General features: G+C 28.7%; 2 protein-coding genes across 6 annotated transcripts in view; one reads left to right on the top strand and one right to left on the bottom strand.

Moving 5' to 3' along the window:
- Positions 1–26087: 26087 nt before the first annotated feature.
- Positions 26088–136762, top strand: LOC132933788 (adenylate cyclase type 3). Its single transcript, XM_061000063.1, has 20 exons — positions 26088–27298; positions 103211–103360; positions 121114–121232; positions 123537–123648; positions 123790–123917; positions 124005–124163; positions 124252–124390; positions 124478–124540; positions 124626–124732; positions 128595–128756; positions 128860–128947; positions 129557–129673; positions 129742–130001; positions 131286–131361; positions 131444–131669; positions 131787–131869; positions 131976–132074; positions 132181–132304; positions 133457–133581; positions 134343–136762. Exons 1-20 carry the CDS (start codon positions 26759–26761, stop codon positions 134598–134600), a joined length of 3135 nt encoding a protein of 1044 aa, XP_060856046.1. The 5' UTR covers positions 26088–26758; the 3' UTR covers positions 134601–136762.
- A 6840-nt stretch (positions 136763–143602) lies between these two features.
- LOC132933887 (kynurenine aminotransferase-like) overlaps positions 143603–144179 on the bottom strand; it is a 5551-nt gene continuing 4974 nt past the window's right edge. For all 5 annotated transcript variants that reach the window (XM_061000158.1, XM_061000159.1, XM_061000156.1 and 2 more), the window contains exons 7-8: positions 144030–144179; positions 143603–143965 (exon numbers count right to left, since the gene is read on the bottom strand). The exon at positions 144030–144179 is cut by the window's right edge and continues 14 nt beyond it. In XM_061000158.1, the coding sequence (XP_060856141.1) occupies positions 143903–143965; positions 144030–144179 (213 nt within the window). In that variant the 3' untranslated portion in view covers positions 143603–143902. The remainder of the gene's footprint in view (positions 143966–144029) is intronic.

The following is a 144179-nucleotide window of genomic DNA, read 5'->3' as shown; positions in this document are numbered from 1 at the left end:
TCTCAAGTCTCAAAAACCCGATTTCAACGAGCGACAACTGGACTCCTTATGCGAGCAATAATCAGTGCGTTCTTTAATTAAATTTTCGTATTTGAAGTATTACTTTGTTTAATCTAAAACCTAAAACTCCTATAGTATTATCTACAAACAACTGCGGATCAGGTAAGATATTTAATAAAATAAACCAATTAACAATAAAAAATACTTACTCTGACAAGTATCCAAACTATATATTATGGAAACGAAATAAAATTATAATAAATAAAACACAAATCACTCCGATCGAAAATCATACAAAAAGAAATAAAAAATTATCAAAATACAATAACAAACCAATTGGTATACAAACAAAAAAAAATAAATAATAATAACGTCAAACAAACCAACATTCTTAAAAATACCAAATCATTAATCTATAATTCACAAATCACACAACACTTGTAAAATAAACCAATTAAAAATAAAAAATACTTACACTGACAAGTATCCAAACTATATATTATGAAAACAAAAAAAATACCAAATCTTACAGGAGACTCAACTATATTATCAACCTCTTACAGGATAAAAAAAAAAAAAAAACTCCAAATAAATGTTTTGTTTTATTAACATAACTTTAAAAAAAAAAAAAAAATCATGATCTATTAAGCCTACCTATATAAACTACTATAAGAACTATTATATAACTATTGTACAAGAATTACAGAATAATAATAATAAATACAAATAACCTACTTTAAATTACTTACCTAAGTACTAAAATAAATTTAACCTAATTTAAGTCAACATAAGCACAAAAATAAATGTTAAAACAAATGAATGCTAAAAAAAAAAAAAATGTAAAATGATTAACCTAATTCAAGTTAGAATAAGATATAAAAAAAATGTTAAAGCAAGATGATACAAATAATGTAAAAAAAAATTTAACCTAATTTAACCTAAAAAAAGAAGATAGAACTGAAAATGAAAGTTCGTTCTACCTTCTTAATTTTTCCTATATAATATGTATACCTTAATTTTATTACCATTACCCTTTGTAGATTGTATAAATAAACAAGTATATATATCAATATATGTCCAATTTGAATTATATTCGTACTTATAAATTTTCAACTTTCAAGTTCGGGGAAATACAAAAACGTTTGATAAAACCACCTACCACTCTCTGGTCGGCATATCCGTGTCGTCCCTTAAACCAGTGCATGAGCACCAACTACCAGAGTAACAACCTCTCAAGTCTCAAAAACCCGATTTCAACGAGCGACAACTGGACTCCTTATGCGAGCAATAATCAGTGCGTTCTTTAATTAAATTTTCGTATTTGAAGTATTACTTTGTTTAATCTAAAACCTAAAACTCCTATAGTATTATCTACAAACAACTGCGGATCAGGTAAGATATTTAATAAAATAAACCAATTAACAATAAAAAATACTTACTCTGACAAGTATCCAAACTATATATTATGGAAACAAAATAAAATTATAATAAATAAAATACAAATCACTCCGATCGAAAATCATACAAAAAGAAATAAAAAATTAACAAAATACAATAACAAACCAATTGGTATACAAACAAAAAAAAAATAAATAATTATAACGTCAAACAAACCAACATTCTTAAAAATACCAAATCATTAATCTATAATTCACAAATCACACAACACTTGTAAAATAAACCAATTAACAATAAAAAATACTTACTCAGACAAGTATCCAAACTATATATTATGAAAACAAAAAAAATACCAAATCTTACAGGAGACTCAACTATATTATCAACCTCTTACAGGATAAAAAAAAAAAAAAAAATCATGAACTATTAAGCCTACCTATATAAACTACTATAAGAACTATTATAAAACCCGATTTCAACGAGCGACAACTGGACTCCTTATGCGAGCAATAATCAGTGCGTTCTTTAATTAAATTTTCGTATTTGAAGTATTACTTTGTTTAATCTAAAACCTAAAACTCCTATAGTTATATCTACAAACAACTGCGGATCAGGTAAGATATTTAATAAAATAAACCAATTAACAATAAAAAATACTTACTCTGACAAGTATCGAAATTATATATTATGGAAACAAAATAAAATTATAATAAATAAAATACAAATCACTCCGATCGAAAATCATACAAAAAGAAATAAAAAATTAACAAAATACAATAACAAACCAATTGGTATACAAACAAAAAAAAATAAATAATAAAAACGTCAAACAAACCAACATTCTTAAAAATACCAAATCATTAATCTATAATTCACAAATCACACAACACTTGTAAAATAAACCAATTAAAAATAAAAAATACTTACTCTGACAAGTATCCAAACTATATATTATGAAAACAAAAAAAATACCAAATCTTACAGGAGACTCAACTATATTATCAACCTCTTACAGGATAAAAAAAAAAAAAAAAAATCATGAACTATTAAGCCTACCTATATAAACTACTATAAGAACTATTATAAACCCGATTTCAACGAACGACAACTGGACTCCTTATGCGAGCAATAATCAGTGCGTTCTTTAATTAAATTTTCGTATTTGAAGTATTACTTTGTTTAATCTAAAACCTAAAACTCCTATAGTATTATCTACAAACAACTGCGGATCAGGTAAGATATTTAATAAAATAAACCAATTAACAATAAAAAATACTTACTCTGACAAGTATCCAAACTATATATTATGGAAACGAAATAAAATTATAATAAATAAAACACAAATCACTCCGATCGAAAATCATACAAAAAGAAATAAAAAATTATCAAAATACAATAACAAACCAATTGGTATACAAACAAAAAAAAAATAAATAATAATAACGTCAAACAAACCAACATTCTTAAAAATACCAAATCATTAATCTATAATTCACAAATCACACAACACTTGTAAAATAAACCAATTAAAAATAAAAAATACTTACACTGACAAGTATCCAAACTATATATTATGAAAACAAAAAAAATACCAAATCTTACAGGAGACTCAACTATATTATCAACCTCTTACAGGATAAAAAAAAAAAAAAAAACTCCAAATAAATGTTTTGTTTTATTAACATAACTTTAAAAAAAAAAAAAAATCATGATCTATTAAGCCTACCTATATAAACTACTATAAGAACTATTATATAACTATTGTACAAGAATTACAGAATAATAATAATAAATACAAATAACCTACTTTAAATTACTTACCTAAGTACTAAAATAAATTTAACCTAATTTAAGTCAACATAAGCACAAAAATAAATGTTAAAACAAATGAATGCTAAAAAAAAAAAAATGTAAAATGATTAACCTAATTCAAGTTAGAATAAGATATAAAAAAAATGTTAAAGCAAGATGATACAAATAATGTAAAAAAAAATTTAACCTAATTTAACCTAAAAAAAGAAGATAGAACTGAAAATGAAAGTTCGTTCTACCTTCTTAATTTTTCCTATATAATATGTATACCTTAATTTTATTACCATTACCCTTTGTAGATTGTATAAATAAACAAGTATATATATCAATATATGTCCAATTTGAATTATATTCGTACTTATAAACTTTCAACTTTCAAGTTCGGGGAAATACAAAAACGTTTGATAAAACCACCTACCACTCTCTGGTCGGCATATCCGTGTCGTCCCTTAAACCAGTGCATGAGCACCAACTACCAGAGTAACAACCTCTCAAGTCTCAAAAACCCGATTTCAACGAGCGACAACTGGACTCCTTATGCGAGCAATAATCAGTGCGTTCTTTAATTAAATTTTCGTATTTGAAGTATTACTTTGTTTAATCTAAAACCTAAAACTCCTATAGTATTATCTACAAACAACTGCGGATCAGGTAAGATATTTAATAAAATAAACCAATTAACAATAAAAAATACTTACTCTGACAAGTATCCAAACTATATATTATGGAAACAAAATAAAATTATAATAAATAAAATACAAATCACTCCGATCGAAAATCATACAAAAAGAAATAAAAAATTAACAAAATACAATAACAAACCAATTGGTATACAAACAAAAAAAAAATAAATAATTATAACGTCAAACAAACCAACATTCTTAAAAATACCAAATCATTAATCTATAATTCACAAATCACACAACACTTGTAAAATAAACCAATTAACAATAAAAAATACTTACTCAGACAAGTATCCAAACTATATATTATGAAAACAAAAAAAATACCAAATCTTACAGGAGACTCAACTATATTATCAACCTCTTACAGGATAAAAAAAAAAAAAAAAAATCATGAACTATTAAGCCTACCTATATAAACTACTATAAGAACTATTATAAAACCCGATTTCAACGAGCGACAACTGGACTCCTTATGCGAGCAATAATCAGTGCGTTCTTTAATTAAATTTTCGTATTTGAAGTATTACTTTGTTTAATCTAAAACCTAAAACTCCTATAGTTATATCTACAAACAACTGCGGATCAGGTAAGATATTTAATAAAATAAACCAATTAACAATAAAAAATACTTACTCTGACAAGTATCGAAATTATATATTATGGAAACAAAATAAAATTATAATAAATAAAATACAAATCACTCCGATCGAAAATCATACAAAAAGAAATAAAAAATTAACAAAATACAATAACAAACCAATTGGTATACAAACAAAAAAAAATAAATAATAAAAACGTCAAACAAACCAACATTCTTAAAAATACCAAATCATTAATCTATAATTCACAAATCACACAACACTTGTAAAATAAACCAATTAAAAATAAAAAATACTTACTCTGACAAGTATCCAAACTATATATTATGAAAACAAAAAAAATACCAAATCTTACAGGAGACTCAACTATATTATCAACCTCTTACAGGATAAAAAAAAAAAAAAAAATCATGAACTATTAAGCCTACCTATATAAACTACTATAAGAACTATTATAAACCCGATTTCAACGAACGACAACTGGACTCCTTATGCGAGCAATAATCAGTGCGTTCTTTAATTAAATTTTCGTATTTGAAGTATTACTTTGTTTAATCTAAAACCTAAAACTCCTATAGTATTATCTACAAACAACTGCGGATCAGGTAAGATATTTAATAAAATAAACCAATTAACAATAAAAATTACTTACTCTGACAAGTATCCAAACTATATATTTTGGAAACAAAATAAAATTATAATAAATAAAATACAAATCACTCCGATCGAAAATCATACAAAAAGAAATAAAAAATTAACAAAATACAATAACAAACCAATTGGTATACAAACAAAAAAAAAAAAAATGATAAAAATGTCAAACAAACCAACATTCTTAAAAATACCAAATCATTAATCTATAATTCACAAATCACACAACACTTGTAAAATAAACCAATTAACAATAAAAAATACTTACTCAGACAAGTATCCAAACTATATATTATGAAAACAAAAAAAAATACCAAATCTTACAGGAGACTCAACTATATTATCAACCTCTTACAGGATAAAAAAAAAAAAAAAAAATCATGAACTATTAAGCCTACCTATATAAACTACTATAAGAACTATTATAAACTTTCAACTTTCAAGTTCGGGGAAATACAAAAACGATTGATAAAACCACCTACCACTCTCTGGTCGGCATATCCGTGTCGTCCCTTAAACCAGTGCATGAGCACCAACTACCAGAGTAACAACCTCTCAAGTCTCAAAAACCCGATTTCAACGAGCGACAACTGGACTCCTTATGCGAGCAATAATCAGTGCGTTCTTTAATTAAATTTTCGTATTTGAAGTATTACTTTGTTTAATCTAAAACCTAAAACTCCTATAGTATTATCTACAAACAACTGCGGATCAGGTAAGATATTTAATAAAATAAACCAATTAACAATAAAAAATACTTACTCTGACAAGTATCCAAACTATATATTATGGAAACAAAATAAAATTATAATAAATAAAATACAAATCACTCCGATCGAAAATCATACAAAAAGAAATAAAAAATTAACAAAATACAATAACAAACCAATTGGTATACAAACAAAAAAAAATAAATAATAAAAACGTCAAACAAACCAACATTCTTAAAAATACCAAATCATTAATCTATAATTCACAAATCACCACAACACTTGTAAAATAAACCAATTAACAATAAAAAATACTTACTCAGACAAGTATCCAAACTATATATTATGAAAACAAAAAAAATACCAAATCTTACAGGAGACTCAACTATATTATCAACCTCTTACAGGATAAAAAAAAAAAAAAAAATCATGAACTATTAAGCCTACCTATATAAACTACTATAAGAACTATTATAAACTTTCAACTTTCAAGTTCGGGGAAATACAAAAACGATTGATAAAACCACCTACCACTCTCTGGTCGGCATATCCGTGTCGTCCTTAAACCAGTGCATGAGCACCAACTACCAGAGTAACAACCTCTCAAGTCTCAAAAACCCGATTTCAACGAGCGACAACTGGACTCCTTATGCGAGCAATAATCAGTGCGTTCTTTAATTAAATTTTCGTATTTGAAGTATTACTTTGTTTACTCTAAAACCTAAAACTCCTATAGTATTATCTACAAACAACTGCGGATCAGGTAAGATATTTAATAAAATAAACCAATTAACAATAAAAAATACTTACTCTGACAAGTATCCAAACTATATATTATGGAAACAAAATAAAATTATAATAAATAAAACACAAATCACTCCGATCGAAAATCATACAAAAAGAAATAAAAAATTAACAAAATACAATAACAAACCAATTGGTATACAAACAAAAAAAAAAATAAATAATAATAACGTCAAACAAACCAACATTCTTAAAAATACCAAATCATTAATCTATAATTCACAAATCACACAACACTTGTAAAATAAACCAATTAACAATAAAAAATACTTACTCAGACAAGTATCCAAACTATATTATGAAAACAAAAAAAATACCAAATCTTACAGGAGACTCAACTATATTATCAACCTCTTACAGGATAAAAAAAAAAAAAAACTCCAAATAAATGTTTTGTTTTCTTAACATAACTTTAAAAAAAAAAAAAAATCATGAACTATTAAGCCTACCTATATAAACTACTATAAGAACTATTATATAACTATTGTACAAGAATTACAGATAATAATAATAAAATAACCTACTTTAAATTACTTACCTGAGTACTAAAATAAATTTAACCTAATTTAAGTCAACATAAGCACAAAAATAAATGTTAAAACAAATGAAATGCTAAAAAAAAAAAAAATGTAAAATGATAAACCTAATTCAAGTTAGAATAAGATATAAAAAAAAATGTTAAAGCAAGATGATACAAATAACGTAAAAAAAAATTTAACCTAATTTAACCTAAAAAAGAAGATAGAACTGAAAATGAAAGTTCGTTCTAACCTTCTTAATTTTTCCTATATAATATGTATACCTTAATTTTTATTACCATTACCCTTTGTAGATTGTATAAATAAACAAGTATATATATCATATATGTCCAATTTGAATTATATTCGTACTTATAAATTTTCAACTTTCAAGTTCGGGGAAATACAAAAACGTTTGATAAAACCACCTACCACTCTCTGGTCGGCATATCCGTGTCGTCCCTTAAACCAGAGCATGAGCACCAACTACCAGAGTAACAACCTCTCAAGTCTCAAAAACCCCGATTTCAACGAGCGACAACTGGACTCCTTATGCGAGCAATAATCAGTGCGTTCTTTAATTAAATTTTCGTATTTGAAGTATTACTTTGTTTAATCTAAAACCTAAAACTCCTATAGTATTATCTACAAACAACTGCGGATCAGGTAAGATATTTAATAAAATAAACCAATTAACAATAAAAAATACTTACTCTGACAAGTATCCAAACTATATATTATGGAAACAAAATAAAATTATAATAAATAAAATACAAATCACTCCGATCGAAAATCATACAAAAAGAAATAAAAAATTAACAAAATACAATAACAAACCAATTGGTATACAAACAAAAAAAAAATAAATAATTATAACGTCAAACAAACCAACATTCTTAAAAATACCAAATCATTAATCTATAATTCACAAATCACACAACACTTGTAAAATAAACCAATTAACAATAAAAAATACTTACTCAGACAAGTATCCAAACTATATATTATGAAAACAAAAAAAATACCAAATCTTACAGGAGACTCAACTATATTATCAACCTCTTACAGGAATAAAAAAAAAAAAAAAAAATCATGAACTATTAAGCCTACCTATATAAACTACTATAAGAACTATTATAAACTTTCAACTTTCAAGTTCGGGGAAATACAAAAACGATTGATAAAACCACCTACCACTCTCTGGTCGGCATATCCGTGTCGTCCCTTAAACCAGTGCATGAGCACCAACTACCAGAGTAACAACCTCTCAAGTCTCAAAAACCCGATTTCAACGAGCGACAACTGGACTCCTTATGCGAGCAATAATCAGTGCGTTCTTTAATTAAATTTTCGTATTTGAAGTATTACTTTGTTTAATCTAAAACCTAAAACTCCTATAGTATTATCTACAAACAACTGCGGATCAGGTAAGATATTTAATAAAATAAACCAATTAACAATAAAAAATACTTACTCTGACAAGTATCCAAACTATATATTATGGAAACAAAATAAAATTATAATAAATAAAATACAAATCACTCCGATCGAAAATCATACAAAAAGAATAAAAAATTAACAAAATACAATAACAAACCAATTGGTATACAAACAAAAAAAAATAAATAATAAAAACGTCAAACAAACCAACATTCTTAAAAATACCAAATCATTAATCTATAATTCACAAATCACACAACACTTGTAAAATAAACCAATTAACAATAAAAAATACTTACTCAGACAAGTATCCAAACTATATATTATGAAAACAAAAAAAATACCAAATCTTACAGGAGACTCAACTATATTATCAACCTCTTACAGGATAAAAAAAAAAAAAAAAAATCATGAACTATTAAGCCTACCTATATAAACTACTATAAGAACTATTATAAACTTTCAACTTTCAAGTTCGGGGAAATACAAAAAACGATTGATAAAACCACCTACCACTCTCTGGTCGGCATATCCGTGTCGTCCCTTAAACCAGTGCATGAGCACCAACTACCAGAGTAACAACCTCTCAAGTCTCAAAAACCCGATTTCAAACGAGCGACAACTGGACTCCTTATGCGAGCAATAATCAGTGCGTTCTTTAATTAAATTTTCGTATTTGAAGTATTACTTTGTTTACTCTAAAACCTAAAACTCCTATAGTATTATCTACAAACAACTGCGGATCAGGTAAGATATTTAATAAAATAAACCAATTAACAATAAAAAATACTTACTCTGACAAGTATCCAAACTATATATTATGGAAACAAAATAAAATTATAATAAATAAAACACAAATCACTCCGATCGAAAATCATACAAAAAGAAATAAAAAATTAACAAAATACAATAACAAACCAATTGGTATACAAACAAAAAAAAATAAATAATAATAACGTCAAACAAACCAACATTCTTAAAAATACCAAATCATTAATCTATAATTCACAAATCACACAACACTTGTAAAATAAACCAATTAACAATAAAAAATACTTACTCAGACAAGTATCCAAACTATATATTATGAAAACAAAAAAAATACCAAATCTTACAGGAGACTCAACTATATTATCAACCTCTTACAGGATAAAAAAAAAAAAAAACTCCAAATAAATGTTTTGTTTTCTTAACATAACTTTAAAAAAAAAAAAAAATCATGAACTATTAAGCCTACCTATATAAACTACTATAAGAACTATTATATAACTATTGTACAAGAATTACAGAATAATAATAATAAAATAACCTACTTTAAATTACTTACCTGAGTACTAAAATAAATTTAACCTAATTTAAGTCAACATAAGCACAAAAATAAATGTTAAAACAAATGAATGCTAAAAAAAAAAAAATGTAAAATGATAAACCTAATTCAAGTTAGAATAAGATATAAAAAAATGTTAAAGCAAGATGATACAAATAACGTAAAAAAAAATTTAACCTAATTTAACCTAAAAAAAGAAGATAGAACTGAAAATGAAAGTTCGTTCTACCTTCTTAATTTTTCCTATATAATATGTATACCTTAATTTTATTACCATTACCCTTTGTAGATTGTATAAATAAACAAGTATATATATCAATATATGTCCAATTTGAATTATATTCGTACTTATAAATTTTCAACTTTCAAGTTCGGGGAAATACAAAAACGTTTGATAAAACCACCTACCACTCTCTGGTCGGCATATCCGTGTCGTCCCTTAAACCAGTGCATGAGCACCAACTACCAGAGTAACAACCTCTCAAGTCTCAAAAACCCGATTTCAACGAGCGACAACTGGACTCCTTATGCGAGCAATAATCAGTGCGTTCTTTAATTGAATTTTCGTATTTGAAGTATTACTTTGTTTAATCTAAAACCTAAAACTCCTATAGTATTATCTACAAACAACTGCGGATCAGGTAAGATATTTAATAAAATATTTTATATTTATTGCATTTAATACATTATATGTGCTTTTTACATAAAATTACATTGTACGGTGTATTTGATCTAATTCTCGAATACACGATCTCGAGAGCCCTCCGAACACCTGGAGGAAGGTAATAGCTTAATTTTACTATTGTAACATCTGATTTTAATATAACTAGTGACAGGAGTCGTTTTATATTTATCTTATTTCTAAGTTATTACAAACTGAAAAATTTGAAGTAAACACCTAGTAATTTGATCAAAATGTACTAATTAGGTAAGTAATAATTTCAATTAATTGGGATATCATTGATCAGTTATTAGAACATAAAGGGTGAAACAAAATAAAAAAATCATATAACAGTATGACAACTTAAAATATTAATATTAAATAATAATGCATAATATAATCTATATGACTATATTCTAGTATATTTTATTCGAAATAGTTATTATTGTACTAATTAGTTAGTATTGTACTTAATAATATACAATTTTTGTATTTCATCAGGAAATGTTGTCAGTGGTAGTTTAGGAGAAGATTTTGAATATTAAAACTAATTGGGCCACCCCTATAGATACTATTTATATCTAGTAGATATCAAATTTAAACATATTACTCGGAAAAGCCGTGGTTGCTGTGCGTGCATTATTATAAATACTAATAATTAATAATATATAATATGAGCCAATAATCTATGTAGGCATATAATTCCATAATGTCATGATTGAGGAACAGCTTTTAGAATTTTAGATTGAAAAGAATAATAATAATAATAATAACTAGTTATTTTTTTTTCTAACGAGTTAGATTAGACTATTTTACATATTAAATTCAACTAGTTAAGTTACAAAGTTAATATGAATTAAAACTAACTAGTTAGTGCCCAGTAGGTTACAATAAAATATTGGTAAACGCTAGTCATATTGTATATATAAAAATTCGTTTTGCAGCGTGCATCTACCTATTTAGGTTAGGTTATAATAGATAATAATATTCTTTACGTCAACTAATTGCAAGTTTATTGTTTTAGTTGAACTTTGAATGTCTTTATTTTTTATGTGAACAGAAAAACAGAAAACATGAATGAGGACAAAAAAAGTTATATTATATTATATTAGGTATATATAAAACGACTAGAAATTGTGTGGTAAGTAGTTAAACACTATTGTTTAATATGTTAAGCGTACAAAGAAATTAATTATACAAAGAACAACACCTAGGTGCCAATAATGATTATATGAAAATTTAAATTTTTACAATCCAATATTTCTATCATAGAATTTATAGGTATATGCATATACACATATTGATGTATGGATTGTGTCAGTCCTCTGGCCCCTGTGTTGGAAAGAGTTGCCTAGTGATTATATTGTTAGAAAGATATAGATTATAGCTAATAGTGGACCATGATTTTTTCCATCTTGTTCAAACAATGTTGTGTCCAAACTTCCATATATACGTTCAGTCCATTTTCCACATCTTTATATGTCTAAGATTTCTATAGGCAGAATGATTCTCACTATATTTATATAATAAAATAATTGATTTACTTTGAGTATAAATGCTTCACGAAATGTGGATTAAAACGTATTTAACTCATTAAATATTAAAATAAAATAAAAATATTATTAATTAGATACAGCAAACTAAGATTTATTATGTCTAAAGTTATTATAAATATAAAAGCTATCATCTATAGATCATTTCAATCCCGACCACGAGTGGCATTTTTCTTCGAGTAAGTCACAGTGTCCGGAGAGAGATGCCGCCATCCCCCACCCGGGCATGGCAGAAATGTACGGGTGTCCAACAAAAAATTCTGCCAAACCAAAAAAAAAACGTGTTTCAACAAACTGTTCCAACCCCCCCCCCCCCCCCCCTATAAAAACAACAAAAACAGCTAATGGTCATAGTTGCCGGGCTTATGTCCGATGAAGAAAAAAAAAACTATTTCATAATAATTGTGCCATACTTTTACAGTTAATCTATAGCTACCTACTAAAAAATGTTACCTCTCAATATAAATAAAATTCCTTATTTATGGGTAGATAATGCCGTTCTTACTTCTTTAAATAGAATATGATGTTTATTTAATAATTTACTTGCAGTTATGTGACATTCTTCTTCATACTATAAATTATGACGCATTTAAGAAGTAATACAATTATAACATATTATAAGAAAATATAAAAACTCCCAATAGCTAAGCTACCAAATGTGTTCTTATGAACATATATAAGTGTCAAACTGTCACATCAATAACTCCAAATTCTTACCATTATGGGGCTCAAACATATTTTATCGTAATATATTAATATCTAATAACTAATACATATGTAAGTGTAAACAAATTATTTTATAAATCTTTGTAAGAGTTTAAAAATCAATAATTGTTCACCCATGTTGATTAACTCATCATCGACAAACAACATTTAGTTAATTAGTGTTACCTACTCAGAAAATTAATATGTTTCTTTAAAATTTGAAGATTATTCAGAGCTTCTCGCTGTTGATTCAATAAGTAAATAAGACATCTACCACGATGTCTGATAGAAGGATTAACCATAATTACAATAGGTAAACTATGGTACATTGTATGATGAAATTAAAAAAACTTGAGCAGTAATTGAAATCAATTCTAACCTAAACTATGGATATTAGGTAGTGATCATTTGTACAACGTTTCTTACATTTTATCAAACTATATAATTAATAATTATTAGGTATCTGACTTTAAACTGTAAATAATATTAAGCAATTATTATTAATACTTAATCTAAAGGCTTAATATAGTAACAACTACAACTATACAATACGTACCTATATGTTTGCAAACAAAACGTAAAATAAAATTCGAAGGTTTAATACATTTTGATAAACCGATTTGATTTTACTCGTTTAATTTAAAATGAATCAACGGTTATAACAAAATAAAAAATGGCAAAAAAGTATAAATAAATAAATATTTGTTGGACCCGATGTAACAATTTGTACACCCGTATATATAAAAGGTCTAATTCATGCAATAGCAATTCATCCGTTAAAACAATAGTATTGTAAATTGTAATTATAGTAATACAAAGGGTAAGAGTATGACTGTATGAGTATACATATTAGGTATTATTATGAGGTCAAGTTGTTGTAAATTTATTGTGTTTTCGTTTTTAGTTTAATGATTTAATAGAAATGTAATATTTATATGGATTTATCAGCCTATATATTAATATAATATTTTTAGTCCACACTTCCACAGCAAGCCTGCAGGGAAAATTAATAATAATTTTTAATCAAGTTAAGTTCAGTTGATAGAACGCATTTAAAAAAATTTAAAGTTAATTCAATTAAGATAAAGTTATATGGAAACTTACAATTAACTTATTAAATTAAGTTAAGTCATTTGTTTATTTATTTTTTACATATAAATAGCCAGTAGTATGGTTTAAAATAATTAAAAGTAAATGTTTATGCATTAAGTAGGTACCTATGTAATATTATCAATAATAATTTAATAAAAAATTAATATATAACTTGGATTAAAAGTAACTCGTTATTTATTGAGTTAATAAAAATAAAAATCAGTTAAGATAAATAATAAGTTATTGAAAATTAAATTTAAAAAAGTCAAGTTAAAAGTTTAAATTAACTCAACTGTATGCTCAGGCTAGGTCATCAAATATTATAATTTGTATTTAGGCATATTTTATCAGGATTCTTATTTTTGATCACAACCATAATATTATAATACAAACAATAACAATACCTAATAACATTTTTGTTGTTGTTTTAAATACATCACGGCTTTTGGCGTAGGTACCTAACAAAATTTCGCTTGTTAGTTGTTACCAATTTATTTTTTTCATGATTAGAAGTTAGAATTATTTTATACTTAATAGTTATTAGATTAAATTACATTAAATTAAAAGCATAGGCAATATTATGTGCTTGATATCAAATCTATTTAGGTATATATTATGCAGATTGTACATAACAAAACAGCTTATCACATATTATATTCGAATATTCTTCAATACACGCGTGCAATTAAACATTTTGAACGTACCTATACAGTTTTGCTTGCTTTGAACAATTGCACTTTGCAGTGAACACGTATGTTTTATCATCGGCTATACCATGCATATTGCAGAAATAGGGTTCTAGCCTTTACGGTTTATTTACCATTATACCTAATAAATAAACATTGTAAAATAATCGTTTATATAGTTTTAAATTAAATTATAAAATGTCAATAAATTCGAGTGAACATTTCATAACACAAAGCCAGGTACCTACCTATTTAAATAATATTTTAAACAAATCTCTTTCGTAGTAGGTACTAGGTTCCTACACAATAGAATATTATCATGCGATTTAATGATAAGGTCCAGGTACGTTAAATATATATAACATCTAATCTAAAACCAAAAAAGGTGGGTAAGTGGATATAAACTAATATAAGCAACCATTGAAAATGACATGTATCTACGGTAATTTGTTTTAGAGTTAAACCAAAAACCAAAATCGATTTTGTCGAAAAATGATTTTGCGTAAAAATTCCCGTTTTTCCTGAATTTCTTACTTTTTACCCCCCAAGGTACCAACTAGATTCACTTTTCTATCAGAGAAGATACTGTTGCAGAAAATTTGAACATTTTTACTGTCTTAAAAGGTGATGACAGATTTGATTGAAAAAAAATAAAAAATAAACACACATCATAGTAAAATCAATATACATTCATCTCTCCACTCAGAATCTAAAATAAAATAATGTGTTTTATATTAGGTAGGCAGCTATTATAAGTTAAGCTATTTTAAAAAATGTTAGAATATAATTACCTAAATTTACTTAGTTTTGCATATTTAGCTCTAATAGAAAATAGGCGAATACCTATCGCAAAATATTGAAAACAGACAAAATTATTTATGACAATTAACAATTATTGAATTATGTACCTAATAGTTAATTTCAATAAATGTATACCTATTAAAATCGCTTTTAAAAGCTCATAACCTTTTGAAACCATTAAATTAAACTTAGTCCAAAATATTATAACATGTAGGTACATAAATGAACTTGTCTTAAAATGTTCAGTATATCAAATATATTTTTGCTGACTTTATAGAATAAACATTACAATTGACAAAAATTACAAATTTTAATTTATTTTTGCCGTGTTGCGTAAACAATCACTAAGCATTTTGTGGGCTCAGAACCAAAATATGATATCTCAAAATATCAAATTGTTCAGGAGAGCTATTTTGAATTATTTTCCACTTGAAACTGTATACTATCATTTTTCGTAATGAATGATTTTTAATGATTGGCACATCTAAAAATTCACAAAGTTGTTCTGCCATGGCCATTTGTTTTTTTTAAATCAAAATGTAACGTAAAAAAAAAAAAATGTAAAAATGTCCGGTATGAACCAAAAAGTTGTTAATAAAATTTTTTTTACTTAATCAGAACTTTTTCCTTCTGAATTAAATGTTTGTTTTTACTAAGACATTACCGACCTCAAAATAATAAATAATGTGACATTGGCTTTTCATTACAGATCCCTATCTCAAGACAATAATTCGGGAGGGGGTTAAGGGTTAAGGGTGCAACCACCTACCCCCCCCCCACGAAGTTTTCTCAGATTGTGTAATCTTATAAGTAACTAAACATTAAAGTTATATATGGTTTTAATTTTCAAAACCGTGCACCACCCCTTCCTAAAATATGTTCTGAGTACGTACATGCCTTCTCAATTTATAATTTATAATTTTTTTTTATAGAAATCATTGTTTTGTTGATAAATGTACAATAATTAATAATATTGTACCATCATATTATTATTGTATGGTTGATACCAATGAATATGAGATAATACTTTTTGGTTATCACTAATTTATTTAATCATACAGATAGAACCTTTTGGTATTAACACTATTAATAAGAACCAAAATGTGCTATTTAGATTACAATCAAATAACGAATGTGTACATTTTATCGATTGAGCACCTTTTAGCTCTTGATAAATCTTTAAATAATGAACATACAAAGTTGGATGTCAGCTTGGGTTATAGAGCATTGATCATTTAACCTGTGTATACCAAAAAGTGGATTTTTAAAAAAATCGATATAGAACCTTTTGGTTATGAACCCACGATTTTTTTTAATGAATCAATAGTGATCTTTTGGTACATTAAACTTGATTTAGCGGCTCATATTATAATTTCTTTATTTTATTAGATTTTAGTGAACCAGTAAATTAATAAATTGTTTATACAAATCGACAGTAAACTACTATATTTTTTTCTAAAAATAAATCATTTCCATCTATATAGTATATCTTATATATAAATGTGAAAATGAAAACCTTTGAGGCCTATGTTCTCGGAAACTACTGAACCGATCGTTATGATTTTTTTTTTTTTTAATTGAAGAGCTCATTGCGGAGAAGGTTTATGGCATTTGATCGATTATCTAACTTAATAAACAAAGGGGTTATCAATTATTATAAATAATGGCCTGTTACGTAATAATAAATCAGTATTATTCTCAACTCCTACAACCCATAGCAACCATTAATAAACAACAATTTCTATCGTAAATCTCAAAATTATTGAGATTATAATTATAATTATAATTACAACTTCGTTGCCCGTTAAATGTATCAACTCTATATGACTCAAACTTTGTTCAATTCGTTATTTAATATTCGGTGTATAGTATTCAAAATTTATTTTAACTTTTCCGTTTCCCGGAATAAAAATGCTGATATACGCAGCAGTATATTATCAGGTAGGCAATCTACCTACGGTAGATCGCGGACACCATGCTGTTTGTACGTATGATTTAACTCTAAAGTATCAAAGTTATACCAAGTTTGTTGTTTTTACTTAATATAATCAATTTATACAAAATCCTATCCTAACCTAACTGACTGAAATCCGATGAATGAAATAAAAAACAAATTTAACCCTTTGTAAATATTAACCTATCTTCTTCCCAGAGGTCTAATCTACCAACTAACTATATAAATACACAGACTATAACTATATACAGACTAAACTCTGGAACTACTTATCAGATCTTATATGTATATTGACAAAAGACACTAATACAAATCAACAAATATGCCCGATTAACCAATAGCAACAAATATATTATACACAGGTGGATTTTCCTAAAATTTTCTTTTATATAAACCTTCTCTGTGAAATACTCTTTCGTTTAAAAAAAAAAATCAAGATATTTATAATATATACAAGAAGATCTGATAAGTAGTTTCAATGTTTAGTCTGTATAGTTATAGTCTGTGTATTTATATAGTTAGATATATATATATAAATTAATGTTTGTGGGTAGATTGGACCTCTGAGAAGAAGATAGGTTAATTTACAAAGGGTTAAATTTGTTTTCTTTTTTATTCATCGATTTTAGTACGGTTAGGTTAGAATAGGATTTTGTATAAATTGATTATATTAATCCACTGTAGGTGGAATTAAGTAAAAACGACTAACTTAATATAGGTAATAAAAAATAAATAGTACAATAGGTATATCGGAAATATTATTTATGTATCTAGGAGTATATTTATCTATACTAATATTATAAAGAAGAAAGATTTGATTGTTTGTTGGGGATAAACTCCAAAACTACCGAACCGATTTCGAAAAATCTTTCACCAATACAAAGCCACAGTCTTTGTGAGTGTCATAGGCTAATTTAAAAAGGGAAGTGATCACCCCCGGTAGGTGCTCAAACAGGAATTTTGAGATTTACGATAGACATTTTTGTTTTTTAATGGTTGCTATGGGTTATATATATAGATAAAAATAATTGTATAGATGTTGTTGTTGTTTTTGGCCATATCACCAGGTGTGCACTTAAGAGGCCATAACTCCGGAACCACTTATCCCACAGCGTACAAACTTCACAGAAACCATCTACATATCAATCTCAATATGTACTGAAATATTGAAATCGGTTTGGTGAATCTTGAGTTATAAAATGTATTCAAAATGTACACTTATTTTTATATATATAGATTATAATATCAATAGTATTATACTATTATTTAGTATAATTATAACTATTAATTAATAAATAAATATATTCAATGATAATCTATTTATACAAAAATGGAGCGTGAAAAATGTACGTTACCTAAAATTTTCTTTTATATAAACCTTCTCTGTGAAATACTCTTTCGTTTAAAAAAAAAAAATCAAGACATTTATAATATATACAAGAAGATCTGATAAGTAGTTCCAATGTTTAGTCTGTATAGTTATAGTCTGTGTATTTATATAGTTAGATATATATATAAATTAATGTTTGTGGGTAGATTGGACCTCTGAGAAGAAGATAGGTTAATTTACAAAGGGTTAAATTTGTTTTCTTTTTTATTCATCGGATTTTAGTACGGTTAGGTTAGAATAGGATTTTGTATAAATTGATTATATTAATCCACTGTAGGTGGAATTAAGTAAAAACGACAAACTTGGTATAATTTTAATACTTTAGAGTTATACACTATAATCATACACTTACGCACAAACAGCACGGGGTCTGCGATCTACCACAGGTAGATTGCCTACCTGATAATGTACTGCTGTGAATCAGAATTTTTATTCCGGGCAACGGAAAAGTTAAGATAAATGTTGAACACCATACACCGAATATTAAATAACAAATTGAACAAAGTTTGAGTCATATAGAATTGGTACATTTAACGGGCAACGAAGTGCCAGCGGGATCAGCTAGTAATAATATATATAGGTACCAGGTACCTATTATAATTTATATATATTGACGTATATGTATATATATATATATATTTAGGTCAGGGCTCGCATTTGAAAAAAAAATTCCGTTTTATGTTATTTATAATTAAAACGTTATACAAGTTTTCCGATTATCGTTATTTAGAATTAAAACGTTATACAAGTTTTGCGTTTAATGTTATTTAGAATAGTGTTAATACAAATTAAATTTAAAAATAATAACTAATTCGGGTAGCTGTTGGCCCGGATACGGAATATAATATGATAAATTCTTAGACTATTTGCTAAGACAAAAATAAATCGCATAAAATAAATATTTCTAGGAAACCAATATAACTTTTAAATAGATGGATTTTTATTTATTACGTTCTGCGTTATTTTTCGTTTAATGATATTCTATAAATTACGTTTTACGTTATGTTTTGTTTAATGATATATTATATATTTTGTTAATCGTTATGTTTTGAGGTATTTAATTAATTTTGATTATCGCTTTCCGTTATAACGTTTACAAATTTCAATCATTTTTTGTCAAATATAACGTTTGCAAGCCCTTAGGTATAAAGTGTTCAACTATAAAAATAAATACATTTTATTTAAAACTTCAATCACATAAATTGTACTAGTTTTTGAAATTGAATGCAATCAATTATTGTGTAGCAGCTAGGTACCTATCTATATATGTATAATAACGAGTAGAATGATACAACTAGATATTAATTTCGGATGGAGTATATTATGCTGAATACAAAATAGTATATCACTACACGTTCACGGTGATAAAACTGTAATCGTTTGATTGTAATCGCTAGGTAACTATTGAACATTTTTTTTTATACATAATGGCTTCAATCAAAAAACGAAAATAAAAAGATATTGGGGATGGTGTGACAATAACATACCTCCTCCCATCCACTATGGTTGAGCCACTGTGTGCTAAAATATTATGCATATTGCCGGGTTCGCGTTGCGTGTCGGTGGAGTGTGCGTGATCGGTGGTTTTGCGCGCCTTTATAGTGACCGCCGCGGTGGTGGCGGAGAGGTCAACTCGAAAAAACCGCAACAGCCGCTACGGTATGCGGTTACCGACAGCCACTGCCTTCGTCGTACATAAAATATAAATTATTAATTATTAAATTAATGTAATAACTATTAATAATATTAATGAAAAATAATACAAAAATAATAACAAATAACAATAAATATGAAATAATAATACGCGTCTACCTATATTATATAGTATTATGGTACAACGGTCCCGTCACCACGAAGAGGTCAGGGTCGCTCGTGTGATACAACCGAGAAAACACAAATGTCACGCACGGCGTTGCCCCCGTGGCGCGGAGGGATGCTCAGACAGTGAAATCACATCGACGGCGTCGTCGGCACGATATTATATATAACATAAATTACATAACTTTAGAACATTATATACTTGTATTATAATAATATTATGTAACAACCCAAGAAAGGAAACGGTCAAATACGCGGTAATGAGTTCCGATGCAGTGTCGAGGAAGCCAGCGGCGGGTATTAACGCGAAAACAAAATCCCATTGTGATTGCTATACCTAACCGATAATAATCGAAAGTTTGACCGAGGGAGTGCTGGTCGGAATTTAACACCCCTTGAGTTCAGAATAAGTATCCCCATAAATATACAAACCTTAATCAGATTAAACCTGAAGCTACACAATATAGCTAGGTATACGATGATTATTGATAGGCACACAGGTACAATATACTTAATTAAGATTTTGGAGGTGATTCACTAAAAATAATAAATATAATAAAATACGTCTTTTTTTGACACTCATAAAAATTTAATTTGACTTCCCGGTAAACATTTTTTTTTGTTGATAAAGATAAAAAATTTATCAAGATTCTTGTATTAAATTTTCAAATCTTAAATATAAAAAATAAAAATGTTTATGAATTTCTAACTCAAAATAAATTGCACTTTTTCGTGATTTTTACGTATTTTGTAAAAATTCAAACTTAAAATGCTAAAAAAAAAAATGTTGAATATTATTTTTAATATTTTTCAACTGCCATTGTAACAATAATATTTTAGGAGCCTTGTATTAAATTTTCAATGTTTTTGACCAAATGATTAAGATGGTATTGACATTAAAAATAAAAAAATAAAATAAATTTGAAACTTAAAATGTACGTAAACATATCAAAACAAGTCAAGATGTTGTGATGTAAAGAAAATGCTGGTATACATATTCAGTGAAAATTTCAAGTACCTATATACGGTAATTTTTTTTAGAATTACACAAAAAACAAAATCTAATTTGTCAAAAACCTATTTTCGTTAATTTTTTTTTTTGTTTCCCCTGGAGCTTTTGAAAACTGAGATTTTTTTACTTTTGACCCTCCAAGGTATCAACTAGATTTATTTTCCTATCAAAAAAGATTCTGTTAAAAAAAATATAAGCATTTTTACTGCCCTAAAAGATGATGACAAACAAATAAAATAAAAAATATTAAAATAATTTTTAAAAAAAACACACATCAGTGTTAAATCAATACTTTCATCGCTCCGCTCAGAATTTAAAATAAGTAAAGATTATTATGGACACTTAATATGTATAATTTTAAAATCTCATCTTGTTCTGAAATTTGTAGGTTCAAAACCGAAACGTGCTATCTCAAAATATAAAATTGTTCAGGAGAGCCATTTTAACTATTTTCAACTTGAAACTGTATTATCTTTTTTCGTATTGAATGATTTTTAATGATAGGCACATCTAAAAATTTTTAGAAGAAGTTTTTTTTTAATCAAAATTTAATGTGAAAAAAACAAAAATATATTGTATTTCCGTTGAGAACCAAAAAATTCTTTAGGTTGAAGCTTTTGGTAGTTAAAAATTTTTTTTCACTTAGAACTTTTTTTGTTCTGAATTAATTGTATGCTTTTACTAAAACATATTTACTATACCGTACCTGAGGATGGAGTTAATGGTTAAACCACCACCACCACCCCACACAGAGTAATTTTCTGAAATTATGTAAGCTTATAAATAGTTATTTATTTAAACAGTTATATATTAAAGTTATATGGTTTTTATTTTCATAACCCACTACCCCTCACTATGATTGGTTCTGAGTGCGTTTTATTGATACATGTACAATATAATATTGTACCGCATCATATGAGATATATATATATCATCCTATACCTACAGTGAATATGAAATAGTACTTTTTAGTTATCACTAATTTATATTATCATGTAGATAGAAGCTTTTTGTTTTAACACTATTGTTAAGAAGAAGAACCAATTTGCTATTTGGATTCCTATCAAATAGTAAATGTGTAAATTTGATCAATTTAATAACTTTTAGTAAATAGTTCAGGATAGCTCTAAAAATTAAATGGACCTACAAGTTTGGATGTAAACTTGGATTATAGAGCATTAATCAATAAACCTGTATCAAAAAGTGATTTTCAAAAATTGGTTTAGCCCCTTTTGGTTTGGAGCCGACGTCGCTTGTTATTCAGTATTTGTTTCAGTATCATAATATGGTAATGTGTGCAGCCATACTAATAGTTTCATTAGAGATCAGAATCTATATGGTGTTCATATGGGCTATTGACTTTCAGCCTTTCATCAAACTGTCTGGACTGCAATTTTATGTTTCCTTATAGGGCAGTCCCGTAGTCCTTACGAAGTGCTACATCTATTGAACTTCTTCACCGCTATCATCCAGAGATGAGCTATCAAAAATACAAACATAGTATAATATATAGGTAGTAGAAACTCGATTAACCATCACTCTCTGTTATCCGTCATCCTCCAAAAAAATCACATAATATGCAACGCAGGTCTTACTTCTCCGTAAAATACAGAACATTGCCGCTTAAAAAGCTCAAGCCCCCAAGAAACAAAAGAGGATGACGGATTATTTTGTATAGGATGTATGTTTGTATTATTTTTGTATGAAAAATGTCGGTTAACCATGATAGTCCCGGTCCCGACAGTGACAATTAATCGAGTTTCTACTGTACTATATTATATTATAATGATTTTAATATTTTTCCAAATATTTGACTATTTGGACATGATATTCAAATTACTTGTGTAAGTCACTTAAGGTACCTATATATAGATATAAGCATACATATTAACATAGGTCTTTACACTAGTTTTTCGTTATCACCGTGATACATTGAAACAGTGCACATTTGTCCATGTGCACCGATTCGTAATATTATTTTGAACATGAAGTTTTCAATGTCAGCTTTAATTTCAATTCTACGCAAAGTAATTATATGTATACAATATACATATACCTACAAGTAGCGGATAGTGGAGTTGACTCTAATTAATGATATATGATGAGATGATTACACGGGGATGAACCCGAGAATCTAACCCAGTGGCGTGGGGGAGCGGCAGTTGGTAGATTTATCCCAGTCTAGTATTTACATTACCCTTAAGTCAGCATTTATACAAAAGCACATTTAAAAATTATAAGAAGTCTTATTTTTAACTTCTAAGACCATTGTAATAATATTGATATTTTATAAACAAACAAATTTGTAATTAATTTGTATTTTAATTACTGATAACCGATACACCATCGTGTCTGGATATCAGATATCTGGGTTGTTTTCAGTTTTTCATACAAAATATCTTGGTTGTTATTGAGAGTTTGGAAAATAGAGTTGAAGTGTTTGTCCGAGCGAGGGTCACTGGAATCTATGCTCAATAAGCTGTCCCAGTCCCCAGACAAGTATATTGTTTTGCACTAAGTGAAGTTTTTCGAAGAGTGCAAACCACGTCGTTTGCCTGGACTGTTGTGCTCTAACGGTGGTTTTTTCCTTGTTAAACGCGTTTTCTCACACGTATGGTTTTGGTAAAAATGGATTTTTTAGTAAACTTTAGTTACCATTACGTTTTTTTTTTAAATAAATATTTTATCAATTACTTTGGATTGTTTTCCGGTTCCCATGGACATTGGTAATTACCACAATTCTTCCATTTAATGAAATAAAGAATTTCAGTATGTACTTTATAGCGGAAAATGATTTTTTAACACCGAACTCTTTCAGCTTCTTATAAACGGACATGTTAGCTAATGAAAAGTTTGGCGTTTTACCTATGAGGTTTTGACTATTGACTACTGGCGAGGTACTCGAGATTCGATGCTCGTCGGTATTCGTTCTCACTATCCAGTGAATCTCCTACACGACGATAAGCTGCAGTAGTCCTAGCATACGATTATTCGGCGAAGTGTGGGAAGTCTGGCCCCCATTCGCACCATTTCTTCTGAGGCCTGTGCATAGTTACCCAGTCCAAGTGCCAAATCGACGCAGCGTATCCTTGTTTTTTTAGTAAGTTTTCGTTACCATTAGATTGTTTAACTGAATTATCCAAAATATTAGGATAGTTTTAAATTATTTTCCAGTTCTCAGGAACCTTTGGAATTTCGTGGTTTACCTTTAAAATCATTTACTTTGTCAAGTGAAAGAATTTCTCTATAGACTAATGAACTTAGATAGTGGATCTCAAAAGACATTTTATCCAACTGCTTGGGCATTTTGGATGATTACAAATTTCAAAACACCCTCGCCAACTTTATGTTTACGTATACTGCGGCTTGCCGCGGCGTTAGAAATTTTCCGAATAGATTTGCACTAATAATAACTGATTCTTGGGCCATACAACCACTTTTCCTTAATTTATCTATAATATTTATACATAACATTATGTTTTTTTTTTTTTAATTTGTATTTATAACTGCCTACCTGTTGAATGTAAAATTGCCGATTGGCGTAAAATAAACTATAATAATAATATTGATAATAACAAATATTATATTTATATACTTATTCTTATATGACGGATACTCAGATAATAGTTGAACTTATATCGCCGTAGGCAGCCTATCGCGTACATTACCTTATAATATCGCAGTTTCTGGACCACGTTATAAATGTGCGCTCACCGGCCGTTAAGAAAAAGCTTCCTATCGAGTGGTAGGTCACTGCAGCAACACGCACCGCGAGTGTTTGATACTATTACACGTGTGTTACAATTATAGTAGGTATGCGTATATTCAGGGGAAGCACACGCATTGAACCAATATTGTCGAGACAGGGGCAAAAAAAATAATTTTTTATTGTGCGGACTAAACCGTGTACTGAATGCTATGTTTTCCTTAAAATAATAATCGTATACGCGCGGGGCGAGGGTTGACGACTAAGGGGAAGACCGCGTCGTCGAGGACCGCGCGTGTACCTATATGTTGCGGTACGCCGCGTGAGCGACCGGAAAAGAAAAAATAAATAACAATAATGACAAAAAGAACGGATCGACGCGGCACTGACTGTCGACCGGATGAGTACGGCCCCTCGTGACGACGGGAAGGGGGCTGTGAGGGAATTTCGCGCGCGTATTACTGTATTACTATACTACTACGGCCGCTCGCACACCTATTATACCACGGTATAAGTGGGCGCCGCGTGTGCGCGCCCGCGCGTGTGTGTGAGCGGCGTACGTTATTTGGCGCGCGCGCTTGATATCGATTGTGGTCTCGCGGCGGTGACGGCGGCGGCGGCGGGGACGCTCGTTAATAGCAGCAGCAGCAGCAGCAGGCGGCAACACCACCGCCGGCACCACCACCGCTGGCACCACCACCGTCGACCGGTGCCCACCGCTCGCACCACGATGACGGCCAACGCTCACGGCGGCGGCGGCAGGCATCAGCGCGGACTCAGATGGCCGCGACTACCGCCGCGATTCTACGGACGACGTCGACGGCGGCGACTGCGACTACGACGACGGCGGCGACCACGACCACGACGATCACCGCGGCCGACGACGACGACGACGAGCACACGACGGCTACGGCGGCGATCGCGACGGTAGCGTCAGTGGCACCGGGCGCGACGAGTGTGTCGGTCGTGTATCGGTCGGGTCCCAAGCACAGGTCCAACGCACGCGTTCGCGCACCGTCCGGGGGGAAGGGGCCCAACACGCGCCGGTACCGCGTTCGTGTTATAGTATATTATACAGCATACGTTTTTTTATCGCAATAAAAATAATATATTTATAATTATTTGTTGTAATTAATATTAAATCATCCAGGCGATAATGACAATAATGATCATATTATTATTATTGTAGTGACAATTATTATTATCGTAGTCGTATATACGACGTATTGACGGACCGTTTATCACGTTGTAACAATATAACTACAACTGTTGTATAACATCTCTCGACCAAGACCCATCGCGACACACACTATACATACGGTACCTATACCTAAATTATTTTAATAATATCATCGCCGTCGATCGCGGCCGGTCGCAGAGGAGCAGCGTGAAGACGACTTCGCTAAACGCGGAAGACGAAAGCCCGGGCCGGCTGATGGAATCCACGCCACCGCCGACTTCGGCGGCCGGCGCCTCGTCCTCTTCGCCGGCCGGCGCCTCGTCCTCTTCGCCGAATGCCGGACGGTTCGCGGACAGGGCCACTGAGAGCCTGTACCAGAGCTACAACGCCAAGCAGAAGCGTGCGGCGTTCGCTTGTTACGTGTCCGCGTCCGTGCTGTTCGACGTGTACTGCCTGTCCGTGTACGACGCCCGGTCTCCGTGGACGTGGTGCCTGCTGGCGGCCAACGTGGGCACGCTGCTGTGGTGCAGGCTGGCCGGCGGCCGGCGCCGGTACTGGACATTCGTGGCCCACCTGGCCTGGCTCACAGCCAACGTCCAGGTCGTGTTCCACATGGTGGCCAACGCGGCCGAGGGCGCAGACCTGCTCGGATGGATACTGCTCTACGATTACCTGGCCTACGTGTCCCTGCCGCTCACTCTGGCCCTGTGCATAGCCCTCAGCGCCACCACGTGCCTCACCTACGTGATCACCATGGCCGTGCTGGGCCGTCACCACGCGTACCTCGCCCGACAGGTGATATAATATACATTTAATATAATAATATGTTTCATTATGACATAAAATTGTGTTGTTACTTTTAACATACTAATATGTGCGATGTATGTAGGTGCCTAACTATATTTGTGCGATAACGCGACTCGTCGTATTATTATTATTGTTATTATATCGTGTATAATAGGTGCCGATTATACGACAAATTTTGATTTGATTTTCCCGGGTAACAATATTATTGTACTGCAGCAATAATACGTTTTATTTCGACCGTCGTCGATGTACGAAATTGTAGTAGTTGTGTGAACGACATAAATATAACTGCTGCAGTATACGTATAATATAATTCAACGGACGTGCGACATTCTAACGCGTTGTGCAGCGGTGAATCGCATTCGATATTCGCAACATCGCGGCGATGTCATCGGCTGTGTATAATATTCCCCTCGGACCAGTCTCAGAATTTCTCGAGCACGTATCTATATTTTTTGAACTGTGCATGTGCCTGATGAAATTCCATGGAAATAAAGTATCACGTCGTCTATATTCACTCTATATATTATTATTATATATCATTACATTACTAATTATTATCATTATAAAAAAAAAAAAAACGCGCGCGAAAGAACTTCTGAGACGAGATCTGACAACCGCGCGCGCATTTCAAACGACTCTATGTGCATTCGAATTCGAATGCTTTAACGGCAATTATATATTATATATTGTTACCATCCGCGCTGCAATATAATAATATCGCATAAACCTATACCCGAACGAACGTGAATATTACTATTATTATTATTATTCCGACGATGACGGCGAACGACATGAAAACGATGAGTTTTTTCGGTTTTTTTTTCATCGAGTTGCAGTTTACTATATTTCATATTTTACGAAATTCAAACAATATATTATGGTAATGAATTGGTTTCTATTTGCTACCTACTTGTTTATACATGTGCACGAAAAAAAAAAAAATGATAATGATAATAATACCTATATATTATATTACGCCAAAATCCTGTACAGACTCAAAGGAACCAGAAAAATGGAACTTAATTTGAGCATGCCTGTTATAATATGTATATGTGTACAGACGGCTACACAAACGATTTCGTGTTTGAATGAAAACAAATTGCCCCAAATTGTATATCTAACTATTACTAATACCTACCTATATCTAATATGATATTTTAATGATTTATTATAATACGTAAATTAGGGTATAGTATCCGAACATTACCTATCATTGTATAGTGTCCAATATACTTTTATTGATATAAAATATATTAATGATATAATATACTATCAAAAAAGGATGAGTAAATAAATATATTTCTATTCATCGTGGTATTCGCGAATGTGGTTGGTTAACTAATTTTGTTTTTATTTTTTTTCCAAATGTTTAAACTATTTCATAAAAGTTTACATCTAAATATATTTTTACGCAACCCCATCAAAATCAAATAAATAAATAAATAAATAAAAAATATTTTATGTTTCAAGCATCCGTGAAGCTCGCGATTGATTTTGCGTATTCATTATGTTTTGATAATTTTAATGATGATGTACTTCACTCGATTTAGACTGTTAAACATATAATTCCAAATAACTTCAAGCTTAACAGTTAATGTCCATAATTATATTCAAATTCGTAAAAAAAAAAAACATTCTATTTATAATAATAAAATGAAATTATATTATTCGTCCGCATTCTCGATGGGTAGACGTTGTCTCAGTGTCTCTTATGATGCTTCTGAATATTTCCTAAGCATCTAAACATGTCATAGTCCATAAATATAATGTTTTGTACAAGGTACAACAAATCAGTAGGTTTCCGTCTGATCATAAAATACGCGTATTGTTCCAAAATAATGATTCTGGCAAAGGGACTGAACCATCATTAGAATTGTCTTCTTTTGTCACAGCTTTCGGTTTCCGCTTTTGACTTTGTCTTTTTCCCGTCTTTGTCTACGTTCCATTAGTTGATGGTTAAAAAATGATTTACCTCAATTTCAAGTTTTAACATGTTCATGCCTGCCCTTCTAATAGCCATCATGTGTACCATCGCCCATGCAAGCACGCGAGTGCTCGTATTATACCCCAAAATTATGTTTGGCTTGTATATAATTAACAACCTTTACGGCAATACATCAAGTTTAAGCGTACCTTTACTCATTGACCGCAGGTATTGTAGGTACTAGGAAACTATAGGCACATTAAATTGCACAATATGTACATGTGCCTTTTCAAAATTATTATATATTTATATATTTTCTTTAATAATGTGCTTCTTCAGTGTTATAATTATTTACTTAGGTATATGTACTTGCAGGTTATTTCAAACTTATATTGTTTACAATAATAAATAGCTACAAATACCTGTTCAAACACTAGACCAATAATACAATTTTCACTAAATCATTATTTAGATTTATTGCACTATCAACGCATAATACTATAGGATTATATAGTACGATGTAAGTACCTACCCTATTTACATAGGATTACTTATGATAAAAAAAAAATTAGTATGGTCAAAAGACGAAGTTTTTTTTTTTGGAAATTGTTAACCCTATTCAATTAATCTTTGTACACAGGGATTCGCAAGTATTTTTGGAAATCAAACCTTTGTGATACCCTTTTTAATAGGTAGTTAATATTTAGCCAAAACATTCTGGTACGCTGATTACTAAATAGTTTGGGGTCGACTATTTTAGTTGGAAACACATACTATGCAACCATTAAAATGTATAACAATAGCCGATTTACTATTTTATAGTACAATTCTCATTGAATTCAATTATATTAACAAGATTTTAGAATATAATCGTCATAATATCGTATACCTTACTATATTTAGTACTTACAGACAAAATTAACGGCATTCTAAAACCTACGTTTATACATTGGAGGTAGGTACATTTAATTGTTAAATTTCGAACAAAGAAAGGTTTGTCTTAGTCATGTTTCGATTATTTTTACGATTAAACTTAATTTTTTTGAATTAGACAGTTAAACTTATGATACCAAATGATTTTAAGTTGAAGTTATTCATAGAAATGTATCAATTGTCAATCATTTTTAACGCACGAAGAATCAATATTGTTGTTTATATGCATCGATTAATCAACTGATTTGTAATATTGTATCAGCGTAACATAATAATTTCACTTAATATACGACAAACAAATAAATACAATTACGTTTGCCTATTTGATTACGATTAAAGTGTAACGATATTTATTTTTACATAGGTACCTACTATAGTTGGCAAGGCCGGGAATGATGACTAATTTGTTTAACTTGATGAGTTAAGTTTTAAAAACAAATGTCAGTGAAGTTTAAAGTCAAAAATTACTTTTCTTTTCAAAACTTGTGAATGTTACAAGTTAAATAGAAAAAATATTACCTAACTTAACTTAGTCGAAAATTAGTTATTTATATTTTTTTAATTTGAATGCTAGGTCCTTTCTATGCCAAATCACAATATGCAAATTTGATAAAAGTACATATGTATAAATACATAGAAACAAAAACATACAGTAAAAATAATACATAATATAATAGTGACCGACGAAAAAATAACAGAAATGTAGGCCATCTAATGATAGAACCCAATTTAAGTTAAAAATTATTTAGGTTAATTTTTGAGAGATCGCAGAACCATCGCAACGTATCATTTAAACGTCAAGCTAGGTTGGGTGGTAGAGTTATTATTGTTTTGGGGTAAATATGTATTGGTGAGATTATATTTTTTTTAATTTTTAAAGATTGGTAGCTTTATTTATTTATCTCGACAGTGTACAATATGTAAATATTATTATATAATATTATAAATATTACCTTTTTCCGTTTATTACTGGTTTTTTTTCTTAACAAATTATGTTTAAATCTGAGGGGCTTATATTATAAACGAGTTAATTTATTGTAACTATAAAATTAATTAACTGATTAGTAACGGCATTGTTACTCACATCATGTAAAAAAAAACTTAACTCGTTAAGTTAAAAATTTCATTTCAAATAAAAATAACTTGCCTAAATTATATCTTTCGATCAAACTGTTTGCTTGAGATATTTTAGTATTTTAACTTGATAGGATTGGAACGTTATAAGGAGTCGATATCCAAAACTTGAGCATAAAATGTCTATATTTCGTCCTTTGAAGTATTATTCACGTTGTGCAACAAATCAGAAACTATAAAATCATCTTTAGAAAATCCAAAAATATTATTTTCTTGAATTGGTGGATGCTTTACATTTATACGACTTGCTCGCACTGAAGGAGTATTTGATACACATTTATGTTTACTGCGGTATATAAGTATATGACTGATTTATGTCAAAATATTTTTCATCACTTATGTCTGTTTTCGAAGTTATAGTCTTTCCTAGATAAACAAATACTTTTTATATTTGTTTTTTTAATGGTTAGATGTTTTTTTTTAACTTTAGAATCAGCTAGAAATGTTTAAAATGTTTCACGCTATAGTAATGTTTTACACTTTTACACTGTATATTTCGATCCAGAAGCTTCACTATTCATTGATTCATTTAATTTTGTACTTTAAGTAGTTATTTTAAATGGCACTTGTTTTCGTCCTAAGGGTAAATTCCTGTAGTTATATTTAAGATTAAACTTATTCATGAACAGTTATCAATACTTAGTCTATCGAAGCTGTACTTAAAAACTCTAGAAATTCCGTCTTTTGGATACAGCCACGACCTTTATTTTTATAAGCCAATAAGGACCATCTCCACTGGATATAAATTAGCTATTCTTTGCAGACCAAGACTGCCAGAGAGAGACAAATTAGACATTGTCTCATATTTATTTTTATACTGCATTAGGATGTTTACTCGGTTGGCCAGCTACATCGGGTACGGCTATCTCACGCGCGTGGCCTGAAACTAGTCTATTCCAAGAAGACTAGTAAAGGTAACAAAATAAAAGATTTTGATAAATAAATAATATATGTTATTAGGTTCTTTCAAATTTGTAAAAATAATATTTCATTTGAATATAATAAAATCAAATGTTTGTCTCTATAATGACGCTTCTCCACTGCTTATGAATATTTACTCTAATTTTCTATATATGTCATAGATACAATAATTCGTCAAAACAAACCAGCAGGTTTCCGTCTCATCTGCGCAATCAAACAATGCAATTCTACGTTTCTTGTTCCAAAAGAAAGATTCTGGTGAAGGAACTGAACCATCATTAGAAGTTTCTTCTTTTGTCCCAGCTTTCGGTTTTCGCTTTTGACTTCGTCTTTTCACGTCTTATTCGACTACGTGCCATTAGTTGACAGTTAAAAAATGATCTAACTGAACTTTAACTTTTAACTCGTTTTTGCCTGCCTTGCAAGTAGGTATATCTACCACCACATATGAAAGGCGCGCGCGTTCTCATATTAGGTATATCCCTAAATTATGTATAATTTGTATATAATTAACAACATTTACGGCAATATATCGAGTTTAAGTGTACCCACCTTTAATTATTAACCTGTAGGTATTTTGGGTACATTAAATTTGACATGTTAAGTTTCCCGATTCTAAATTCTAAGTTCAAATATATTCATTATACATTTTCTGTAATATACGCTTCTGCAGTGTTTTAGTTACGTAGGTATACTTCGTTATTATTAAAATATTAATATTGTTAATAATAATAAATAGCTATATAAATATCTATTCAAATTATATCAACAATCCCTATAATGTTCACCAAATCATTGTTTTAATTTTTGAAGTATCAACGCATAATATTATGGGATTATATGCGATATAGGTTATTTAAAAATTATTTATGGTCAAAAGTTGAAATATTTTTTATTTGGAAATTATTAACCCTATTCAATTCATTTTTGCACACAAGGATTTGCAAGTATTTTTGAAAATTAATCTTTATGTAAACCTTTTTAATAGTACAATTTTGCCTAAACATGCTTGTTAAAATATAATTAATATTTTGCAGAACAAAACATAACATTTTTAGTTAATTGAATTATATTAACCAGATCTTAGGTGCACCACTACTCATGAATATTTACTAAACGTCTAAACATGTCAGTTACTTACCGAATTATCGTAAGTACGATAATTCGTGAAAATAAACTAGCAATTTTCCGTCTCATCATTCAATTTAATAAATCTAATTTACGTTTTTTTTTTTTTTAAAAGGCAGATACTGGTGAATGACGAACCATTATTAAAATTGTCTTCTTTTGTCATAGCTTTCGGTTTCTAATGTACTATTTTACAGTACAAAATTTAACATTCTCAGTGAATTAAATTATGTTAACAAGATCTCAGAGTGTTATAATAGTAATATACTATTAGCGTATATCGTATACCTTACTATATTTAGTACTTACAGACAAAATTAAAAGCATCCTATACCTACCTTTACACACTATATAGTATACATTTAATGTTACAATTTAGCTTTGCAAAAATAAATATTCGATCAAGTGTCATGATCAATCTATAGTGAAATATATCGAAAACTTAAATATTATATTTAAAACAATTTTAACTGCCAATATAATATCATTATTATAATCTATTCTTAGATTATTAATATAAATATAAATTGTTTATCAATAAAACTCACTGTATTAAATGCACGAACAGCAATAGGCACAGAGTGTGAAAATACTTAAACATTTTTTTCTTACACGTCAACGAGGAACTATTGTAGTATAGGTTCCTGCTCTAAACTAAAAATGTGCAAATAGTTGTAAAGCCAAATAAAACAATTTTCGAATTGACAAAGTTTTCGCTTGTTGTATGCCTTCTATAGATGGCAAACAATACGCTATTATTAAATACTTCTTTTGAACAGTTCCAATGTCATTACTATTTACTATACCTACGCGTATGCCGATGGAATTCCTAGGTATACCGTATTAAAAAGTTTAAAAAACGTGTCTGTGTAAAAAAAAGAAAACTTTATTATAGCTTTCCATTATTTTTCAGGATAAATGTTTTGTATCAGCGAATCGTAACGTCACGTATATTTTATAGTTGTCCCAGGTGTTAAAATATTAGTAATAGCACTCTTATAAATATTATGTTTTATCGAATTAAAAAAAATTTTACGACGAAACGATAATAACCATATTAGACTATATAATGTTTGATCAAACGATCTAAGTATAAAAAAAAAAAAGTTTTTTTTAAAGCTAACACTGCGTCAGATGACAAATGAAATTCGTTTACGACAAAAATAAATTTACACAACAATGAATTTAAATAAATATACCAAAAATAATATGTTTTTATGTATTATGGAGTAATTTTATAATATAATATAGTTATTTGTTTAACAATAATGTTATAATTTGTATTCAAAATATTAATAGGTACATTACAAAATAGATATTATCTACATACTACGATATTATAATATTTAAATATATATTAAAACAATAATATTCAAAATGTTGATATTTCTAGTTGAAATTAGACGAAATTGGATTTTCAACAAAAAATAACAAGTTTAGTTATTTTCTTGTAATACAAAACATATTGTTCACTGGTACTTGAAGATTTTCACCACTTCATAAATTAGTCTATATTATTTACTATTAACAATGCAATTTTCAAAATATTTAGATTTATATCAAGCTATTTTAACAATGAACCAATTCACATCGTTATGTACAGAAGGTACTGTCGTTACTGGCTTATAAGTTAATAACATCTAGTAATATTATATATTTAAATGACATAATATTATTATAATTATTACTAGGTATAATATAAAATGTGAAATTTCTTTCTGGCAAAATTAGTTCAACCCACCGTATTATTAATAGAAAAATAAATTACTTGTAGCAATATAAATATAAAATTCGATATCCTGTAAAATGTATTTATACGCAGACGGGTTGTCTCTGCTCAGAATCATTTTTTCATTGCATTTAAATTTAACACATCCATTACAATTAACTCAATGATGAGGTATACTTGACATCTAAAACTATAAAGCAGAGTGACTTTTCCGATTTTTATTTTTTTAATGTCATTCGATTTTAATAAAAATTATTATCCCGGTATTTTTTTTAACACCTGACGTAAATCATTTAAGTTTAAAAAAAATGAACGCTGACTTTATTTACAGGCTTATAAATTGTTTGATATCAAATGTTAATTTTATTTTGTCCTGATAGACTCAGAACTTCCCGGCAAAATTCGTGTGACATTGAATTCCATGGTCGATTCATTAACAGACTATTATAAAATTCAGCAGGGGAATAGAATAACTAGATAGGTAAACTTTAATTTTACTAAAAGTTTCTACATAATAACAGATGATTTAATATTCAAAATTCCATCTATAAATTATACTTTACGTATTCATTTCATTTAGTTATTTAAATAATAAATATAGGTTATAACATGAAAATTCAACAATTTTACTTTAAAACAAATTAATAATATTCGTTTTAGTGACTAAAAATCAATGGAAATGTATCAATCATACACAAATATATTTAAATATTCTTAAATGTCTTAAATATTAATTCAAATAAAATATCAAACTATATTGTAGGTAGGCACGTGTTTAGTAATATAGTCTCTACATATATATGACTATCATATATTTAAATTTGATTAATATTTAATACTCTTATTAAATATGCATTTCGTTTTAAGTTTAAAAGTTAGAGAAAGGCATTCCAACTTCTTATTAAAATATTCATCAATTTCCGAATGTTATTTGTAAAATGTATAAGTTTTAAAAATAATTCTTAAAATATGCCAATTTATTATTGATTGAAGTAGGTTTATACGTCATACGAAAATATAGTTACATTAACATAACGTTTTTAAATTATGACCGAAATCATAAATACTTTATTATATTGTACCCGTGGAATATTAAAATATATTACTAAAATCACTTTTGATTATTTATAATTAACATTTTCATAAAAAATGGTATATATAGGTACTCCAGTAGCCCTGCAAAATATTCAAAATTCTGCTCAATCCAATTACGATTGCATGCATAATAATTGAGTTCGACATTTTTCACCTGAATAATTATTTCTATACATACAATACTGTATACATTATAAAACGGTGTCTATAAAAAGACTTTGAATTACAAGGTTGACAATTTATGTTAAATATTTTTTAAAGGATTTCAAGCCAAATTAAATTTATAGTGGTGGTAATGATCTAAAGTTCTTTCGTTGTTATAGTTATTGCATAATTGCAGCGTTTTTAGCAGCTGCAGGCTGATAGATGTGCGTACAAAAGTGGTAATTAAATATAATTTATATAACGTTAAAATAGTTAAATACCAAATGTGTAAAAGTTTAAGCTGTAAGTGATGATCCTACACATTTGCGGTGTGATACTCGTTTAATTTACAAATGCTAACCGAAATGCATCACACTTTCAGGAAAAAATATTCAACTTTAGTACACGGTACTTGAATATTACGACCAAATATAATAAGCCTTTAACACTTAGAACACTTATATGAAATTAATCACTTGAGTAAATGTGTTTGCATAAAACCTATAAACACTTTGTACACAATATAATTATAGTACCTATGTAGGAAATAACTTTTTATTCTAAGTATAATATTATTATAGAATGAAAAAACTTAAATATTTTATACCTGAGTGTTTTTTAGTAAGTGTGATGGTGGGATGAATTATAATTATTTTTACCGAATGAAAAAAGTTCAAATATAAAAAGAAAACTATGTCTAAAAAAAGTATGACATTCAAGAATTTGGTGGGCCATTATAGCAATTGCTTTTAAATTGCAGAACAATAATTGTATGAATAAGCTGAATCGGGCTAAAAGTAATACTGAAAATATTATTTGTCACTCACCATGTTGGAATATGAAATATCTACACAATTATTCGTACCTTTATTTTAGTAGGAACAACTGAAAATATATTTAAACTTTTTTGTTGTACATTTGAGAGGGTTTGCTATTTAGGTTGGTTGTAAGATGGCAATAGTGGCAGTTACAAACGAGTACCAATATATGTATTATATTCAATGTATTGTATTCATTATTCAGTGCCTAATAAATAATAATAATAAGAAATATTGTTAAATGGAATATTATAATTTTTAACCAAAATTTCAAATAATTTTTACCTAGGTGCCTAAATGTTTATGCATACGTCATTATGCATATATTTACGATACCTTCTTATATTATACGCCGCTGAATAATTAAATAGAAGATTATATTACAATAATTTGATTAACGATTACCGTTTATAAAATACTTAATTATACTTATTCAAAGCATAAGGGAAAATAATTTTTTGATAACCGCAAGCAACACAATTTAAGAAATTGTTTACTATCCATACCTTGTTGGATGTATGCGATTTTGTGTTTGGTTGTTAAATATTATATGTTGTTCGCGTTTAAGAGAATCTTGGAAATCACAAAGAAAAAAAAAACTATAACTTTCTTCTTTTGTGCAGGTACCTATTTAAATAACAAAAGTATAACAAAAAGAGCATGGTACTTAGGTATTTACTGACATACTGAGTAATAGTTGAGCTTGGAAATATCTAATTAAGTGTTTCATAGAAGTATACAATTTATTAGAAGATGCGAATTTTCTGATGTGGGTGCGTGCGCGCGTGTGTGTAGGTGTGTGTGTGTGTGTGTGCGCTTCAGGTAGGGTACTGTAGTATTTTCTTACTTCAAAGACACCGTACTTTCGTTTAAATATATGTATACTCAATTTCAATAAGCCTCGAGGGTGAATTTTCTTCTTAGACGTTAATATTCCATGCGTATATTATATTATTACATTATGCATTTATTTCAGAATATACCTGCATATAGTAGAAAAAATACTTCAATGATGGTTTGTATCAGTCAGTGAAGGCAGTTCGATCGAACGTATACCGGATGAGTATAATAATATTATTGTTCACAGTGATGCGTCAAGACTTATTTTAACCCGCACTTCGCCGGTATCGTTTTCAAAGGACGCTTATTAAATCGTTTGAAGAAATAATATTTATTATTTATTTACTAGTGCAAAAGTGTAATTGATTGATACATATAATAAAATACACACACATTACATCGTATTTGATCTCTATGACTGTGGCACATACAAATAGACAAATCATCTTGACGTTTTTACATTTCTACTAAAATATACATTTATTATTTATAACCTATGTATCTACATAATTTATACTAATGTTACATAAATAACTGAAACGTAATTTTTTTAACCTATATTAAAATCATCATCAGAGTGGGTCCATCAAGTGTACAATACCTATATTCGTGGCCTCCTAAAATTTTCCGACAGCCTACAATAATGTAATGTAGCTTTAGCGGCTTAGAAATATATTATTTTGGTTTTTAATAGTAACATAGTAACATAGTTTATTATACATAGTCACACAGCGGGTAGGTATTACATTATTTTTTTATAAACTGTTAACCTTTAAAAATATAATTCATAACAATTAAAATTAATTAGTTGTACCTAAAAACCATATTAATATGATATAAAATAAAATTAATTATGAACAAGAATAAATGTCTTAATAAAGTGTTTTGATCAATTTTATTTCAAAAGCCATGACTATCAAGCCCTACTTAGTACTTAGTTTGCTCAGAATTCTAGAATACTACGTCAGTATTATTTTTTAAAATAGCTCGGCCCCGCATTAATCTATACATTAGTAATATTTTGTCTGACCTCGCTCTTCCTCTTCCTCTGACAAGTTCTATCAGTTATTATATACGTTTTTATTATATATAGACTAGCAAGGGATCTATTACCTATATAAATTTACTACTAGTTGAAGTTACTTAATACACTATAAAGTATTAAAAAAAAATTGAACCGAGGAGATAAAAAGAAATTTACTTCTTGCTATTGTACAAAATATTTATTTTTATTCTTTATTGTCATAAGAACAATTACGAGAAAATTATATTTTCGATTTTAGTACTACTTTTATCAGCCGACTGGAATATCCATGAACAGGAAATGTTTTTGAAATCTATTGAAAACTGTATATTTGTCGGAGAATTGGGATTTGGTGAAGTGGGAGTGAACTACTGGGTCCACTACACATTGAAAAATAGCTAAATGAGATATTTTTGGATGGTTCTTGGACAATCATTTTACTCCCCACGACGCTACTTTTCCGGCCATTAAAAAAAAATTGTTCATGCTATTATTAATTTCTATTAAATTCAAGATTTACTATTTTGTTTGTAACTAAAACGTATTATACGTTGCTTAATAATACATTATAAATCAATTGATCAATTGACTATAGTAAGTTATACTTCTATCATTTAATAAATTATAATTTTTTTTATTTTTATTCTTATTTTAAATCAAAAAGTCATTATTTTTAAAGTAATAATATTCACAAATAAGATATTAAATAATCATGACAGTATTTTATAAATTAACTATTAACTACAAAATAATTTTCAAATTGTCATGATCTTTACATACTTTGTTATAATTTGAACTTCAAACGAATATGTAGAAAAACAAATATAGCTATGGTTCTCCAATATTTTTAAATTGATACCAAAAAGCTGTAAGAAAAATTTACGAAAGATCTTTTATTAAATTTTTATTTCTCTGACCCTACTCAAAAATGGTTTTTAATTACGTTAAAATAACAAAATAGATTTTGTCAAAAATGTGTGTTACACTGTTACATAAATATTCTTGTTTTTCCGATGGTTAACAAAAGTACGGGGAATTTTTTTGCAGTTTTGTCCTCCTAAAGTACCAACTACATCCAATTTGTTACCAGAAACCACCCTCGAAATTGAAGATCCCAGTATTTTTTTTATACTATAAAAAAGTGTCTGCAGTCACATACACACACACACACAAATTACATCATTATAAATCCAACACATTCATCGCTATACGCTCAAACTGTAAAAGTAAAAGCTATCCATGTATAAGCTTGTTAAAATATGGAAAAAAATAAAATTAGTTTGTTATTGAGACGATCCAATAATTCTATCAGGTAATTAACTATTTCCTTTCTCGCCAGGAGACACTTTTACGGAATTTATTTCCATTGCAGAAGTGATTCCTGGTAAAAAAAAATTATTCAATCGTAAAAGTACACCGCCAAAAGTTGAACTGCGAACCGAATTTAAATCTGCAATGATTTTTGCTTTGACTAAACTACTACGTTAGAGCTATACCTTCAAAATTATAATTTGACTAGTACCTGACTAAAATTTAAAATTATTCATTTATTAGAAGACAAACGATACAAATTTGAAAATATTAAGGCTATTGTAGAACCGTTAAATTATATAAATTGAATATTGATACGTTAATCCTACTAGTAATTCTATGGTATTTATATCTTCCATTAATCGTATAATAGGAAATCATTTAACGATTTTGTATACACCAATATTTGAAATTTTAAAGAAAACAAAAACTGAAATTTAGTCGACCAGTTAACATACGACCGCCTATTACATAGTGTACTAAAATTATTACATTTAGTAATACTTTGCCGCAGTGCCAGATTAATGTTGATAGATGATAGGTATATTTACAACATCAATCATATTTAGAATATTGTTAAAGCTTGTCTGAAAATAGAATTTTATATGATTGGTGATTCAACAAATACGAATATATTCTCATCAGTCGCATACAATACTTCGCCCAGAAAGAACATAATATTATTATTATTATTATTGTTATGTTCTTAATTCATTATTACTGTAAATTCTTTTTTCATTGAGCATTTACACGTATACCTATATAAACTAAAGTGCTCATCAGCTTGATTGGCTGTTTCAGAATTTATAATTACAGGGTAGGTGTCACAATAAAGCGAGGGAAAATACGAACGTTTACATTTAGGTAGGTACGTAGAGTGTAATTGAAAATTTAATGTGATCAGTGTAATCATGTTTGATTGCGTTTACCTATACATAAACTCTCGTATTTTTCGTTTGAAAGCAAAAGGGAGCCTTTGCACGAAATGCGCTCTTTATAATTGAAAATCGCCTAAGCGCTTTGGCGTGTATCTCGTAAATCTCGTCAAACACTATATGTGTCTGCTTCAACAACAAGAACATAAAAAAAAAAAAAACTATTTTGTATGGACGCGAGTAAAACGGAGACTATAATAATTATTAAGGTGCGCAGCTTTTTCGCTTAAATAAACAAACGTTTTTAAAACAGTAAATCCGCAAAGCTTCGGGTGGAAAAATAATAACGTCACTGTAGATTGCGTATATATATACACAAAATACATCCCTATACCTCCCATTTAACGTCGTTAAATGAAAACCCGTCTGTCGTATTTTTCCGTTTGGCGACCACGGAAGTTACAAAATACTGTGACCGTTCTGCTGCAGTGACGCGCGTATTTGCGATCCCCAAACGAGAGATAATTTAAGCACCCGCCTAATTAAATTAGGCACCCAATGTGACATAGGTAAACGTGCACGCTAACCGTCGACCAACTAACTATATGTTTATAATATATTATATACATAGGTACCTCCTATACATAACTAGTATATACCTATATATGATGTACTATTTCGCCGCTGCAGGTATAATTTACCGGCGTCTCGCGACCAAATTGTATTCTGCTTTCTAGGTCACGGGTCATCGCGTTTGAATGGGATGGAAAAAATTTAAATTATGTTTCCGCCATTCATTCAGCTGAACAATATACGTCGAGAGTCGTAAAGACCCTATATATACACACCATAAGACGTCCCTTATATACTTATCTCGGGGTCATTCTGGAAAACTAACCCTGCAGAGTTAACCTTACGCACGGCGTCTAAAGACACGGACTTGATTTTTTTTCCCCTTCGGTATATACCTGACAGTTCGATTTAAGGATAAGATTAAGTGACACCGTCTGTGGCGTCCGGTTTTTCTTTTTTTTTTTTCGGACGGGATTACATATTATCATCCTGCGGCGTACAACGAGAGCCGGCAGCAGTAATTTTATACAATAGATGTAGATATATAATAGTATTATACCTATAGGTACCGGAAATGTCGAGTCACTAATCGCAGGACAGCTGCATCGAAAGTTCAACCGAATGATAACGTATCGTTGAGCTTTGGCTGTCTGTCCGATAGCGATCTACAGCAAACACTGCAGCTTAGTTCGACTTAGGTAGTTCAACATACAGTTTCGTGAAAATGCGTTGAAATATCTCTAAATATCGTATAAAAATATAAAATAGATAACTACACTTACCGTCCAAACCGTACAACCAATATTTATATCGTTTTAATTGCTGCAGACATTTCGGCAGCGTATCATCGTTAATACTGGTAAATTAAATTTATTATTTTGATTTAGCGACCAAACCCTATAATTTTATTTTACACCGTCGTAACATATTGTTTTTATGTACCGCTACTACCTACTATAATATTACCGTAACGATATGTTATGTATCATCTCCACGTAAGTAGCTGATGACCAGAATACGAAATGGTTTATTATTTATGTAGGAATCAAGTAATAATAATATAGCAATAATATAAACTATTCATGTATTCTTTTAAAATATTAATAATACAGAATTTTCGGAAGAAAATATCGTAATAAAGTATTCGCTCTGTGGAATCACGAATAAAATATTAATTACTATTATTAAATATTTAAATCACGAATAAAATATCGACAAATCGTATTTAATCTCGAATTAAATATTGATGAATTAATATTATTATTAATTCAACTGTATAAAGCTTGTCCTTCAATTCACAGATCTTTAATAACGATGTTATTTTCGCAGAAAACACTATTTAGGGATGTAAAACCCTATCCTTCCTATTGATTGAAAAAGCGTCACAGTCCACAGATGGTCCTTTAACAGTGTCATTTTATGTAAATTCCTAATAATTAGTTAGGAAAAACCGTGAGAAGCCATTTGTATGAGATAATTAATAAGTTTTATACCGGAACAAAAAAAAAATTTGAATGAATTAATGAGTCCTACCTACTTTTATATTTTTGATATGAACTTTTTCATTTTTTAGTTATTTAACTAATATCTTATTATAACCATTTGTCATTTATTTTCATATTAGAACACTTGAATACAGGTCCGAAGGAGTTATATATTTGAATCACATGTTTCACAAAAAATACTAATGGGTAGCCTGGTGGGTGTCCTGTGGTTGGAAAAGTTAGTTTGAATCATTTTCAGAAGTTATTTAACCACTATAATATAATAACCTATAAATTCGCTATTTGGAGAGCAGTGAAAAATGTTTGGAGTGGGTGGTGTAAAAATATTAAATGTGATTCAAGGCAAATATGTTCAAGCCGTCACTAAGCTTGAATGTGTTTGGAATAATTACATTTATTATAAAATACTTAGATTAAATTTAATTTAATAATTCTGACTTCATAATTCCTTATTTACTTTAAATGTCTTAAATGGAATCATGGAATATTTTAATTGATTCTTTATAATATTATACAGGGTGTATTTTATGTCATTGTACGTGGGGTTTTTTAACGATTATGGATCGATGACATAGAATTTCGTTAAAACGAAAAAAGACGTGTTTTTTTATTTTTAGCAGGCAATTTTTAATAAGAATTTCAAAATTTTTAAACACGCGGGTGTACCAATAGCAAAATCAACTTTATTTTTTCTGAAAATGTTGATAGTCAAATCATCAATTTTGGTTCGCTAGCTTTTAACATCCATACATACCTAACACATTAATATCAACAACCGAATACAATTTACAATTATTACTTTAGCCACCTAATAAAGAATCCAAATTTATGATATTGTAAGAAAAGTAACTATGAAGTATTATATGTTAAAATAAAAATAATGTACTATGTTTGCCAACAATTTTGTTTATGTTTTTTTTTTTTTTTTGAGAGTGTCATTAAGCTACCGATTAAACTACTTAGGTGTATAAAAAGGTAGTTATAAGAAAAAATTATTTAGCTCTTGTAAATTAAACCTATACCAATTATTTCAATTAAAAGTATTAATGCATATTTTACTAAACTTTAGAGGACCATACTTAATAAACTAGGTATAAAAAAAGCTTTACCAGAATCCATTAAAAAATATAGTAGTTACAATTTGAAAAAATAAAGTTGATTTTGCTATTGGTACGCCTGCGTGTTTAAAAGTTTTAAAATTCTATATTAAAAATTGCCTGCTAAAAATAAAGAAACACGTCTTCTTTTTTCGTTCTAACGAAATTCTATGTCATCGATCCATAGTTGATAAAAAAAAAACCCCACGTACAATGACATAAGATACACCCTATATTTAGGTACAAAGGGTTACCTATAATCTGTATCCCCTTGCATGCAATTTATAGTAGCTAAATTAAAATATAATAATTGTTATTTTACTTTATTTGAATTAGGTAGGTACTTATTGTATTTTGTGTTAATTTTACATTATACAAAGGGGTGACAAATGTTTACGTTTTCATATTATACGCACGTAGAAACAATTTAATTCAACTTTATGGTTCAATGGATTTATTGTAATTGGCAGTAAAATAGTACAAAATATTTCCCTCGTTCTGTGAATAATGTTTCAAAGTTGTTTGTTTATACATCGGCATTCACATAATTTTAAAACATTACCATCTATTATATCTATTTCTATGTAATCATGTTATTTCTATTGGAATGTGGATCAATACTTGAGTATACTCTCATTTATCTTTATTGAAATCAAACACATCAAGGATAAAGTGCAAAAACAAGTATTGCAATTCAACGGTTATAACTTATACAACATTACAATATTAACTCACATATAGATACACAGTGTTTATAATCTATACTAAGTATGATAAAATGTTCAAATCTCGGTATAGCCCATATTTTCAACCTATATATTCTGTTTCGTCATTTCTTACAATATTTTTGTATTTAACGACCAATTTTTAGAGAAAATATCACGTAGCACGTTCGTTGTAGAAATAAACACAATTTAAATCTTTATACCTTTTAGAACTAAATATAATAATGACGATTCTATAAGATACAGCAAAACATATTTAAAAATTCTGTATCCAAGCATATTTTGGTCCTTTAATTGAATATCTACGTGACATCGTTTACCGTTATATGAATGCAAATTATTATTATTAGGTATCTGTACGATATTTACACCTTACGCCGACTTTTTAAATTTATATATATTATAATATTTTTTTGTAATATATAGTTATTATTGTATATTTCGTACTTTCGTTGTTATAGCTTCTCCTGCAGTGCCACCTTGGAATGAATCCTACTCACAGTTCTTGCGACCACACGTTTTGTTATATTTCGACCATTTCGGTTCTTATATTGAATGTCGTCCAGATTTTCGACGTTTGATTTTCAGTATTTTTATGTGCATAGCTACGTACCAGCTATTGGCTCGTGTATAATGTGTTAGTGTTTTATTGGTGGCTTAGACGCTTAGCCTCTCTTTTTGTGCCACAGATTATAATATAATTAATATTGAGATCGAAATAAGTGTCTTAATTTCTCAGCTTTTAATTAAAAACAAATACAATTCTCAATTTGTCTATTGCATTAATTTACAATTGCATACTATCACAGTGTATATACAGAGTGATTATCCAAGCATTCCCACCAAATTTTTGCTTCAATAATTAATTTATTCAAATTCTTGTTTTTAGAATATTTAAATATACCTACTTAAATAGTTACACTGACTTTCTTTTATTTATTACATAATGTAGTTATTAATGTCTATTTCGGGCTATCGTGGTCTTAGGTTCTCCAGTGACGTAGTCTTGGAATGATACACTACTCGTGGTTCTTGCGACCAAACGTTTTGTCAAAAATGTCCATTCTTGTATTGAATACCGTCTAGATTTCCGACATTTGATTTTCAGTATATTTATACGTATAGCTACGCACCAGTTATTGGCTCATGTATAATGTGTTAGCGTATTTTATTGATGGCTTAGACAACGCTTAGTCTCTCTTTTTATGCGACAGATTATATTATATTATATTATATTATTAAGATCAAAATACGAGTTTTCATTTTTCAGCTTTTAATCTAAAAAAAAAATACAATTCTCAATTGGGTGATCTAAGATTTTCCAAGCATTTCCACCCCATTTTTTCTTTAACTATGAATTTATTCAAATTTAGATTTTTGGATATTTTAAATAAACTTAAATAGTTACATTGACTTCTTCAATGTATACTTATTACATAATATGTTGCTATAGAAAATAGCAAGTACCGCGTTCATTGTAAATTTGTTAATAAATAAACACAGTTGAAATCATTGTCTTAGACATAAACATCAATATAGCGATTCTATTAAGAAAGGTTCTAGAAAAATATATTTAAAAATAGCAAATATGGCCTTTTAAAATGTTTTCTCTCTCTGCTACCATCACATCCACATTTTGTTTTTCTTGAGAATGACAAAATGTTGACACTTGTAAAGTTTTGAGGATTTTTGGTCGATAACATTCGTGTTGTTTAGTTTAATAACTATACTATATTATATTGGTTGATATGCGTGTTACAGTCACACTGCTATTATTTTAACTGTTGTACAATAATATTATATGTGGCGCGAGCTGTAAATGTTTACCCCAGTGAGCTCAAATAAATATTTTATCAAAAAACAATAAAAACAACCCAAGGAAGTTACATTTTATTTCCATCTCTTCAGCCATGAATTATATTCATAATCATAAATATGAACTATTATATGGTTGTGAAACTAATAAATACAAAAAACCGTTGACTATAGGTATACATTCAGTTATTCTGCATAATAATAATAATATATAGGTAGACTCCCCAATAAATTATATTATATACTTTTCACATTAAAAAACCATTATTATTATGTGTACCAAATTTAAGTGTACCTATTCCAAACGACTGTACTACTTATCATAATACATTTATAAAGTCTTACTAAACCCATTTAAGTTGATTTCTTATAAAATATTATAAGCTTTTGGTGTGCGTAAAAGATCATTCAACGTTATCTTTTTCTTGTATGGTTTTATCGCGTATCGTTAGAAAAGTTTGTGTTAGTAATAACTATCCATCATTTATTTTGTCAAACACCGTAAGTATATTTTTTTTCTTAATAGGAAAATAAAATTGTGTACCTATCAAGTAACGCACACGTGTATTTTATATTATGTTATACGTGTAGTGAGCTGCGGTTCAAATGTATTACATCACCATATATATTTTAATACAATCCCATATAGTAAATGTAAGCAGCAATGTAATGCAAGCATTATACACATAACACGTGTATATTTTATACGTGGACGGTAGACGGTACGACGGGCAATTTTTATTATTCGTAAGGTTAGTTTAATGTTGTTTGTTTTCCGACCGCAATATTGCAAAAAAAAAAAAAAATAATAATAACAATATAATTCGCACATCAGGGATATGGAAAAAACACATGTTACGTGAACTTACACTTTTTGTTGTACGTCAATCATTCAAAAACATCAAGTCGGTAGAACTATAATTATATATTACATTACTCTCAAAACGTATATTATACAGGTACCTACCTACTGTTTCGTTATTTAAAAATGGGTAGTTATTAAGTTCTTTTACGGAAAATATTCGCTGCAGGCGTAAATCGATGAAAAACTTTGGGAAAGGAGTTAAGCGGCCGATTGCACCTTTATCGTGATTTATAATGTACCTATTATAAGTTCGGATAAACATTATAATACGAAATTGCATGTTCATTTTGAAATATAAAGCAGTAGTTCATAATACCCTTATTATGTGAATATACCGTGTGTCCGCGAAAACTGGGTACACTCCATAACTCAGTTACCTACATTATACTCAGTACCCGATACATATTTTAGAATTCTATCTGCGGGAGATTGATGGTCCAATACTATAGAGGCATGTCCCGCAAACAGAATTCAAAAATATGTATAGGGTACTGATAATATGGGTAATTTAATTATACAGTGTACCCTGTTTTCGCGGACACACGGTATATACATTATGTAATAATAGGTACCTATATATATACCTATATATATATGATGTAGATAGGCAATTTAATTAAATTTTCTTTCTAAAAATAATGGTTCAATTGGTGACTTAATATCGAGTTTTTATATTGTATTATATTAAAATATTGGTGCAGTAATGCACGCTAATAGAAAATTACAATAATTTTGAGTTTATTAACAAATAATTTATTACATGTTAATACATAAGTAGGAAGTAATGTAGGAATGTTACAAATACTTATAACTTATAATAATGAATTATACATAATATACTGAGCCATATTTTAAATTATTACTATTACATGCGATAATATAAGTATGTTTGAACCGACCACAATTTACTGTGACAGCTATATATTAATTATTATTAATATGTTTACAGGATTTCAATAATTTTTTACTATCTTTAATTTTACACAACGTCCCGCGATTTCCGTCCAATCAGAGCCGTAACGGTGTCCGACCACACGCGGCACGTTCATCCCACTTGTTATTTTTGTATTTTTTCATCTCAATAAGCTCGTTGCTCCTTATTTAGTCATTCCCTTACTTATATCATATTATTATCATTATAGTATGTGCGTCCCCACGTGCGATTATTCACGCGACATATTTCGCACATTCGACTGTGCGCAAACCACACACACTCGGTCGCTCGCGTGTAGTTATATTATCTTCCAAAGCTATGTTGTACACGATAATATTATAAATTTAAAAAATACAAATAAAAAATACACATGAATACACACAACGTATTCGGCGCGAGTGTTGAGAAATTATAATATTTATACAATATAGGTGTATAGGTACTGCGCTCATATCATATGCACTTTACGGTCATCTCCCGAGAGCAACTATTCTAATGCGACTGGCACAACACACAGCTGCAGCGTATACGACATATATATAAATTGCTGGTTATGGTAGGTACCTATAATACTGCAGAGTGGTGGCATATAGTGTCGACGACAAGACTTCACGCGTTAACGTTTTTTACGTTCTATACACACAATATTATATATTTATATGTATAGGTACCTACCTACAAGTATTATAGGTACCTATATATAATATAATATAATATAATAAATCGTATTGTTCCGTTGCGTTGGGGTTACTTTTGCGGTATAACATCACGCGTCTATTGCGACGTGTTATATAATATATATTTTTTTTTTCTACCATACGTATATTATTGTAAGTACGACACGGCGATGGTGGCAAGAAGGGACTAAGTGAAATTTTCGTATATAAAGTGATTTTTTTCCTTTTCGTTGACTCTTTTTGCGTTGCCTGGAAGTTTGTAGGAGACATTTTTTTTCGCTACAACATTACCTTTTTTTTTTTTTTGTAGACTATATATAATATATTATATAAAACGTCACTTTTCGTTAGACATAACTTTGGATGGACGAAAACATACATCGCTGATAAATTGAAATCAACTATAAATCACCTATAGGTGGTGTCGTAACCAGAAGTTTTTCAAGAAACGTTCTGATTAACGTTTTTCATAATAATATAGGTATAGTAGTGTTATAATAATTTTTGTTATTCGAATGCGAAGCTATCATAAATTTGTTATTAGTTGACAATGATAGGCCATACAGGTAGATATATCGATATTACGGTTATATTCTAGATTAAACATAAATTCGCTTAAACGTTATTTTATATTATGGTTATGGGTGGGTGGTGTAGGGGTGTCAGAACCGAGGGACCCTGCAGATTGGCGGTTGCACTACAGCTAATTAACATCAAATAACGAGTGGCGCGTGTATTTGATTTCGGTTTTTAATTATATTACACCTATGCATTTAATAATATACCTACTAACATGGCGTGGCGAGGCATGCAGTGTGCGGAGAACGGAATTATTATATACACGGGTACCTGATTAAATAACGCAATAAATTAGTAAGTAGTGTTGGGAGGTGAGGGTAGGGGAAGGCGAATACCTAATTACGATTCCCGGGGTGAAGAGAGCAATGCTATTATTATATAATGGAATAATACGCTTGCAGGGTGGTAATAATTGGCAATAACGTATGTACAGTATATGTACACGCTAAGCGATTTTGAATTTGACGTAAAAACACTGCGACAGTAAATCGAGAGGAAACTCGAGCTCATATATTCCGTTCTGCTTATATACATATTCGCGCTATATAGTACTCGGTCGGTGTTTGCAAACCATTTCGAATCCAATTATTATTCACCCGAAGCCTAGTTCCCCCCCCCCCCCGTTCTTTGTTGCCAACCGTAATTTCTCGGGCGAGCACGTTCAACATAATGTCATGTATAAAATATAATAATGACAACGACATTACATATTATATGCATTTGTTTTCAAGACGGCCAATTAAAAAATTTCACCGCCGCGGTGGCCTCTCGCGGCGTTGCCAACTATATATATATAGGTAGGTACAACATAATATTATAATATGTATGTATAAATAATATCATGCAAATTCTGCTCTTTTGCTCAGCTCTTTGTGGCTATTGCCATATGGACCGCGGCATAAGATACCAAAAAAAAAAAAATAAAAATGTTCTTGCGACCATATAGCGGCAATGACTAATGACAGTACGTAATTGGACGTTATTCCGGTATACAGTTGATCCACATGGTTTATGTGATGATTTGAGGCTATTAATCACGATGACAATATAATGTACGCACTGCCACTGAGGCGTGTTCATACATCATAATATATAGGTATTCTATATTATATTGTCTATTGTCAATTACCTATTATTTAATATTATGCATACATATAATTATTACAATACAAAATTATAACAAACCCGTGTACTTGTTGTGAGGTATAAAAGTATACGTTTCCTATTCAATATTTGATTATTTAAGTACGCTACCGATATTGATAGGTAGTTAAATATGCTATAGGTATAAGCGGTGTTTTTGTATACCTTATATCACGCAAGTCTTTTCGTTTTTAAAAAACCATTAGGATTGTTAGTTTAGCCGTTGATATCGTTTATGTACCATTGTACCAGGTACTTACGTGTAGGTATTCTGTGAATTTATCAAAGTGTTTATAAGGCTATAAATGCTCTTAAATATTGGTCGCAGCCTATACGTTGATCCCCATAAACCGATACCTATAAGATAATAGGTTTATTGCCGATGATCATATGATAATTTAGGCAAAGTAATACATTAATATTATTTGATGAGAACAATAAAAATTTAGATAAACATTGATGTTTAACACGCTTAACATTATCGAAATGTTTGGGTGGCATTCCCACCTAATTACCGAAATTAGTACAGGTACTAGGTAGATAGCATTTTCTATGTAGGTAAAGCTTATACTCGACAAGTACCTAACTACAACTGTAATGAAACGAAAGGGGGATAAATTGTGTAGATAAACTTAACTGTTCAACATTTATCCGAACTCCGATCTAACATTGTAGCAGGTTAATGTTTTCTATTTACATGATAATCATTGAATAACTGAAAACGTAAGTCTTACTTTATAATTAGTCAATAAATCACACCAACACTTCATCGATTATGTGTGCTCAAGCTGCGATTCATTATTTATTCTATTGATGGAACTAGTGAGGGTGGTGCTGTTTTAAAACATTTAATGTTTTAGTAGAAAACTGTGTGCAAAAGGTAAAAATAACACTTATTTGTTAGCAGGAGATTATTCCGTTTTTATTTCTGATAATATACTATATAATAATATACTATATATTAGAAGAACTTACATATTTTTTTTTTTTTTAGAATCTTTGACTTTGGTAGAAGCAGGGATATTATACTGTTGCTCTCGCGTTGTATTTTGTCAGTTAAATATTTAAAGAATTCAATTTTACAAGATGTTTATTATCCTCTGATATACTCTTTTATTTTGTCTGCAACTTTCCCGCCGTCTTTTCCGCACCTGTTTGAGTGAGTGAATGCGGTGGCGGTGAAAAACGTAAGTCCTGAGACGACTGCCTGACCAGGCGCGTCGGGTAGGCCACAATATATTGTGGTTCTCAAAAGATTGTTTTTTTTTTATACATTTCGAATTTTGAATTTTATTTTATTATTCATTGGTAGCTTATGTAAACATTAAAAAATATCGACCAACCAGCAAACCCACAATTTTTTTTTTTATCTTATTTTGATATTTATTCAACTGTGCAACAATTTTGTGTAGCGGGCTGGAGGAACGTACGTATAAATTAAATAATAAATATTTATATTACACAATATATTTATAAATGGATGGACAGCATTTAAAAAGTAACTAATATTTAATGGTTTTTTAATGACCTTTACATAAGCTACAAACGAATGGTAAAAAAAAAATTCGAAATTTGAAATTCAAAATTAGAGCATTTTCCCAGCCCCCCTCCACCGAGCGGTTAGCAGTTCCAAATTCATTAGATCAACAAAATAATTATTGAAATTTAATAACGCTTTACTTTTATTTCAATTTTAATAGTATACAAATCCCACGGGAAGCTACTTTGATATTATTACAATAGGTAGCTTATATCATAGACCGAGTCACTGAGCCTGATGAGCAATAACGTTCTACATTTCATGTTTGCAGCGCACAGCAAGGAACCGCACTGAAATTATTATATTATTATTAATATTTACTCCATCACGAACATCTCTGTAGTACGACGTTAATAATATGTTCGATATTAATTTCACAATATTCGAGCGTTATATATACAAGATAATAAATCATAATATATTCTAAATACATACATACCTACATATATATATATATATATATATATAATTTGTATATCGTGTACATACCTACACGGTGTATATGTACATTGTACATCCCAATTTTAGTTGAATATATTTCCGCACTATCCAGCAATGCGGTCTTTAATACACAATATGATGTGCACGCCATTATTAAGTACCTATATACCTATACCCACCAGCACCTACATCACAAACGCCAATTTATATTAGAATATTAAGTATAATATTCGGCGTATATATAGTGTTACACATCGATGGGCGATGACGCTATATATGTGTATTGTGTACACACGACATGCATCTATATATTATATTATTCATAATTCGTTGTCTACTATCTCGTACGTGTATTATACATACCGAATACATCACAATATACACTATAATAGTATTATATTATTTACCTATTATTCATAGTGTACCTATTATACACGCAAATACAATTTTATGCAAATTTGGCGAATTTAGGGGCGTGGCTCGGCGGGTCGTCACGGCGGAAATTGTAAAGGTAAAAGTTTAAAACTGACCCTGCGATTTCTTATTTTTACCTAACACAAAAATAATCCATGTTTATACGACAGTTAATATTGATAATATTATAATCAAACGATTAACAAAGAATAACCTGTAAATGAATACCATAATTTATTACAACATATTGCATTTATTAACATATATATAGGGACAAGTAAATATATGTGCATACGGTGACCGGCTACTAGAAGTACAGCATAATTATGATAAATATTTTAATTTTAAGTTAAAGACGATGTCCCGGCAATGTTGCCTACGTTTTGTTGATCCTAGTAAGATCATACATCGTCGTATTAATACCTATTAATAATGTTGATAAGGTCGATGCCGTCTTATTTTCCTACATCTTGAGCATTTTCATTTTTTTTCTTCATCCTGGACATTACTGCTTTTCAACTAACCCCCCTTTTGACTTTTTCTCAAGATTGGCATTACGGTGTATCCGTGCTATCGACAATGTTAATTTGATTTTCATAAATTAGTTCCCGGAAAAACACTATTCACCTGATGCAATGATACTTGATCTGTATGACCACACAACATTTTGTGTTTGGTATCATCGATATTAATGTTAGAAATCATAATCTTATAATTCTTCGACAGTACCTACTATCATGTTTTATGAATTCAGCTATATACAACTTTCGTAAGCCTACTATGAAAAGTTTATTATTGGATTTTATAATAGCTCGCTGTAGGGAGATAAAACCGATTAGTATATTATTTATTAGTTATTAAACGGCCACGTGTTCAATTCGACTATAATAGACAAGTCATGTTCCCGTGTGTAACCATTGAGCGATCTTATTATGCTACTTTCCCATTAAAAATGTTTACTAAATAATTTAAGCCAGAAAACGTTCTAAGATTCATAACTGGAGTTTATGATCCACAATGGGAGAACTACCAGTTTCTGTGTTTTACTTGTTATTTCCGATATTACTGTTTTTAATAAATTGTTGCTGCAAATTGTGATCCATGTGAAGAAGGTCATCATGAAATATAGCACTTATGTTTAAGCTCTGCAGGTACCAGCTGTCATTGATAGTGGTTGGATTCGTGAACATTAGTGAGTCCGTTACGCAAAACAAAATATAAGGATAGTATTTTATATAAAAAATAAATATAAAATCATGCAAACAAAGTTTTTTTCATCGTAAACACGAATAATAGCGCGAATAATAACAATCATAGAATTTATTCAAGGTATAAGGTTAGATTAGGTTTTGTTGGGTTGTTAGTTTAGACTTTTATACTTTTTTTAACCTAACCTAATGTAACCTAACCTTATACTAGAACTACAATAATACATAATATCTGTTGTGACTGTAGACAGTCTAATGATTCATCCCCAAAGTTTTTTTGAATTTATTTTAAAACCGTCATCACACAAATTTAAACTTATTCTCCACACTAACTAATGATAAAAAAAAAAGTACGATTTTCCAACTTGGAGGGGGGGGGGGGTTGGTGAGGGGTTCTCGGCCATATTCAAATCACCTTTAATGGTTTACATTATTCATCGTTACCGATCAAACGGTATTTAGTTTTTAACACACCTCTTTTCCGTTCTTTATTTGGATTATATTATACTGTCGCGCATAGTACCTATATATATATATGTATTATGTACAATACCATGCCGTTTAAATTCTGCGTCTACCCTTATAATACATTATGTGCCTAATCGATAATCAGACGAGGCAGGTCTTTTTGCATATTATACGCATTGAGCCGTTCAGTGGCCGTGTTCAAATCGTAATTAATTTGTCACATTCGATCGATTATTGTCATCCGTTATATATTCGTTTTGTTCTGATTAAATACATACATTATGTAATAGAATTTTCATCCCAGGGACATTTTTTTCTCATTTTTTTTTTTTATCAACCTTACCGGCTGCCATAGACGCTTTCTCGCTAACGTTTTATATATTATGCAGGTACCTATATACATAACGGAAATAAAATAAGTGAATTGAGTTAAATCGGAATATTAAACTCATGAATGTCAAACCCCTCAGCACTTTTTCGATCGCACCTATATATTCAGACTAAAAATAAATTTAAATTCAAATTATTTTTACAATATAAATACCGAGATAGTTACCACGTGGAGCACTAGCCTGCTATTGGCCACAGTAAATCTACACAATTTATTTTGCATTTAATGAAATAAATATATTTTATTTTTATTTGTTTTAATGTTTAAGCTAATAAAGCTTATATAAGCTAAAAAAAAAATGATTTGGTTTTAAATTATCCGATATTGGGGCAAAAATTAATGCAGACTGTAGTGGTGGGTTTAAAACCTACTAACCGTGTTCGCAGTTAATGGTAAAGTCTGCTGTCGAGAGTGGAAACGTTCTATATAGGTTAGCTACCTATGCGTGTATTAACTACATTACACGTATATTTCTACTGGGGAATTAATATCAATTCAGTATTAAAGGCAAAACTATTGGAATGTGACCATTAATGGAGATTTGACTGTAATTTGCTTTAAAAATCTATGATAATATAAACTTCAACTTAAACGATGGTTTTTCAAAAAAATACCATTGATTAGGAATTTTAAATTAAACCTAATCATTGCAACCACTATTTTTCATAATTTCAGCAGAGATGCAACTTGTGAATATCGTAAAATATAGTTAGCTAAATAATTTATTATTACGTTTGATAATATAATGATCTGTATAGTATTCGTTCACCTAAAATACTGTACTATTGTGTACATCAGTTGCATTTGTTTATATAAAACAAAATAATTATTTGTATAACATATTAAAAGTGTGATATAGTTAAACTTGATTTTAAACTAACTAATCTTTAATTTTTTTTTTAAATATAAATATAATATAATATATTACTATACTTCCATAGCTATAAACATTTGCCAACGCACCAATGTGCACTTCCTGCTTGTTTCATTTCAACATTAAACATATTTTTATTAAATACTGCATATTAGCTAGGATATATATATGCACGCATATAATCCAGGAAAAAGAAAATTTTTCACTTCCAGAATCAACCAATCAGGACCCAAACTCTATTTCCTCCGCCATCAAATTCATCGTTGTTGCCAATTCACTAAACTAAATTTAATATATCTTAACTGTTTTATATATATTTCGTATTTGGTTACCGTTTATCCATGTTTATGTACCTAATCTTTATTTATACTGCAAATAAATATAATAGTATGTAAATCTATCCAATGGTTACTATTTCCGAGGGTTATGTTGAATAAAAAAAATATATAACATTTGATAAAATATTCACCATTATATTATTTGTCCTGTTTAAACATTTAAAATATTTAAAAAATACCAATCCATTATGAATAAAAGTACTGGCTGTAAAAAATATTATATTATTCATGAAAAGATCATACTATGATAATTGTCCTGGTATTGTTAATAGACATACAGTTTTATAACCATACATTTTATATAGATAATATATTACTACACATGGTGAAAAAAAATAACGCAAATTTACCTGTGGCAGTAGAGGTTTATTATAGACAATCCATATTATTTATTAACCACATTTATAGAGCTTCGGTGGACACACCACAGAAAAATACTACAAAATGAATACAGTAAAATATGTGTGACTTCATGTTATAAATTATGTGGTAAAATATGAATCACATATATAGTCATATAGATATATTATATTATAATAATACGTTGTATTCTCTGTTAAAAGTGAATCTTTAATGATGTTAATATGTTTATGTTTAATACTTTGATGGTCAATAGAAAATTATATAGGGAACTACAGAGAAACGTAAAATATCATTTTTAACGATGTGCTTGATAGCGGATTATATTTTAAAATATGAACTACTGAGAATCGTTTTATATAATTCATAAAAAACACGTACTTATATTTTTGTTGATAATGTAATAATAATACGTCATATTCAATGAAATATGTTTACAATACTTTCAATATTTTGTTAGATACGCTGAAATCATATAAGGGTGTAAAATATATTAAACAATATTAACAATAACGCATTCGTTAAAATGTCATATTAGACATACTTTATTTGCATATAATGGAATATATCAAGCGCGCGAGCTTATATGACAACTGTTCGTGTAATATTTTTTTAAGTCAGCAAAAATAAGCTATATTTTACATTTGCCTCTAATGGGAGTATTGCTGATATTTGTATGGATTTAAGTATACTTTAAATTCTGTGAAAAACTCTACATGATACGTTGAATAAGCGCTGTCAGCTTCACGTTTTAATGCACACGTACATAACATATGTAGGATATATTATGCTATAACCATTAACATATTATACGATAATACGTATTATTATTATTATACATTTTCAGATTAAACTCTGGGTTCCTATGAATATTTTTGTAAAGAAAACGCTCTGAATTTAATTGAAATCTAAAAGAGTTTATCATTTAGATAATCTTAATAGTACTTGTGGAACGCTAAGAATAAAAAAATCCAAATTTGACTTGTTAATAGGTAACTTCAGTGTATTCAATTCTTACGTTTTCTCATTAAAGTTTCAAAAAAGAGCTGGTTTATAGTTGATATTCTATTCAAACAGAATTAACTACCAATATTACCATGATATAACAGTGACAATTTTACGAACATTTTTCGAGGAACATGTATATTTTATAAGATAATGGGTTACTAAAACCATACCTATAATATACTCTTTTCGCGAGAAACATTAAAATTACTTGTTATTCATAGAATTTTAAAATCACAATTTAAACATTTTAATAATTTGGTATCTGCCTAGATACTAACTAAAATAATATTATTATATGACCCGAATCACCTACATAGGTACCTACTTAATATTTTTATATTTTTCTTTTCGTATCACATTGGTTTGGGTTAAACGTAAAATTGGCAAATATTAATTTTAAGGATACACATATCGTCATAATTAACAATGTATAGGTATAAATTTCAGAGGTATTGAAATATAAAATAAAATAGTGATTGACCTAGCGTTAATTGCTGTACGTCATGTTTGTTTCGTTGTCCAATTAATATTCGATTTAAACAAACATGGGTTTTATAAACGAGAGGTCACTTTTCTTAGCGATTATGTTGTTTTTGTTTAGTCCCCCGGGATATATCATTACTAATAAGGGTAGATTTTTTTTTTTTGTCATTAAAACGTACATTGCTACTGACCCTTTTGTATAATGACATTATTTAAACGTGAAACGTCAACGAGCTTTCATTATGCAATTTAACCCATGGTTGTGTAACTTAAGTGTGGTCGCATATTATTGAAGTAACACGTATTACGTCTTCTATCGTCGAAATTGGTTGCAAGTTTTTTTTTTTTTTTAAACAACTGAATTGACAAGAATATAATATTAACATTTTAATTTATGTTTATTTAGTATATACCTAGTGCACATAGGTATTATATTATATAAATATATAGCTGGTGCTTGGTGTGTATATATAATATAATACATTAATACCTACCTACCTATATTATTATGAGTTAAGTTTCGCAACATTTAAACTTATCTAAAAATCAATACCCATACTGCACTATATACTATAATACTTCTAAATTCATTAAATTCGTACATACAATGATAATAAATATAATAAGAGTACTTTAAATAAAAACAAATATATACTTTGTTAATATTTACGTTTAATCATTTACGAGATACTAAGGATAAAATATAAAATAATATAAACTTATTAGTATAACCGTAGTTTTTAATCTAATATAAAAAAATTATAATAAGATAAGCAGGCTTATTATTTCATAAGTATAAGTAGATATAAGTCAGTATAGTAATGGTCATGTGTGGGATGGGGTTGATTGTTGTATGATTTAGTGGGTGTAACTATTATATTGAATGGAATTTCAAATGGGAATTATAAATCAAAGACGAAAAATCTTTGAAAAAAATAACATTTATAGCACAATAGTCACTGTAATAGATGGGCTATAGTTATTCTGTATTCATCAATTAGACATTTCAAACCAATTTCGAAATTCTGAAATCGAATTAAAAATCGAACTACCTATCTATTAAAATTGACATTTAATTAAAATAAATTATGGTGAAAAAAATGTCTTATAGCTTAATGATTAATAAATAGAAAGTTTATTTGTACAGTGTAAAGAACATTCAAATGTGAACTTTAAACACGTCAATAAAACTTTCAAATAATTGAATATCTTTTTTTTAGAATTTAATGACGTAAAAATGTAAAAAATAATAATGGATATCATTGATATATTTTATACATTTTTGGGATCAATACTTTCAAAACTAAAAGTACCTACCAATATTTTAGAAAACAATGAATACCTATTGAATAAAATATATTTGTACAGCTTTACATAAGTGTATATAATGTATTATATTGTATAACATGAATTACTATGCTTTTTAACTGGGTTTTATTTTATTTCTCTTTAAGTGCCTAAAAGTAATTCTTGATCAAAATAATTATAAAAACATTGAAACCAATTAATATACAAAAAAAAACCATTAAAGTGTTTTCATAAACAACAATGAATACGCGGTATTATGAAAACATACTTGTATAAGTTGTTTCGTTTCATACTATTAACTATAACAACTATGACTAATTATAATTGTATATATTAATTAATATTTCGTTATCTCAGGAGGCATAAGTTTGTATAGCACTATAGACTATACATATATAGTCATAAAGGTTATAACTAAATTTTGGACATGATAATAATTAGAACACTTATTAATTTACTTTGAATTCAATGCGAATTTCCACGCGTTTATAATATTTTCTAATACCTATCTTAATCTTGATAAATGCAAATTTAATTTATCGAGAACGTTATTATTTTGCATTTTATCGCTATTCGGCTCTAATTACTTTCCCTCATTAACACGAAAGTTATATTCACTCTGTTCCTCCACCCACTTGCTATCAACAGCAGATTCCACGGATATTCTAGTGTTATTTTATGAAGCGGAAATCAATAGGTCGTGTTTTATGTTCGGACGAAAAATTGTATGGACAAAAAAAATACGTTTTATATCCAATACATAAGTATATCCAGCTGTGTAGGTACCCAAATATATGATATGTTGTATGATGTACATATAATGTAATAAAAAAATGGTGTACATTTCGTCGGTTTTGAATAACGTCCAGTTGGGAGCGTAGGACTATGCGGTTGAAAGGTGAGGGGAATACGCGAGGCGCATGATGGCTATAATATTATGAACGACGTTAACGAACCACTTCATTGATAATTGGGCATCGCTTTTCTAAACGTCATCATTTCACGTCATTTGCAGAACGCTAGTGTGGCTCGCGCCGTTTTTTTAAAGCGAAAGGAAGTAAAAATAACAACAACAACAATAATAATAATAATAATAATAATAATAATAAATGCCTAAAACAGTTTCCCTCATTTTCTCGCCGGTGGACAAAATAAATACCTATACTTAGTACCTATATTATAGCTATAATATGATCGCGGCCGTGTTCATAATATTATCGTATATTATGATCGTGTTATTATCATACTATTATCGTTTATTATAAAACTGCGACACGGTAGACGCGTGGCCAGTGCGAATTTATAATATTTTTTTTCAACATTATAATTATTGTTATATTAGCTGGTAATCGTATTTTACCGTAAAATACACGGACACTATTACACGGTTGCAATGCCCTACAACTGAGCGGAAGTTTCGTACCGAATGTTTGCTCGTGTAAAATATTATAACATGTACACAGGTGGCGTTGCTATATTTAAGTGTATTTTTTTTATGTACAAAACGATACAATACACCTATTATTAGTTTTTTGATAATAATTATTGTTATTTTTGTCAAGTTCAAGTTTTAGTACTCGACGTTTTTGCCACAGGTGCTATTCACGAATTCCACGGTACAAATTTATCGTCTTCAACGATTATTTAAAAAATATATCGGAAGTTATATAGGCACATATTTTTATCTAAGCATATACCGATTAAATGTATCATTACTTAAGTATTTTAAAGTTCCAACTATTATTATATTTAATAAAAAGTTACCTTTCATCTAACTGATACTGAATACATGCTTATTTTTTTTGCGTATCACTAATTTATCAAAAACTAGAATAATTAAAAACATTTTCTTTATTTTATAATTACTTGAACAAATGATTAATTACGAAAAACAATCTAATTGTACTTAATTTATTCCGCGTTAATTAATTCGTTTATTTTATTTTACTTTCATCATTAATATAAATGAGGGATCCTTTTATCTATTGAACTCGACCTTTTCCTTTTTAAATAAAAAAAAAGATCCTCAAAATAAGATAAGTACACAATATTATACATTAATATTATACAATTTTATACGTATTACTTATATATTAGGAAACATGAATTTTGCTGATAATTATTAATAAATAACAAATTGCAGTGGTAATAAACGTTATTTGGAATTGGAAATGTTAGATTCTCACAAATGTATTATAAGTCCTCGCATTTGCATAAAACGTTATTTTTTGTACAAAAACAATAATAATATATTGATGAAAAATCGTTATATTTTGCAAAATACGTTGGCATCTACTATACAAATAAATATTGTTTTTTTATGGCAAACATGGTCATTGCAGATGACCATAATATTATTTAATGTGTTTAATAAAATACAAAACCACTACCTTACAGAATTATAATTTATAAATTAAAAAAAATATATAAATGTGTTTAACGTAACATTTGCAACACTTTGACACTGCGACATAAACTTTGAAATCTTATTTTATTTTTTAAAATATAATACTTACTGGTATTATTTAGTGATTTGACATTTTTGACACGTAAAATACTACTTGGTTTTTATTTAAAACTTTTTCATTAATACGTAACTGTCTAATAGTACATAAATTGATGGAGTAATACTAACACTAAGGATACTTTTAAGAAAAGTCTTTACAGTTTGTCAAACCTTAAAAAAATATTTAATGGTAATAATATAATTATTTTCAAAAGTTACCAGAAGTTATAATTAAATGACTGAATACCATAATATTATTTATCTGCAGATCTGGTCTGAGTGTCAACTCTACTTAAAAAGCACCAATTTTTTGTTGAAAATTTTGGTTGCGGGTCATTTGACGTCCCCTAAGTCTAAAATTGACTAACATCTAAATTAACAATTATATCGATTCATCAAAATTGCCAAAATTATTATTAAAACCTAAATCAAAATGAATAGGTAATCTAATTTAATACAAGAGTGTTGTATGTGTTTAATTTGAAATTGGAACAGTGCCTATAATTCAAAAAATGTTGTACAACACTAATATAACTAAAATACAATTATTCATGGCGCATAATTACGATTAATTAATATAAAGTTACCTACACTTTTCTAATTTTTAATTCTATAATAAACTATAAGTGTACGACGCTGCATATATTATTATAGTTCGCTTTGAACTGGAACAATGCATTAAAGACTATTCAGTAATACATAGTACATATTGTTCATCAACTCGGTTCAATGTGATTAAAATTTCAAATAACAGAATATATTATGTTATATTATATTTTGTGTAAATTAATTAAACACTAATAATCCGTGATTAAATATAGGTAAATGTTTGCGAATCATAATGCTGCGTTGCCTTATTAACCCTGACATGTTTTTTTAATTCCAATATTATGTACCTATATACCAACTCCACATGTTATATGCGTTCCTTGGTAACAACGAATAGAATTAGTTTAAAAGATTCAATACAATTATTGTCGGATAATTGCACAGATTCTGACGTCTGTCACACAATATCACGACATCTGTCGTTTATTAATTATGAACGTGGTCCAGTGGAGTATTTTTTTAGGAGTAGTCAAAGGATGGTTCAGCGAATAATGTAGGGGTCGATTCAAATTGACAGACGAACAGAGAAATAGGGTGCTTATATTGTATACCACCTCGTTATAAGCCATTAATAATTTCCATTTTAATTTTGACCTTACAATAAATAGGTATATATACCTACTACCTATTATAGTCTTATTCTCTCACGACTCGTCGGTTGAATCTGAAATAATTGGAGCTTTGGCCCTTGTCCCTGTGGGCATTCTCGATAATCGTGAGCATGCGCATGGTTACCATTAGTCGAAAATGAACCGGGGTTGATGATACAAAAGCATTTCTAGGTACCAAATAAATAAGCTGAATCACGAAAATTGATAAATGCTAGCATTATATATTTAACCTAACCTATCAACAAAAGACCGACGTTTATCAAATGATGTGGCAATTACGTTGTCGTTATTAGGTAAAAATGGACACCATTGTCATGTTATTAATTTCATATCATAGGATTTTCTAACAAACGCGTGTTACAGAGATTGTTTAATTTCGTTACCTATCGATTGCAAATTAGTTGTTATAACAACTATAGCAGCGTGTAAAGAGCTCGGCGTAAGTTGATAATAATATGAATATTTTAATTTGTTTTTATTGTTTTAATGGGCATTAAAGTATCGCTGTTTATTTTATACTTTCCAAGTTACTAAGCTAATTTAAAGCTCATAAGTTAGGTAAGGTTATAATATTGTATATAGGTAAGTCCTTTGTAAATGCTTACGTTTTTATATTTTATTTGTTGACTTAAGACCACTCCACGATAGAAAAACAAAAACAAAAAGTAATAACTCATAAAAAGTTTTCAATTTAATAATTTAACTAAAATTGTAATTTTTATTGTAGTTATTTATTTTAAATAAAGCTACGTAACGATCATAATGAAAACGTGAGATTACTATATACATATTATTATGTACTGTATCCTTAGCGCATCACTGCAGTATATACACTATACACATATAAAATATATGAACTATAGGTAATTATATCCATTCAAATTTATGATTAATGAATGGGATTAAACATTAAAAATTACTTATCAAATATATTATGTAAGATAAATGGGAACAGGGAATGTGCAAAAAAATATATAAACATTTTTTTGGAATTAACACTTAGGTATTTTATGAATCTATTTTGTGCAAGTATGGGATATATATTTAATAACGAACGTAGTCCGTAAACTCAATTTATCCGAACAATTTAGTATGGTTCAATACATTCTCCCCTTGCATATGACCTTTATATCATACCGGCGGAAATATTCTTTTTTATTTTTATTATTGAAATCTTTTCCTGTTTTATATTTATTTTTTTCAATATTACCATCATCATTATTGACGTGTTCATACATATTATAGCCTATAGACCTTGTAGATTCGTAATTCGTATAGTTACAGTTTAATAAGTACTTGCCTAACTAAAAGCTAAATTGAATTTAAATTAAGTTTAAAAGCCCCCGTACTAAAAGCTTTTACATAAATATCGAAGTATATCAAATGCAGATTATTTCGTATATGTAGATTAAAATGATTCAATTATCATAGTTAATAAGATTTCATAATATAAACCCTTAAGTTCATTATTGTACTAAAGAATGAATAATTTAAATATACATTTTTTATTAGTTATTGTGATATTATATTTGAGTATTTGAACAACATGTTATGGTTTCTAATTGGTAATATTGTTCATTGTATTTCTGCTTGTAAAATTCTGAATAGGTTAAAGACTAATAATATGAGATATTGAATACCTAATGACAAAATAATAGTCTTATATAAAAACAATTTATAAAATACCGAAACTGATAAGTTGATTAATTAAAATAATAACCAATAACGACCAAGAATGATTTGAATCGGTGCATAGTACTTGCGTTTGAAATTATTATCAGTAGGTGAGTTGCGTCCCTCAAAAATATTCAAAAAAGGTCATAGCCTATTGCGTCCCGGTATACCTTTTTTTATCATCGAATTGCGTCCCGAAAATATCGATATAATCGATATCAAAATATTAATATAAAAAATACCATGATGTTTATTTTAATTTATAATATAGAAGTATTAGTAATAAGTAAGTAAGGTATACAATTCAAAATAGTAAAAAATGTCATATGTCTTATATTTTGTCATGATAATAATAATTATAGTTCAATTCAAATATAGAAATATATAATATGTTAAAAAAATAACTTTTGTTATGATATTCATGGTAATAATTAAAATTGCAATAATAATTATAGTTTAAACATCTATATTAGGTATACTTAGAGCTTTATATTAGGTGGAATTTAAATGAAACGTTAATTATAAGATTTTTATGGTGAAATTTCGTTTTTTTTTTAAACTTTCGATTTATTTTTTAAGTATTCTACCTAATTTAAAATGTTTTTTTCTGTTATCTTTTTTCTCAGTATTAAGACATAAATCAATCTAGAATAATTTTAAGACGTCAATGAATTGGAAAATATGTGGGTGACTAGAATAAAAATATGAATTACATTTTGAGTGAAAAGCTTCACATGCATTTGTTGTTCTTTGTATACTATTTGAACATTTAAATCAAACATAGGGAAGGAATTTAGAATTTTTAGGAATATTGTTATCTAATATATAGTCTAAAAATTCTTCACAACCAGTTGGAGCAATAGCCATAAGATCAAACACAAACTCTTCACTCAACATTTCAGGAGGTAAAAAGGGAAGTCCAAAACAGCACTTTAAAAATTTACTGAATAAAAGTAAAATGTGAAAATATAATAAGAGTAAAATACAAAAGATGTTTTTTTTTTTAGTATACGAACTTTCGATTATGGTAATCAGCTATAATTTCTTATCACGGCCCCGTGATACTATCGACTTTAGTGATTTTAGTAGATAATATCGATAATAATTATAATTTTCCCAAAACGGGACGCAAGTTACCGGTCAAATTTACTACCTGGAAAATATACCTTTTTAACATGCAGCTATTTAAACATATATTTTTAAATATTTAGAAAACATGTTTCAAAAGTTAATCATAAAACATTTTTAACAGAATGTATGAAATTTACATTTAACTATGTATTAAAATGTCTTTACACAAAAAGTAATTACAACGGTATTTGGGTAGTGGATGATATACGTAAAATTGCTTATAAATAATAATTATATTTTTGCTCCGTTTACATGAGTACAACTATATCAACCATGCATATAGATCAAATACATTTATTATAATAGTTTAAAAATATATATAATATAAAATAACTCTTATAAAAAAAAAGAAAATGCTTTGAAATAAAACTTTTGTTTCTGTTAACTGTATTTTTATTGTGGGTATATACATTTTTATCTTTTAAGAACCCTTTAACCTTTCCTATGTTACAAAAAAAGAATAACATAATCTGTAAGGTAGTATGTTCTTTTTTTCTTATTCGTTAATACTGAAGCTTAGGATTACCTACGTCTTTCCTATAAAAAAAAATGTATTTTGCAGAGGTTTTAACTAGGTTTATATTTGGTCTAACCTAAGACGTGATCACTAAGAAACTAGAGATCAAAAAATGTATAAAATGTTTATATTATTATTGAAAACTCGAGTGTTCGTGTGTAGTTGTTTGTGCGGATATGTGAGTGGGTATATGGGTGGGTGGGCGATGTACACGTCGATCTTATGTGTAAATTTGATACAATTCGTATTGGGACTTTGAATAACCAATGTTTATGGATGGATGATAAATCTCATAGAATATGTATTGAATATTAAAAAAGACGTTCAAAGACATCGTGACATATAACATAAAAATAAATATCAGCCTGCATGTGTAAAAAAAAAAATCATAATATATAGAACAGCTTTTAAATTGAAGTATACATGAATACATGATTTATACTATACAACTCAGAATAAATTGTACACGTTTGCGATTCTATGTTTTATGAATTTATAATTTAATATTTATTTTTTAATTCTTCGACATAATTGAATAACTCGCACGAGTTTACTGCGTACGATTTTAACGATTTCGTAGGTGCATAAACATATTTTATTGGTTTTTACTTTTTAATTGTCATCACATATTTAAATATAAAATAAAATACACAAACGTAATATGTATATTACTAAATTAGTAGGTATAATATTATTATACACATGCATTTCGCTTATACACAATTCAGGTGTTACGTCATGTAAATCGAATATATTATTATTATTTATGCACTGCAATAAGCATTGTTATACTATTATTCGTTTTTAATATATTATATGAACCGAATGGCGAATATGTATTATTCCATTTTTGTTGTATTGAAACGTCAATAAGTTTATGGAAAAAAAAAACTCGACTGTTGGCAATAAACATTTTTAATTCCTACTTTCAGTTTGTTTTTCTTTTGTTTTAAATCCCATTTAAGTGCTTTTTGCCCGTATAATACATAACCTTTAGAGGTGTTTTTAATACACATATTATTACACACATATATTGTGTTACATGTTATATATTATTTCAGTGTAAAAAACAAAACAAATTATACAAAATATTACGTTTGAATACCTAATCGATTGCATTTACCACCCGGCGAAAACTCGCATACGCAGGTACCTACGTACCTACATTAAATACACCAGACCGTCTATATTTCAAAAGAAACACCGTAACGCGTCAATTATTGATTTTTTTTTTTCGCTCTACGCATTTAAGTTTTCGCTGTTCACGAGCCCGGTCCATTGAGTAATTATTCGGTTTTAATTACAATAATAGGTATAGTCCTAAAGTAGAATATATATACGATACCACGACGAGCGGTCCCTTCATCTAAATGCAATTTATATTCTATTATAATATTGTGTACTGCAGCTATATAATATCGATCTCGGCTATAGCGTACTCGTGACGGACATCATTTGCTCGTCAACCTCCCCGCGATATGATCGCGTCCTCGAACACGTTGTGCGAACGTTGCGTTTCCGCAGGGTGGCGTCACGCCTCATTGTTCCTATTATAATAGCATAGATATAATATGTATTGTATGCGTATATCGAAAGCTTTATTTTCTCAGGCCGGAAATGGCACTGAAATCGTTCATATGCTAATCCCCCCCCCCCATTTGAAAAAAATACTCATTTATTATATTATTATATTTGGGGGGTATACACTTACCCATATTGATTCGAACGTATATAAATATATGTAATAATATATAGGTGGATAATCCAACATTAAAACAATACATATTACACATTATTTACATTATGTTACAGGTCAAGTCCGCGGTTGTATGCGTTACTATACGGTTTAACGACCGTCGCTATAATAAATGATAATCGACTAATGATATCGCAGTGTCTATAGATATAATAGTAGGTACCCATACAAAGACTTTAGGTTCAACCTATTGGATTCGTGTAAAATAAATAATGCTATATAATCTGTAATAGCAGTGATTTTCAATCTTTCATTCTTTACCTACGCCTCCTTTTTACCAATAGTCCTATGGTCATTTTCCCTTTTCTTATACATCGTAAGCTCAAAAATAATTTGTTTCAAAATTTAAATTAAAAACAATCAAAATTATAAAATCATCAACTATATTATGAAGTTACAAATATATTATGTACACAAACTGAAAAAATAGTTCAAGTTTAGAATCTACATATTATAATATGATTATTGGTTCTATTATAAGGACAAGAGACACACAATGTACATTAAATATTAATGTATTTAAAGTTCGAACTGTTGAATTGTAAATAGATAAATATCTGTCTTGTAATTATTTTATTTTTTTCTTGTACCTAATACTTCATTACTGTATTGCTCCTGTGTAGTACCTACCTAAATTCCCACCTGTGGGGGAATCCCCCTCCAAACACACACCGGTAGAAAACCACCGTGCTATATAAACAACAATACACTATAATATGTACATAATACGCTTGCGACAACTGGTGATTTAAGATTTTCGGTTCAACTGATTTTTGAACATAATAATTAAAAAAATATTTCAAGACCAAGAATCTATCTTGATTTAATATTTTTGAATGCCGACGATGAAAAACAAGTGGCTTAAAATATATACCTAAATATATACGTGTGTTTTTATTTTTTTTCTATACTCTTCCAATTATAAATACTTTCATGTAATAGGTGTGGACCGTCGTCTGATACCTGTCACGAATTCAGATACCTACTTTAAAATATTACCGCGAAAATATATGTTGAAAAGTGTGTTTCACACGTTCACATTATATAAGTATCACATCAAAATATAATTATATTTAGGTATGTGTAGTATTACAGGATTAAAACGTACATGTGTATTATGATAGATGTAAAATTACTAATAATTACGTAAAGCCGGTTGTTTTGAAAGAGATCATCGTCATGTATAGTATAGTATATCAAAATATATATGGTATATAGGTACGTATAGATACGATCTCGTTGTATATCACACGCCCGGAAGACAAGTATATTATATTATTATGGAAAAAATCTCTGTGTAACGCGATTTGTACGGTTGAAAAAAAATACCGATCATTTTGATAAGTGTTTTTTTTCTTGCTATATATATATGTATAAAAAAACGGCAATTAATTTTCTTTGATTCTATTGCGTTTAATATATTATTATTAGATCATTTATTATAACCCACGCATTGTATACACAAACTTTTAATGTTCGAACGGATGCATCCACGTCATATCAGCTACAATGGTACATATTATTCGGCCTGCATTACCTACACTAAATGCATTAGGAGGTACCTATGTGACTATACAGTATACATATATAATATATATTTAACGGACACTGCAGACTTTAAGAATCGCAATATTATGCTTTTTAAGTCGGTCAAAAAACTTGAAAATGTAATAGAACGTTCATCATAAGTTGATGTTAATAGAAATCAAACAAAAGTTGAGCTTAAGTAAACAATAATTTTTTATGAGCATCTGAAGTTATATGTTATATGTTGACAAAATTCATCAAAACCACGTATATTGGCAAATTATTTTAAGTTAGAAATGTGTAAAAAATTTGAAAATTTTTTAGAAGATTTCCCCTAAGTTTTCTTACAAACAACGAAAACAAATGTTTAGTGGAGAGTTAAATTAATTTTTTACGAGCTTTTTTTTTTAAAATAATTTTATTGTAAAATATAAATAAGATAATATTCATATTATTAAGCGCAATGGTGGTAGAGAGTTACATTACATCTTAAAGATAGACATTGGATATTCAATCGTAAATCAACAACTTCTCATACAACGTTTTTGTAGTAAACGGTGTTATGTAACAAATTAAAACCATGTAAAATAAATATTTTCAAAAACATTAATAAGTTATGAATAATGAGTGTCTTACGTTAAGTGAATTACCCGGTTTAATATAATATTAGGTATTAGTGGTGTATTATTGCTATAATATACATATTCCATTAGCCTTTCGCATCGTTTCAGCCACGTCCGATCTTATTAGGAATATTAATGATTTAATCACACGATATTGATATATTGTGTAATCATTGGCATTTTGGACAATTCATGTGACCGCAATAACGATTATTTATACCTATTGATATAGTATTCTAATTAAAAACCATTGATATTCGTCCTTATAATGATTCACTGTGGCCGCGTATGGGTCAATGTTAATGTATAATATGATGATAAAGAGTAGAACTTTTAAAATATACCTGACAATTTGGTCCACTTTAAGGGGTTGTTCAGTACCTATTTGGAAGTAGGGCTTGAAACCGAAAATATTTTTCATATTTTGATTTTTGTTTTGGATATTGGTGTTTATTATTACCGATTTCAATTTTGGTTTTGATTACTAGTGTTCATTTTTTTCGATAACGATTTGGGGTTTGTATTAATAGTATTTCCTACCTATTAGCGCAACTAGGGGGGGGGCTTAGCCCCCCTGAATGAGATTTAGCCCCCCACAAATATCCCTTATTGATTTAGATATAAGCCCTATGGGTTATTTTAAATAAACAGTTTTGTTAGCCCCCCCCCCCCTTAGAATTTTAACCCTAGCTGCACCTATGTTCTTACCTACTATGTACGGGATCGGGATAGCTGGTTATAAGGTAAAAATGTTATTTTGGGCCGCAATCAGTCGACGCACCCTCGATTATGTCCAGATCAGGGACTGGAACCTTTTGAATTTATCGGTATCGGTTCTGGTACTGGTTCTCCAAAAATAAATTAACCGTTCCGGTTCAGTTCTGTTTTTTTGATAAAAAAAATAAATAAAAGTATCGATTTCAAATAATTTCGGTACCGGTTCTAGATAATTTAGGTACTGAAAAGTATAATAATTTCAAATACCTATTATTGCGTATTATTGCTTTAATATACATATTCCATTAGCCTTTCGCATCGTTTCAGCCACGTCCGATCTTATTAGGAATATTAATTATTTAATCACACGATATTGATATATTGTGTAATCATTGGCATTTTGGACAATTCATGTGACCGCAATAACGATTATTTATACCTATTGATATAGTATTCTAATTAAAAACCATTGATATTCGTCCTTATAATGATTCACTGTGGCCGCGTATGGGTCAATGTTAATGTATAATATGATGATAAAGAGTAGAACTTTTAAAATATACCTGAAAATTTGGTCCACTTTAAGGGGTTGTTCAGTACCTATTTGGAAGTAGGGCTTGAAACCGAAAATATTTTTCATATTTTGATTTTTGTTTTGGATATTGGTGTTTATTATTACCGATTTCAATTTTGGTTTTGATTACTAGTATTCATTTTTTTCGATAACGATTTGGGGTTTGTATTAATAGTATTTCCTACCTATTAGCGCAACTAGGGGGGGCTTAGCCCCCCTGAATGAGATTTAGCCCCCCACAAATATCCCTTATTGATTTAGATATAAGCCCTATGGGTTATTTTAAATAAACAGTTTTGTTAGCCCCCCCCCCCCCTTAGAATTTTAACCCTAGCTGCACCTATGTTCTTACCTACTATGTACGGGATCGGGATAGCTGGTTATAAGGTAAAAATGTTATTTTGGGCCGCAATCAGTCGACGCACCCTCGATTATGTCCAGATCAGGGACTGGAACCTTTTGAATTTATCGGTATCGGTTCTGGTACTGGTTCTCCAAAAATAAATTAACCGTTCCGGTTCAGTTCTGTTTTTTTGATAAAAAAAATAAATAAAGGTATCGATTTCAAATAATTTCGGTACCGGTTCTAGATAATTTAGGTACTGAAAAGTATAATAATTTCAAATACCTATTATTGCGTATTATTGCTTTAATATACATATTCCATTAGCCTTTCGCATCGTTTCAGCCACGTCCGATCTTATTAGGAATATTAATGATTTAATCACACGATATTGATATATTGTGTAATCATTGGCATTTTGGACAATTCATGTGACCGCAATAACGATTATTTATACCTATTGATATAGTATTCTAATTAAAAACCATTGATATTCGTCCTTATAATGATTCACTGTGGCCGCGTATGGGTCAATGTTAATGTATAATATGATGATAAAGAGTAGAACTTTTAAAATATACCTGACAATTTGGTCCACTTTAAGGGGTTGTTCAGTACCTATTTGGAAGTAGGGCTTGCAACCGAAAATATTTTTCCTATTTTGATTTTTGTTTTGGATATTGGTGTTTATTATTACCGATTTCAATTTTGGTTTTGATTACTAGTGATCATTTTTTTCGATAACGATTTGGGGTTTGTATTAATAGTATTTCCTACCTATTAGCGCAACTAGGGGGGGGCTTAGCCCCCCTGAATGAGATTTAGCCCCCCACAAATATCCCTTATTGATTTAGATATAACCCCTATGGGTTATTTTAAATAAACAGTTTTGTTAGCCCCCTCCCCTTAGAATTTTAACCCTAGCTGCACCTATGTTCTTACCTACTATGTACGGGATCGGGATAGCTGGTTATAAGGTAAAAATGTTATTTTGGGCCGCAATCAGTCGACGCACCCTCGATTATGTCCAGATCAGGGACTGGAACCTTTTGAATTTATCGGTATCGGTTCTGGTACTGGTTCTCCAAAAATAAATTAACCGTTCCGGTTCAGTTCTGTTTTTTTGATAAAAAAAATAAATAAAGGTATCGATTTCAAATAATTTCGGTACCGGTTCTAGATACTTTAGGTACTGAAAAGTATAATAATTTCAAATACCTATCCGGAATGCGAGTTTATACAATTATTTTTTTTTAACCTAAAAGAACCTATTTAATTTAAAAATTCCAGTTCGGTTATAGTACTTTATTTATTGAAATAAAGGTTTCGATTCCGGTTCTGGGTCTTAATATTTTAAAGGTTCCGGTTCCAGTACCGGTTCTTTTGGGTTCTGTTCCAGATTGGTTTGTAAAAACCAGTTAACACGTAGTTCTTGAGAACTTCGGAGCCAATGTCACATACGAGGAGTAACAAAACATTGGACTAATGTTCCGAAATCTAAAAGTATTGGCTTAATATTTTTTTCAGCTAACAAATTTTGGTTTTTGATATTGGTAGTTATTTTTTTCGATTTTGATTTCGGTGTAGATTTCTGGTATTGATTCTTTCGATTTCATTTTCAGTTTCGATATAAATTTTGGTTTTTAGCAGTTGTAAGCGGTATTTCAAAATCGTTATCCAATATCGGTTTCAAGTCCTGTTTGGGAGTACCCGTTAGGGGAGGTTTCACTTTATTAATGTGCATCGTCAGTCAGATGCAATCATTAACTTCGCATCGGTCGTCATTAACGATTATTATTTTCACTCATCCACCGAACGTATTGCAGACACATGACGCAGCGTGTACTTTTGTGAACGCTGTAACGATTGTTTACCATTTATATACTACCAGCTAAACAGCGTTAGTGACATCCGTACAATTTACGCGTATTGCCACCCCGGAATCCAGTAGGTACAGAAAGATAGTCTATTCACATAATATACCTGTAGGTCATTAAAGAGTAAACGATCATAATATTCTCACCCCGATATGAATATTACAGTATTTTTACATCGAAAAGTGAAAACCGAACAGTATTGTTTTAAGTATCAACATATTATGATAACCCGCATACGTACAATACAAAATTAGATGATTTATAGATCTTATTCAAGAGTTTTACTTGTAAACCTGCATAATACGCAGGTAATAACGTATGTAAAACCACTAAAAACAGATGGGATATAGCTGCAGGTATCAATAACCGCTTTTTCAGTGCATTTAAAAATAATAAAACAACCGCCGTAACGATTTTATACCATTTATACTCCAATCTAAACAGCGTTTGTGCCGACCGTATAATATACACGTATTGCCATCACGGAATCCTGTACAGAAAGAGTACACGATCATAATATTATTTATGATACTCACCCCGATATGTATATTACAATATTTTTACATTGAAAACAGAACCGTATTGCATTGACTATAATATTAACACGATGACCCACAATATGTACTCGCTACAACACGAAATCAAATGATTTATAGATCTTATTCAAAAGTTTTACCTGTTTTACACGCACAATACGCAGGGAATGTATGAAATGAAAAAACTAAAAAAACACACGGAATTCTATATAGCTGCAGGTACCGCATTTAAAAATAATAAGACAATTAAGTACACGCGCTCGAGTCGCGTACGATGGAAATGTGTGTTTAACAAATATATTATTATTATGTAAGTATGAGTGTGCGTCCGTATCGCGATCGTCCGAAAAGACTGAAACGGAACGAAGTGCATTTTTGAGCGCACGCCTAACATCGCATAATAATGTCATAATATTACCTATATACATAATATATATAAATATATATAGGTACGTGCGTCACCCGTGGGCTACTCCGCAATAATTATTATCGTGAGCATCAGATGCATGTACGGTCTATCGTTTGCGGTCACCGCTTGTGTGGCAGTTGCGTGTCGTGAAATTAAAAATAAACAGTTTGGATTACGATAGAGTAATAAATGTGATCGAGGAGACCAACCGCGGAGATCGCCAAAAAAAAAATCGAGTTCCAGCGTAAAAAAAAAAAAAATTAAACCCATACGATCCGTAGTTATATAGATGTATTATAACAATATAAGCAATCAAAAGTTTAATCCTTGTACGACTAAAATAGCAACTATAACAGTAATATAAACGTCACATACATACAGACGTACGCAAGGGGGATATGACACCCATATTAAAACGTGTTGTAATTATTTAATGATTAAGTATAAAAATATTGATGTAATTTATGTTATTTTTTCCACCGGAACTATAAGATAATATTTTATATTATTATTCATTAGGTATATCTGTTTACTTTTTTTTACACAATATTTCAATATCATCATTGTTATGATTTTGAAAGTGCATCACACATAATAAGTTCCAAACTACAGCTGTTTGCTTATCTTAAACGACTTATTTCTACTACTGAGATCCTACAACCAAAAATACAATTTTTGAAGCAAAACTTCTTTACGGAGGGTACAACGCCAAAACATTTATAACGAAATTATTATGCCCCATTATGACTATGAAAAAAAAAATATATAAATCATATTATAAATCTGATTATTATTATTATTATCAATTTAGATCAGGGCTCGCATTTGAAAAAAAATCCGTTTAATGTTATTTACAATTAAAACGTTGAACAATTTTTGCATGTATCGTTATTTAGAATTAAAGTGTTGTACAAGTTTTGCGTTTATCGTTATTTAGGATAGTGTTAGTACTGTCTTAGTACCTATTGAATTTTAAAATAATAACTATAATGCGGGTTGCAGGGGTAGCTGATGGCCCGGATACGGAATAAAATATGATCAATTCTTAGATTATTATAAGACAAAAATAAATCGCATGAAATAAATATTCATAGGAAATCAATATAACTTTTAAATAGATGGATTTTAAATTATTTCGTTTTACGTTATTTTTCGTTTAATGATATTCTATGAATTACGTTTTTCGTTATGTTTTGTTTAATGATATATTATATTATATTTTGTTAATCGCTATGTTTTTTTTTTGCGGTATTTAATTAATTTTGATTATTGCTTTCCGTTATAATTACGTTTACAAATTTCAATAGTTTTTTGTCAAATATAACGTTATAATCATAACGTTACTTTAACGTTTGCAAGCCCTGATTTAGTTATTTAATAATTAATGTGGAATTGTGAGACGGAACGTCGTTTTAATTCACACAAGTCCTTGCTGCGAGATTGATCGTTTTCAGAAAAGCTAGATATCACTAAAAAGTACGAAACAAGTTTCACTTCATATACGCGTGCTCGCACACACACACACGGTTTTTTTTAAATATAATGCATAATATATATTAATAAATACTATACATATATTTTGGTGACACCCATCTTAAAAAATCTTAGATACGCCACTGAATAGATGTGTGTGCCACGTGAAGTTACATTTACATTGAAATCACGCCTCCAGTCCTCCTTAATCTAATATCCTATCAAACTAAGTCGAAAAGCTCTTGAGTCGTCTGACGTCCTCCGAATTGCCTATATAGTTGTAGCTGACTGGCTGCTGGATTGATGTGTCGTCGCAGTCTTATCTGTTTTTTATGGGTAAACTTGGGCAGCAGCATAATATCACAGTGTATAATATAATAATATAGCGTCGTTCCTTCCAAACCGATATATAGTGGTAATGATCTGAATGGTGATGTTTTGGTATCATTGTATGACTTCGACATTTCAGGACTTAGGTACTGCGTCATAACAGGCCCATAATATGTAGCCTTCAGGAATACCAGAATACTACAAGTCCAAATCAACTTTAACTGTGTAGAACTCTGTGGTTTTTTACTGGGTTTTATCAATGGCGTACATCTGAAGCTCAATATCAGTGTGGCTGGTGGGGGGTGTATGAGTAAAATAATTGTTAATTTGTGATGGTGGTTCCTGCCTCCCCCACATTAATCAACTTAATAATTTTTTTTTTAAATTATATTCATTTTTATTTAATTTAATGCTTAAATTACAATTTTAATAATACAGATAAAATTATAAAAAATCAAGGACTTACTCCCAGTTTGGGGACGAGGACAATCCCCCTGCATCAAACCATCATCACCACCCTTGAAAAACACCACTGACTTTATCTGCTGTGAGCGGTTTCGGGACGCTCCTATACGTGCATCTATATATTATTATAATAATGGCGATGACATTGAGTCCGGTATAGATTATAATAATAATGCATATTATTATTATTATAATATATGAGACACGGGATTCGCGATGTTATTCGGCGGTTCGATTCGTAAAATATTTGATGACAGTCCGGGAAAATCGGCTATAAGGGGACAAAATTCTAAAAACAAAAATTCGCATAACAAAATATATTAATAATAATCGTCATCTATGATAATATTATACTCAATTGTATAATAATATAATTATATATTTCGACATGCAACTCAGAACTGCACAGTACAAATAGTTTATTAATAATGTTAGATAGGTACAAGTGGTCATGTAAAGTACTTGAGTAAATGTATTCAAATACTTCATCAAAGTATCTGTATTTAAAATACTTATTCGATTTTGTTTATATATTTTCTATTTTAATTTTAATCTTAAAAACAAGATTTAACTAATTTTTTTTAATTTTTACTTATAATACATACTTTGAAAAAAAAACCAGATGAGGATATTTTATAGTTACATCAAATTAAAATTCAACATACAATTCTCTATATAATCAACATAAAACATGAAAATCATTTTTGTTAAAGGTAAAAAAATTTGATTTATAAAAAATTTGAAAGTATCTATACTTTTTTTACTGATAGTATTGAAATGCGTATTTTAAATACTTTTGAAAATAAGTATCTGTATCTATATACCAGAGTGAACTTGAATATACTTTTACAATACTGTATACAATATTATTTATTACAATGTATAATGTATATTATGAACCTAACCATATTATACATAGTTTAATTTAATATTGACATAATATTATGGTATCACGTGTGTATGAGACATATTATTATTGTACACGTATTATAATGTGTATAGCACATAATAACATGTTTATTATTATTATTATTATTATTATTTATATCGTACGAGTGTAATGTCTGTGCGCGCGCGCGTGCAGCCAGCCGACGACGACTTGGGCGAAAATAGAAACGGCGCGTACGAAATATACGAACGATTACCAGACAAATTAACGTCTGCGCCGTAGAGTGCGCGGAATATACGCTCGTCCCAAAACGCTCTTGGCTCTATATTATAATAGTATTTATGTATTATTACTTATTATTATTATTATTATTATTATTGTTATTATCATTACCATTATCATTATCATCATCGTAACCGCCAATAATACACATGTGTTATTATATTTATATTTATATACATATATTATATAGGTATGCACAGGCACGACATACGCGCCGTGTGATTGTCGGTGGCGCAAGCATAATTTTTTATTTGTTGTAGTTGGGGGGAGGGGGGAGAGGGATCATTGATGAAAAATTAAAAAATATATTCTACACTATACGCGCTGTAGAATAGGCAGTATAGTCATTAATATTAAGTCCACGGGATTAGCGCGAAAAACTACCAATTTTCATACATTATATTATAATTATAATTAGTAATAACTTAAGTAGTTAAAAAGTGCCTAATATTAATAATAAATAGGTATAAGTAAAATCGTGAGTGTTAAGTTATAAAATCTGATTTTCTTTAGTATTTTTGACAATTTTTAAAGTCTGATAAGTGATTAAATATCAAATCAAATAATAGCATTTTTAAACTACCAATATTATCATATTCATTTTGTTAAAAAATAAATCAAAATGTGTATAGAAAACACGATAAAGCATTAGTACTTCAAAAGTTTTTTTTTAAGCTATTAAATTGGTTTTAACACACGTTGCTGGCAAACAACTATATCAGGTTTTTTTTTATAAGAATTACACAAATTTAACAATCCTCTTCTGGTTTGATTTATGGATATGCCAAATAATTGTATATTTTTGTTCGTTGTTGAAACTTGAGATTTTCACCTGCACAAGAAGTTTAATAAGCCAGTGGAAACACATTTTAAAGTTCAAGTTTAAATAAATTCCAACTTTCAAATATTATAATGCCATCTCTTAAAAAAACCTAACTTTTAAACTTAAAGTTATTGGTTGAGCAAGAACGATAAAAAAAATAATAATAAAATAGGCAGATCCACCTAATACAATAATGTTATTAACTTACAATATTGTTGTTAATATATAGATAAGACTATAATTTATTTAAAAACGAACATTGCTTTAAAGTAAGAAAATATGGCAGGTAGTTGAGTTGGCTTAAGCAAAACATAAGTGCAGAGAAAAGACGCATTGTTGTAGGTTTATTATATTTTTGATTTTGTACATGCATTGCATGGCAATATTACGAAACAAAGATTATGAAAACTCTGTTCAAATTTTATATTTTATAGTATAAATTTATAATATTGTTTCATTAATTAATAATATAATATAGTCCAAATTTGGTAGGTACAGTTCTCATTAAAAATTACACTTAACAAAAAAACAATGATCAGAGAATCTGACCCTCCATCCACCCTCACATTGTGTCCACCACTATAGACTATGGGCTCTGGTAAGCTTAGGTTATATATTTTCAATAGGTATTATAAAAAAAAAAAACACAAAACTATAATTCACGCGTTTTTCGGGCGGTCGTCGTGCAGCTGTGTAGTGATGACTACGATTTTTAAAACGACCTCACGTTTCGAACACGGTTCAACGCGCACGCGCGAGACATATTTTATTTCGTGACAAAAAAGACACACGGCAGTATTTTACCATCGGAAAGACGGGAACCTACCTAGGTATATAATATACGGTATATGTGGTGTACCACGGTATGTACACGCAATAATATAACGACGCGGCGGAACATGGTGATAAATCTGCTTTTCGGAATTACAGGAGGCATGCCTATTTATCAGGGGAAAAAAAACTTTTAAGGATTCAGCGTGCGATAAAACGCAATGATTATAATATATTATGGGATAATAAGATTTTTAATGGTTTCTTTGAACGGTTTATTTGTAAATTATGTATATTAAAAAAACGGCAATTCCCGATTACTTAAAAACAATTCAACCGGATGAATATAATAAATCATATAATATATACCTCTGTATCGCTATAGGTATACAACATAATTTATTTGTTCAAACTGCGTTCACAATTTTACTCACTTAAAACTGAAAAAAAAAATGTTTTGCTTTTTACAAAAACGTATACGTTTGGATGTTTGTACAAAAACAAAGTTATTTTTTCCTGAAATTAAATGCCATTATGTGCTTGCATAGTACATAGGTACTTACCCGGAGAATTCTTTTATAATTTCATTTTTCTTTTAACTTGGGTTCACTGCAGTAGGTAACGTGCACAGTATAGTCAGTATGCAGACTTAAACGTTTTAATATACGTATGATACACTCGTGTATTAAATGAAATGAAATTAAACTCGTTTAGTTTCTAAATACCTAGGTACCTCAATTATTCTGAAATATATTTCTGAACTATACTAATTGTATACATAGTTGTGCAATATTGTACCTAACTACAGTAGGAATAATGTTAAACTTAGAAGCGCATAGAATTTTTTTGTATTATTTTTTTTTTTTTAATTTAAAATAACAATATGTTTTTTTTTTCATTTTATTCGAATGCACCATGAACTAATTTCAACATAAAAAGTAACTTTTGCCTCTATCGTATCGAAATGTCCATTGCATACAAGTCAAAGTTTTTAACTTGATTATTGACATTTTAACCGGAGGATATTCTAAAAACCATCTCGTGTTTAGGGTAAATTTAATTAAACCTTAGGACGTAGGAAGGTATTCAAACAAACGGCAGGTACCTATATATTGTTATAACGTGGAATATTATGTATTCGCCGCGTAGACCGCGTCTATTATTTATCTTTGTGTCGTGTTAATATTGGCTGTTATTAGTGTTCAAAATGGGACAGTAATACCCAGGATAATGTTAATATTCTTACAGCACTATAGCAGGTTGCATTAATATTGAAAAACGTGACTATGGTAACTATGGAACCATGTCCGTAATTATTCACGTTTAAGTACCGAGGCACCGTGCCTCGTAAATTGTTCAGATTTTTGTTCACTTAAAATTCCTGAGGCATGCATCAACATTGGGCATACCTACTAAATGTATAAGAAAATTAATTATTAATGTTATTTTGATTGGCCTAAAATGAAGGTAATTAACGGGAAAAAAACTAAATGTATTGTGTTCCGATAGTGCTGATAACTTAAATTTTATATTTTTTTATGAGTTATTTCGCGAGTAGTGCAGAAAAACCTATAATAGGTAGATGATAGAGTTTTATGAGTGATATATTATAGCTCAGACGTATTTTATGCTGACATTAAAATTATTAATATCATATATTTTTGAGAATTGTTTGATATAACTGATGTCACTTATTAGTTATTAGACATTTAAGCGGGTTTTCATCATAAAACCTAGTCAAGCTGGATAGGAAACCTTATTAAAGAAATAAAATAACTACCTATATATCTTACATGATATAATTTATTGTTGCTGCTGGGAAAAATGTTTACGGCTACAGATAATAATATTACGCGTTATATTATATTATAGTTTACACTTTATACTTATAATTTAAATTTAAAATGCTTCGTTAACTCCTGCAATATTGTGGTCTTAAAATTGAAAATTTTTTATTCCTACACTACAGTCAGTTTTATTAACTTACATTTTGATAACTTTAATTATTTTTTTACACATCAATATTGTTTTTTGTCGGTTGCCGTTAATTGAAACTTTAATGAAACTAGTGGGAAGAAATATAATGCTTGAAAAACATTTTGTAATTCTGTTGTAAGTTCCAATAATTGGTATGAATTAAAAATATTCAGTGATAATCCATCGGGTAGATAAATTATTTATGGTACGTAGGTATAGGTACACGGTTTTCATTGTTCGTTTTTATAATGAATGCATTGTATAATATATTATAATGAACAAGCTTTTAAACAAATTTTAATCTATTATTCAAAACCATTTATGCAGTAATATGTTATATGACATTCTGCGTTTAAAAATACGAGTCGAAATGTATATGATTTTTTTTTTTAATTTACCAACTAAAAATTATTATCAAAAGTATATATTTTTATTATGTAAATTGTTTGAGGTTTTAAATTGATATCGAAATTTCTTACTTTAGTTATTTGAATTATTACTTCAATTTTACCACACATTAATAATGTAAATTAATTCGAAAGAAAAGTTTTGAAATATGTAAAATATTTTGGATTGTATATTAATAAAACAAATTAATTATTTTAAAAACGAAAGTATATATTTTTTAAATAATATACTATTTTGTAACTTGGCGGCGCTTCAAAATTACCATTTTCTGAACTAATTGTATTAAAATTTGTGACAATCTGTAGAATAAATATCAAATACGAAATAATATTATAATATTCTCTAATCTAAAAGGAAAATTAATGTGACAAAAAAAAAATTTACAAATAAGTAAATATAATATATAATATTTATTATTTATAATGTGCGTGTATTTGAACAATTTACATGATAAACGGAAAATCACATAAAAAAAATATTACAAAGCGATTGATTGATATATAGGTATATAGACAAATCTTTCACGCAGAAAAATGAATTCTCTATCTTCATAAAATACGATCCCTCTTTTCAAACAACCCCATGGTATTGTTGACAGGATTTTATTCTCTGTCACAGCCATTTCCCTTCGTCTTTTGTTTATTTACTTCACACGTGCTTTGAGTATTGAATAATAGTCATGTATATATATATTTATTTATGGATCGAGTTGCATACAAATACTAAATGTAAACTTTGAGCAATTAAGGGGAAAAATACATATTGTTATAATAATAATATGAATTCCTGTTAATATATATTCTATTATTATTTTATTATCAATTTCCAATGGGTATTAAAACCGAAAATGTCAATATGTTTTAATAAAATATGTCATCGTCATTTTCGAGGGCGAATATTGGTATTGAAATTGTATTCGAATCCTGCGTTACTAATTCTGTGCAATAGATATAAATTATAATCATCACAACTATTCCACAATAACTACTGGTTGCACATTTGGTTGCCTACTGTTTCAACTGACATAGGTACTATAGGTACTATAGGTACCAATAGTCCAAAAACAGTATTACATATTATTATTATTATTATTTGTACAATTTTATATAACATGATTGTATTACTATTCAATCAAAATGTAGAATTTTTTCGATTTGATATAAGTGGACAAAAAATGTATATTTCAGATTCTGAGCGAAGCGATGGATGTATTGGTCTTACAATGATGTGTTGATTTTTTTTTTATCTGACGTTGCTTCTAGGAGCAATAAAAATTCTTAGATTTTCAACTTTAAGGATATAAAATCGAACATAGTATGCACATTAGGAGACAGAAGGTAAAAAAATCCCAACTAAAAAATATCAAAAATATATAGTAGGAAATATTTTTATAGGCGTTTAAGTTAAAATTCTTACGGAACACCTACATGAAAATTTGAGAATAATTTTGTTGTTAAAAATATATAAGATGTTCGATCCTAATTGTTAAGGTTGGAAAACTTAATACTAGGTTCCTCAAAATAGATCTTACAGAAACCTAAAAATATTTAAAATAAATTAGCACAATTTTGTATAATAGACATTTGAAATTTACATTTTTGAAGATATTCAAACAAAGAACAACAATTAAAGTTATTTTCTTGTATTTCAAAAATATTCGTGGGCACATGAATCTTTTATGTATATAATTATATTTTAATGTACCCAATGACATTTAAAAAATATTTATATTAGTTGTAAGCTATTGTTTATTATTATTGTAGCTACATTGACAGTCGACAGCTTACTATACAGTAGAGGGAGTTTTTTTTTACAAAACATTAGTAGAAGATAATGAAAATGACAAATTACATAATACAATTTTTTATTCATATGATACTCGCAGATAATATATTATATTCACATGAAATTTTTTGAAATCATATGTTTTCTTATTCGTCTATACTACTTTACTCTTACTCTCCGTCTATACTCTTAAATACTGAATAGTGAATACCAATGATAATATTTTGTTGAACAATTAGTTCATATTTAGTAATTGCTTTTGAAATGGCTGAACTGCCATAATTTGTGAGTAAACTGGGTGTTCAGAGAATAAATGAAATTTAGTCAGTAGATATAATTATTTACGTTTACTTTCGTAGGATACATTTATTCATGTTTCATACTAATATAGTATTACACGATGTTTACTATTAAAAAATAAACTCTGATTTTAAATTATTCTATCTACAGAAGAGTTCTTGGTAAAATGTTTATTGGCATTCATCAGATAATTTAAAAAACATAAAATATAGTTTGTATACGATAACAGGAATAATATTGTAATTACACAGTTATTAATTAATAGATAATATCAATATGTAAATATAATTGTGTAATAAATATATTATATAATTAGAGTGCATTTACCTATGTTATTTGTAGATTTAAAATAATGAGTTCATTATATTATGCAAATCATAAAATAAAATATACCTGCAAATTATAAAGCAAGTTGCAGTATGATTCTGAACTCGAAGTAAGACATAAAGGTACAACATATTTTATAAATAACTATTAATAACCATTTTATTTATCATACGCAATTATATTATTTACAATAAACAAATCAATATAAGTATTCCATTCGATGTAAAGCCATGTAGTTATTTATTTATCTTAAATTTTAAAGGCTTAAAAAATATTCATAAAATAAAAATAATAAGATGACACCTTTCGCCTTCGCTTGTTATGGCTTCTTTTATTATGGGTTTATTCTTTATAGTCTATACTCTGTATCACTGGGCCAGGTAAGCGTTTCGTTTGTTAAACATAAAAGTGATTACTTACTGAATAATATTTTTTTTTTATAGAATTCAAAATAAAACATTATTATCATTCACAAAAAAAAACATACATAATATATAATAATAAAAATACAAACTTGCAAACATAATATGTATTTATTTATTTTATCTACAGTAAGCTTATAAAATGCTAAAAAAATACTTAGTGCCCATTTAATTTTTATTTATAAAATATTTCATAATATATATATATATATATTATATAAATTAAGTATCATGAAAATGCCATAATTTTGTTTTAATAATTCAAACTTGGTAAAAAATAACAAAGGAAAAATAACCCGAAGAAAAATTTGGGATTATTTTACAATACATACTTTGGTCTATCTACGTTTAAGTTGTACTTATATTTATGGTAATATTTTAATTTTTATAAACCTTTAACATTTAAATTCAATGATGATATACAACAAATATTTTAGAGCATTTTATCTTCCAAAAAAAAAAATGTTTGAATAGAGTATTGTATGTATTTTTTCATAATTTATACCGATTAATTATTTGATGTAACAATTGATGACAATTGCCTATGCATATTAAATAGGTGCGTACATTATTTAAGTAATTCGCGAGTGATAAGGCATGGCAACTAACGACATGCTTTTGGGAAAAGGATTACGAGTGAATATGCCAGAAACCAATTCGATTGGATTTTCGGAGATTGTGGCAATTTCCGGACGATTGACAATTCGATAAACAACATCTTGAGACTTTGAAATAGAAAGCGATGAATAAGTGATAATTGTAGAGCTTATAATTACATGTAGCCGCTATAATTAGAGAGGAACGTCCAACTCAAACCACTCGATACCACAAATACAAAAATTAAAACTTAATATTGTCAAATGAAATGGTATGTTTTTTGAAAAGTTAACCTCATTAAATAATTTTTTTTTTTATTAATTAACCTGCGGCAACTTAGACCATTGGGTGGTTTTTTACTGTGGGGGAGGGTACTGTAGGTTTAAACACGTGTGTTTTAGTTTGGCAGATTTTTTAGTCAGCACCCGTAGGTATCTGCCATGCCCGGGAGGGGGGGAGGGGAGATGATGGCACTTCTCTCCGGACACCGTGACTTGCCCGAAGAAAAATGCAGCCCGCAGCCGAGGTTTTGAACCGTCGTCGGTGCGCGTCGCAACCGACGCCTTAGTCCGCTCGGCCACTCCGTCCCCCATTAAATAAATTATTAGGTATAGCATGACATAAACAAGTGCAACATTATTATTTTAAATAAATTACACAATTATTTATTAACAAAAGATTGAATTCCGATTATTGGTCTTTGATCCAAGTTCATTGGAAAGGTATTCCGTATTATTATAATAATTGAGCCTTTTTTGTTTCGTATTTTGAATGAAAATCAGGATATATTATTACGGAATAAAAAACTAAACGGATGTATAAAGGTTACGTATTATTTAATATTTTAATTACATAACATTCTAAGAAAAAACCACCATACGCTTCAACCTCACAGAACTCGTGACCCAATAAATATATTGCTTCGCTCAGAATCTAGAATATAACCTGAGTAGATATTATCATGTCTTTTTTTTTAATTTAACATAATATATGTTTGAAACTTTAAAAAAAAAGTTAAATACATTTGTGTTAAATCTGTCAAATCCGACATAATTATGAGATTAAATTAACAAGTTATTTCAATGTAGGTACAACAGTGAAGTCTAAAAAAATTTTATTTAAAAAAATGTAAGTACCGAATATTTCCGTTAAAAAATCAAAATTATGACATAATGATTACTGTCAAAGACATGAGATAAAACTACGCATTAGTCATTACTAGGTATATTGAGTAACATTTTATCATCTCACTTCTGAAAATATTTTGGAAATGATAATATTGAAAAGTAAAATGTATGAGGTTAAGGTACTTCCAAAAAATAATTAGAATTTAAGTATTTTGTTGATCAAGATGTCGAAATGTTATAGCACTAAAATGTATTTTCCTTAGTAATTGATTTCAGATAAATTGTACTTTGACAAAATTCAATAACTGTATCGTGATAATATTATATACATTATACAATATAACGTCTTCAGTAAATTTAAAAATCGTTTGGTTTGAAATTAAATTTTACTTTACAATAATACTTATCGCATAAATCATAAAAAGCTGCAACGACATACGTTCAATACATCTTATATAAGCTCGTTTATTTAAAATTGAATAGGTAATATGTAAATACTAAATTTTGTGAGCGAGTTATTTCCCATTTAAAGTTTATGATTCACGTCGATTTTAATTATGCTTTGTGCTATGAAAGGTATCTATTTACCACTGAATAAAAACAATGTTCTGTGCATATCTCAAGTTAAATTATAATTAAAACACGGTTTATAAGTTTATTAATAGGTTTTCAATACCGAATACATTAGTATAAAGTTTCTGGAAATATTAACACATCATTTTTAGTTTAAACGAAAAGGAAATTAAACCAAAACTTTTAGAATACCTAATATAAGAAGTAAATTATCTGAAACTCACACCTTTTTATATATATTATATTTTCATCAGCCGTGAAACAAAAGAACTGTTTTGTATTACATTCCATATATTTTAATAATATTTTATTTTGTACTAATAAACCTATACAGGATGATTCACCAAGCATGCCCACCTCCTTTTTTTCTTTAATTTTGCAGTTATTTATAGTCTGATTTTTAGAATTTTTAAATATACTTATACAGACAATATTATTTTCTAATTCTTGAGATTTTTTTATATTACTTATGAATGTCTATTACTTATAAATTATTTAGAGGTTAATTTTTCTAAAAATGTTGATGTATTAGAATCAAAATTCTTACGAGTATTTTTTGAGTTATATAATTTTGTGTACTGAGGATAGTATGTCCAAGTTAATGGATTTGGACAATTTTAGTGATTGATATTAATCTATCAGTATTAATAATTATCATAAATTGATTGTAGTTTATATTGTTGTCAAATCATTTTTAAGGACTATTATCCTTAGTATAAATATTTTAATAACTGAGAGATTATACTTGTTCAAAATTTGAATTCGGTACGTCAACATTTAAAAAAATGTATCATTTTAAAAACAAAAGTGCTTATGACCTCATGATAATTTTTAAGTAGTACAAAAAAATATTTTAAATTCCCAAAATCAGAATTTTAATAAATTTACTATTTAAGTAAAAAATGGGGTGATTATGTATGGTGAATCGCCCTCTATATATTTACAACGTAAACGTATTAGTGTTATAATCATTATTAAATATTTTATTTCCAAATAATACTATTGAATATATTAGACACTTATCTGTATAAATGATAATACTTACAAAATCCAAATAGGTACCTAATTCAAATTTTATGTCACTACCTATCACAAATTTCTTCTTATATTTTAATAATAAATAGGTACATCCAATGTTTCTTAAAAAAATGTTGATAATCTTCTTTATTTTAAATTTTAATAAACATTGACTTATAAAAAAAATGTTGGTTATATTAATATAAATAGGTATACTATATTTCAGAAATACATTTAATTATAATAATTATAGTAATTATTTAATAAATTTGCTTACGGAGGCCAGTTTGCATAAGTTAATTTACTTTTATAATGACAACATATGGATATAGTACATAAACATTAAATCCTAAACTATAACAAATTAGAAAGATTATACTAGAACCACTAGGGTATACATATTTATTATTAACACTTTTATTAGTGTCATTGCAATATAATAATTTAATAATTAAGAAAATAAATATCCAAGTATAAGTAGGTACACATATTATAATTGTTGTACTATTGGTTTTTATTCTTTATTTATATCAATTTAACCTAACCTCTGAAAGTCTGAAGTCATTTTAACTTACTTTGACTAGGTATAATATAATACCTATTTTTAGGGTTTTTTTCTTTGAAATGTTTCTATTTTTATTTTCATTTCCTATGTAGCTAAGCTATAAATAGATTTAATGAAGTATTTATACCTCTTATTGTTAGGTAAAAACAACAAACCAACAGTTAATTTTCGTTTTTTTTAAGAGAATTCATAGATATTTTTCTAATTATTAAATCTGATTAATACATGATTTTACTAATATTCTACCAAGTTAACCATATTTTAAGTATATCATTATATTATTATTGAAACATTCTATACATTTTTCCTCGCTCATTTTAAAGAAATAAAATGTCATATTACTTTGATCTTATTTATTCAGATTAATCAGATTGAATCTGATCATATTTATTATAATATGTGCATGGATAATCTAGAAGCCTATTATTATTTTTATTTTTTTTGAAGGTCAACGTCTGGAATCAATTTACTTTTTACTCATATTTCTACCATCAATTCCCCACGGAATCTCTATCAATTTTGTCATATTTTATTCATTTTACATTACATTTTTACCGTTTTATCATTTTGTACGCAGCACCTCAGTTGAATGCATTACTATGACCTTTACTGCTGCAAATATCAATACGTATATACTGTAGGTAGTAGGTTTTGTCATCACGGCTTATCTAACTTTTTAAGGTGTATACAACATATTTACAGATACATATTACGTATTCTTCAGTGACCTTTTCATAGCTTGACGTGCTCACACTAAAAAATCACTAACCATTGACGGTCGACAATATATTTCTTTATTGTATAATAACGTCAAGAAATAACTTGCATCGTTTAACCACTATACGTCTAGTCGTCTTACCGATTTTCAAAAAAAAAATGATTTATATTATGTTAATGTTATTGTGCGTGTATTATAATATATTTTATGATGAGAAAATAATTTTAATATTAATACTTTGTTTAACGTTTGTTTTGAATCTATCATAGATTTCTATAGTTTTTTCTGATAATATAAGTATTTACTATATTTTCATGATTTACTAACAATTAAAAACATTTGAGCACCAAGGTCAATTCGTTAATGTCATATTAACACACATATAATATTCACTAAGGTATAAATATTTTAATTATTTTTAACGGAGTCGTAAGGCTATCGATTTAACAATGACGTGTATTTTTTACTTTCTTAACTAAAAAAATAAAAAAAACAACATTTTAGCCTTTAGGACAGTTTATGTACATGCACGTACGGATATGATTGGATGCTGACTCAATATAGGTATTAGGTAGGCACATGGTATGTATGATCGTCATTTAAAATTCCAGTATAAAAGGACTTAGCTTTCAATTTAGAGTATCTCACAAAGATTTATTCATTTAAAATAGCCAAGGAATCGAATCTATTTTATTTTAACACTAATACCCTCTACATTAGTAATCCCAGTAATTTATTGTCGTACAGACGAAGAAAGATTTTATAATATGATGGATAATTGAACATTAGACCTTTTACTTTTTAGTATTTTAACTTTTAAAATATTCATTCATTTAGATCTACTAAATGTCGAGACTAATCGCATCACACAGCCTGAAAAATATGAATAAAAAATAACTTTTAAAATACATAATATACTCCATGTTTGAATAATGATATATTAGCATAAAAAGGTAAGGTTATATTTTAAAACCAACGATTTTAGCATTGAACATTTTACCGAATACTTTTTCATAGTATTCATAAGGTTAATTTTGAATAATAAAATACAGATTTCCAATTTTTAACTACACGGTGATAAACTCATCTGTTTCGCTTCCCAAGTTTCCAGAGGATTTAATTTTAATTAGATCATTATATATATAATGGGGAATGTTACAAGAGCGTTGTCTGTTTGTGATAAGTGAAACTATCATTACATTAACTAAACAATTTTGTATGGGGCTAAATTATTTGTGAGTTTTATAAATTTTTTTGCTATTTTAACCTTCCTGAAGTAGAACCTATACAAACCTCTTGATCCACTGCGTACGTCGCTTGCCTATATATATATATATATTACTAAATGAAACTTTTGGGGCACGTTCACATCCCTAAAATGTATTTACCGTAAACAAAGCATTTCATTGTATCGTTTTCTCACTCTGCAAGGTATCTAAAATAGTAAAATATTTTAAAAGAAAACCTATTATTTGTATATTTTAATTATTTTTATGTCAAGTATTTAAGCTAAAAATTGGACACTTTTCGAATCATTTTAAAATGATAGGTTGAAGGTTCCTATTTGGTATAATTCATCACCGAACCGGGGTGGCAATTTATTATGATCCTAAGCAAATCTCAGCGACGTCGCCTGTAAAAGTATAAAAATTGCTTCATTAGGCATACGAATATTCAATAATATTATAATAATATCATAAACATGAATAGTATAATATTGTTAAAACGATTTATCGATATGTTAACAGCCCATTTAATGAGTCTTAGTCGAGGAAGTGCGGATTTTATTCCTTTTTTTTTATTTATGAAAAAAAAAATTGAGGTCATTAACTATATATAAGAAAAATCGTGTGGAAAAGACGAGTTTAGTGCCAATTGTGTTAACTCGAAAGCTGTGTGAAAAAAACACATACCAAAAACACATGTGTAAAATGTCACTTTCTCGGTCGGTGGTGACTATAATATAAACTATCGTTTAGAGTGGTCCGAATTTTATGACGAATCAAATGCTTAAACGACCAGGACACATGGGGAGATTATCACATTTATTACAAAAGCTTTGACACCAGACGTCCTCCAAGGGAATTTCCTATGACATTTGTTTGTAATTATAAAATGTTCCAGCTAAGTTTTCTTGACATCCGTCTCTGTCGCTTCCACTCCTTTAAATCCGCCACCGATTTTACCCTTCCGATTGTCTAGAAATTTAATTGAACCGACCCTTTCTTGGAACGCCTTTACAACGTGATGAATGGTAAAATGAGATAAAACAGAGTGAAAGACGAATCATAATTATTTTAACTACGTATATTGACATAATTCACTTCTTACGAACTTTCTAGTTAATTAACTAAACAAAAGTAGGACGACAAAAATACAAGTCAGTGATATTCTTTGACGCAGTCTGCCAAATTTATTCAATAAGTCGTATTAATTTGTTTTAAAATTGACTGAGGAAACTATTCAAAACGAGAATAAAGGAGGAAAAAATATGTAAATAATATATTATTTCGTCTTATATTCCCGTGACAAAAATAAAACATTACGTTTGACAAAATGTAACTCTGTAATAATGCATCTGAATGGAAAGAATATATTTCATTATTATAATGGTAGAAAAAAAAATGAGTCGTGTAAATTTGTTTGTTGTCGACTTAATTACTAAACAAATAACCAGTCTCGGAGTAAATGATATTGTATTGTGTACAATGAAAACCAATGCGGTAACACTAGCAATGCATCAATATAGTAATTTAGGTTGACAAACAACTTTGTAGTATAATTTGGAACTTACTATGACTTGCTTTCAGTTCATTATGTCCAACTACCCACTGCGAAGCACTGAAATACTGAAGCAATAAAAATGAAAATGTCATTTATTACAAATATTGACCCGTCGAGCTCGTATTCTCAACCAACACACACATTATTTTTCGAATCAAAAACCCTTTTCTATGTAAACGATTACCCACTACAATATTGGCGTCATCGTTTGCAAGCAATGTTCCAAAATGGTTTCAAACGGTAAACACTTTTCGATCTAGACAGCTGTATATGTTCAATAAGAAAAAGTAATCGAGAGATTTTAAATACTATTTGCGTTTATTTAAATTAAAAGTAAATTAAAATAAACAATCAATAAACATTAAGTATTCGTGTTTTAACAAATTGCTTTCATCCATTATAAAAACTGTAAAAAAAGATAAATTTAAATACAATTGTACAGTTAAATTATTTGTTTATCAATTATCATACGGTGTCTGAAAGAAATAAGCAATTATTTGTTTTACAATAATTAATTTTTTAACAATATTTTATTTGGTATACAATATAACTACGGTAATAAAATATAATGCTGGATGTATATTTTCTTATTTGTTGTCTATTGTGTGTAGATTATAACATTTTAGAATAATTTCTAATAATTTAAAAAAAAACGCTGTTTAATAATATTTATATTAGGTACCCAATACCCATCCATAGTGATACACAGTGTTAGGCATAGATAATCAAATAATTATCTAGATAAGGTAATAGATATTTTTCAATATAATCATCTAGATGAGATAATAGATTAATTCAAATAAAATTATCTAGATAATAGATAATTTATAAAAAAAAAAACTTTAGCTGATAGCTGATTATAAAAAAAAAAAAATATAATGAATTTACATTGATACCTATTTTATTTATTTTATGTTACAACAGATTGGTACTATGGTACATTTGGTTACATAAAAAAAAAAAAACATTTAGCCCTTTCAAGCCCACATTATGATCAAATAGAGATATCGTATTTTAGAAAAAACTTTTCTCCTTAGAAAATGCGATAATAATAGTTTTTGGTTTTTAATTTTCATCGGAAAGAATATTGTTGATAACAAATATTTTTTTTCTCTATATTGTGTTATATTTTCTCTATATTAACTTTTTGTAAATCCACGGGTCATCTTATTACAATGCAGTGAAATTGTGTGAATAATTAATATTGTATAAAAAAAAATAGACAATAGAGTAAATAATTATCTAGATAATTTAAAAAAAGACCGTTTTTATTATCTAGATAAGATAATAGATAAATCATTTAAAAGTTATCTAGATGAGCTAAAATTTACGAAAAATGTATCTAGATAATGCCTAACACTGGTAAAACAGCGCGTTTTAAAAAGATTTTTGATTTAACCATTGTTTTTTCCAAGTATAGGTAGTTACGTTATTGATTTGTAACACAATGTTTGAATATAAACTAAGTAGCTAAGAATGCCTAATATCAGTATAAAACTAATATGATATTCATTGAACAATGAACATACATTAATGCAATATTGCAATATATTATATATTATATTGTAGTTCATCTGAAAGTTGTTGAAACCACAAAGTTTAGTGTTTAAACTAAAAGGTCATTTCTTTTTTTTATATTTTTAAAGGCATATAATATGTATGTATTATATTTTATTATGAACATTAATAAAAACTTCCATTTTAATTATTCAACTGTATAGTAAAATCAGATAGAAATATAATGTTTTTTATAGTCTCTTGAGCGTTTACAATATTTTGTAAACTACTGAGTAGATTATCCGATTATGCTCTTCAGCTTAAATAATAATAATTCGTTGATCAACGGCCATGTTCGTGTAGGTGTATTTAGCGCAACCTACAATTAATTGATCAAAAGTGTTTTAAACCGTTGTGGATTTTAAAATAATTATGACGTCAATAGTCCATTTGCCATACTTGTTAAAGTTGTTCGCGTTCGTGAAAAATCTAAACTGTTAAATCGCATTAAAAGTGAATAAATTAATTTACGTATAATTTATTTTGGTATAAATACTATAACTTTGCAGTTTACGTGACGTAATCTTGAAAACATGCAACGTTATTTATATATTATAAGATGAGAAGAAGCGTAATAATCACTCGAGTGAGAGACACACGCATTTAACCCACTCCTACCTCATCGCCAAAGAGCTTTTCCCGACCGCATGCACCGGGGTTGTTAACACTATATGGTGTTAGCCATTGAGGTATACCTAATGAGATTTTTAAAAAAGTTCAAATTCAGTTATTATCATACAAATGTAAATGTTTATTTTTTACAATTAATCCCCCTGAGTATAATACAGTTTTAAAGAATACCTATTATAAAAAATGTTTTTAATTTATGAACTAAAAATAGTGTTGTCTAAATATTGATCTTTTTTGGCCAGGCACTCACGCAAACTAGACACACAGTTGTTCATGGTCCTCTTAAGCATAGCTGAAGGATCGCTGTGATATCTCTCTCCCCACATAACCACTATCGTATAGCCAATTCAAAAACATCACAACATACTTCCCTGGCTAACCCTGTGTTTATATTCCGTTTTTAACATTTATAAAATTTTCTATATTTATTTTCTATTTCTAGATTTTGTTATGAATTTTTTTTATTCCTATCCAATAGCATAAAAGTTTCGGTTCCATTTCTAAAATGTGAAATGTTTGGTTCATTACGTTTTGCAGTAAGTACCTATATTTTAAGTTATTCAACTTGGAAAACTTAAATATTTACTCTTCTTCCAAAATCGAATAAACACACTAAGTCAACAAAATATTTACTAAATATAAGGTAGACTTTGAGTCTATATATAACTATTACATTTATATAACTACACAATTCAAAAATTCTCTCCTGCTATTTATTTTCATCCAATATTGTACTGTAAATCTATATATATATTTTATTATTTAATCTATAGTATGAATATAATTTGCAATTAAATGTACTGATATATAAAAAAAAAAACATTATTTTTAAAAATCAATAGTGTACAGACTGTATTCAAATATTATTTACTCTTCGTTTTTAGGTACTTACTTAAAATTATTAAAATAAACAAAATAGGTAAAATTTCCATTAACTCAATCCTTATGAAATATATATATATATTTTACGTCTTCTGACTTAAAATTGTTAATTCATGACATTTTTAAGATAAAAAATAAAATTTTTCTTATAGTAGGTAAATTTACTCAGGTATATTATATTATTATTTCATAAGTGGGCGATCACTTAAAAAAACCCATTTGCCTAAACCATATACACAATTTATTACCCGCTTGACCGTATAATTTAAGAAAAAATCACCTATACTGATTACTGAATATGTGAAAAATTTATAATTTTATAAACTGTAAAAAAATTAATAGATGCTTTGATTTATTTAAAACTGAACATTGCCCCAATTAATCTTATATCGTAGAAGCAGGATTTAGAAAGTACATTATCAGCCCTTCTTCCCCCTCCAAAGTTGGAAAATTGTAGTGTTTTTCGCTATTAATTAGTGTGGAATTATTGTTTGAATTTGTGCAAGGTACGTTTTTAGAGTAAGTTGAAAAAAAACTGGAGGGCTGGTCAAATTTTTTGAAAGTATAAAATTATAAAAGTGTTATGAATTTACTTTTAATCATTTATTTTTTACCAAAAATATTAAATAAGTGCACGAATAGTGTGCATTTTTGCGCCACCCTTTAACCCTAAATATTTCGTTCAACCTTTTTGCCAAATACCATGCTGCCGTCTCTCTTGAGGATAAAAAATGAAAATTCAAAGATGGATAGTAATATATAAAACACATCTTTTACCATATAAATTCCAAATATTTCTTTTTAAAATGGACTAATTAGATCTTAGTTATTATACATGAATTTCCGGCAGTTACAGGAAATAAAATATTACAAAATTCAGCTAGTACAAATTGAATTAAATAATACATATTCACTGCACGGTTGTCTACAATATTTAATTATAATAATACTTGAATAAATACTATTTTAATGAACTAATATGTAAATGGACGGTTTTCAAATCTAATTACTCAACGTGAATGTTTAAAAACAAATAGGTACCTAAAGTATAACAAAGTTGTGGATATTTTACATATTAATTATGTTATGTGCATACAGAAAACTATTTTGTAATATATTCAAAGTACGTTACTTATATATAATAGTCAATATACTGTATTATACATGAATTATACAACAAATTATAAGTAAAAAATAAATCATTAAATTTTTATATTTCGTGCAAGGGTGCTAACTTTTTTGCTTATAATTACGTGTAATTTATTTTTTTTTTTTACATTAAACACTTTTAGATAGTAAATATTCACTTAATTACTATTTCATGGAACCAGTAGAGTATTCAAGGTGATCATGAAGGCAAGAGAGTAGGACCATTTTCATATTTTCATATGATAAACAACACAACAAGGGTGCTAAATAAAATCATTTTTAACTTGATGAACTTTATTTATTTAAAACTGGTCTCAAAGTTTTTATTAACCTTATTTGTGCCTTATTCTTTTATGCATTATTATTATCAACTGTTTTTTTAAAACTATTTTGTATTAAAACAACATGACTAATAGGTATTTTAACTTAAAATTTAATTGAATAATTCCATCAAAAATGTTCATTAGTTATTACTTATTAGTCACCATTATTACTGATTTCTTTCCATAGTTTATAATATACATTTTATTGGTAAAATATATTTTGACCTTATTTGGGCCGATATCTATGTATAACCACCTATTATAGCTGTATCCATATAGTTATGAAGTGTGTACACAAAATTATTAACTACGTATTGTTGTTTGAGGCTGCAGATAATGATTGTTTTTTTTTTTTTTAAAGATAGTGTTCGGTATGTGTAATATGAAATAAAAGTACCTATAAAAATTATGAGTTATATTACTAATAATAATAATAATAATCTGGGATTAAAACTTCATGGATTTGCATATTCCTTAGTCCTTAGAAAGCTGCAATTATTCAAAATCTTATTCGATATAAATTCGTTTCAAATTACGTACATGCAACTCAAATCCAAAAATGAATATTGCATAATGTTTTACATATTTTACCAAATTTAAGTGGTTTTACATATTATTTAAACATTTTATACATGTTAACGCGTTTATTTTAGTAATAAAAAAAATGTAATTACAAAAAAAACTAATTAAAAAATGTAGAACCTTCATGTACCTCCGTGGTAATTTGTATTTTAAATAGGTTCTTACTTTAGACTCAATTTTATTTTTATTCTGTATAATATATTTAATAGGTATACTTACTAATGTTTAAAGTTTAGTTAAAAAAGTAAGTTTTTATTTAATACATATACCTATAGCTATTATATATTATTACATATTATTAAAACTTGTGAATTTTTCCATGTTAGTTACCACATAAATATGTAATTTATAAAAAAATAAATAAATAATTGCAATATACATATATCACTTATTTAAGATTGTTTTGGTGCGTATTAAGTATATAACGTATTTGAACATATTTCATTGTTTTTTAGCGCATTATAAGTTCCGAGCCCCGCTTATGAGCGACGACCGTAAGATATATTATGAGATTGTATAATTATTTCTATTAGGAAATTCATTATGTTCAGAGACAATGTTGTAAATTCGTTGTCCTATAATCTATATATAATGTATATATATATATGTATATAATGGCATATTATATTTTATTGTGTATTTTGTAGACGTACAGTTTCACGACACTTTTTGATTTATTGTCTAAGATTAAGCTGCCGTAGAATACATATCCCGTGTCGACTTGTTCTTTCCAAAGCTCAGTAGTCTTTTATATTTTATTAGACAATAAACTGACAATATTCAGCAATTTAAGACTGTCGCTTATTATATGTCATTGGTATTTAATCCATCAAAACCCCGTCGGTAACCCTACGATAGGAATTATCAACCGTATCGCATTGTACCTATATTATATATCATATTTATTACGGTTTTTTTCTTTTTTTTTATCAGTATTAATATTCAAGAATCAAATGAAAATCTGAAATCGGGTACCGATATAAATATCGAATTCGCATTTGTAATTTATTTTCGGGTAGAATTATATTTTACAGCCAATAAAATCGAACAGGCGCGAGGTGGTATGGTTTTGTCTGAATATCTGATGGTCAATGGACAATGAAGCTTTTGGTATGAATACTAAAATGTATTTTGAAAATAAACTGAGCATTTCATTATAGTAATATTTAATTTTATTTAATAATATTATCATGACAAAGTTTTCAGATAGAGATGATTAAATAAACGAATGCATTACTATAATTTATTATCTGTAAATATCCGTACGCCGCTACATATTGAATACCTACAATATAAATATAATATCCCCGATCTCGTTATCGATTGACATAATATAACACTTTGCAATTATATTATATTTATTATTTACCGATTTCAAACAATATATACCCAACCAATCCTTTATACAGCAACAGCACACACCACACTAGACTGAACACTCGAGTAAATGTATTGACCATTAAAAATGTCCGATTCCAGGCCATTTCATGTATAGGTAGGTACAGTATCCCATTATGGCATAATAAATACTAATCAATGTGCATGAAATACAAGAAATTACAATGCAAATAATATTTTTAAAAGTTGTCGATGTTGTAAGAGTATTTTTTTAGCTGTTCAATTAAAAGCAAAACGTCAAAACGTATTCATTGATATTATTATTTCTTTATAATAAATCTTTCGTACCTATCTAAAATGGACGATCGGACGAATGGCTTTGTTTTTCGAGGCTTGGTATAATACAATCATTCAATATTTGTGTCTATTTTTTTTCAATCTGTCACAAAACTACACACTGTGCTAACCTGTACCTTGTGCACTCTCGAAAACTGTCATTATAAAAAATAAATATTTATATAAAAACGTACCTATATCTAATTCATGTGGGAACCGTGTGCGGTAAAAACAACAATAAAAAGCGAAAAACAACATTAACACCAATTTGTTTAATATAGGCACTTGGTAATATTAGCTACATAATATGAATATCTATGTATACTTATAACCGCGAACCCCGTATAATATACAATCAACACACTGATGAAGATTGCTAACGGCAATTTATGTGTCACATAATATTTATTGTGACCTAAACGCTTTTAGAAAAACTAACCATAATATTCAATGATTCGGTTTCCAAATAAATTTGTTATGTAAATGAAGTGTAATTAATGTTCGTGTACAATCGTAAAGGCACTCGCATTTTATAATTATATAATAAGCAATTTAATTGAAACACGGAAGCCAAACAACGGATTTTAAACATAATACTATGGCGAGTTGATGAAAATAGGAATACTGTTATTCAGAGAAAAAAAAATTGCAATCTACCCTACTCGTAAGTCGTAGTCCATCACGGAGACATATTGTAATTGTTTTTCCTGAAAAGCGAGTAACAAGTATTTTCTTTATATTTCTGCGTTACATATTAAACCGAACAGAACCCATTAGTTTTCTCTTATTCGCACTCGTCGAGAAAATTATATATTCCTTTCACACGTTTAATTTGTGTTTAGTGTTTAGGGAGACGAAATATCTCAGTATAACAATATATATTAATCAATCCATGTTTGGCAGAAATTAATATTTTTATAATAATTAAAAAAAATAAATAAACACAAATCGATAAAGAGGATACTATATTACTCGTATCATTATTAATTTTAATTAATACAAGTATCTTCTATGATCTTTAACCATACCTAATATAGCACTTATAAATTATCCATATACTTTCGTGTTCAGATATTTCATTCATTCCAAATAATCAAAAAATATTTTAACAATAGTCACTAGGCGTACGTTATACTTTGGGTAATAACAATATAATATAATATTGTGTCGTGCAGCGAATTGCGAGATGCGATTTTCGTCTCGCCGCGCCATGATAGGTAATTATTTTGCAGGTAGGTAGCCCAGAATCAGTGGATTTCGACAATTTGTAATTTGTCGGGTCTTAGAGAGGTTCCATGAAGTCGCTCGGTATATCAATGTGCCGTTCATTCCTTGCAGGTAATATTGTCAAGTGTCAACGCTCAGTGATTATGTGCTTTATTGTTATACTTTGTCTCCAGCGTTTTGGAGATATACAATAGCCATTTATATTCTGAAAATTTACGCTTGGCCGTCTTTAAACACCTACCGAGTTATTGATTCATATTCTGTTCAGATTCACTCTTCATTGTTGTATATTTAAACTTTACAACGAGATAAGTTTAAAAAAACAATTCGTAGAAACTGTCGAAAAAACAAAACATGGGTATGGCAATGGCATAATAATTATAGTTATACCTACCTATAGAATATGATGTGTAGAAAAAAAAACTTTATTCCTCGCCGTGTTCTTCGTTCAGAATTTGAAATATGAGCTTATTTTCACATTTTTAAAAACGAAATTGCTATTTACGTTTATACCTAATACGCGTAGGTACCTATATAATATAAGTATATCTCTTATTTTTCTATTATCAGCCACGTGTAACAGATATATTTTACATATAATTAGCTTTACAACGACTAGGTTCTTTTTGCATTTCTTGCTATTATTACCTACGCTGTTCCTTTTCCATAAATAATGCTCGTAAATCGTAATAAGCAGTTATATTATGAAATATAGGTGCAATACCCACGTTAAATTATTCAAACCGATTTTTGGATAATTCAAAAATTTATACTCGCCGCGGTTTAATGCCTTAATAATGGTATAAATATACCTACCTACAACCTACGTGCGGATAAAACAATGCTCGTACGGTACATATTATGCATACGTAGGTGCACAGATATTATGAAAATACACTTAACAACTCACAAGACTATTACATAATAATGTATGTCCGTAATATAATATTCGAACCTCTCCGTGATTAATTCAACACAATAATATATTATTACAATACCCATTTGAAAGCCGGGTGAACTGGTGCGATTTGTTCGTTTATTACAAAAATCAGATCAGACAATACCAATACATTGTGACGTTACAATAGTATAATAGGTACACACAGGTAATTATAACGTGGGCACTGTATATATACGTTCACAATAACATATGAATATGATAAAATGTATAACTTACAGCCGGTCAGGCGCAGATGTCGTCAAAGGCTTATCGGGAGAGAGCGGGGGTCGGTGAGAGGATGACGATGAAAAAAAAATAAAGGCGCTGGGCAATAAAATATCAATCTATTAACCGAATGTACCTATATACCTACATAACGTGTACGCGCTGGTAATAACCATCTGTGAAATATATTTATGTAGACCGTTTTCGCGACAATACACTATATTATTATTATTGTTTCGTATACGCGACGACGACGTCGTTCCGCCGATTGACATTGATCGATTTACGGTTTTTATGGCTTTTGCGGAATAAAATGAAAGCGGGCTTGACACGGTCATAAATCCCCATCAGAGTGGTGTGTGTGTGTGTGTGTGTGCGTGTGTGTGTATATTATATAAGTAATTCAATGCATCCCATTGTCTCGTCGGTGGTGTGTGTGTGTGTGTGTGTGTGTGTGTGTAATAGATATGCGTTTTGTTTCGTCGGTATAATCTGCCGTGAAATGACGATTGTCGTCGACCTAATACGCACATCCGCGCGCACACGTACAGAGGTATAGGATACCTGGTATATGTTTATGCGATGCGTCGCGTGTTTTACAGGACGTATATAGATGAGGCCGAGGTACATAATCCGTTATTATATTAGGTTATAATAATAATAATAATAATTATTATTATTATTATTATTATTATCATTATTATTACTATTTGACGACCGACCGACGCCCGTAACCGCGGTAACCGGTGGAAGCTGCAGACCCTGAATGGTATTATATGCGCACGGCTAGGGTGGTGTACTGGTGGTCTATATATATACGGTCTCTCGTATACGTCTACATATCACAATAGACCCATAAACTGAGCGGGTATTAAACACACACACAAACACGATACAATGCAATATAAACGCATGATAATAACAATGATTTCATTTCATATATAATATCATTATTTTATTTTTTTTTACGATTTTTGTCATATCGTGCGTTTGTGTATTATATGATATTATATGTGTGGTTTTTTTTTATTATTATTTAACAGTTGGCCACGAACAGCGTTCTCCTTTTGGCGTCCAATTGTTTGGGACTTTTGTCCTATTTCCTGGCCGACAAGCAGCAGCGGACCGCCTTTCTGGAAACCCGGCAATGTCTCGAGATGAAAATGGTCATAGAAGAACAATCGACCGAGCAGGTAAATAATAATAAAATAATAATAAACATAAAACGCGTTGCATAATAAAAGTCGACTAGACATTTTCGTGCCGGAACGAGGTAGATATATCATATATCCTTGGTATAAGGTATCTAACATTACATTTGATATATATATATTTATATATATTTATATGTAGGTACAAAACGAGTTGTAATTATGTTATTCTCAGCGCAAAGATATAATATATAATATTTATAATTGGACAGTACCAATTACATTTTTTTTACAACGCAAACGTCATAAACTCTGCATATTACACACAGTATAATATCGTCTCAATTATGCTGCAGCTAGTTGAAAATATATTATTATTATACACTCATTATATTATACTATACATATAGCCGTATTATAGGTATATTCTGTATGACGTTCAATACGCGAGATAAAACCATTTGGACGATAAACTAACTTTAACGAATAAGTATATAGATCAACTTATACTATAGATTATGATTTCAGACATAATATAATAATTGTTTGTAATACATTATTTTTTCGATTTAATTATTATAAAAATAACCAATATGATGCATTATCTTCTATCTATACGACGCGCAGTTTATGTTTGATATAATTTATTATTACTGGAAAGTAATTATCTATAACTATCAATAATTCGGTCGATGTAATTATATGCACTTAAATCTGCGATCTCGATTGACTATGACACTTATTACTTATTAGTCGAATATGACGCGGAAAATATTACACACGAAGGTCGTTTTAAAAAGTGATTTATTATTTTTTTTTCTCGCTGTCCGTAATTATTTATTTTTATGGTGTTTAATCAAATATTGAACGGGATCGTCACTTTTTTATTTATGTGTATAATAATATTGTATAAACATACACTATTCGAATGATAAAATATAAAATCACCGTACTTACATTATGGTAGAAAACTAAGAAATGTTTGAATAAATAATGCAGCCCACGTCCTCTATTATTAACTTGTTATTAAGTTGACATGATTAAACTTAAAAGTTAAAAGAGTTTAGTGTATACTTATCATTGTGGGCCGAAATTAAACAAAACTGAAATGAAATGTACCAGATTCAATAATTGAGTGTTGAGTATTCGTCATATATTACCCATCTTATATCGACGAAATGTATTAATTTTCTATCAATAGGTCATACAATTTTCCATTTTTAGAATGTTTCAAGAAAACCATATGGTTATATAAGTAAAGTTCAGCATACTTTACTTATTATAGAACATTTTTTAAATTTATTATGTATTCAAAAAACAAACTATCTACATTTTTAGGTATAAGTACTCCCATAAGTACTATTTAAAATTCATAGACAATATTATATATATATATATATATATATATATATGTAGTACACTTTGCTTAGCTTAATTCAAAAATACCTATTATAGTGAACACAAAACTTTAAAACCGATAAATCACTTGATTTGCTTGGACTCTAGAATACAAAAAACTATAATATTTGTTTTTGTAGGAATATACTCCAAGAAAATCATCTGTCTAGCTCTGGTTTATATTTAGAATGTCTCTAAATTTAATTTTTAAAAACCCGAATTCACCTTGATTATAAAATAGGTCACTATTAAACTGGACACAACTTAAATTACCACGGTAGATTTTGTTTTATTTAAAAAAAACTGTTGTCAATGATTAATTGTCCAATTTAAAGTAAAACTTATTTGTTCTTCAAAAAAAATTATTCTGATATATAAATAATGCTACTTATTAAAAGTATTTAAATCTTGTAACTTTCAAAATACATGATTTCTAAATTCTTAACTACAATATAAGTGATAATGAAAATGTAAATATTTATCTTTAATAATATGTATCAATCCTTTTCAAAATGTATAAAACATAAAGCTAGGATTTCAATAATATTTTAAATATTTAAAGGTGACAATTAAAATAATATTCTATTTTACAGTGGAAAATATTAAACGAGTTCTGTAAATAAAGTCAAAACTTCAATAAGTTGTCGGAAATTGGTACATTAGTACCAAAGAAAAATATATTCAATCATAGATTGGAATCTCGTATGATAAATAATTTAAGATTTTGAATAAAGTCACGAAAAGTGTTTCATATTGCTTCAAAAAATGTTCGGTAGGTTCGGTAGGTACCCACAAAAATTCATTGAACTCGAATCTGTTGTTTCAATTTAAACATTTTTCGAGCGTCCGTAAAGATTGCCCTTACACTTTTTTTATTGAAATTCTTAATATTAAGTACTAATATTTTTTATACAATTAAAAAAAAATGCCAAATCTCATACCGGAATTTACTAGGCAAAAACAAAAGAGTTATTAAGAGTGGACCTATGGAGGACTAACTTCTTGAAGCCCTTGCATGTTATCTGAAACTTTTCAAACTAATGTCAAAATACTCGTTATAATTAGCAAGAATTTGCAAGTCCACTCTCGCAGTTTGTAAGTCAAACCCCCCAACCATACGAATTTTCAATATTATTTGCCAAAATGAATTACCAATTAATATTTTCAACTGTCCTTGCAATTTTTAATTTATTGCATTTGCATAAAGTATAAGGTCTAATTTTTTTTAGTAAATAAATATCAGTGAATTTAGAAAAAATTTTTAATTGATGTTGACTATTCATTTATGTCATTATAAAATATAAATATAACTTATAGATTTGATGTAAGTCCAACGAAGTTAATTTAATAAAAAAGGTTTTTTAAAAAATTAATATGCTTACATTAGTTAACTTTTAAAATAATCTTGTGTACTTGGTGAAGTTCATTTACAGTTTTGTGTTATTTAAAATAAACTTAATAGCATTTCGAGAAGGGGAAAAATTCATTATACTAGATTCCTACAAAATTTTGTGGGAGAAAAAAATTCAAACGAAAATTTTAATAATAATATTTAAAGTTGAAAAACCGTGAGCGCGGCCCACCGTTGACTTGCAAATTGTGGTATTGTAATATTTCAAATTGTTGCTAATTATTATAACGAACATTTTGAGACTTTTGGACAACATGTATAGGCTGCGTGAAGTTGACCATTCTTCGGTCAGCCCTTAATAATTGCTTTGTTTTTAACTAGCCAATTCCATGATTCTACTTGTAAATTGTTATGACTTTTTGCAATATATTGCTACTGTATATACATATATTAATTATTTAGAATCTGGTATTGGAAAGTGTAAGAGCCAACCTCACGAACGTCCATTTTAAATGGACAAATTATCAAATTTGGTGGAAACTCAAATTTTCTTTATTCTAAAACACATACCGTGGAGTAATAGTGTTTCAAGATTTATATTTATTTAGGTATGTAATATAATATTATATGACGCATATAATTTGATACAATAAAAAAATGCAAAAAAATATATTAATTTTTAAAATATCAAAAAAAAAAAATAAAAAAAAAAGGTGTAATTTGAAATTGCGGTACTAATAGGGCTACTGCTACGACTAGTACATCAGGTGTCGGTATGGGTCACTGTGATAGATGTGTTAAATTTGAATTGGATGATATTATATCATTGTATACGAAAGCCTATTCTGAACGAAGACGGTCCATCAGCCTATATTACTAAACATACTATAATATTATATAATTTATTATATTGCTTTTAAAGTAATGAAATAATTTACTAATAATAATACAGTAGCTAATCTAGGTTGAATTAGTTTGAAATAATATACACAAAATGTTTCAAGTACAACGTATGATTTTTCTAATTAACCACAAAATAACTAAAATTCTTCGTTAAAATAGAAAATAATTTCATCCAAGTTTGAAATAAAAAAATGTGCATGATATGTTTTAATATTTTTCTACATCTATAAGTATTAAATTTAAGGAACCTTGTATTAAAGTGTCCAACTGTTTAACTATAAGTGAAAAATTCTGAAAAAAACTTAAAATGTCTAAATATAGCTTAAAAAGAGTCAATATATATTTTTAAAATTTTACCATGTACAGAAAATGTTGCAATAAATATTAGGTGAAAATTTCGAGTAAGTATCTACGGTTATTCGTTTTTGAGTTTGAGATTGTGTCAAAAAATGGTTTTCCATAAAAATTTCCGTTTTTTCTTATTTTTTTTTATTTTTCCTATTCATTTTATCAAATACTGAGAACTTATACTTCCCTAAAATGAGATGACTGACAATAAAAAATAAAAAAACACACATCAATGTATAAAATCAATCCATTCATCGTTCCGAAAAAAGAGAAATTACAATTTTTTAAGTTAAATAAATAAATATATTGATACAGTCCATTACAAAAAACCACTTCAAAGTCGTGGATCAACCTGTTGTAAATAATGATAGTTTGGGTTTCAATAATGTCTCCGAGAAGGATATGATCGAAGGTTTCTGAAACGAGATAAGTGATGATCAATCTAGTAATAATTAATAAATGTTAATTAACGTGAAAGATGTTGATCAGCGTAATATTCAGTCTCAAATCGCAATAGGTAGTTAAATATTCAAAAGGAAGTGAAAATTATGATATTTGATGTTTGTCGGCCACAGTGAACAGAGATTTAGCATTCTGGTTAGGTTAGGTTTTACTACTGCAGACAAAATAAGGGAATAAACAAGATAATACAATTGATGGTTGCAATATTTAGATGAATAATTCATTCAATTTACCTGTACGGGCTGTACAATTATGTTAGATTTAACTTTGTACCGATGTAATTAATTAGTCTGATTATTATGTTTCGATTACCTATGTGTGCATTAGTATTGTTATTGTAGACAATAACCTACGACGGATTTATTCGATTTAAATACAAATATCTATTTTAATAATGTTATTCATTTTATTTGGTAAATCTTAACATTTTAATATAAAGTAACACTAACCATATATTATTACTATATATTGTATTTGTGTACTCAATAAATATCGGAATTTGTTACTCACTGTGGCAACTTATTTTTATGAGTACTTAAAATTATTTGAAAAACGACATAAACACTATAATAAAGTAAAAACTGAGTTGCACTCAGATCGTTCTTCCAATACGATGGTTTATCATTGACTTCGAATTTTATAGTTACTATATAAATATAAGTATTCTATGTACACTACGCATCTTCGTCTGAATAAGCAAAATGAAACGATTGCTCTATAATAACAGACCAAGTACCCCATCCGGTATTTTCTAAATGTAAATAGTATAAAATATAATTTCAATCACAATTTATTTTAGTGAACTATATAATATAACTATATATAACTATATAACTATACTGTAGGTACCTATATAAAATACATTAAATTATTATTTTTATCTTTTGACGCTTTAGAACATTTACGACGATTTCCAAAATATTTATTTCTCGTGTTTATTTCTTTCGGTTCACCACAGTGATTCCGATTTTTGAGCTAAGTTTCCACGATCTTATTATTATTTGCGTTGTACCTACCTATACACAAAAAATAATTTAGTTTATGGTATAGCTTACGGAACTATAAATCAATTTCAATAGGATTTCCCGTTATTCGTGCGGCACGGTTAAGGAGCACGGGCAATCTACCGAGATGATCCACCCGAGTTGTGCATGTATACCCCTACACCATTGTGTATACAATAATATCATACACCAAATATTGTATAACAATTGAAATCGAGAAAACTGAGACAGCGAAAAAATGCATGTTCGTGGCATTTGTGCATACAAGAAAAAAAAATATTGTCTGAGTATTATATAGTTTGATCGGTGATCTCTGGCCGTTACGTTTTCGTGTCAGTGGCGGATAAAGAAGCATCACTATTTTTACTCTTCATTTTCGTGACTTTTCAAAGAATAAAGAGTCTTGCAGATTATTATTATTAACATTTTAAAAAGATAAAACAAATGAGAAGAAATGGAGAGATTTATTCATAATATTTTTAATGCGTTCGTATAATAATCTTAATAATATGTAACATTCAACTGATAGTTCAATCTTTACACTATAAAGTTCACACTACAGCTATTTTCATACTAATTGCGTAGGTATAATTGTATTAAAATGATTTCCTCCGCTTTCTCCAAATGGCATCTTACTGTAGAAATGTAGAATTAAGACCGGATTAATGTATGGCAGAATGAGTGTAATATAATATAGACTCTGTCGAATATGTATTTTTAATTTGCTAGGATTAGTATTATAGGATTATAGCTTTATAAAAAACAAATTATTCTCATCCATTTGTCTCAGGCACAATGTTACATATGACTATTGTTTTTCAAATGTGTGCTTGTAGAATGATAAAATATATTTTATGAAAGATAAAGCTTAAATATTTTATTAATGTTACTAAAATCTGAAAATTATTTGTTTAAAATATTTTCAATTCTACAAAATCGCATCGTTAAAATTTATTTTACCAACTAAAAGTAGACGGAAAAGTGGTATTTTTTTAAAGTCTTGTAATAATGACTATGCTATACATCGTTACGCCTAATCTAATATTTAATTATTTTTAATGACTATACTGTTACTAATAATTGTTCAAACAATTAACAAAAATGATGTTAACTGTATAGATCATTTTGATTAATTTTGTTACTTTAAATTTTCTTTTAGACAAATTAGGTTTAAGTGTTTTGATATGTTGGTAATTTTTGGCTGTGGTTTATATTGTTAATATTAGGAGCCCATAGTTTGATCATTCCTAATTATTCTTAACAATATAACAATTCATCAATGTAAGTACCTACCTATTATGAAATAATTTCATTTTTAGAGAATTATCGAACGTCATCCATTGTCCTCAGACAATTTGTACAAAAAAAATTGTTAAGTAAGATTAAGCACCAATAAAGAATATGTCATATAAATAGCATTATCCCAGACAGCAATGTTTTGATTAATAATATTATTATAGCATTGTAATAACGAATAATATTAGTATAACGTTATTATAATACTATTACGTATAATATTATCATTACAAAATGCTGTCTGGGATATTACGTAAAACTTTTTATTATGATAAATACATTATATAAATTAAATTAATATATTCATAAAGAAGTAAAATTTGTACCAAAATTTATCAGTTTTGTATAGTCGTTTAACACCAAGTACCTACCTAATTTAGTTAAATTTCCATTAGATAGTAATAATAGTTTATTTCTTGAGGTATATTAAAGAATAGCTTCTTCTCCATCATTCTGTACCTACTCTTCAGTTTTATTTGTCCTTTTATTCAAGCTATCAAAAAAATAATAAGAAGTGAGTGTAACATTAGTAAACGTTAAGTGAAAATCAATATAGAAGGATGTCGATGAACTATATTATTATTCTACTGAAAAGTAAAAATAAATTCTTTAGATTTCCTAAATTGCATAATTAAAAATAATTGTTTGGTTTTGGTATATAAGTATAATTCTTTTTTTTTCAAACAAACATAATGTAGAAATTATTCTTGGAAAATATTTAACAACGTGCTCGGCTCTTTGTATGTATACAAAAATAAATAAAATGAGTCTCGTAAATCATTAGGCTTTATTATTTATTAAATATAATAATTTAACATTTTATTGATTCCAGTATATCTTATTAAAAAATAAATAAAAAACACAAATTTATTACTGTATTAATTTACATAAATATGATATAGGTTTTTTCCTACATTTTAGCTTTGCTTGTTATACTTTTCGTTAAAAATTAGGTTTTTAATTTTATTTTAATCTATACCCACTCGTGGAGTTTTAAAGATTAATTTATTGTTGAAATCATAAAATATAAAAATGTTATTTTCATCTTCAGACCTTTAAATAATATCTTATAATTAATTCCTATAAACAATATACAGAATTTTCAATAGCTTATAATTTATTTGTATAGTATATTTAAATTTTCCATAACCTGTATATGAAGTATAATATGTGTTGATTTTAATTTAAAAACAAGTCTAGGTAATACAATTTTGTACCTATGTTATATGTTTATAAATAATATGATTTTAAAAGGTTGTCTTTTGTATTCACGCAAAATAAGTACCAACGTAAATATGAGCTTGTAATATGCAACATAATATATTAAAATATATTTTCCTTCAGCATTTTTTATTTTGTATAATAAAATTCTTGTTTACATATTATATAATGTTAAAATAATATTTCTTAAGCATTGTTGTGAATTCATTAAAGAATTAATATATTTATACATATGAAGGAAATGGAAAAGCTTTTATTATTTTGAAACTTGTAAATATTTTTTTGTTTATTCTGATAATCCACTAACGAAAAAAAAATCAATGAAAATAGACACATTTTTGTGAGCAAAAATCGAATTTATTTATTTAAGAAGGTAGTTGGGTACATGAATGAAAACTGCCGGTAGTACTATATTTTATCCTAACCTTTGTTAGTAATATTCAATCATACATAATAAGTAATGACTAATAAGTAATAATAACATCTAGTAGATAATAATTAATAGGTAATTAAGAGGTACATACACGTAAGTAAATATATTTATTTAGAGGTTTACTTTTCATTTTCACTTTTTAAATTTGTTGATTTGATTGGAATAATTTATGTTTAAAAATGTATATTTAACTCACAGATTTTATTTTAACTTATCTTAACTATTTATGCATTCTTCGTTTGTGATAATCCGTATAGTAATTAAGAATACGATGTTAGCAACCAAAAAACTACCAATTAAAAACAACTAATTTTTTTTATGATTAAGAATGTATTTTTTATTTTAGTAGGTATTTTGAATAGGTATATTATAACAATTATTGTTTGATAAATAAATAATAATTTAACATGAATAAAATAAAATATAATAATATTAAAATCAGTAGCCTGCAGGATAAATCATTTCCTTGCATCATTAGGTCCCTAATTCATCTGAAAAATAAATAAAATTATCTAATTAAATATTTTTCTATATAATAAAAGTATAAAACAAAATTTTTTTGCTATCTTGATTTTACAATAAGAACGTTTATGGTGCGATTGAATGAAAAAAAATATTGAAAGACAATTGTATAATTAGGTGGGTACGTTTTTACTAAAATTAAATATTGTCCAAATGAAAAAAAATGTAAATATACATTTTTAATGCCTATACTTTCCACGTTCCCTAACACGTTTACCAGGAATATCGCAATATAGAACCAACATAATGATAGTTTTATATTCAACAAATTCGCCGATCGTCAATGTCGATCTAATCTTTTTATTATAATAGCATTATTTAGTCGTATTATTGAATATTTATACAGTGTAAAAGCTATTCAAAATAGTAATACAATATTTTATGCATACTACGTATACTTAGGTGTATATGGACGTATGATGGTCATAAAACAAATATTCATTGTGATTATGAATAGGAAACACCCGAGCAAACCAAATCTGATAATACAAAAATGCTTTATAAACGTTAAAAAGACAGACCTGAACAAGTTACTGCACAAAAAAGGAATTCAAAGCTAAGAATACCAAAATGTGCAAAAGAAAAATAATAAGTAGGTAGGTACATTCATTATCTATAACCATATAGGTAGAAACAGTTTATTGGTTGGTTAGCATTGTGTAAAATGTCCAAAATAAAATTGAAAAATCATCATACCGATAGTTTTAAGCATTGTTATTATAATTTATAAAATATATTTAAATAATTCTATCATAATATACATTTTTTAAGCCTCATAACTAAAAAGATATTATACCTAATATTTAAAAACATAAATTTAACCATAATAGGTTTTCTTCGTTTTTTTTTTAAACAATATTTTTATGAAATACAAATATTTTTCATAAACGACTACTGATTTATCAAATTAATCAAGAATTAATACGGTAAATATGCCTAGAGCTAAGAAAAAGTTTTTTAGTAAATTTATTATTCTACGTATTTTTACAAAATGAAAATGCAATAAAATTTTTCGGATTAATAATAGTTGAAACAACAACTAAAATAAAAAGTTTGTGTTTTAGGTATACATGTAAACCTAATAACTTATTAACAACATAGTAGTGTGTTTGGAACGGAGTTTCAACAACAAATCCTATTAACTCGCATTTCTTTCTAAACAAAGTTAACATTATCCGAGTTTTGAAGTGTTAATGAAAAATTTAAAAATATCTACAAGTTCTTAAACGAAGAAAAAAGGATTATCATCACTTTACTGCAATGACTGTGAGTTTTGCAATCGTTTCTTAATTCACATCTAAGTCTATGTTATTAGTTGTTAATTTAAATTTCAAATTTTAAGTCAATGGCACACCGCGGCCCATTCGTTCAGTATAACTAAATAGTTTAATGGACTATATTATACAGTATAGGTTAAACTTAGGGTAGAAAAACTAATAAATATCTACTAATAATAAAAATAATAATCATAAAAAATAATTTGAATTGAATATTTTTTTGACATTATATTTTGTTGAGTACAAAAATAACTTATGAACACTTGCCAACATGGTATTTAAGTACCTAATAATAACACATTTTTAAACTGTATTACCTATATTTAAAATGCATCGATAATTATTACCTAATCAATAGATAATACATGATATTATAATATAATAGGTAGATTTTATAAAATTAATAATTAGTAATAATTCATGTCTTTACCTGGACTATTATTATTGTAATTACCTACAATAATTTATTATTATTTTATTTTTTATGATTATAAAATACACAAAACGCAATATTTAGGTTTTTTTTTTTTAAAGAGTATGTTATATGAATATAGTAGATAATAAATATTTGATATTTTTCATTATTTAATACCTCGTTGAACTTAAAAATATGCCTTAGAAAACTTCAGTCATATTATGCTAAAAGGTACTTCTTTCATATTTTACAATTTGTGATCAATTTCCAATTTTTCTAGGTAATTTGGGTACGTTTTTTCCATTTTTACAGCTCTCAAAAAATGATTTCCAAAAGAAAAAACTTTTCAAATTATATTAGATAGCTTTCATGTACCACCGAGAACGTACCCCTGTTTGTTAGTGAACCCTTAGTCCCCGGAAACAAAATATAGTGTGAGTACTGATTTGAGAAGTGTGTTCTAGTAGTATACATGAACATCAAGAATAATTATATAGTTCATCCACTTACTATAATGGTGCTAGGCCGTTTTCTGGAAAACAAGTCCGAGTGAGTAAAAAAATTAGGAAAAAAGTCTTGGCTCAATCAATTTTTAAATAAAATATCTTACATAAAATAATGTCGTGGCTGTTAAACGTTTTGTATTTCATAACACATAAGTATATTTTCTAAGTTTGTGAGATAAAATAAAATTACTACCATACAAAAATAATTTGATAAAAAAAATAAATGTTTTTTTATTATTAAAAAAAATATTACGTAATTTTTTCTAATAATAATTATATGGAAGTAGTAAAGAGGGAAGTATTTGGACAAAGCTCCACCTCGCCTCTGTCCGGAACCTTGTTTACTCGAGACCTATTCGTTTCGTTTGAATGACATTTAGAATCCCAAAGACTAAATATTAATAGTTTATATACTTATATAAAGATTATAAACCACCCAAAACAAATTACGGTTTTCTTGAATTGTATTATACGTATTTTTTCATAACCATGCTCGTTTAATCAATAATGAAGTAGTCGAATACGTAACATATGTATGGACTTTGTGGTCATTTTAACAATATAATAATATGGTATCAAAAGCACAAAGGTTATCATCCAATTCACATCATATTTCAACAACTTGCGTATTATGGGTTGAACGCTTTGGTGATTACTTATTTTTTGAACCGACGTTATTAGAACAATGCTAGTTTATTATTTATTTCAGAAAAATTCGATAATTGACCTCTGCAAAGTACGTTCGCGTTCAATTAACAATATATTCTATAGAGACTAGCGAAAGGCGTGTTGCATGACAAATAAAAAGCCGCACAAAAACCTATTAAAGTGCCCGCTAAGAATCTATAGCAATAATATTTATAAATTGTATATTATTGATTATCATTGTTTTTAGTGCGTTCGTTATTGAGGGGACGGGGAGACACCGAAAGATTGATTACACTTCATAATTTTTCAAATATTTTAGCGTACCTATACCCTATTTATTTTTTTAAGTATATAGAATACATACTATTATTTATACCGAGTGATTCTTCTTTGATTAAACACTTATTATTTCTGGCCGAGCGGACTAAGGCGTCGGCTGCGACGCAGTCGACCCGAGTTCGATTCCTCGGCCATGGGTGGCATTTTTCTTCGGACAAGTCACGGTGTCCGAAGAACAAGTGTCGACATCCGCCACCTGAGCATGGCAAATACCTACGGGTGCCCAATCAAAAATTTGGCCAAACAAAACACACACGTGTTCCTCCCCCTACCGACTTAATAACCTACAGTAAAAAACTAAAATAAGCTAATGGCCTCAGCTGCCGGGCTCAAGAACAATGAAAAAAAAAAACCATTCTTCTTCGTTTAAATATCTAATTTCAAAAAAATTTGTACCCACATGAAATAACTATATAAAACTATATTTTTTAGATTTTTTGGTGACATAATAACCTACTTACGTGGAATTTGTTTTAAAAATTTCAATTCTTAGCTATAAAAGTTGAAACTTGTATACATTTTTAACGACAAAATATTTTGTAAATTCCTAATTTGATAAATTTCATCAACATTCAAACTTGGTTCAAAAATGATTATAAAAAAAACGTGCCTTTATATTTTTAAAATTTTTCAACTGCTGTTGTAAAAATATATCAAGAGCCTTGTATTAAATTTTTACGCTTTTTGATCCAATGAATAAAATGTTATTGACATTATTTTATAGAAAAAAAAATTTTAAATGTCCGGAAACAGCTCAAAACGATTCAAAATAGTATGATGTATAGAAATTGGTTATATAAACATTCAGTGAAAATTGCATGTACCTAAAGTTATTCGTTTTTAAATAAGAAAAAAATAAAAATTCGCAACACATGAAATCAAGTGAATATCCAATGTTGCAAAAATTTGAATTTCAAACACATAAAAATTAAATTTGACTTTCCGGTAGACATTTCTTTTGTTAAAGGTATTAGGTAGACAAACTTATGAGAAATCTTTTGACTTTACATTTGACCACCTCTCTTAAAGTACCAACTAAATTCACTCTCCCATCAAAAAAGGTTCTGTTGAAAAAATCTAAGCATTTTTACTGTCCTAAAAGGTGATGACAGACCCAAATAAAAAAAGAAAACACACATCATTGTAAAATCAATACATTCATCGTTTCGCTTAGAATCTAAAATCGAATTTGGGACTAGTAGTTTTAAGTATTTAAAGTTTAGATAAGAGATATTATGGTACGCGGTTACCCCGCAAAATATTGATCCACTTCTCCCTTGTCTAAACTTTAAATACTTATAAGTTATAACTACTTGTCCTAAATGTGATTTTTCTGTTTCGAAATACTGGGAAAAATATTCTGTTTTGGAATATGAAATTAAAATTGTATGTTGTCATTCAAAAAAGGAAAAAACGAGGACGCTACACAGCATCATTTGTTATCTCCGTTTTACAAGTGCGTAACATAGCAAATTTACGCTCAGCCGATCACGCTTAGCTCCGTTAGTTTAATAATTAGGATAAATCGACCTATTAAGAAAATTATAATGGTAAGAACATTCCCTGTGTTTGTATGTTGGTTTTTTACGATAATTCAGTTTTTAAGTGAGTTATGAGCATTTTGCTAAAAATGTGAACTATCATAAAAAGTACATTTACAAACACAGATGATGTTCTTACCACCAAGTTTCATAATATTATGATGATTCACTCTAATTTTTATATTGACCGAGCTAAACTATATGATTTGCTGAGTGTACATTTGCTATTTTACGCACTTGTAAGACAGAGACAACAAATATCTGTGTAACGTCAACTTAAAAAAATTTAAGAATAAAAAAAAATATATATATAGTTTTTTAGATTTTGAGCTGAGCGAAAGAATGTATTGATTTTACCATGAGGTGTGTTTTTTTTTATTATATTTTTTTTCTGTCTGTCAGCAACATTTTGGATAGTAAAAATACTCCGTTTTTCGAGATCAGCATCTTTTCTGATAGAAAAGTAAATCTAGTTGGTACTTTTGGGAGGTCAAAATTGAAAATTCCAAATAATTTTGAAAACGTAATTTTTATGCAAATTCAATTTTTGAAAAAATCGATTTAGTTTTTTTTTTTTGTAACTCAAAAAGTAATAATTGCCAATCTTTGAAATTTTCACTAAATATTTATATTAGCATTTTTAATGAATGGTAACAATTTTGAAATATTTTGACTATTTTTCAGATAGTTATAGCCTTGAGAAATTTTTATAAAATTGTAAATTTTTTTTTAAATTATTCTTGATAGGAACTTTTAAAAGCTTGAAAATGTAATACAAGGTTCCTTATAAGTTTCATTAATATAAGTTGAAAATATTTGAAATACATATAGGCACGATTATTTTTTATATACATTTAAAGTTTAAATGTTGACAAAATTCATCAAAATTTCGAAAATGTTCCAGCTATTTTTCAGTTAGAAATTCATAAAAGTTTTTCTTTCCATAGCTTACATAAGACATTCTAATAAAAGAATCCCAACAAGTTTTTCTACCTCTATCAAAATGAAAGAGTTCACCGGGAAATAACGCTATTTATCCATGAGAATTCATTTAACAATTTATCCATTTATCTCATTTAGCCATGAGATATTTTTGAATTTTATAAAAAAAATTGTTTAACTATCAATTTTGATTATTTATACAAATATGATACGTTTTTGCTCAGAATCGTTTTTCGTATGCAATGATTTATCGTTGAATTCAAATATAACACATCCATTAAAACGGCATGCTCGACAACTATACTGTACAGCAGAGTGGTAGTCACTTGTTCACCTTTTTAAATGTTTTTGTTTTTAACGACTTAAAACCGTGAAGGTATTTTTTTAAAAACATTTACCTATACTTTTTGAAATAATGAGTGTTCGATGATAAAATAAAAACCCGGTATAACCTTTCGATCCATCCTATTTTCGACCTCCGAACAGTATTAAGTATAATACACTGCGTAGGTTTAATAGTGATGAATAGTGTCTTTACCTATTATATAATATATATATATATAAGGTTGCGATGGGATTTCAACGTCGGTCATTCGTTGCCACTACAACGGGTCATTACGGGTGGAATCGTCGACTTTTTACCGTCCACCGGCTAGACCCTTCCCGGACGAACCCGACCGTATGATCGAATTCGGTGGCGGCCCATTCACAGCAATAATAATATTGTCGTGGGTTCGGTCATAATGCCAAATAATTGAGCATAGGATTCCTCTACCGCATAGCATAATAATATATCTGTATATTTCATGAGGGTCGCTGGAAGCTCGATCGGATGCCAAGATTGAGCTGGTAAGGAACAACCGCCCGACGACCACCAAACCCTGTGACGTGGTATTGTGGTTACCTACGTATTATAATAGATTATCTACGTCGTAGATTCAACGATATAATTATTATGTTTTCGTTCCGACCGACGAAATCTCATATAATTATAATTATTATACCTAATATTAATATTTATATAATGATAATTTTTATCTCTCATGACCGCTGTGAACGGACAAAATCTAGGAAACTCGTGTAATATACAAAACTATCGTCCGTTTAATACAGGGACTGGAACCGAACCTAAAAAGAACTGGTTCTGAAATCGGAACCTTTAAAGTATTAAGAACTGGAACCGGAACCGAAACCTTTATTTTAATAAATTAAGTACCAGAACCAAACATGAATTTTTAAATTAAGTGGGTTCTTTTAGGTTCAAAAATAAAATAATTTTATTTATCATAAATTAATGGTTTTTTCTGTATAAACTATGTATAATCATATGAGTTTTCTAATATTTCTCATACTATTAAATATTAATTAAGCCCTTATTCCGGATAGGTATTTAAAACTATATTATACTTTTCGGTACCTAAATTATCTGGAACCGATACCTTTATTTTTTTTTTTCCAGAAATGACCCGGAACCGTTATTTTATTTTTGGAGAACCAGTACCGGAACCGATACTGATAAATTCAAAAGGTTCCAGTTCCTGGTTTAATATTATTTTCCACACGAGTATTTGTTGAAGATGAAGACGCTACGCAGTAGAATCTCCCATAGGAACAAAGTCTTTCGCATTGGTTATTGAGAATTGTATTATTAAAAAACGCGTAAAGTATAAGAAATAAAACAAACATTATGTTCTCTAAAATCATAACTGTTGGCTAACCATAACATAAGTTATTATTTTTTATTATAATACTCAAAGGCACATGAAAACAATATTTTAGTTGTTATACCTATAATAGTAAAATTTTTTTTTATTTAAGTTTTGTAAACAAAAACACTACCTATAGGCTATAATAATATTATTTATGTGATAGATGATACTCGAAAGATGTCAGTATGACTTTCGAAATTTGTCAATTATATTTTATAACCTCCCTGTTACTGCACACTTTATAATAATATATTTATGAGCTAATATTCGATTTTTTGAGTCCATATAATATAATATATTATATAGCCATATAGGTAATATGGTAATTACTCAATGTACACATTACTGATAGCTTTGAATAAAATTTATTTCGTATTTCACTTTTATAAAACCGTTATTTTCTATAAAATATGACAACAATTAACGAAGTACGGGTCAAAAATGAATATTTATATTTATTATTTTACAAAAAATAAAAAATAATTGTAAACATAAAAAAGATACTAATATCTTATTAAATATCATATCACAGACAATTTGTTTGGTATAAACATATATATTCGTACAGTGTATACAAAGTATTTTAAAAACACAATAATAGACGACATTTCCAAAAAAACAATATGTAAATATTTAAAAATAATAATATAAAAATGCTATATAAAAGTTTCAATTTATTATAGTTATAACTTAAATCATACATTATATTATATTATTATGTTACAGCAATAGGATTAGAATTTTGTAGGGTAGTAACATGAGGTACCTACCTAGTGTTTTTTGGTAACCAAAAAATATACGTTTAACGTTGCAAAATTGTTAATTAAGCGCGTCAAATCCAATTTTTTTTAATAGGTACAGATTCTGCACCACGAATAACCAATGTGAATACATGTTTTTTTTTTAATGGTCTATTGAAATCCTCGTATGTACCAAGCGCGGTTACTACCGTATCGCGAGCATCCGATTCAGCAATAAATCCACACATATTATATTCTCAGGAAGTCGTTGCATCGCCAAAAAATATGGTCCCGCAAATAATACCACACTTTGTCATTCCACCTCGGGCCCTTTGTGTATATAACATGTATTTTCTATCCCTCCGCAGTCGGTTTTCATTACGACTTACTAGGGATTCTTCGTGTTTTGACAATAAAGTTCCCTCCGCAGTCGGCTTTCATTACGACTTACCAGTGATTTTTCGTGTTTCGACCATGTTAAGTGAATTGGACGGACGCGGTCTTCGCCGGCCGCGTTGTTTGACCTGGCGCAAAAATAATAGCTCAGCGGTAGGAGTTTATTATTATTATTATATTATTTCCCGAGTATAAAACAACAAAACACCATTAATTACCGTCTCGTGCGCGTGCGTGGGTATCCTTATAATAATATTACACACGTATAATAATAATAATAATAATAATAATGTACAGCTTTTTGATACTCGATGTTTTCATTTTCATTTTCATTTTTTTATCAGGAACGGCTGTTGTTGTCCGTGTTACCGGAACACGTAGCCGTCAAAATGCGTCAGGATTTGGGTGAGGCATTGGACAGTCAATTCAAAAAGATATACATGAGTCGACACGAAAACGTTAGGTACGTATTACGTGCCTATAGTCTATACAATAATATTATATTTATTTTTATGTACTATGTCTCTGTACACATATTGTAGGTATATAATAATATATTATATTACATGTGTATATTTGTAGAGTTAAAAATGAAATAACGAAAGTCGAATTTCGTCAAAAGAAAATCATTATCAAAAGAACTTTTATGATGACCTTATGACTTTTGTCGGAAAATTCAATTACTAAAATGTACACCGCCGCCGTCTCCTATAGTATATATTATTATATTTAATATACGAAAATTGATAATGACGAAAATACAAACGATCGTCTTGTATAATATTTCGTAATAATACTATTAATTGTCGTGGTTCTATATTTTAATTGGTGGATAAAATAATTATAATAATGTCATATATGGCATATTATATTATACGCCACGGCAATTTAAATACAAACACGTGCATGCGTATTGCTCAACCGTTCTCGTCCCGGCCCAAATTTATACCTACGTAGATTGTGTTAGTTATTAATTTTTTTTTAAATATAAAATAATACAATTATGCGTGGTTTATCGAAAGTATAATATTATAGCTCTTCTAGAACAATATTATAATATGTTGCACAAAGTTTAATGGACGATGATAATATTTTAATTTGAACGATTTACAAAGAATAATTTTATCGAAGTTATACCTATTACAGTTTTATCACCAAATTTACAGAGCTATGACGCGAATGTATAATAATATTATAAATCATCAACAGTAAAAAGATTACATTCAATCAATTAAATGTACTGTTTATCGTCGACAATTTAAAAATAATATATGTCACTGAATAAGGAAAACAATATATTAGGCATACAAATTACAATTTGAGCTGAACTCAATCGTACATATCAAATACACGAACGTCTTATACTAAATGGGCTCCGCTCAAGTAGAATTTTATACTTGCAATGTTCTGTATATTTACGAAGGCAATATATTTTCTTTGATATTTATGTTTTGTTGTTTGGACATTTGTACAATATATTTTGTGAAATAGATTCCGACACACGACGGCGTTATTACTTATTATATGTTTGTGATGTCGAATACTATAGAATGAGACCAACGGAAAAATTCCTACTATATGTCCAGTACCTTGTTGTAATCGCTTTTCTCAAAAATAACTTTAATTGATACATGTTTTTATTCTATCATCTCATTCATTTCATCTATTAGGCACAATAGTATAATATTATTATTTATTATAGTCGGTCTAAATACGTATTATGGCATCATTTAATCTATATAAGTATAATATTATATTATACATAAGTACACAATTAATGGTACATAATTTTTCATAGTTGTGGATTACATTTTTTAATTCGATAACATTAAACTTTCTAAAAGTGAAACATTGTAGCCACACAACGATGATTAAATTTAAATTATTATTCAAAATTCAAATATTCAATATTCAAAATTCACAATTATATATTATGTGATGCATGTCATGTGCTTGGCGCATATATAGGCATATTGTTTGATCATAATATAAAACAATAATATTTCGATTTAAGCATTATTTTTGCCATTCCACGTGATCGTTATTAATGAAGTGGATTTATTTATGAGTACTGCAAATATTTTCTTACCTCGAGTTGTATAATTAATCAAGTCCAAACAATGGTCTTTTTAATTTACGAATTACTTTATGTAATATAACGAAAACTATAACAAACAAATTAATTAAACGGTACGCGGGTTAATTTCATTGTTACTTTTTGTGTTCTGTCGAGTGTTGTAATACGTAAAGCCGTAAAGCCAACTTTTAAGGAGAGCAAGGTAGGTATAGGTAGAGGGTTTTGCTTCTGTTTTTCGCCGTTAAAGATTGTTTTTGTAGAAACCCAATCTAGAAACCTTCGTCTAAAACGTCTCATTTAAGTTATTCAAAAACCTAGTATCCATTTAAAATAAATTATATAACTTAGAAATATATAGTTCTTTGGTAATATTATGTAACTCTTGTCCTAAATTATCCACATACGTGCGCACAATACAACATAAAATGTAGTTTTAAAATATTCATTTTTCATATATTCTTTCGTAAAGTAAAAGAAAAAAAACTCACATACAAGAATGAACGTTCATATTGAATTTTCTTCCGCTACAGTGTGTTTTAGTTATTTTTTCTTTGCTGTAAAAGGTATTTTTTTTTATTATATTTTATCAGTTTTAATTCCATTTTTTATATATATACATGTATAGGTACAATAACTTTGATTTAAATATGTCACCGTTCATAAATTATAATATATTTTATTGCATTACAGTATATTGTATGCCGACATCGTTGGATTCACGGCAATATCGTCAACATACTCAGCGTCCGACCTGGTGAAAATTCTCAATGAGCTGTTCGCCAGATTCGATCGACTGTCCGAGGTGAATTCATTTTTATTGTGCGATACCTCATAATATCTACTGTGCAACTACATAAAATACATACTATTATTTTTATTATTATTATTATACACCCTACACCTGTGTACCGTACATTTTATTTTACGCCTATACCATTTCTAGAAATACCAACAACTCAGGATCAAGATTTTGGGTGATTGTTACTATTGTATTAGCGGCGCTCCCAAAGAACGACCCGACCACGCTGTGCTCAGCGTACACATGGGACTATCTATGGTCAAAGCTATCAAGTAAGAATTAGGATTTTCGGCCGAATTTCCAAGTCCCAGCTGGCGTAGGTATTGATATATTATTTTGTTTTTTCTCCGCCATACCAGATACGTACAACAGACGACCAATTCGCCGGTGGACATGCGGGTGGGCATACACACGGGAGCCGTTTTAGCCGGTGTCCTGGGTCAGAGGCAGTGGCAGTTCGACGTTTACTCCAAGGATGTGGAATTGGCGAACAAAATGGAAAGCAGTGGAATGCCGGGGTACGTCCGTCCGTGCGAAAAAGAAGACAAATAACGACCTATGCATAATTTTTTTTTTGACGAAACGTGATTATTGTTGTGTTTTCAGACGAGTGCACATATCCGAAAAAACTTTGAGTTTCTTAAATGGAGAGTTCGAAGTCGAGCCCGGCTACGGAGAACGGCGTGAAGAAGCTCTCAAGATGGCCAGCATAAAAACTTTCTTCATCATAAAAACAATCAAACCGGTAAATAATAATTGCCATTCGAGTACAGATTTTTCACTTTGTCAAATGAGATTTTTTTAAAACAATTTTTCGTTTTTCGCGTGGCAGTTCAAAATGGATGTGCAAAACGGATCGTTGACCGATCAGCACAGTGCCAGCAAAGAATCTGTAGTAAGTATTTTGCAGTTTTTTGGACTGTTTTCACGGTTCCTCAATTGATTTGTTAAAATTACCGACAACTTGTGTGTGTAAACAGTGCGCGACACCGATTGACGACGCCGATTTAATAGCTCAGGCCAAAGAGGACTCCGATAACTTCAAGAAGCGATTGAGGAAGGACTTGATGAACAGAGATGGCCACAGGTAATTGACTACTTAGGTGCATCGTGCGCCAGTCGCTTGTATAAGAATTATTTTCACTTTTGCCAATATTACATATTTTTAAGGGGCTGTAGCATGGTTGAAATATACAAGGTTATTGCATTTATACCCCTTCTTAATCAAGATGATAGATGATAAAAACAAAAATGGCAGCGTAATGGGAGCCAATAATAATCAAGTATACATGCGCGGGAATTTTGAATTTGTTGGTTATTTTGCGTGTTTTTGATGATAAGAAAAATGTATATTTATGATATCCCTTTACGCGGCCATTTTGTTTCTAACGATAACAATCCGAGTCAATATGTAATAACCTGTATATTTCAACCATGGGTTGTAGGTTACAATATTATTAAATAATATTATACATATTTCACACATTATGAATTCTGATATAGGTAATATTATTATATTTTCACTATGGAACTTGGTCCAGGTGCCCCCAACCACCCACCTACCCACCCGTCAACATCATGTGACACTGCGGCGTGCACTATAGTCATTATAAAATATACTCGACGTATAATATTATTATTCGGATGAATGGTTTTGAAGTGTTTCCACGTTTTACCTAAATGTCGAAAACATTAAACCATTCTTCCATTAAATCAGATGAATAATAATATATAGGTACCGTCACAAATTGATTTTTGTAGGTACAGCTAATGTCCCATAATAATATTATAAAAACAATAGTAACCCCATTCGGTATATTCCGATTTTTCGACTAATTGAATTTCATTCGTTGTGTCGTAACGTTTTGTTCTATTATCGTCCTGAATATTGACGAAACAATGTGCTCGTGTCGAAGATTCCGAGAATTCCACAAATAATATTTCATTATTGTTAGGGTGTAGGTATAATACAATGTTTCACATTTATATTTTAAATTATTATATTATTTCTGTGAACCGAGTATTACAATATTTTCTCGGAAATATGCATAAATCTATTTAAATTGAAATTGGTGAGAGTCTGAAACCAATTATTGATATTTGATTGCATAAATACCCTTCTATGTTGAAAATATTTTATGAGATGGTGGATGTTTAACAGTAATAATAAATTACATACCTCAGTGTAATAGGTGCAAGAGCCGCCCCTCACTAAGTTTTTTTCATGAACAATGGTGTCATAAAGTAACAGGTGATAAATATTCAAGTTCTACAAGAACTAGAGAAAAAATAAGCCCCCCCTAAAATTAATAATTAAATAAATATTTCTGCACTGACATATATAAAATTATGTCTATTGGCTATTACCTATAATATCTACAATGTTATATATCTATACCTTTTTTTTTTGAGATACATGGCTACATGGGAGTGAACCGTTTGCACAATACTTACCCCATATTACTTATATATCTTACCTGGTGATTATTATTTATTTTAACAAAGAACATTATTTCAAAAACTATTAATGTTTTTCAATTTTTTTTTTTTTTTATATAATTGTAAGTTGTTATATTATAACAAAACAACATTTTTGAAAAAATAAATAAAAAAACAACATACATTTTTGATTCTTTACTGCAAAGCCGAATATTTTTCGCAGTACTTCGCCTATTGCTTACTACTAAGTCACTACTTCCATTAATTTCGCTAGTGTTACAACCGTGTTGGAAGCGTCCTCTTCAAATAAACGAGCATGTATTTTCCCTGGACCCATGCCAACCACGAAAATATCTCGAATTACAATCTCTAGTTCCGATCCACGTAGGTGAACATTCCAACGCTATGTCTCTTAGACGTGCGCACCATTAAGCAACGCTTTCATCATTCCTCTTTCCGTGCTTGATATCGCTCAGCGAAATTTAACATTTTTGATTCAAAATTGTCGAATAGGATAGCTGACAATTTTTTTTAACTATTACCGATCATTTGGGAGACAAAGGCAATAGCTTGTACGTGTCTTCTGATAATAACGTATGTAATATCAAGCTTCGTCATTGATGGTGTTTGTTTCAAAAAAATTGATCATCGCGTTATCACGATGAAAAAATGTTATGTCGTCATCTAGCTCGAATGTATCCCCTGCAGGCAAGGGTGTCTTCAGGTCAATTCCATGTTGGGGGGGGGGAGGGGAGAGGCCAAAAAATTTTAGTCTAGAATACCACTTTTAACAATTAACAAAATTTAGAAAATGTATTAATCTATCAGCAAAAACAGAAGATCTCCTGACTTGCGGATGGGTGCGATCATTACTTGAAAGTGCCTACATGGTTTTATTTTGTACGTTCCCCACTTGACTTTATCGAATATTGGAATATGCAATATGATGATAAAAGTATATCAACTAGCTACAATTTATCGTTTGGGTTTGAGTATAATATGAAGAATTATGGGCTCAATAATATAATATTTTATACTGCACTATAATATGGTTTGTATTAAAATTTAATTTTAAAATCGTAAATTAGATCAGACATAATTATAAACCAATAAAAATGCCACAAGGCCTGCTGTAATATTATATAAAAAAATAGTACCTATATTTTAATGAAACAATAAATATAGCAACAAACATCATTAGTAATATTGTTAAATGTTGGAATTAAATTTTTTTCGTTCTCCAAAAAGTATTAATCAGTGCGGCCAGTTTTATACTATACCAAACAAGAGGGGGGGGGAATGTTTTTACAACACTTGATACGGAGGGCTTCCGCTACTTGTATCACATTAATCAACTTCTTGAATATTTTTTTAACAGTTATATTCATATTTTAATTTAATTAATGATTTGTATAGTGAAATGACTATATTGTATTATTATAGATACAATTATATCGGAAATCAGTTTGTCGAATAGCGTTTGTCTACTATGCCCTAACAAAAGTTTTTCTGGTGACTGACGTAACACGGAACGAGGCGTATTGCGATACAAAAACAAACATTCATACATTTGTAACATGCTGACGATAGATTTATTTTTTTCAAATTTATTATTTTATTATTTATTTTTTTGATTATTTTGACTCCCGATTCTGCGGCCCCATTAGTTTTGGTATGGAAATGTGCACCGACTTAATGTTTAATACCTCCACTGGTGCAAAACGTATTGAATTCAGTCTCCGTAAAACATTTTGTCCCGTCTGAAGTGATCGATGTGGGTACTGGGTACTCCGAAACGTGCGAATAAAGCTTGCATTTTAGCTACCTCTGCACGAACAGCTTTTTTTTGCACGAATTTATTCGAAAACATTGAGCCATTCTGGTATCACATCAATAAGGAAACTTTTTCGTAAGTACCTAAAAATATTTAAGAATGTCCACGACTGCTTCAGCTATTTTCACAGTGTGCAGACATGGCCTTCCGCCATAAGCGCAACTAGGGTGGCTCCCCCAGCAGTTAGCTTAGTCCACCAAACAAGTTGTAAAGCCCCCAAGTAAAAAAAAAAATTATTCAATTGTTTCCTAAAATATCAATAAATCTAGATAAGTGGGGGTTCCACATGAGAAAGTCTTATTTTATGCTTACTCGAAAAGTACGGTTTTAAGGGTACATTGCCTATTCCTTCGGGACATTTTCCCACCAAATATTTTCTGTGTAGTAAGAGACATTTTTATCGATACATTTTTAAAGCATGCATTCCCCCCCTAAATTTTGAAAATTTTATTTTTATCTTCTTTGATTTTCAAAAATGTTATTTTATAACGACATAAAACTTTGTAAAACAAATATTTTTATAAATAATAAAGAGTGGTTTATTGCCCGTTAAGTATGTACTAATCTATAATAATATTAATAAATATAAAATAACACAATCATTTTGAAGTTATAACTTAATACTTAAATATAATCAATACATTAATAGTAATTTACGTTTATGATTCGTTTGAAGGGATTTAAACAAGCATACAAAATTTTTCACTTTGGCATTTAATGATGAAGCAAAAGAACGTGAATATAAATACCACAAAGAAGCTGCATCTGGTGTGTCTCTTATAGGTTGTCCGTTAGTACTGTTCTTAACGTCTTCCGCACAAATTATTATGTTGCCCAGGTTTGTAATAAATAAAATATATATAATATTATAATAAAATGTACAAACCTAAATTGTTTTAAAATTATAAAATTCTAATAATACTTTATATTGTACTTTGTAGAGATATTTTAAGCTACATGTCCAGTTGTCTTGCATTAGTATTACTATTGATTATTGTAGTAGTATCAGTCGCAGACATTTTCCCAAGAGTAAGTAAATAAAACTTTGTAATTAAAAGCAATGTAAAAAAAGTTGCAATTCATTATTATAAAAAACTAAAATGTACCAATACCGTAGTATAGGTACTATCAATGTTTATTTGAAGTATGGTTTTAAATTATTCATACAGATATTTAAATATCTATATATATTATAATATAGGAGTATTACCATAGTGCGATAATGTAATAAATTTCTACAATTTTGACTTGAGATACACATTGGTAATTCACCGAGCATATACTCATCCCTACATTATGTTTTCCTTTAACAATATATTTATTGATTTTTTTAATATTTAAGTATTCTTAAAATCATATTTTCAAATAGGTACTTATATTGTTTTACCACTTAAGGAGTGTTAGTGAAGTATTCCTGTAGCGTTACCAACTTTTTTAAAAAAATGATATCATCTTTTTTCCCGAAAGTCATCAAAAAGATGACTTTCATAAAATGTTCATGTACCTATACCTTTAAAATTATTCCAACTATTAGTTGTTGAGTTATTTAACTTTGTACAGGAAGGTACCTACTTAGTATTATTTTGCGAAATTATTCGTTCGAATTTTGATGTTAACTTACAATTTAATTGTTATTAGATTCTGCCATCGAAAATTGTATGGTTCAGTGAGACCATAAATGACTCTTTGTGGATTCGACGTATACTTGGCATCACTGCCGCGTCATTGCTAGCATCTACCAATCTTGTGGGACTTGTAAGTTAAAGAATCATAATTCATAATATTATTATTGGTTCGATCAAAAATTACGATTTTTTTCAAAGGTATCTTGTTGGTCAGACAAACAAATACTAACCAACTGCACGCATGGCCAAAGCGATCCATCGACTTATTGTATGTATCCATCATACTTCACTTACTTCATGGTGTTGGCGCTAATTGCCACTTCCATGTTGACTCAATTGTCTCATTTCACCAAAGCAACTATACTGTTCGTCATCACTCTGATGCATTGCGTTGTTAACGTAGTTACAGTAGGCACTGCTATTGACTGCGAAGACTCAATCATTTACAAACCGTTCAAGTATGATTATAATTATCACCTAATTACGTTCCTCGATACTCTAGATTCATTTTAATATGCTGTATGCACTCCATTTATTATTCCGTATTTACAAATTTTTTTCGTGTTCATGTCAGACATATTATACATCATCATAATAATAATATATATATATGGGTAACGCACATGCATACCTCTACTCGGGCACAAGGTATAATTTGGTGCCCAAAATACTAAAATCTAGAACGCCACCTTTAATTTGTCGCAAAACTATTATTATTTATTTCATATAATTGTATTAACTTAATAGGGTATCTGAATAAAAAGTATAACAAACCATGGCAAGATGACTGAGCGTGGAAATATTGAAAATAACTGACGACAAATGTGGTTTAAAAATTAAATGAATAACCTAACCTAACCTAAAGAGGGGAAGTAGATAGATAACTACTCTGCTGTACTGCAATTGTAGGTGTCGAGTGTACATTTCGTCATTGAGTCACTGTAATGTATATTGTGTTCGATTTGATTTTAATGAGAAACCATTACTTTTGAAAAATTTTTTTGCGTGGAGACTGTCTGTCAGCCTGTATTACGTTATTTATGTACAATTTATGATATACGAGTATAACCTACATTATATTTATATTAAAGTAATTTATTTTATTATTAGTAATACGGAACTTGAACTAATTTGTATCGAAAACATTGCATTTGAAAATGTCATTGTGATGTATAAAACACGATAATATTATGCCTCAAAAATCAAAAGTTTCAAGTACCCACAAATAATATTTTAAAATTACAACAATATTACTAAATTCGTCACCCTTCGTTTATATATCCAATTTCGTCCAAATTTTAACTTAAAATGTCTATAAAAAAAATCGTGTATATATTTTTTAGATTTTTTGGTTACAGCAGATATATAAACTACTTATCATGAACGTTTTATTACATTTTCAAGCTTTAGCTATAAAAATTGAACATTTCATACATTATTAACTACAAAATAATTGGCAAATTATGTAAACTTACCACTTCAGCAATATTAAATAAAATTGGATGGGCAAAAGGTGGAGTGATATGATAATATAATTATATAAACGTATAATGCCACTGATTGCAGGTGCACTTAAAAGTACATATACCTACTAAACATTGCTTAATTTATTGTTATCCCTCCTCCCTCTAAGAATTGAGGGATTATCTGTGTTTCAGGTTCAGGACACTATCTGAAACGTATAAACAATTATATCTTAACTAATTATGAACATAGGTACCTAATTCTACAATCGTTTTCAGGGTTTTGCCATCGAAGTATGCATTGTCGTTTCTACTCATAGCCGTCACAATGGCACTAGTGTTTTTGGCTAGAAATGTAAGCTTCTGTATTTTATAAAAACAAAACCAGCGTAATATTATTATCTACTTATTGAACGAAATGTTTGATGTATATTCAGATGGACAAATCGTCGAGAGTTCTATATCTATGGCGAACAGAAGTCGAAGAACAGAGGGAAAGGGCTTCAGACATACGAAGGAGAAACGAAGCATTAGTGTACAATATTTTACCTCCGCACGTAGCCAAACATTTCTTAGGTAGTTACAAACGTCAGCACGAAGAACTATACAGTCAGAGTTATGCCGAAGTTGGAGTTTTGTTCGCATCTATGCCAAACTTTTCAGGTAATTTCCAAGTTAAATGTTTACTATATTATTATATTATAATATTACCATATACTATTAACTATTAAGTAATTACCTGTATAATCATACGTTTACAAACAAAATTAATTGTTTTAGATTTCTATTCGGAGGAGACGGTTAACAATCAAGGCCTCGAGTGCTTAAGATTTCTCAACGAAGTTATATCTGATTTTGATGCGGTAAGTAAACACATCATATACTTACAACATATATTAGTGTTATAAGTTTATAACTATATAATACCAATTTAAACTAATTCGTAACTTACTTATATATTATTCACAGCTTCTGGAACAACCGCGCTACCAGGATATTATTAAGATTAAAACAATCGGTTCAACTTATATGGCTGCAAGTGGACTTAACCCTTCGCGTGTCGTAAAGGTAATATTGATTTATTTATTACAGTTATTATTTGTAATATTATATAGGTACTCAATCTGACACATTTTAATCAATATCGTTTTGGTACATAAATTCTATATTTTAGCCTGAAGATCCAATTGAAGTTAGATGGGCACACCTCGCATTGCTGGTGGACTTTGCTTTCGATCTCAAAAAAGCACTTCAGGGGATAAATGAACAAAGCTTTAACCACTTTGTATTGAAAATGGGTATGTCTCACCTAATTTATTTGGAAACGAATTTTTTGCTTAACATAACTCATCTTATGAATACTTACCAAACATGTCTTGTCGCCCGGTAACAATAATACTACAATAATACAACTTACCGCCTGCAACAGTGACTCTATAGCACAACGTAATAGGACGAGGGTACTCGTAAATTTATTGTTTGTCAGATTAGGGGAAAGGTTTCCAGTTTGCCGACCTATATCGAGATATATATATGTGTGTTCAATGGTTATTATTTTTATTCGTGGACAATTTGATGCTGCGCCGGTTAAAAATAACACAGGTACCTATACTGTTCAGATATTACACCTTGCAGGTATAAATTGGCAAACAGTTGTAGGTAAAACTAACAAAAAGTAGCTTATCAGTCGTTATACAAATACATACCATCCCAAAGGCATCTTTCTAAGATCACAATATTGTATTTATATGTTTCATTTTATCGATTGATCTTGTAGACTCGTAAAATGGTCGAAGAACAATTTTTTATTTATTAATAATTTTATTTTATTCGTGTGATATCTGAAAAATATATTTATTTTGAACAACAGCACGTATATGGAATGTTAGACCAATCAAAAGAAACACAGACAAAATTTGTTCTATAAAATAAGAACATTTAGATTTATGATCATTCTGCGAATCCCCTACTAACAGAATATTATTACTATACATATTATGTTTTCGAGAAAAAAATGTCGTTAAACTTATACTTACTGTTATAGGTATACTAAAAATTCGAACTGTCAATTATAATTTACTTGAAAAATATATATTGAAACAAATACCTGGATGTATAATATATTTCAATTTTTATTATTTTTACTGTTTTGTCAAAAGAGACTACCCATAATGTGTTCTCTAACCTAAACTTTCTATAGGTTAGTGCTGTGATCTGTGTGCTATTTTAAATTGTAACTACATTATAACTGTTAAGTCAGAATATATTCTGATTAACTTCAATCTATATATGTTTAATCTACAGTTTTTACTGTATTTTAGTGTCTAATTTAAGTGAAACCAAATTAAACGCGAAAACATAGGTAAAACCAATTTACCAATTTGTACATTTTATTTAAATATAGATTTTGATTTATGAAAAACTTAAAATTAAAATGTGTATTTTTCTAGGAATCAATCATGGTCCGATAACCGCCGGAGTTATTGGTGCGAGAAAACCTCATTACGATATTTGGGGAAATTCTGTGAATGTCGCGTCAAGGATGGAGAGCACTGGAAAGGCTGGATGCATACAAGTATGTTCAGTCTTTCTCAATATTTATTAAAGCACACAAACTATTAATCTTTCACAGCTACCTACGTATAACTATTTAAAATGTATATCCAACACGTTTATGACCGTCCAACATGTCAAGCAGGCATAATGTGTATTTTAATTTTTCCTATTTAAGTCAAGGACTAGAACCTTTTGAATTTATCGGTATCGGTTCCGGTACTGGTTCTCCAAAAATAAAATATCTGTTCTGGTTCTGGTTTTTTGATAAAAAAAAAATAAAGGTATCGATTCCAAATAATTTTGGTACCGAAAGGCGAAAAGTATAATAATTTTAAATACCTATCCGGAATGCGGGTTTAATTAATATTATTATGAGAAATATTAGAAAACTCATATAACCATACGTAGTTTATACATAGTTTATATTATGATAAATATAATTATTTTATTTTTTAACCTAAAAGAACCTATTTAATTTTAAAATTTCAGTTCGGTTCTGGTACTTTATATATTAAAATAAAGGTTTCGGTTCCAGTTCTGGTTCTTAATATTTTAAAGGTTCCGGTTTCAGAACTGGTTCTTTTAGGCTCGGTTCCAGTCCCTGATTTAAGTATACGTTATTATAATATTATATTCTGCTCGTACATGTCATATACTATTGACACCTATGTGTTATCATATAAGGAAGTAAAAACGTAACGTGCTCTTACTTCAATCTACTATATTATATTATAGCGCAATATTAATATTTAATAATATTTGTATATGTTTATAAAATAGGTGACGGAAGAAACGTGTAATATTCTGCAAAATTTCGGGTTCAAGTTCGAACAGCGTGGCCTTGTGGCGGTCAAGGGCAAGGGGCAGCTGATGACCTATTACTTGGTGGGCAAAGGGCTCCAACCCAGCCAGGTGCCGCCGCCGATCATGGAGACGCTGCCTGAAGTGGAGGAAGAAGACACGGACGATAGCATGGTGGTCAGGCAAGCGCTGTTGCCTCGGACCGATCACAACGGGCCGGCAACCGCTTCCGGTTGATAAACAACGACAACGACTTTAATTATTATTTTATATTTACTATACATAACGATGACGAGGACAACATGACATCGATCAATATACAACAATACATATTATAATAATATATTATATTTAAATTACCCATTTCCGTCGCAAAGGCCATACGAGACGTCACGCAAAAACGTCAGCTATTTCATATTATATAATATACGTCATGTGCCGAAAAATAATAATTTAAAAAAATAGCTGATATGTCATATTATTATTACTTACGATAACCTTACGATATAAGTGTAATTTATTGTTATGTTTGCTACCTATGTGTTTATATGATCGTACACTTACTGATCTATTCGCTAAACAAGCTTTTTATAATTTTATTATTTCTTTAGTATTTGTTGGTTTCAGGTTACTTACATTTTCTTTCTTTCTTTCTTTCTTTCTTTCTTTTTTTATCGATAATACCACCGTTAATGTTAAACATACCAAGGGATCGTTTAATAAAACCCTCCACTTTGATTGTATTAATTGTTCATATTGAACACGAAAACAAATTAATATAAAAACACAGCAGGAATGTTGTGATTTTGTTCAAACTTTGTTTTTTGTATTAAGATATTATAAGTAATGCGTGTATTATTACTATTACTATTACTATTATTTTATTATTATTATGATTATTATTGCTATCATCATCATTGTGCTTAGATTTAATCTGAGTTGACATTTTTTTTTTACTTAATAATAATAATTATTAATTACTATTTACTACCAATATATAGGTATTGTTACCGCAACTAATATAATAAGTGCGATTTACATACATATAGATTATAGTACTACATAGAACATAATTGCTAATTTGTAATCATAATAATAGAGTTGTTAATATTTTTTTTTTCACTGGTAGATATATTTACTATTATTTTATAACAAAGAATGAGAATTGAACTGCTTATTTTAAAAAATAAAACCTGCCCTTCAATTTTGTACCTAATTTGTTGTCAATTTAACTAAATAATACGTTGAACAATAAATGTATACAATTTTTTTTATTTTAAATCACTCCAAACATAGTCCAATATATTATGTAGGTAAACCCTACAAATTATTACAACTAGGTACCCAATAATAGTCACAAATTTAATTATTGAGTACCTACATAATATGCATTTTAACGTTGTAAAAGTTCATCATAATATCGTTATTATATTTTAGTCATTCACCTATATTGTTAATGTTTTTTTTTTTTATCATTATTATGTTCACTAGTGTTAGGCTCAATAGTTCATAATTTGTATATCTACACCTTCTTCTTCTGACCTGAATGACTTATCATTCATAAATAATTTTTATGAATAGTTTTTTCTGCATTCGTGTTATTAATATTTAAATACAATAGACTTCACTTCACAAATTATTCTATTCAATTTTTAAACACTTAATAATGTACAACTTCAATGATTGATATAGTCAATTACTGAAATATAGGACTACCTACCGTTGTTTTTATGATACCTATTCTGAAATCAATTGTGGTTTACATAATATATGTTATTATTTCTTTTGAAATTTACTTTTCAATTGACAATTAAATACTTAATACGATGAAAAATAGTTAAAAATAATAATAACGTTGCACTCATTTACAAATTTCATTTTTTTATCGTGTTTAATAAATAGTTGAATTTGTCCACAAATATTGCTTATTATCGGTATAATGTAATTTTAATTAAATTTTTAGAGAATTAATTACCTAGTCGTATAGTATAATGTGGCTTTTAATATCTTAATGACACTATTAAGAAGCATGTGTTTAAATTTTTAATACATGTTATTTTGTTTTTGTTCTTTTTGTTTTTGTTTTTAATAGTTGTGTATAATACATCATTATAGCCAATATACCTAATCATAATTTATAAGAAAACCAAAATCAAATTGTATATGGTTATTAAGATGGTTTTAATGTTACCTTATAAATATTATTATTATTATTATTATTATTATTATTAGTGTATCCTTATTTATGATAAGATAATGCATTTTAGACAATGATTGAGATTCTTGGTGTACAAAATCTATATAGGTTCGATATAATATATGTATCTACATGTACACTTACTTTTTTTTTAACTCAATAAAATAAATATTGATAGTTTGATGAATTTGCATTCGACTTTACTTCATCCTTGTCTCAAAATATAAATCTCAAGTCTTTGCGTGTAAAAAGGGTTTCCTACCGTAGATCATCCACTCACCATTGCTCACCCACTCACCTACTCACTGACTCACGAATTTTGAAAACATATCAAGGTCGACTCATTTAATGTGCACTCTTCACCACCACAAGATCCATCTGCCGTATTATAATTTATCACAGATGAATTAAATTACGTTTGCCTATTTATATTTGTAGGTAAATTGATTTACTTAGTAATAAGATTTAAGATAATTATATATCATATCAACATTGTCAACAACAACATATAGAATAATCAATTAATAAGTTACCCACCTTTATGGCTTTATACATTATCATATTAATTCATATAACATATTTTTTATTAATATTCTAAACTGGAAATCTTTTATGTTTTATATTTTAGGCGTTAAAATGTTTTGCTGTGACATTATGTGGCACTGTGTGTAGCTCCTATTTTATTATTATCTTTATCAGTAGGTAACTTAAACAATAGACATCTTCCAAAAAATTTAATTGATTAAAGATTAGTCAATTCAACTATAATTTTTTTATTGCGTAGAGGCTGGTGAGCAGGGTCTGGAACCGGAACTGGCAGAACCAGTTCTTGGAGAAAATCTAAGAACCGGACCGGAACTGAAATCCATATTTTTCAATAATTAGAACCGGAAATAGAACCAGAGTTAGAACCGGAACCCCATTTTAATAAACAATAAGTTTCCCGGTTCTTTTAGATTCTTATCAGTTCTAAGAAAAAGTCCTGTATTTCAAATAACTGAAAATTTGATGTAAATTGGATTTTGTTGTAATCAAATAATTATTGTTTATAGAAATATTTTTGTTTTGTACATGGTAATATGTGGTATTTTTAATTTTTAACTCGAAATAATCGTATTATAAAATAATTACAAATACTGGTTGCATTTTTCACTGGTATACCAATTATATTCGATAATAATATACCGAGAATGGTCGACAACAATGATGTGTTTTTCTACGAATGTTTACCAAATATCTACGACTATTACGAGTAATAATATTTATATAGTTATTTATAACTATCTCACAGTCTCAAACACGGTCACTCATTGACACATACGAGTAATTTACTGCTTATTAACCTTATGGTTATACTAACTGTAATTTGATGTTTTGCTTATAAGTTATGAGCAACTTCTAAGACCTATATAGGAACCCAGTACACTTGTTAATCAATTAAAATCATTTTTGAAAATTGTATACACTTCTTAAATTAATAATTTCTTACCTCGTAAAATAATTAAATTAATTTCTGATTTCATTAATGTGAAAGCTGTTTAATTCTTTAGTTACCCACCTAATAATAAATGATTTTAAAACTATTATAAATCAAGTTTTATTAGTATTCATTTTTCAGTATAAATTTAAGAAGGAGGTTCAAAAAGTTCTAAAAATATCTATATGAATGTGTAACATAGCACACTATTGCACTATAGCACACTGTGTAATATTACACTATTTTAAATCAGCAATTATAAAATTAATTTTGCAAATCGAAATAAATTGAGTAAAATGAAAAAAGTATTTGAAATGTATTTGAAATATTTTTTGAATGTATTTGTATCTTTACTTAAAAACAATTTTAAAAGTTTCTTTTATAAGACAGGGCCAAGTTATGACTATGAGTAAAAAATCTACCTAATAAGCAATATAGGTGAAAAAACTCATTTTTAAGAACTGGTAAGAACCGGAATTAACCGGAACCAATATTTTGTAATTATAGGAACCGGAATCGGAACCGGAACCTATTGTTTTTTTTATAAGAACCAACCAGGAACTAGAACCGAAAAAATCCTAAAGGTTCCAGTCCCTGCTGGTGATCACCGTGAGCAGGTGAGCTGGCGAGGGCCTAGAACTGTCTTCGTTATTCTTCTTATATATAATATATATAGGTACCTTAGTGGACACAAAAACACACAATAAGACACGTCATTTTCATTTGATTATCTTTGACATTAGACATGTAGGCAGAATGAAAAAGAGATTTTAACAACTAACTGAATATTAAATAATATAAAATAAATAAATTACTAAAATTGTTAAATATTAAGGGTATTCGGTCAATGACAATATGGGACCTACCTACCTGTAGGTATTACCTATCAAGGCAAAACCTATACGTAGTGAAAATTGTTATTTCTATTATGTATAGACCCTGTGTGTATGCTTATTTTTATAATTATTGTATTATATGATTACTAGTTTTTATCTACAAATAACGGTCATCATATTTTATCCTATCCTGCCAATAATACCTCAGACTATATGAAAATAGTTTAACTAAAAATAGGTACCTACATAATACCATACACCTTCAAAATAAATTGAAAAATATAATACTATCGTACGACACACATATTGTATCTTTAATTAATGTAAACTATAATTTATAATGTATGTAACTTACTACTCAAATATTAGTGACATTACAGTTCAAGACAATTGTTAATGATATACCTAGGTAACTAGAATCCTGATATCCTTTGCTGCAGCAGGTTTTATTTAATAATAGTTTTTAAAAAATGTTTAGCCCATACAGCTCCCATTTTACAAAAAGGTCGATTACCAAACAGCTACGGTTTTTTGCAACACAAATTCCTCCCCACTTCAGTGGCAGAACCAGGGCTTAATTTTAGAAGGGGCATGAGGGGGCAAAAGTATAAAAAGTACAAAAATTGGCCACAAAATTGACTAAACATAGTTAAACAAAGGGAAAATACGGCGATTGGGAGTGACAAATGCCCTCTTTGCCCTCCCCCCTGAATCCGCCATTGTCCCACTTCATACAGACTTGGGACTGTCTCAAAAGAGGCGAAAAATTTGCATTTTTATCAGTCTTAGCGTTGTAGAGCAATACCTACATTTTTAGATTGGTACCTAATTCAAAACATATTGTTCCGACCATTTATAATTTGTTGATCATACTATTAATGATTTCCATACTTCGGTGACGACTTTATCAATCTTAACGGCTGTTATATGAGTCCGAGACTCAGACCAGTAACAACTAACAATTAAGTGGTCAGTTGGTGTTATATTATAATCGCGTTTATTCCGATAAGTTCATATTTTTGTTTCCTCAAGAATTGTTTAAACAATTTTTGGTAATTTTTAAAGGACATATTATTGCGGACCTCCGATCAAAATGCATTTTTGCTATTTTTAGAGCAGTTTTGGATAGTCTTAAGGGCATTTAAATCCGGGTCCGTGGTTATGAACCCATAAAAATTAAACTACTCATACAAAATTTAATTGTAATAATATATCGAAGAACCTACTTCAAAAAATAAACCGCTTGAGGATACAAAAAATGTATTTCAACTTGAAAATATGTAAAAAAAAAAAAAATATATGCCTGTTGCCAATGACCTAATACAATCATCATTTAGATTGGTTGCTTTAAGTGCAACTCAATAAATAGTTGAAAATAAGTTTGGTAAGAATTACCTACTTAAACAATTATTTATTCTTTAAATTACTGTGTACCGTAGAAGTGGCTTACTTGGGGCAGTTTTGAACTTTGACAATGTATATCTCAGTTAATTGTTATTTAATTGTTAATTGTATGAGGCCAGTAAGCATATCAAAAGTTGTCTCTTAGTCTATACTTTAATATGGATCTTAACTTAAGCTTGTATACTTAATTCCTGATTTTATATATTTTTTTTTGTGGCTGCCCCAAGTTACCTTTGAAAGAGCGTATCTCGGGGCAGTTATTTAATTTTGATGAAAAACTCATTTTGAGCCTATTGTGTCCATCTTGGGGCAAAATACATGAAAAAAATGTTTCCTTAGAAAATTGAACATAGGAATGTGTCATTAAAATTGTACATAATTTATAACTATGTATTAGGTAAATAGATTAATAGATACAACTAAAAAAGAGATTTTCTAAATTGTAATTTTGAATATTCAACTTTAAACAAGTAAGTTAGGTAATATAAAGTCAAATTAAAACAATTACGCTATATACATCTACTACCCTATGATAAGAAACATAATTATATTGAATAAAAAAACCGATAAAAAGATGGTGTTTATAACTTTAAAAATATTTGACATACGATGATGATTTTTTTTTTCATCTCTAATAAAGATGCAGAGAATAAATATGTTTCTTAAGAGGACATACCCACATGTGTTGTCTCCGTTTACAAGTGCGTACCTAACATAGCAAATTTTACGCTCAGCAGAACACGTGTACCTCCGTTAGTAGAAAAATAGAGCGAATTGACATCTTATAAAATCGAATTTAAATAAAATGAAATTAATATATTATTTATAACAAAGTAATAATCCTTTTTTACTTTTTTATACTATACAAATAGATTTTAAATTAAATTAAAATAATTTACAATTTAAAACTCAACAATAACCGATAGGTCTATTTAATAGACCATCTATAATGTAGTTTATTTGTAGATAATAATAGATAATAATAAATAACTAATATTTCGTTTTCTTGGATCAATACGGCCCGCGGCCGTGCGAACAATGACAGGTTTCTCGTAGTAAACATCAAAATTAAAATCGTAAAAATGTGTAAAACTAATATTTTAAATCGAAAAAAAGAAATATAACGTTTAAAACCTCATTAAAAACCATAAATCATAAAACAACTAAATCAATAATGTGCAACAATATAAATATCATAAAATTATAATGTCAATATAGATATTATTTTAAATTGAAATCAGAAAAAACAAATATCAATGTGGAAAAGAAATTAAAACCAACATTTTTAATTTTTATATCAAGCCCTGAAAAATTCAGGATTTACTAATTAGTTCCAAGTTACAAGATTTTGATTTGATACAAGTTGTTACAAGTAATTTATTGAACTTTTTTTTACTATGTAATACAAACTAATATTAATAATGATATAGGTAGTAATGAAGATTGTATCAATCGGTGGCACTCACACTACCGATTAGTTCTACCAAGTGTTCAATGTTCAACTGTTATAACTTATAAAACATTTTTGCTCAAAATAGACATTAGTATCTCATAATTTTAAATGTCCAGAAAATGCAGTTTAAGTACCCTCAGTTATTTTATTGAAATTGCGCGTATAGTCACAATGTCATTTTGCCTGAGGTAGGTAATACAAGTTTTATTTAAGTTTCTTAATGCAAAAGTACTATAGCTTTTTTATAGATTTTAATTTTAAAGAAAGTTATTGTTAGTAATTAAGATGAGTGTTTTATAATGATTAAACATTTTTTTTTTAAAATACTCATAAGTTGCTTTAAAATTAAAATATATAAAAACCTATGAGATTCACTAGATTATATTCTTACTTCTAAATTATACAATAAACTGTTATACTGTGTGTACAAAGATCATGTCCATGATAATAGTTTTGAAGACATGTATGGTATGGTGATTTTAAAATATTAGGCATTAATATTAATCTATCAACATTTAAAATTTATAAAATTATCCACAACTGCCCAAGTATAACAATTCCAAGATTAAATATTACATATATTTTAAATATTTTTGTAAAATCAATTTTTTGATTATTATTAATTTTATTATATTTAGTATAAAGATTCATAAAACCTGGTATATCAACATTTTCAAACCAATTAAACACTAAAAAACAAATAATAAATGAGGAGGAATCTTATTTGAAAAACTGAAATTTGTATCAATTAGGATACTGCTTAAGTACAAAAAATATTCAAGAATTTAAATAAATTATTTTATATAATACTTAAGTATATAAAAAAATTTCAAAAATCAGAAGTCAAATATATTCATTGGTAAATTAAAAAAAGTTTGGCAAGTGAGTACTGGTCTATCCTACAGTCGGTGATGAATAAGTAATTTAAATGAATTTGTTAAATTTGATTATAATCATATGAAATCATTGTATAATATGAAAAACCATTCTGAGAGAAAACAGTCTATATTACTGAATACTCAGATATTTTATGATATTATTGCCATGAAAGTATTTTATTTTACTGTAAGCAGGACTGTAGATTGAACTAAATTTTTCCGAAAATATTACTTGGAAAAAGTCATTGTGTGAACGAAATAAATAATAAACTTACTTTAAAAATTTCAAGTAGCTAATATTTTTCAATTAAAACAAAACAACTAAAACCGATGTTTAAATATCTAATTTCAACCAAATTTCAAATATTTATATGTGTGTAGGTATATATTATTTTGATTTTTTGGTTACAGTATTAACTATTAACGAGAAACCTTGTTTTAAATGCTCAATCCTTAGATATAGAAATTAAATAATTTACATATTTGTTACTACAAAATTATCTGCAACTTTTTGTGATATTGCCAAATATAGTACGAAAACATTTTACTTAAGCAACCAAAAACTGAATTATTAGAAAAGCAAAAATATTATGTAAATAATTATGTATTATCGGGTGGTGCTGCTGAGTGCCTGCCCACAAATGTTAAATTCTGTTACTTTATATTATATTAAATATCCTATTTGCTCATTGTACATAATGTTGTATAGATTGTAAATTACTTAAATAAATAATAATAAAAAAAAATAATCATATATACAAATTAAATATTGGCACTTGTTTCCAGACATGTTTCAGAACTTTTTAAATGTGAATTGTGAATTGTGATTACGGATTAATTAATAATTATGCAGTCTATACTCTTCAGAACCAGAAAATGCTTGTTGTGGGCTACTGCACAGCAAACTATTAACAAGATAGAAGTGATCACAGTACAGAAGATGTCATGAAGTGTGGTGGTGTCTCTTACATGCTGGAAGAAAATAACAGATGCATTATATTTTAATGTCACAGCTGTGAATATTAAATATATTTTATTTTATTTTTTTCATATTATATATTGTAAATTATATAATTTGTAATAAAACTCTAAAATGAACAAACTGCATAATTTTAATTAATTTATGATAAACATTTTCATTAATAAAGTATATTATATATATTACATTTAAAAAAATAGAATTTAAAAATAGTTTTTATGAAATTAAAAAAATGTATATGCACATTAATTCTTGTACTAAAATGAATTAATTAATGCCATAAACAGTTTGAAAGCTTAGTAAGCTAGTAAGTTTTCAGGATAATTTGCTTGTCCATGTAGTTAAAATTTTTTCAGCTTCCTTTAAAGTTTCATCTTTCTATAAAACAAAAATGTTTACATTTAATGGCTTACTTAAGGAAGGAACTATTTAAAAACATTACTTTAAAGAAACAAAGTCTCATATAGTCTTGAGCCAATAGTTTATTTCTTTCGGAGAAAAATATTGTAAATGGTATACTTTGAAGTTTGACATTTTTGGAAAGCCATTTTGTGAACCGTAAGTCCATGTATTCATCAGTTTCCAGGCTTAA

Source organism: Metopolophium dirhodum, chromosome 1 (genome assembly GCF_019925205.1).
Source record: "Metopolophium dirhodum isolate CAU chromosome 1, ASM1992520v1, whole genome shotgun sequence".
In the NCBI taxonomy this organism is placed as follows: Eukaryota; Metazoa; Arthropoda; class Insecta; order Hemiptera; family Aphididae; genus Metopolophium; species Metopolophium dirhodum.
Note: the sequence above shows the minus strand (reverse complement) of the source record. Positions and strands in the feature narration are given on the sequence as shown.

Coding starts and splice junctions, on each gene's coding strand:
- LOC132933788 (XM_061000063.1), top strand. CDS start 26,759: ATGGAATCCACGCCACCGCCGACTTCGGCGGCCGGCGCCTCGTCCTCT. Junction 131,870..131,975: donor TTATATCTGATTTTGATGCG/GTAAGTAAACAC, acceptor TATTATTCACAG/CTTCTGGAACAACCGCGCTA. Junction 133,582..134,342: donor GAAAGGCTGGATGCATACAA/GTATGTTCAGTC, acceptor TTTATAAAATAG/GTGACGGAAGAAACGTGTAA.